The sequence below is a fragment of the Coregonus lavaretus genome (assembly GCF_964263955.1).
Source record: "Coregonus lavaretus genome assembly, chromosome: 5".
Lineage (NCBI taxonomy): Eukaryota > Metazoa > Chordata > Actinopteri > Salmoniformes > Salmonidae > Coregonus > Coregonus lavaretus.
Genome location: NC_139992.1, coordinates 18,470,999 through 18,615,177, shown reverse-complemented (window position 1 = coordinate 18,615,177; position 144,179 = coordinate 18,470,999). Strand labels below are relative to the sequence as shown.

Below are 144,179 nucleotides of genomic sequence, written 5' to 3'. Positions count from 1 at the left end.
ATAGATGTGATAGTCTCCTCTCACAGCCACTGAGAGAAGAGAGCTATGAGAAGAGAAATGTGAAAATGAGTGATACAGCTTTTTGCATACAAAGAGATACATAGCTCTTGACTTCCTACAGGGATATAGCTAATAGACTAGTAATCTATATTTAATAGTGCATAATTAAGTATTTGACTTCTCACGGTAATGAGCAGTCCTGCCTTGTAACATCTTCTGCTCACAGGCCACAGCATTACCTTGTAATGTAGAAGTGTGAGCCTGATGTATGCCACCTGTATATCTGAGACCTAGAGTCTAGACCACACTGTTAGTTAGAGATTCACTGCCCTTGCAATGTCAAGCCACAGGCCACACAGTAGAAGAGCATTCCCTTCTAGCAATCAGGCCAATGAGCAACAGAAACCTTTAAAGGCACACTCTGTAATTTAGCTTCCCCTGTGACTGTAAAACAAATTACACACACAATCGCAGCTGAAACAAAACAAGTGTTTGATTTACAGTAATGAAGTCACCTCTTCCACTTCTTTGATTTTGTATTTGCAAAGACTGATATAAAAATTAAAATATATACAGGTTAAAAGTAATTACTAAATGTTCCACCCTTAAATATAGTTGTGAAATGTTCTTGTTTTAAGTGATTAGTACTTTCTTAGTAGTGACTCATTATTATACTCCGAAACTGTGTGAGATGTGTTAGAATCTACTACCTGGTAATGTGTGAGTGTAGGACCAGTAAAGATTATGACATTGTGTTACTATTTAGCAATGTGAGTACGAGTTAGACCGGACGGCGAAGAAGAAGGAGAACTGTTAAACAGGAATTGAGGAATGCAGGGAGTAGGCTATGATAAGAAAGTGTGTGTGTGTGAACTGATGGTCAGGAGAGCAATTATAAAGTGGAAAACTACAGTCTGCCTACAGAGGGGAGGGATTTTCATATAACGTGTGCGTATACAAATATTGTACGACCATTTTGTGGCAGAATTCTCAATGAATAAACATCTCTGACTATGCAGACCGGGACTCTGTCCGTTTCATTGATCCAAAAGCATTACAACCTTTTGGGAGACGCACAGAGACACTGAAATAGTTTGTTAAATAATTCTCATAACAAAGACCCATATGCACTGATTGTAAACAAGTGTCTCTTAAATTATGTAAATGTAATCAGTCCTCAAGAATATGAACAAACATGAAATATTATTTCTGTTGCCACCTAGCAGAAGATCAGTCAAACTGCTAAGTATGTGGAGGGAAATACTAATGCACTGGGGTTCTGGTTAGGTTTATATAGAGGATATTAATCTAACATGGATGGCCACTAGATGGCTCCCTGTAACTATAAACCTGCAACAAAATAACTCTCACTTCTCTGGATGCTCAAAGGATGAAGAAATGTAGGGGGTGAGCAGGTGTATTGAGTGCAACATAGCATGCCATCTCTGAGGGAGTGTGTGTGTGCAGCAGCAGTGGCAAATGTAAGGTCACTTCTGGTTACTTTTTAAAAGGACATTCTATTCCTAAATGAATTAAAATTAAAGTATGTTGACACATAACTAAGTTGAAATATAACTTCCCCTTTAAAGTATTATAACCTGTAGCCCAACTGATGCAGCATAGCGGCTTTAAATAAATAGGCTGAAGCATGGGGTTGTCCATCTGCATTTACCTAATTGGAGAAAAAAAAAGACTCTGAATGCATCAAATGCTACAAATATACGTTGTAACTTGTCACTTTGATTTTAAATGCGTGTCTTGGCAGAAACTTTTTTATTTGGGGAGTGTCAGCAACGAATGGCGTGGCGGCAACGATTTAGCAGCAGCGGGGTACCGCTGCTAAATGAATATAGGGGAAACACTGGTGTGTGTGTGTGTGTGTGTGTGTGTGTATGGAGTGCAACATAGTATGCCATCTCTTTGAGGGAGTGTGACCTCTAGGAATCAATGTGCTCAGACTGCAGGGGCGGATTGGCCGTCTGGCAATTCTGGCAAATGCCAGATGGGCTGCACCATTTTTGTTGGGTGGGCTGGTCGAAACTGACACACAAACATTTTTTTATGTATAAAAATAAATAAATGAAAAAGGTGACATGACCGGCGGCCCATGGGCCTGGTAATATATATATATATATATATATATATATATATATATATATATATATATATATATATATATATATATATATATATATATATATATATATATAATTATTTTTTTTATTTTTATTTTTTATTTATATATATATTTTTTTTGTGTAATTTCTCTGTTATACTAATCTATTCATGGATTGCACGTTTCATCACAATATTGTTTTGAACGTTTGTTTTAGGACTAATGCCCAGCTGAGCATTCTACTCCATGCAGTCTCAATTGGTGTCATCATTGTGATGTCTCCAGATTGACTTTAGATGCAGTATAACTTTAGCTAGCTAGCTAAGATTGAGGGGAGAGCACTGACATTTTTGCTAGCTAACGTTAGCATTGCTAGCTATTTCTGACAAACTCTGCTAGCTCATGGCAACATTGCCATCTCTCTAAATCAGTGTTTCCCAAACTCGGTCCTGCTGACTGCAAGGGGTGCACGTTTTGGTTTTTGCCTTAGCACTACACAGCTGATTAAAGTAATGAACTCATCATTAAGCTTTGATTATTTGAATCAGCTGGGGCAAAACCCAAAACTTGCACCCCTTGGGGTCCCTAGGACCGAGTTTGGGAAACCCTGCTCTAAATTAAACTTGATTTTACATTTACATCATTTAGCAGACGCTCTTATCCAGAGCGACTTACAAATTATGACATCATAATGACTGCAAAGTTATTTTCTACTAATTATTTGTCTACTTTAGCAATGTCATCATATTTCCAGGCCACTATAGTGTACATTTTACAAAACAGCCCCGTTCAGAAAGATTTGGCACTACCCATCTGTAGAATGTTGATAACAATGGCAACGACACGACATCGAGTGACAGAGATGCAACCAATGAATAATGACCCTTTGGCTGATCAGTGGGCAACGGCCGCCCCCCCTAAAAGATGGGTTGGTCCGGTTTTCTGATGAGCTGAGCTGAAGTCACACAAACTCACAGTCAAAGGCGACATCAGCATAGAGACCTGCTCTGACTCTGTCATCAGTTAGACATCCAAGATTACGGAAAGGGTGCCTATAAACGTGGGTATTGTATTTAGAGTTAGCAATCTAGTTAATATGTTTTCAGATTCTACTTCCTCAGGTGTTGAATTAGCCTATAATATTAGTTAGTGCACATAAAGATGTATATAATGAATCTCTCTTGAACAAAACAAATGTCTGGACATTCTGGAGTCCTATTTTGACAGTAAAATATAACAACTACAGTATAGTCTAATTGTCAACCCAAAATATATGACAATCACTGGATTAGGTTGCACATAAAAATATATTGAATCATGAATTCCTGCTTGGACGTGTTAGATGAAACAATGTATTTAGTAGTCTATGTATTATACTTCTTAATAAACACTATGAATTACTTTATAAGATGATTACTCATGATTTGGGTCAGACCAAATAATGTCCTGGTGCCACCAACTGTAAGGACTCAGACACACGAATAGCGTTAGCTGGCCGAGAGTACTTAGCATTTGCGAACCGGAGTGCGCAGCAATTTTACAATCGGCAGACAAACGCTAACTCCACATTCGGTGCGACGTATGCGAGCCTTAAAAGTTAGTGACACCAGGGGAAAATGTAAGTCTGGAGCCCTGTAATAGTAATTAATTCAGTAATTAAGGTGTTGATTTAGGGGAACACATATGATGGCACTGATTTGCTAAATCAGTCAGCTTGTATTTTATGCCGTACTTTACAGATAGACAGCACAACAGGGAGGCAGACAAAATGGCTAGAGCAGAGGCACAGTTACAGTGGTGAGTTGTATCTCCTGTGGTGTTTTTACATATTGTATTTGTTTTAAACATGAGCTGGTTAAAAAAGAGTAGGATGACCATGTCTCACCAGTCACTGGTACATAAATGGTTGAGAAATGCTGTACTGTACTACCAATGTTATGTGTCTGCACCACTGCCTGTGTCTAAGGGGAGTGTGTAGGGTCAGGGTGTATGTGTGGGGATGGGGGTGGGTGTGTATGGCTGGTGGCCCTCCAGGGGGGGTCGTCACTAGTTACCACAGCCACAAATAGCTAAACCTGCCTATTTTCTACAATTTATCTTCTTAAAATCTAATTTTAAACCTAACCTTAATCCTAACCTTAACCACTCAGGCTCCCAAGTGGCGCAGTGGTCTAGTGGCTCGAAGTGTCACTACAGACCCCCTGGTTCAATTCCAGGCTGTATCACAACTGGCCGTGATTGGGAGTCCCATAGGGCGGCGCACAATTGGCACAGCGTCGTCCGGGTTTAGCCGGTGTAGGCCGTCATTGTAAATAAGAATTTGTTCTTAACTGACTTGCCTAGTTAAATAAAGGAAAAAAATTAACCACACTGCTAATCCTATCCTTCAATAAAGACCAAAAAGCACATTTGTGTTTTCATGAATTTTTACAACGTGATAACTAGTGACAGCAATGGTGGGGGGGGTGAGTTGGTGGCGCACGCAGTGATGTGGGCTGTTGTGGATAAAATGCCAGGGTCGAATTCTTGTCCCAGTCCGCCTCTGTCAGACTAGATTGAACTAAGAACTGTATTTTACATTTTGGCTTGTTTAATCTTAGAGGATTATCTTGTCACACCCAGAGAGATGATCCTTGATAAAACATTCATTAATTTACCTTATTGCTTTTCCCTTTCCTCTTTTTTTGAATGGATTCATAGGGGGCACGTGCCTGAGGATTACAGAGACCTTTTGAACAATGTTGATGTGGGCCAGGAGTCAGGATTAAATCTAATGTTTGATCCTGTTTGATCCTCTTGCTAACTGTGAATGAGAGAAGCAGTTGATGGTGGTTCCCATGGATAGTTTTTGTTGACTGATTAGTCCATTTTATCAGTATTTCTGCCATACAAGCTTTCATATGTATTTGTGAATAGCTATAGCTATTTTGATATAGAAAAAGGAACCACATAAATACTCTTGATTACCAGGCCTAATGATGCAGCATTTTATTCATGAACATTGAATATCATTGCTATAAGAGCAGTACAATGAGTAAACATAATTAGCAAACATTATTATTTTTACCTTTGCAGCTGGAGGATTCCTATGGGCCAATTTCCTGAGTCTATTCTTGTGGTGTTTTGGGATTGATTTTATTTATTAGGATCCCCATTAGCTGACGCCAATGGTGACAGCTAGTTTTACTGGGGTCTGACACATAACGAAAAAGAGACATTACAGACAAAATACTTGAACATGTAGTGTGCGTGCATCTATCAGTTACACATGCATGTCAGTACATACACACAACAAGTAGGTCACATGGGGGAGAAGCGTTGTGTGTTGTAGACCCTCCTGTAGACACAGATAAAATATAGAACATTTAGGCCTATTCCACAAAAATAGTTATAATTACAGGGCTGTGGGGTGTTTGTGGGCTGACATTAATTCAGTGGAAAAGGAAGGAGATGTCAGGGAGCCAATGGGTTTCTTGATTACATAGAGAATATATGAGTCTATTCAATTAGATTACAATTTTTAATCCCTGGCAGATGTATTACCTTCTGATTATACGTAATAATATTTAATACAAGGCATATATCACCTTTGACAACGAGTGCGTAAGACGTACATTTTTAACACGGTTTGGCTTCATTATAAGTGCAGACATCATTAATTAATTTTTGTCAGATATAAATTTCTTAGCAACAATTTTAGAATGTCTAGTAAATGAACCTGGGAAATTTTTTGCTATATTAAATTAACTCCTTATATGAATTTTCCACCTTGTCCAACAAATCAGTGTTGATGTCTTTGTAGGTGGTTATAAATAGTGGTGGGCACGATAATTCAATAGTATTGTAGCGATCCGTTTGATATAGTTTTATCAAAGATACTTTTTCCCTTTCATCTGTGGTTTTATCCTTGCCAGCCTTTAAGGCCATGAGATATTGGCAATTTTTTGCGGCAATATTGCTTGTCAACGGGATGTTGCCTTACCTTTACCTTTTTGCTCTGAGCAGTGCCACTCATTCAATCAAAACGGCAGAATCTTCAAAAGAGGTGGGAGCAAAAATGTTGTCAAACCAAGATGGCAGCTGTGGTGAAAACCCCATATGAAAACCCCCACTAATTTTACTTTTCTAGTAAACAAATATGTATGTTTTCCAAATGATACAAGCAGTTGTGTAGTGTGGGTAACTACCTACAACTAACTAGCTATTTGTTTTGTAACTTAAGTATGTTTACAAATCTCGTGTATACCCGTTTAGCTGTAGCTAGTTTGCTAGCTAGTGATTTGTGCTAACATTAGCAATCGTAGCTAGCTAGCAGCTAACACTTGTTGTTGGTATAATTGGAAAAGGCTATGAGGACACATCTGACGCCCAAACCGATATTTTAATTTCTGAATGTATTAAAATTAGGTTAGGGTAAGGGTTAGGGTGAGGGTTAAGGGTTTGGTTAACGTTACGGTTAAGGTAAGGGTCAGTTTTAGGTTTTTGCTAGTCGGTTTAAGCGTCAGCTGTGTCCTTATAGTCTCTCCCGTTATAATTGCTGGTGAGTGTTGATTCTATTGTTGGGGATTTAGGACTTTGTTAGATCGATAGTTAGCCTTAAGCCAAACAGAGAACCAGAAAGTTTTGGTTGGTGTAGTCAGCTAGCGCCAAAGAAGCGCATTACCTTTTCCAGTCTACTTCTCTCCGCTTTTATCGATATATCGATTTTATCGATATGGACTTTCCAGTGCCCATCACTGGTTATATAAATAGGCTATATTAGCCATAGCCTTGTGCTATAAGCTACAATGTTATTACCTTCTAACAACAATAATGGCGCCGAAGGAGATGGCTGCCGTTTTACGCCCCCCTAGCCAACTGTGCTATTACGTGTGTTTTTTCGTGTTATTTGTAATGGATTCTGTACATAATGTTTCTGCCACTGTCTCTTATGACCAAAAAGTGCTTCTGGAAATCAGGGCAGCGATTACTCACCTCGTATTAGCCAGCGTACAATCATTGGAAAACAAAATGGATGACCTATGATCAAGGATATCCTACCAACGGGACATTAAAAACTGTAATAACTTATGTTTCACCGGGTCGTGGCTGAATGACGACATGGATAACATACAGCTGGCGGGATATACGCTACATCTTTAGGATAGAACGGCTGACTCCGGTAAGACAAGGAGTGGCGGTCTGTGTATATTTGTAAACAACAGCTGGTGCATGACATCTAATATTAAGGAAGTCGCGAGGTTTTGCTCGCCTGAGGTAGAGTATCTCATGATAAGCTGTAGACCACACTATTTACCAAGAGAGTTTTCATCTATATTTTTCGTAGCTGTCTATTTACCACCACAAACCGATGCTGGCATTAAGATTGCACTCAATGCGCTGTATAAGGCCATAAGCAAACAGGAAAATGCTCATCCAGAGGCACCGTTCCTAGTGGCCAGGGACTTTAATGCAGGAAAACTTACATCCGTTCTACCTAATTTCTACCAGCATGTTAAATGTGCAACCAGAGGAAAAAAAACTCTAGACCACCTTTACTCAACACACATAGACGCGTACAAAGCTCTCCCTCACCCGCCATTTGGCAAATCTGACAATAGTTCTATTCTCCTGATTCCTGCTTATTAGCAAAACTAAAGCAGGAAGCACCAGTGACTCGGTTAATAAGGAAGTGGTCAGATGATGCAGATGCTAAGCTACAGGACTGTTTTGCTAGCACAGACTGGAATATGTTCCGGGATTCTTCCGATGGCATTGAGGAGTACACCACATCAGTCACTGGCTTCATCAATAAGAGCATCGATGACGTCGTCCCCACAGTGACCGTACGTACATACCCCAACCAGAAGCCATGGATTGCAGGCAACATCCGCACTGAGCTAAAGGGTAGAGCTGCCGCTTTCAAGGAGCGGGACTCTAACCCGGACGCTTATAAGAAATCCCGCTATGCCCTCTGACGAACCATCAAACAGGCAAAGCGTCAATACAGGACTAAGATTGAATCGTACTACACCGGCTTTGATGCTCGTCGGATGTGGCAGGGCTTGCAAACTGTTACGGACTACAAAGGGAAGTACAGCCGTGAGCTGCCCAGTGACACAGGCCTACCAGACGAGCTAAATCACTTCTATGCTCACTTCGAGGCAAGCAACACTGAAGCTTGCATGAGAGCATCAGCTGTTCCGGATGACTATGTGATCACGCTCTCCGTAGCCGATGTGAGTAAGACTAAGCAGGTCAACAGACGGATTACCAGGACGCGTACTCCAAGCATGCGCTGACCAACTGGCAAGTGTCTTCACTGACATTTTCAACATGTCCCTGACTGAGTCTGTAATACCAACATGTTTCAAGCAGACCACCATAGTCCCTGTGCCCAAGAAACACTAAGATAACCTGCCTAAATGACTACCGACCTGTTGCACTCACGTCTGTAGCCATGAAGTGCTTTGAAAGGCTGGTCATGGCTCACATCAACACCATTATCCCAGAAACCCTAGACCCACTCCAATTTATATACCATCCCAACAGATCCACAGATGATGCAAACTCTATTGCACTCCACACTGCCCTTTCCCACCTGGACAAGAGGAACACCTACGTGAGAATGCTATTCATTGACTACAGCTCAGCGTTCAACACCATAGTGCCCTTAAAGCTCATCACTAAGCTTAGGACCCTGGGACTAAACAACTCCATCTGGATCCTGGACATCCTGATGGGCCGTCCTCAGCTGGTAAGGGTAGGTAACAACACATCTGCCACGCTGATTCTCAACACGGGGGCCCTTCAGGGATGCTTGCTCAGTCCCCTCCTGTACTCCCTGTTCACCCATGACTGCATGGCCAGGCACGACTCCAACACCATCATTATGTTTGCCGACGACACAACAGTGGTAGGCCTGATCACCGACAATGATTAGACAGCCTATAGGGAGGAGGTCAGAGACCTGGCTGTGTGGTGCCAGGATAACAACCTCTCACTCAACGTGATCAAGACAAAGGAGATGATTGTGGACTACAGGAAAAAAAAGAGGACTGAGCATGCCCCCATTCTCATCGACGGGGCTGTAGTGGAACAAGTTGAGTGCTTCAAGTTCCTTGGTGTCCACATCACCAACAAACTATCATGGTCCAAACACCCCAAGACAGTCGTGAAGAGGGCACGACAAAGCCTATTCCCCCTCAGGAGACTGAAAAGATTTGGCATGAGTCCTCAGATCCTCAAATAGTTCTACAGCTGCACCATCGAGAGCATCCTGACTGGTTGCATCACTGCCTGGTATGGCAACTGCTTGACCTTCGACCACAAGGCACTACAGAGGGTAGTGCGTACAGCCCAGTACATCACTGGGGCCAAGCTTCCTGCCATCCAGGACCTCTATACCAGGCGGTGTCAGAGGCAGGCCCTAAAAATGGTCAAAGACTTCAGCCACCCTAATCATAGACTGTTCTCTCTGCTACCGCACAGCAAGCGGTAACGAACGCCAAGTCTAGGTCCAAAAGGCTTCTTAACAGCTTCTACCCCTTTCCATCTGGCTACCACTACCCCGGCCACCAACTCTGCACCCTCCGCTGCAACTTGCCCATGCCCCCCCCGCTTCTCCTTCACACAAATTCAGACAGCTGACGTTTTGAAAGAGCTGCAAAATCTGGACCCCTACAAATCAGCTGGGCTAGACAATCTGGACCCTTTCTTTCTAAAACTAGACGCCGAAATTGTCGCAACCCCTATTACTAGTCTGTTCAACCTCTCTTTCATAACGTCTGAGATCCCCAGAGATTGGAAAGCTGCCGCGGTCATCCCCCTCTTCAAAGGGGGTGACACTCTAGATCCAAACTGCTACAGACCTATATCCATCCTGCCCTGCCTTTCGAAAGTATTTGAAAGCCAAGTTAACAAACAGATCACCGACCATTTCGAATACCACCATACCTTCTCCGCTATGCAATCCGGTTTCCGAGCTGGTCATGGGTGCACTTCAGCCACGCTCAAGGTCCTAAACGATATTATAACCGCGATTGATAATAGACAGTACTGTGCAGCCGTCTTCATCGACCTGGCCAAGGCTTTCGACTCTGTCAACCACCGCATTCTTATTGGCAGACTAAATAGCCTTGGTTTCTCAAATGACTGCCTCGCCTGGTTCACCAACTACTTCTCAGATAGAGTTCAGTGTGTCAAATCGGAGGGCCTGTTGTCTGGACCTATGGCAGTCTCTATGGGGGTGCCACAGGGTTCAATTCTTGGGCCGACACTTTTCTCCGTGTATATCAATGATGTCGCTCTTGCTGCTGGTGACTCTCAGATCCACCTCTACGCAGACGACACCATTTTGTATACATCTGGCCCTTCATTGGACACTGTGTTAACAAACCTCCAAACGAGCTTCAATGCTATACAACACTCCTTCAGTAGCCTCCAACTGCTCTTAAACACTAGTAAAACTAAATGCATGCTTTTCAATCGAACGCTGCTGGCACCCGCCCACCCGACTAGAATCACCACTCTCGACGGGTCTGACCTAGAGTATGTGGACAACTACAAATACCTAGGTGTCTGGTTAGACTGTAAACTCTCCTTCCAGACTCACATAAAGAATCTCCAATCCAAAGTTAAATCTAGAATCGGCTTCCTATTTCGCAACAAAGCCTCCTTCACTCATGCTGCCAAACATGCCCTCGTAAAACTGACTATCCTACCGATCCTTGACTTCGGCGATGTCATTTACAAAATAGCCTCCAACACTCTACTCAGCAAATTGGATGTAGTCTATCACAGTGCCATCCGTTTTGTCTCCAAAGCCCCATACACTACCCACCACTGTGACCTGTACGCTCTTGTTGGCTGGTCCTCACTACATGTTCGTCGTCAAACCCACTGGCTCCAGGCCATCTATAAATCACTGCTAGGCAAATCCCCGCCTTATCTTAGCTCATTGGTCACCATAGCAGCACCCACCCGTAGTCTGCGCTCCAGCAGGTATATCTCACTGGTCATTCCCAAAGCCAACACCTCCTTTGGCCGCCATTCCTTCCAGTTCTCTGCTGCCAATGACTGGAACGAATTGCAAAAATCTCTGAAGCTGGAGACTCTTATCTCCCTCACTAACTTTAAGCATCAGTTGTCAGAGCACCTTACCGATCACTGCACCTGTACACAGCCCATCTGAAATTAGCCCACCCAACTACCTCATCCCTATATTGTTATTTATTTTGCTCTTTTGCACCCCAGTATCTCTATTTGCACATAATCTCTTGCACATCTAGCATTCCAGTGTTAATACTATTGTAATTATTTTGCACTATAGCCTATTTATTGCCTTACCTCCATAACTTGCTACATTTGCACACACTGTATATATATTTTCTGTTGTATTTTTGACTTTATGTTTTTTACCCCATATGTAACTCTGTTGTTTTTATCGCACTGCTTTGCTTTATCTTGGCCAGGTCGCAGTTGTAAATGAGAACTTGTTCTCAACTGGCTTACCTGGTTAAATAAAGGTGAAATAAAATAAATAAATAAATAAAAACCCCAAGCCATAAGACTCCTGAACAGCTAATCATGGCTACTCTGACTATTTGCATTGTCTCTTTTACGCTGCTGCTACTCTCTCTTATTATCTATCCATAGTCACTTTAACTCTACCCACATGTACATATTACCTCAATTACCTCGACTAACCGGTGCCCCCGCACATTGACTCTGTACCGGTACCCCCTGTATATAGCCTCCCTACTGTTATTTTATTTTGCTGCTGCTCTTTAATTATTTTTTTTAATTTAAATTTTTTACTTATCTATGTTTTACTTAACCAACAATGCAGTTTTAAGAAAAATTAATGTTAAGGGCTTGTAAGTAATCCCTTAACCTGTTGTATTTGGCGCATGTGGCAAATAACATTTGATTTGATTACAATAGTGGGCTGCAAGGGATTTTATAAGCGAGACAGAGAGACCATGAACTAATAATCCGTTTGATGGCAGTCACTCTGTCATTAGTGATCTTTTCCCCAGGCAGCTGTGACTTGATGCCTGCCCTGACAAACATTTACTAAGCCTACATCCAGTCCACACACTACAAAAATACTGTACAGCAGTTGTATTGGTGACATTCAACCTCAATATTTACAGAAAATGTCAGATTTTTTCTGTCTGCCAGTTTGTCTGTATGGACTGATGAGTTTGACCTTGTTATTGTTTCAGAATGATGATGCACCTGAACATCACCAAGGTTGCTTCCCAAATGGCACCATATTCCCTTTAGGGTACACTACTTTTGACCAGAGGTAGTGCACTCTATAGGGAATAGGGTACCATTTGGAACAAAGGCAAAGAACACAGGTTCATCCAGAGTCACTCTCAGACCTCTGGAGTGGCCCTTACTCTGATTGGTTGTTGATAGCTCTTCGAGGTTTCTAACAGATGAGGGTGAGCAGGTTAATAAAACCAATGGCATCTGTGTGTGTGTGTGTGTGTGTGTGTGTGTGATTTGTATAAAGGCGGGAAATGTGGAGGAAATGTGGTTTTGGAGGGTGTTGGTTGAGGCAATAACAGTTAAGTTTGTTGCCTCCAAGCCATTGTTTTTGAAGCTATTACGTGAAGGCTTCTATTGACAATAACATTTCAAAAGACAGCTGACTGCACAGTGCATATGGCTTCAAGGCAATTGTTTCAGTATTTATCAGGCACTAACACACACACAAACACTCTTAAGTCTCGTCGATCGATGCATTGCATTCTTTGTTTATAAAGCCCTCCTGCATAAACATCCACCACACCTTACTTCATTGTTAACTCACAGACGAACGAGATACAAGACCCGATCTCAGAGATCCCTTCGATCTCTACTGAGTTAGGTAAATCTGATTTTAGTTTCTTTGCACCTTTACTTGTGGAATGATCTCCAAGACTCTCTAAAATGTGATGAATTGGTGCCTCTAGGGCAATTCAAAAGGATGATTGAGGACCATTTTAGTGAAGAATGAATGTGTTTTGCTTTTCGTGTATTTATGTGAATATTGATGTGTATATTGATGTGTATAGTGTATATTGATGTGTATGCAGGGCTCGTCTGTGACAGAGACCTTGGTCTCAGCATTACTCCCTGTCAAAATAAAGATGACATTTTTTTAACATCAAACACAGTGATGTGGAACCCATTGCTACTAGGGAGTACAAACTCACAAACTGTAATGAAGAAAACAGAGAACAGGAGCAATTTTACTTCATTGGCCAGTAACAGGTCCAGTGGGACCATAAATAGTATTGTATACCGCTGGCAGCTCCAAAAGAAAGCCATAGTGTGCATCCCAAATGGCACTCTATCCCCTATATAGTAAAAAAGTATTGCACTAATGATGAAATAATATTGTGCCATTTGGAACGCAGACATAGGCTACAGACTCTTATGGGAGTAGCATGCAGAGTAATGTCTCAACTTTTACAACTTCCTTTCCATTTCATTGGATATTTCAATGGATATCGAACGTTTTCATTGGACATGTAACGTTTTACTGTCGTGCCGAAACCCAATAATGAGACAAATGTTGTATAATGTGATTTGTGAACATTACCATTTGAAAATGATATAGAATAGAATAATGCAATTCTAACTCATTAACAGTTTGATCCTCAGAGGAAAAATTTGCATTATACTGTAGAACAAGTCAGGTCCCCCTCGCAAAATAGGTTTCTAACCTCAAGGGTCTTTTCCTGGTTAAATAAATGTTAAATAAAGGAGCATGAAAATGTCTTTACAATAAATTGGACCTTTGCTTTACTTCTCCATCCCTTGATTGATGCAGTAATATTTGTCTGTGTTGTTGTTTTATGTTTACAAACTATAACAATCACACAGATGTTGAGTCAGTGCACATCTGGAGTCAGCGCTGAGCAAAGCATACATGGCAGTTTCAATGAAACATGATTTGCTAGGCCTAATGTCAGACATGTTGTAACAAGATCAGAGCACAGTACAGTCTGGTTATCAGTGACTCATCAAGTTTCTAATTTATCAGTCTTCTGAAGTGGATGGAGCATTTTAATGTTTTTACTCTTACAACAGTGTGGAAATCACACAATGTGGCATTCTGTGGCAGAGCGCATACGTATGTTGTCATAGACAACTAGTCAAACCGCTTGCACAGATAACATTTAGAGAGAGAGAGGGGGAGGTGTGGGAGGGGAGACGTAGCCACATACCTGCATATTACCATCTACCTACTGGGCACAAATGTCAGTTCAACGTCTAGTTTTGATTTGGTTGAGTTGTCAACTAACATGAATTCAACCTTAAATCAACAACAAAATTCACCATGTCATTGGATTTATGTTAAACGTTAGGTGTAGAAAATAAGACATTCGCTTACTTGTATTACTTTTTTCAAATCCAATCAGTTTTCCATGTTGATTCAACATCATCACATTGATAGTGGGTAGGCCTATAACTGTCACCCTGACGTGAAATGGTTAACATCAGCGTAACCCGTGGCTGAGGTTTCTGTTTCAGAACTAATTATGTATTTCATGTATTCATTATCTTTTCTGGTGGGATGTGATTGGACACGTGTATCTGGTTCTTATCTTTTACCATGGCAACCAGAGAACACAGCAGTTAGCGTGTTCTGTTCTCATGAGCCTGAACGAGCCATGATCCAATCAGAATCAGATCGCCTGCTAATGGGCTGCAATAGCAGGATACTCACACACAGCATGGGGATTAATTGATTGGGAATTGCAGTACATCTGATGTATCATTAGAACTATCAAGTATTATTTACATGTTTACATTTAGTTCATTGTTGGTGGCTCACTCTTTCAGTGTGTACACAAATTATGTAATTGCTCTTCATCAATAACTCATAAAGATTGGAACGAATCCTTGATCTCCATGAAAGTGACTGACTGTGTGTGTGTGTGCACATGCACGTGTGTGTGTGTGTGTCCTCACAGTCAGTCTGTTTGATCTGAGCTTCATGCAAGTCAGATCAGTTCAAATACATGAGAGACAGACATTCTACTGACACCCCATTGTCAGCTTCAGTCTTGTGTCCTCTTCTCTTCTCTTAATAAGACATCACAGCAGCACGTCTGGAATAGGCTAATCGTTCAAAGTTATCAAGAAATATGTCCTGATATCATTATCGGTTTTATATCACTGGGGAAACAGTATTACAACACAATAGTCCCCTGTAGCTCAGTTGGTAGAGAATGGCGCTTGCAATGCCAGGGTTGTGGGTTTGTTTCCCACCGGGGGCCAGTATGCACTCACTAACTGTAAGTCGCTCTGGATAAGAGCGTCTGCTAAATGACTAAAATGTAAATGTAATAGCCTAACTGAATCTTCATAGTTTGTTCTATAGAATGATTTGAACATTCTCCACCAGAGGAGGCTGGTGGGAGGAGCTATAGGAGGACGGGCTCATTATAATGACTGGAATTGAATCAATGGACCGGAGTCAAATGCGTTGTTTCCATGTGTTTGATGTGTTTGGTACCATTCCATCGATGCCATTACAATGATCCTGTCCTCCTATAGCTCCTCCCTCCTCTGTTTTCCACTAGGGCTGGGAATTGCCAGGGGACTCAAGATACGATATTATCATGATACTTAGGTGCCGATACGTATTGCGATTGTCACGATTCTATACTGTATGTATTGTGATTCGATACTGCATTGATTTTTCCCCCATCACTATTCTCCAGTGGATCTTCCACTCATAGAAATAGTGTCTCCACTCTCTCCACTATTCTACTCTCAGGGCTCTAGAATTTCCCAACGTTCCTACTCACTAGAGAGAGAGAACATGTATTTGCTCTAAGACTATATAATTGTTACACAGCAAGTTCTCCAGTGTTAAATCAACACTGAGAGTGTTACATTAACACTGAAAGTGTGGACCCGTATAGACACTGGAATAGTGTTAAATTAGCACACTGCTTGGTGTAAAGCCTTATTTCAAGTGCCTTGCCTTTCGAGTGAATTGTAGAGTTACCACCCATGACTGTATTTGTTAGTGACAGAGACATGGTTGTTGCATTCATCCATTTTCAGTACTATGGACTTCACCAAGTGAGATCCTGAGCGAATATGTTATCGTTAAAGTTTAATTATCTAACACAATACAATACTTATTTCATAAGGTCTTATTTTGAGGAACTACACTCTAAACATAACAATTAACTCTGTAAGTGTTGAATTAGCACTCATTGGTGTAAAATAACCCCCCAGTGTTGGTGCTAATAACCAGTGTTTAACCAAAACCACGCCCATCATTATCATATTTCCCGGCATGCACTATTGCGGGTTGATTTTAAGAATTGTTTGTTTCAATATCTATCTTTTTGCATGCACATTGATTAATTAATTCATCTTATGCTTCTCAAATATAAATGACATACATTTTCTAAACTAATCCAATATGGTACTTGGACTTATTTCAACCATTACTGAAATGGTTGTTCCAGTTTAGATGTTTTAGATAGTCTCATAGTTCAGTCTTCCTAACTCTGGCAGTCATTCTGAATGCAGGTTGTGGGTGATGAAAAATTGAAAAGGTTGGCTATCCCTTCTCTGGCTGGATTTCAATAGGAATTACATATCACTTTGCAAACCAGCATAATGTGACAGGTTGGGTGAATAACCCAACATGTTGGGTTGTTCAACATTACCCGAACATGGCTTAATTTAAGCATCAACTGGGTTTTCATTCACTTTCATGCTGGGTCTTTTTTAAAAAGTGTAATCCATAGATATTTTTAGTAGTTAATTAGGGGCATGGCTTTTAGCTAGTTATTTTTGGACACCTGTGAAAGTAAATGGCATTCCTTGAATATTATTGCACATTACATATTGCAACAAAGTGGTTACAATCACATTGGGATTTGCATACACGTCTGTACGCTTCAATGCAGCTACAAACATGTCAGTGTTCAACCTCAACATGTGATAACAATTCAACAGAACAGACAAACTGGAATTACATTTACCCTCACAGGTGGCCAGAAACTACTGGCTGAAAGTCACGCCCCTACTAAGCCAAGCCTCCAATCTTCTGATCTGACCCGTTGGGTCATCTCTCAATAACCCAGCATCAACAAACCAACCTTGCTCTTTTTAAAAAACAACCCAACTAAGTGACCCAATGCCTGCAACCCAGCAGTTGGGTCATCCAAGCAACCCAGTATTTTTTTGTGTAAGTCCTCAAAATAAGGCCTTATGAAATACACATTGTATTGTGTTAAATAATTACATTTGTATGATAACATATTCACTTAGGATGTCTCTGTGAATTCCACAGGACTGACCATGGATGTATGCAACAAGCACGTCTGTCACTAACAAATTCAGTCAAGGGTGGTAACTCTACAATTCACTTGAAAGGCAAATATGCAAATAAAGCTTTACACTAAACAGTAGGTTAATGCAACACTGTTTAGTGTCTATATGGGTCCATGGATTAGATGCTTTGCCATTACATTAGTGTGTGCTGCTAACTTTGAAAGGGCTACACTGACTGTGTCTCCATGGCAACCCGTTTAACCACTGACTGACTGTCACTAATAGTCAGGGCAGTTTCTAGTGTTTTGGGGACCCTAAGCGAGATTTGGTTTGGGGGGCCCCCCCTACCTCGCGGGCAAAACATTTTAGTGACCCCCTCTTGGTGGTGGAGAGAAATGTGCAGCTTTAAAGTTAATGTCCTAACAGTAAGTTGAGACCCCAAATTTGTTTTATGATTTTAAAAAATGTGGGGGGCCTAGTGGCCGCGGTGCCCTAAGTGCCCACTTATGTCACATATGCCTAGAAACGGCACCGCTAACAGTGATCGGTTGTATAAAAAAGCTTATACATGATGTGGACAAATCATTGTATTCACTAACTCTCTTCTCCCTCTCTCTCTCTCCTTTTCTTTCGCTTTCCTTCTCCCTCTCTCTGTCTAACCCACCCACCTCTTTCTCACTTACTTACTCACTCACTCACACTATCTCTCTCTCTCAATCTCTCGCTCTCTCTGTTTTAATTACAGTAATGGATTTCTGTTAATATTGTGTCGTTTTCATCCTGATGACTACGCTCTAGGCCTAACAAGAAAAAGACTCTCCGGAAAACCATTAGTATATTAATGACGTCCATATTTAAACGCTGCTAGTGGGATGAAATAATTAGACATTCCTAGATGACAATAATACATTCATATTCTAATAGAATGTCAGATGGTCATAATTTCTCCATAGACATCAAGGAAATTAGTTCTAGAAATAGGTAGAAGCATATTTGGGGTAGATTGTCAGGGTTTGTTCTAATGGATTTAATCAGCATCATAGGAACATTATGATATACCGATAAATTCATTTTCAGTGCCAAGTTTGTGAGACAAAATGGCACAGCAAAATCAATGGTGTACATTTAACTCTGAAAGTGTTGAAGGTACACTATTTTCAGTGAGCATGAGTCCCACTGAACTGGAGTTAAAGTAACACTTTTGAAAGTGTTAAAGATTTAATTATGTTGCAGTGTTCAACTCTTAAAGTGTGTAACTGAACTTGATTGTGGTGTTTGCATAGGTCTACTGTAGGGTAATACGCAACACCTACAGTGTAAAGCATAACACTTGATTTAGAGTAAACTAGACTCACTTTGCTTAATGCTAACACTGTTACACTTTCTCAGTGTAAGAAATTAACACCTGTAGTGTTACAGTAAATCATTTTTGGGTGTTTGAACAGTGTAAAGCCTATTTTACATATTTCCAAGGGTGCCTTTTCTCTTTGAGTGAACTGTAGAGTTACCACCCATGACTGTATTTGTTAGTGACAGAGACACAGTTATTGAATTAATTCCTTTTAAAGGCCTGTGGCTTTCACCAAGTGAGTACCTCAGCGAACGCTATAATTAAAATACAACAAGGCCTTACTTTGATGGCCTGGTTTCACCCTAACACAGTGTTTTTAAGAAACTCCTGGTTTACAGGCCACATCAGGCCAGCAAGTCAAATTATGTTGGCTTGCAAAGTGATGTGTGGTTCCTATTGGAATCCAGCCAGAGTTAGAATATCCAACACTTGGCATTTTCAGTCACCTGCAACCTGCATTCAGAATGATTGTCAGGGGTAGGAACATTGCTAAGAAGACTACCTAAAACATTTACACTGGAACAACAATTTCAGTAACGGGTGTAATAAATCTAACTAACTGATTTGGATTAGTTTAGAAAAATGTATGTTATTTATCTTTGTGTAGCATAAGATTAATCAATGTACATGCAAAAACACAGATATTAAAAACAATCCCCCCCAAAAATCGACCTGCAGTAGAGCATGCTGGGAAATATGATAATGATGGGTGTGGTTTTGATGGGACCGTTTTGTGTTATTTTACACCACTGAGTGGTGGATTTTACACCACTGAGTGTTAATTTCACTCTTACAGAGACTCCTGAATCAACACTAGAAATGTTACACAAAAAACACTACACTGGCCAATTTGCTGTGTAGTTTGCCCTGACAAATCTGATCCAATATATACTGTGAGCTACTCTTGCATCAGTCCCAGTCTTGACCACTGTGTTGTTGTGCTGAACAATGTGTAAAATGTGTTGTCTGCACTGTAATTCTAACAACTTGCTCCCTCCCTCTATATACTGACAGGTGACTCACTGCACTCCATCTCTCAAAAGCATTTTCAATGATTGTTTGTGCCTCTGTCCTCACTAAGGTTGAATTGCGGGAACCCGGTTACCGAGATTTACCGGGATTTACTGCCCAAAACCACTCCCTTTTCCTGGGATAAATAATTGCAAGAAACCGGTAAATTATAATACATCCTTTAAATGAACAGCATGGCGTGAAATGGAACTTTTAAATTGTGCGATGTCTAAATCTGGCTTCTCTACGGCCTCTGCATGATGAATCAACGCTCAGCGTGGGGACAGACAGCCCATCTCAGGATGGAGCGCACTTCACAATGCATATAGACCTATCATCTCATGGTCACTTTTTTTTTCTTGTGACTGGTAGGCCTACATGTGCTACAGCATAGCCTATGCTATGGTAATATAAAGACAGAATGCACGTCTAATTTACCCATCTCCATCTGGCTTTCGGGGGTCACCTTGTTTTTTAGTTATAGCCTCTGTGTCTTGCACAATACGCAAGCACCTGTGCTCCTCTGGCCTCTCCTTAAAAAACGGTCCTTAGCTCTTGAAAGCGAGGAAGGAATGAAGCAACAATAGAGAGAGAAATAGGAGGTAGACTAATAACATTAGAGGAAATATTATGAACGGTATATATGCGTCAGTCTACTAATTATACAAATACAGTAGGCCCTGTTATATTTCCAAATTAAAATCTAATTCGCTAGCCTATACTTGTAACTTGGTAGGCTGCATGTGCTGCACTAGAATCAAATCAAATCACATTTTATTGGTCACATACACGGTTTGCAGATGTTATTGCGGGTGTAGTGAAATGCTTGTGGTTCTAGCTCCGACAGTGCAGTAATATCTAACAATTTCACAACATATACCCAATACACACAAATCTAAGTAAGGAATTAATTAAGAATATATACATATATGGATGAGCGATGTCAGAGCGGCATGGACTAAGATACAGTAGAATAGTATAGAATACAGTATATACATATGAGATGAGTAATGCAAGATATGTAAACATTATTAAAGTGGCTAGTGTTCCATTTCTTAAAGTGGCCAGTGATTTCTAGTCTGTCTATAGTGATGGCTGTTTAACAGTCTGATGGCCTTGAGATAGAAGCTGTTTTTCAGTCTCTCAGTCCCAGCTTTGATGGACCTGTACTGACCTCGCCTTCTGGATGATAGCGGGGTGAACAAGCTGTGGCTCAGGTGGTTGATGTCCTTGATGATCTTTTTGTCCTTCCTGTTGTCAGGAGTGCTGTATGTGGAAGGTGCAAGAATCAGGCGCAGGACACAGAAGCTTCGTTCAACAGTCTTTAGTGAATCAATACGAGCAAAAGTGCCCGGAGACGAGCGATACGCACACAGGCGTAAATGAACAGGAAAAATACTAACGCGCACAACAAGTGCGAAAACCTCTCCTAAAAACCAAGGAGGGAAAACCAATACAGACACGAAGACAGGAAGCTCAATAACACACAACACAAGACTAACAAAACGAGAACTTATAGGACACATAATCAACGCTAACTAACCACAGGTGTACAACAATCAGACAAAAGCAAACGAACATAGAAACATACAACGGTGGTAGCTAGTATTCCGGGGACGACGACCGCCGAAACCTGCCTGAGCAAGGAGGAGGAGCAGCCTCGGCAGATTCCGTGACAGTACCCCCCCCCCCTTGACGCGCGGCTCCAGCCATGCGCCGACCCCGGCCTCGGGGACGACCAGGAGGACACGGTGCAGGGCGCGTAGGGTGACTACGGTGGAACTAAGTCAGGAGAGACGGGTCTAGGATGTCCCTCCTTGGCACCCAGCACCGCTCCTCCGGGCCGTACCCCTCCCACTCCACAAGATATTGGAGACCCCTCATCCGACGTCTCGAATCCAAGATGGACCGAACTGTGTACGCCGGAGCCCCCTCGATGTCCAATGGGGGCGGAGGAGTCTCTGCTATCTCACCTTCCTGGAGTGGACCAGCTACCACCGGCCTGAGAAGAGACACATGGAACGAGGGGTTAATATTCTTATACTCAATAGGTAGTAGTAACCTGTAACACACCTCGTTCAATCTCCTCAGGACTTTAAAGGGCCCTACAAACCGCCGACCCAGCTTCCGGCAGGGCAGGCGGAGGGGTAGGTTTCTGGTCGAGAGCCAGACTCAATCTCCAGGTGCGTACACCGGCCCCTCACTGCGGTGGAGATTGGCGCTCGCTTTCTGTCGACGGATGGCCCGCTGCAGATGGACGTGTGCAGCGTTCCACGTCTCCTCCGAGCGCCCTACCCACTCGCTCTGATGCCACGGTGCCAGAACCGGCTGGTAACCTAACACACATTGGAAAGGGGTTAGGTTGGTGGAGGAGTGGCGAAGAGAATTCTGGGCCATCTCTGCCCAGGGAATATACCTCGCCCACTCCTCCGGCCGGCCCTGGCAATACGACCTCAGAAACCTACCCACATCCTGGTTCACACGTTCTACCTGCCCATTACTCTCCGGGTGGTACCCCGAGGTAAGGCTCACCGAGACCCCCAGGCGCTCCATGAACGCTCTCCAGACTCGGGAGGTGAACTGGGGACCTCGATCAGACACTAAATCCTCGGGTACCCCGTAATGCCGGAAGACGTGGGTGAATAGTGCCTCAGCGGTCTGCAAGGCAGTGGGAAGACCTGGCATTGGGAGAAGACGACAGGCTTTAGAGAACCGATCCACAACGACCAGTATGGTGGTATTCCCCCGAGAGGTGAGACCAGGGTCGTTGTGGAACGGGCAGGGGTTGTAACTTCCCCCTGGGCAGATGTCTGGGCGCCTTACACTGGGCGCACACCGAACAGGAGGAGACATAAACCCTCACATCCCTGGCTAACGTTGGCCACCAGTACTTAGCGCTAAGGCAGTGCACAGTCCGGCCAATACCTGGATGTCCAGAGGAGGGTGACGTGTGAGCCCAATAAATAAGTCGATCCCGAACCTCGAGCGGAACGTACGTCCGACCCACCGGACACTGTGGAGGGCTAGGGTCGGTACGCAACGCCCGCTCGATTTCAGCATCGACCTCCCACACTACCGGTGCCACTAGACAGGACTCCGGCAGTATGGAAGTGGGCTCAACGGACCTCTCCTCTGTGTCATACCGCCGGGACAGGGCGTCTGCCTTACCGTTCTGGGACCCAGGGATGTACGTGATTTTAAATACAAACCGGGTTAGAAACATGTTCCACTGAGCCTGGCGAGGGTTCAGTCTCCTAGCTGCCCGAATGTACTCCAGGTTACGGTGGTCAGTCAAAATGAGAAAAGGGTGTTGAGCCCCCTCAAGCCAATGTCTCCACACCTTTAGGGCTTGAACCACGGCTAACAGCTCCCTGTCTCCTACGTCATAATTACGCTCCGCCGGGCTGAGCTTTTTAGAGTAGAAAGCACAGGGGCGGAGTTTAGGTGGCGTGCCGGACCGTTGTGATAGCACGGCCCCTATACCGGCCTCAGACGCGTCCACCTCTACCTGAAATGGTAAGGCGGGATCCGGATGCGCAAGCACTGGAGCCGAGGTAAACAGGGCCTTCAGTCTCCCAAATGCCCTGTCCGCCTCCGCTGACCACTGCAATCGCACCGGACCCCCCTTCAGAAGAGACGTTATGGGAGCTGCCACCTGTCCAAAACCCCGGATAAACCTCCGGTAGTAATTCGCAAAACCCAAGAACTGCTGCACCTCTTTCACGGTGGTTGGGGTTTGCCAATTACGCACGGCTGACACCCGGTCAACCTTCATCTTCACCCCTGACGCGGATAACTGATAACCCAGAAAGGAGACCGACTCCTGGAAAAACACACATTTCTCTGCCTTGACATACAGGTCGTGCTCCAACAGCCTACCCAACACACGACGCACCAGGGCTACATGCTCGTCTCGGGTAGGCGAGTAAACCAGGATGTCATCTATGTACACGACCACACCCTGCCCCTGCATGTCCCTGAAAATCTCATCCACGAAGGATTGGAAGACTGAAGGAGCATTCATCAACCCGTATGGCATGACGAGATACTCGTAATGACCCGAGGTGGTACTAAATGCCGTTTTCCATTCATCGCCCTCCCTAATGCGCACCAAGTTATATGCGCTCCTGAGATCCAGTTTCGTGAAGAAACGGGCTCCGTGCAAAGACTCAGTCATAGTCGCAATCAGAGGGAGTGGATAACTGTACTTCACAGTGATCTGATTGAGACTACGGTAATCTATGCACGGGCGCAACCCTCCATCCTTTTTCTTCACAAAAAAGAAGCTCGAGGACGCAGGAGAAGTGGAGGGCCGTATGTATCCTTGTCTTAGAGATTCGGCTATGTAAGTTTCCATAGCCCTCTTCTCCTCTTGGGACAGAGGATACACATGGTTCCGCGGAAGCGCTGCTCCTGCCTGGAGGTCTATCGCACAATCCCCCTGTCTATGAGGAGGCAAACGCGTCGCCCTCGATTTACTAAACACAAGTGCCAAATCCTCATACTCAGCGGGAATGCGCAGTGAGGACACCTGGTTTGGACTCTCCACCGAGGTCGCCCCCACGGAAACACCCAAACATCTCCTCTCACACTGGGTAGACCACTCCTTAAGAGCCCTCTCTTGCCACGAAATAGAAGGATCATGGGTACTCAACCAGGGAATTCCCAGCACCACCGGATACGCAGGAGAGTCGATAAGATATAGCTGGATAGTCTCCTCATGACCCCCCTGCGTACACATCCTAAGTGGCGCTGTGACTTCCCTGATCAACCCCGATCCCAACGGACGGCTATCTAGGGCATGAACAGGAAATGGGATGTCAACAGGAAGTAGGGGAATCCCTAATTCTAAACAAAATTTACGATCAACAAAATTCCCAGCTGCGCCTGAATCTACTAGCGCCTTATGCTGGGAATGAGGTGCAACCTGTGGAAATCGCACAGGTATACAGAAGTGCACAACAGAGAGCTCTGGGTAAGTGGGACGCCTACTCACCTGGAAGGACTCCCCAGTGCAGGGCCTGCCGTCCTCTCCCCTAGGAGACCCTCCCCAACACCTGGCCGCGATGTGTCCTCCACGGCCACAGTTGGTGCAGGGGATGGCCCCCCTCTAGCTCCTTCCCCTCTTCTCTCTTGCGCCAGCACCCCCGAGCTCCATAGGGCTCGGCTCGGAGGTGCTGGAGGGTGGAATGGACGAACCCCACTCGGAACGTCCGCGGGTAGCCAGCAGGGTGTCCAGCCGGATGGACATGTCCACCAACTGGTCGAACGTGAGACTGGTATCCCTGCAGGCCAGCTCTCGACGGACGTCCTCCCGAAGACTACAACGATAATGATCGATGAGGGCCCGCTCATTCCACCCTGCGTCAGCCGCTAGAGTCCGGAACTCCAGTGCAAATTCCTGGGCGCTCCTCCTCCCCTGCCGGAGGTAGAATAGACGCTCCCCCGCCGCTTTCCCCTCAGGTGGATGGTCGAACACAGCCCTGAAGCGGCGGGAGAACTCCGCGTATGTGATCGTGGCGGCGTCTATCCTCCTCCATTCGGCGTTGGCCCACTCCAACGCCTTGCCGGTGAGACAGGAGATGAGGGCGGAAACGCTCTCGTGTCCCGAGGGCGCCGGGTGTACGGTGGCCAGGTATAGTTCCACCTGCAGGAGGAACCCCTGACAACCCGGCAGCGGTACCATCATACGCCCTCGGGAGCGAGAGCCGAATCCCACTGGGTTCCGGAGCTTGGATGGGCGGACTGGCCGATGGTGATGGCAAGGTAGGGGGAGATGTGGGTGCCCCTCTGTTCTCCCATCGGCGCAGAGTGTTTATTACGTCCTGAAGGGCGGTCCCGATGCGGTTGATCTGGTCGTTCTGCTCGCGGACGCGCTCCTCCAGGGACTCGGATGCTAGTGCTGCTCCTGCTGATTCCATCTTGGTGTGTTATTCTGTCAGGAGTGCTGTATGTGGAAGGTGCGGGAATCAGGCGCAGGACACAGAAGCTTCGTTCAACAGTCTTTAGTGAATCAATACGAGCAAAAGTGCCCGGAGACGAGCGATACGCACACAGGCGTAAATGAACAGGAAAAATACTATCGCGCACAACAAGTGCGAAAACCTCTCCTAAAAACCAAGGAGGGAAAACCAATACAGACACGAAGACAGGAAGCTCAATAACACACAACACAAGACTAACAAAACGAGAACTTATAGGACACATAATCAACGCTAACTAACCACAGGTGTACAACAATCAGACAAAAGCAAACGAACATAGAAACATACAACGGTGGTAGCTAGTATTCCGGGGACGACGACCGCCGAAACATGCCCGAGCAAGGAGGAGGAGCAGCCTCGGCAGATTCCGTGACACCTGTGACATCGGGTGCTGAATCGCATGTTCTCTTCTGCTTTATCATGGTTTGAACGATGTGCGTAATTCCAGTCCATATACAGTAATATAGTATAATAGAATACAGTACAGTAATACAGTTCACACTAAAAAAGATTAGCCTACTGGAGCTAGTTTCATTTATTTATCCAAGAGAGCATATAGCTAGCTAAATCTATGGGCTTTTATGTTTTTCTGTCCTGCGTAATGTGCAGTAGCCTGTATCATATATGTATTGGAAACTGGCACAATCATTTGGGCTTTTTTGGTCTTGGGCTCATTAAATGTTGTTTATGTAGGGCTCATAAAATGTATTTAATATATGGCTCATCAGGCTCAGGTAGCATCAGGTTAGAATTTTTATACTGATCAAAGCTCTAATCAAATCCAGACATATTTACACTATATGCTTTATAATGCTTTTGAATGACACTTCCGGTTTTGGCGGGAAATACTGGGTTACCTGGAGAAAGTGATTTATTCTCGGGATGGAACATTTGTAAAATACCGGGAAAATATTCAACCCTAGTCCTCACCTCCTTCTGTGACATTTTGAGAAGGAGGTGAGTAGAGAGGACAGAAACGATTCAGGACACGATTCACAGTGTGTTCTAACAGTCTGCTCCTCCTGTCCTGCCAGGTGACTCACTGCACTCCATCTTCACGGTGCACCAGCCATCCCACCCCTTGTCCTGGCCACTGAGGACCAGGTGTAGCACTGTGGGGGTCTGGCCTCGGCTGCAGCCAAGGACAGGGACGGGGACAGGGACGGGGACAGGGACTGGGACAGGACGATCATGGAAGGAGAACACTGTAACTGCTCCCAAAGACTCCAGGATCAGGTAAGGGCCCCAATGGGAGACTGGATGGCTACAACAGGTTGTCACATGCCGGTTCTCATGTTCTCATGTTGACTTATTACTGTATCTATCACCTCACTTCACAGGGTTGTTTTCACATTTAAGAGCAAGGATAAATATAGTGGCAAAAGGATCCCAAGAGGGCATATGAGACATAGGAGGTAGGGAATTCTTGCAAGTTTAAAAGCTTAGAATCTGCTTCAACATTCCCTGTCCCAGCACACTGGTCCTTCGAGCCGGATAGTTTGATATACACTTAGATTTGTTATGTAGAGTCTATATCACATTAAAATATCCCCTTTGATCCTCTTTGATTCATTAGCAAAATGCTGTGTTTTGCGTGGGGGGTATAAATGGTGGGAGTAATGAAATTCAATGCTTTGGCATCTTTTCTAATGCAGAAACACACACACACATGCTCAGGCTCAGGTAGCCATAGCAACAAGTCCACTCTGCTCCTCTGTTGCTCTCTAAAACATGTTGCAGTCATGTTATTGAAATCATGACCACTTTGCAACATGAACAGTCCTTTGCACCAGTGAAGGAGCAACAGTCTACCTCAGTTTCAGCCTGCAAAGAGCCAAGGTACAACGCAGTGAAAGTAGAATGTAGAGCAGCCACATACTAAGAAAAATATATGTAATAATATACTGTATGTCTCTTAGCAGACACTTTTATGGAAAGCAACTACATTACAGTGAGTGCATACATTTTTTGAAGGTGTGATCCCTGCGGGAGTTGAAACCTCGACTTTGCTACGCTCTACTTATCCACACATGATAGCTACAGTTGAAGTTGGAAGTTTACATACACTTAGGTTGGAGACATTAAAACTTGTTTTTCAACCACTCCACAAATTTCTTGTTAACAAACTATAGTTTTGGCAAGTCGGTTAGGACATCTACTTTGTGTATGACACAAGTAATTTTTCCAACAATTGTTTACAGACAGATTATTTCACTTATAATTCACTGTATCACAATTCCAGTGGGTCAGAAGTTTACATACACTAAGTTGACTGTGCCTTTAAACAGCTTGGAAAATTCCAGAAAATGATGTCATGGCTTTAGAAGCTTCTGATAGGCTAATTGACATCATTTGAGTCAATTGGAGGTGTACCTGTGGATGTATTTCAAGGCCTACCTTCAAACTCAGTGCCTCTTTGCTTGACATCATGGGAAAATCAAAAGAAATCAGCCAGGACCTCAGAGAAAAAAAATTGTAGACCTCCACAAGTCTGGTTCATCCTTGGGAGCAATTTCCAAATGCCTGAAGGTACCACGTTCATCTGTATAAACAATAGCATGCAAGTATAAACACCATGGGACAACGCAGCCGTCATACTGCTCAGGAAGGAGACACATTCTATCTCCTAGAGATTAACATACTTTGGTGCGAAAAGTGCAAATCAATCCCAACAGCAAAGGACCTTGTGAAGATGCTGGAGGAAACAGGTACAAAAGTATCTATATCCACAGTAAAACGAGTCCAATATCAACACAACCTGAAAGGCCGCTCAGCAAGGAAGAAGCCACTGCTCCAAAACCGCCATAAAAAAGCCAGACTACGGTTTGTAACTGCACATGGGGACAAAGATCGTACTTTTTGGAGAAATGTCCTCTGGTCTGATGAATCAAAAATAGAACTGTTTGGCCATAATGACCATTGTTATGTTTGGAGGAAAAAGGGGGTAGCTTGCAAGCCAAAGAACACCATCCCAACCGTGAAGCACGGGGGTGGCAGCATCATGCTGTGGGGGTGCTTTGCTGCAGGAGGGACTGGCGCACTTCACAAAATAGATGGCATCATGAGGAAGGAAAATGATGTGGATATATTGAAGCAACATCTCAAGACATCAGTCAGGAAGTTAAAGCTTGGTCGCAAATGGGTCTTCCAAATGAGCAATGACCCCAAGCATACTTCCAAAGTTGTGGCAAAATGGCTTAAGGACAACAAAGTCAAGGTATTGGAGTGGCCATCACAAAGCCCTGACCTATAGAACATTTGTGGGCAGAACTGAAAAAGCGTGTGCGAGCAAGGAGGCCTACAAACCTGACTCAGTTACACCAGCTCTTTCAGGAGGAATGGGCCAAAATTCACCCAACTTATTGTGGGAAGCTTGTTGAAGGCTACCCAAAACGTTTGACCCAAGTTAAACAATTTAAAGGCAATGCTACCAAATACTAATTGAGTGTATGTAAACTTCTGACCCACTGGGAATGTGATGAAAGAAATAAAAGCTGAAATAAATCATTCTCTCTACTATTATTCTGACATTTCACATTCTTAAAATAAAGTGGTGATCCTAACTGACCTAAGACAGGGCATTTTTACTAGGATTAAATGTCATGAATTGTGAAAAACTAAGGTGTATTTGGCTAAGGTGTATGTAAACTTCCGACTTCAACTGTAGCTGCCAGGACCAGTACAGCTCTGACCCCAATCAGAGGATGTAGTTCTGAGAAAGATAACACTACATAACACGAGACTGAGGTCACAGGAGCCATTTGTCGCAGCGACACGGTGACTGTGTCCCAAATGGCACCCTATTCCATATATAGTGCACTACTTTTGACCAGAGCCTTATGGAATATAAAGTAGTGCACTATAAAGGGAATAGGGTGCCATCTGGGACATAAAAGTGTCAAGGCTGTTTTGTCTCCTCCAGTTACGGCTCCATGCTAATGTCACTATCCCTCTCTTCGTCAGGGAGCTAATGATGCCTGTGTGGCCAGCTCAGGAGGACTTAACGTGATGAATGTGTGAACTAACTAGGCTAGTCCACATCTGTAGCTCCTCTCTTTGTTAGGGAGCTAATGATGCCTGTGTGGCCAGCTCAGGAGGACTTACCGTGATGAATGTGTGAACTAACTAGGCTAGTCCACATCTGTAGCTCCTCTCTTTGTTAGGGAGCTAATGATGCCTGTGTGGCCAGCTCAGGAGGACTTACCGTGATGAATGTGTGAACTAACTAGGCTAGCCCACATCTGTAGCTCCTCTCTTCATTGCAGGAATTTGAATGAGGGAATAGCAAAATGAGGTTCTGCACCAAGGCTTGTACATTAGTAGGAGTTGGCTGTAAGAAAGTAAAAAAAGTGAACTAAGCCACATCCGTATCTCTTTGCTTTGTTGTGTCAACAAACTAACACACAATGTCATCTCCTCAGTCCTCACTTCATTGCAAGAGAATATAGGTTTTTTGATGAGGATTCTTCCTTCTCCAAGATATCTGTTTCTTTCTGTGGATTATGTCAGAATGGATGAATCACATAATAGTTATCTTGATTATCCCAATATTAGCTAAACGGGTTGCCACCTGTTGTTTTTTTTAACGGGGTGATGCATCTCTCTGCTGACTCCGTCGAGTCCATCTTGTACCTATCTACCTTAGTTAACATGCTGTTGTTAATTCCTGTGGAATCCACAGGGAATGTGAACGCATATCATTTATCAAGATATTACATTTTGTTCCCAGTTTGTGAAGCATAATGAATACTTTGTAAATGAATACAGAAGATGAAGGAAATGCAGACAGTTTTAATGAATCTACAGGGGATTCTGTTTTAGTTCATGTCTCTCCAGTTTTCCCCTTAAAACACTGCAGTGATCAGTACCATCAGCTTTTACAATGGAGCCCATGAAAACATAATTCTGGAAAGTTCCCTCTGAAACGCAATATGCTGCGTCCCAAATGGCACCCTATTCCCTACATAGTGCACTACTTTTGACCAAAACACTATGGGTCCTCATCAAAAATAGTGCACTATTATTAGGAATAGATTGCCATTTGGGACGTACACAATCAATAACTAACGAGCCATTACATAATATACTGAATGTTAATATAATGAAACCAGGAGAATGATCACCCTAACCCTATAGCCTTATATCTAAATCTCTTTTCTCTTGGGCATTGTCTGTCCCTTATGCTCATCCAAAGTAAATGCCAACATATGAATCTAATTAAAGAGATTCGATTTTCACTTATTGCCTTAATCAGGATTGGTCTCCATGGTGATAGCAGCGTTTCACAGCCACCTTTGTTTATATGAGGTCAGTAAGAGACTTTCAATGGGCCTAGATGAGGCTAAGCTAGATGAGGCTCTGCCATATTGTTTTCATCTGTCTGTCTGGTTCATCCAGATCTTCTAACACAGAACGGGTAGGGGATAGGGGTTGTGTACTGTACTTGGCTGTCATGATACCAACTTTAACTTTTTCTTTACAAGTTCTGAGCATATCACATACCTATTATTTATTATATTATATGTAAGAAGAGTAAAATGTAAATCACCTTGTATAATTTTTAAGCCATTGGAGATAAACATTGTTAATGCGTCATACTGTCTATAGGTACTTAGAAAGCCATTTAACAAAAAAGGTGTGTTATAGCTCAGTTGGTAGAGCATGGCGTTTGCAACGCCAGGGTTGTGGGTTTGATTCCCACGGGGGGCCAGTATTATTATATATATTTTTTATTAACTGTAAGTCGCTCTGGCTAAGAGCGTCTGCTAAATGACTAAAATGTAAAAAGAAACATGTATGCCCACACAGTGCTTTCTCTGCTAACCACCACCTTACTGTCCTGACGATGATTGTTTTCCCTGAGCTCTGACGTCAAGGCTGTGTCTGTCAGTGCATTACTGGGTCACTAAAGCTAGGTCAAAGGATGCTTAAAAGAGAGACACTCTTTAAACGCTCTACAACAAAGCTTTCTTAGTGTCCAAAAAGCTTTCTCTGGCCTTAACCTTGTTCTGAACACCTCCAAAACAAAGGTCATGTGGTTTGGTAAGAAGAATGCCCCTCTCCCCAATGGTGTGATTACTACCTCTGAGGGTTTAGAGCTTGAGGTAGTCACCTCATACAAGTACTTGGGAGTATGACTAGACGGTACACTGTCCTTCTCTCAGCACATATCAAAGCTGCAGGCTAAGGTTAAATCTAGACTTGGTTTCCTCTATCGTAATCGTTCCTCTTTCACCCCAGCTGCCAAATTAACCCTGATTCAGATGACCATCCTACCCATGCTAGATTACGGAGAAGTAATTTATAGATCGGCAGGTAAGGGTGCTCTCGAGCAGCTAGATGTTCTTTACCATTCGGCCATCAGATTTGCCACCAATGCTCCTTATAGGACACATCACTGCACTCTATACTCCTCTGTAAACTGGTCATCTCTATATACCCGTCGCAAGACCCACTGGTTGATGCTTATTTATAAAACCCTCTTAGGCCTCACTCCCCCCTATCTGAGATACCTACTGCAGCCCTCATCCTCCACATACAACACCCGTTCTGCCAGTCACATTCTGTTAAAGGTCCCCAAAACACACACATCCCTGGGTCGCTCCTCTTTTCAGTTCGCTGCAGCTAGCGACTGGAACGAGCTGCAAAAAACACTCAAACTGGACAGTTTTATTTCCATCTCTTCATTCAAAGACTCAATCATGGACACTCTTACTGACAGTTGTGGTTGCTTCGCGTGATGTAATAATATGCCATTTAGCAGACGCTTTTATCCAAAGCGACTTACAGTCATGCGTGCATACATTATTTTTCTTTTTTTGTGTATGGGTGCTGTTACCATGTTGTGCTGCTGCCATGTTGTGTTGCTACCATGTTTTTGTCATGTGGTGTTGCGACCATGCTGTGTTGTCATGTGTTGCTGCCATGCTATGTTGTCTTAGGTCTCTCTTTATGTAGTGTTGTGGTGTCTCTTTTGTCGTGATGTGTGTTTTGTCCTATCTTTTTATTTTTAATCCCAGCCCCCGTCCCCGCAGGAGGCCTTTTGGTAGGCCGTCATTGTAAATAAGAATTATTTCTTAACTGACTTGCCTAGTTAAATAAAGGTTGAATAAATAAATAAAATAAAAAAGAAGACAAATGTTTGGCCATTCACTGGTCTGGCAGGTATCTGTCGTTGTATCACAAAGAGGATTGCGAGCAGAGTTAATTAGAGCAGATTTAATGCCTTTGCCTCTTAATGTATGTGTGTGTGTGTGTGTGTGCTCTGTATCAGATGTACACTGATGACAGCTATGGCTTTATACAGGGGGTTGAAAGAAAGCATGGTGATGTGGCCTTGAGCAGCACACTGTAACATAACCTATATAGGCTAACGTACAGTACGGTTCTATACACCCAATACCCATTTCTGCTTATGTTTATTGACACGTGCCCTCTTCGAGGGAGGTTGACATCCACACATTTATTAGTGTGCACTGTTGAAGGGAGCTTAGCTTCGTACGGCTAATTTGTTATTCATCAATAAGACATTCATTCTTTAGAATTATGGAAATGGCCTTTCAACATAATAATATTAATGCAGGAGAAATGAGTTTTACATAGGCCTAGAACTTACTTAGCTATGTTCTCTTCTGTAGAATTCTGCCCAAAGACAATAGGGCAGAAAGACATGGGATGCTTTTGTAATGCTGAATGGAAGTAAATGTTATGTATTTGTTATCCAGTTGTCCTTCAGCGCTTCAGGGAAGAAAGTTTCAAAGAAAAAACAACTTCAAGCATTAGAATAAGCTCCCCTAAAACCAATAAATAAAAAGTATATACAAAAATAATAAGCTCCCCTGTCTCGCGGCATCAGGTCCATTGTTCTCTGTTCTTTTTATTTTATTTTATTTTACAGCAGTCAAGTCATCACCCTCAGTACTAAAAAGCCATTTGTGTAACAAGAAAATGTGTGTTACCATGGCACCCCTCTTATCAATCACGGAGCAGGGAGCAAATGGGAAGAATGTTTGATTGACTTGCTCAGGGTGAATGTTCCCATTTACCGTTATTGACGGTTTATGTTGTTGTTGTCATAACATAATTTCTGATTACAACAAAGCATCTGGAAAAGGCACTGCTTTCTGAAGGCACTGTATACACTTGCCACCCATCTCCCCCCATCCCCAAAACACATGTAAATATTGGACTCTAAATTGTGCCTTCCTGTATTATATTTATGCAAATAATGTATTCTTCTATTCTACTGAACCATTTACTTTCTGTTCATATTCTTATCTTTTTATTATTTCTTATTGTTGTTGCATTGTCGAGAAGGAACCTGCAAGTAAGCATTTCGTTGGATGATGTATTCCATGCATATCCCGTACATACAACTAATACAACTTGAAACTAATGATACTTCAGTAAACCATTTAGTACTTCCATGAATGAATACTTATACTATGAATTTTGCTGATCTTTTGTCTCTTCTCTTCGCTATTGAAAACTATAGGCTACAGTGTTACGGAGTGTAAAGTGTAAACACTTACCTAGCAGCCAACCTGCTTGCACCAATCCCTTGTAATTACAGTAAAATACTGTGAAAAACAAACCCCTCCCCTCAATGAATTTCATTCATTCATTAAATTCATTGAATTTATTCAGATTACGGTAGCATTTACTTTTTTACAGTATAATGCAGTCAATATTACAGTATTGTACTGTGTGTCATGATACCATATTTATATTACAGTAAGTGTACTGTAATATGAAATACAGAATTATACTTGCCACCGAGCTGCTTGTAAGCTACTGTCAAATTCACAGTAACCCCTTTACAGTGTACTCTGTGAATTAGGCGTATACCCTGTGAATAAATGTGCATGCTTACAATGCATTATAACAGCATCATAGTACACTAGGCCTATACCTACAAGCTGTAAGTAAAGTGTTACCCTATTATTTATTGTGGATTGCGTAATCTTGCATATGATATAGGCTAATTCTTGGGCAAGATAACATGTGACTCTATCATGAGAAGCTCTCTTTTACCACTCCAGTATAATTGAATAGAGGAAATGTGCTTCTGCTTGGCGTGCCATGCTAATTTGAAAAGAATTAAGTTGTTCTGCGTGCTGCTATCTCCTGTTCTGTAATTATATGAAGGCAAAGCAAGCAGACCTCAAGGATATGATTAGGATGATTCTGCTCTGAGAGACCTGCACAGTGCAGGGTGCACCCTTGAAGTAATTCTAGGTAGAGGAGTGAAATGCAGTTTTAATATGATGAAATTGAGAAATGTGTTAATTCATTGCAGTGGTATTGCTGTTCCAGGTGAGACTATTTCTCAGTGGGATAATAGCTATAATCGTATATGTTCATCACAAAGAGGTAGCACTGAGAACAGTGAGTGAACATTACCCTTTTCTCTATTGGACCTTGTTTTTCTCCGGCTTCTGCCATTCTTTTTCATGATTAAGGGCAAGCTTAGAGTACTGATCTCAGCCCAAGCCATCTAGCTACACTACCTTTATCTCTCCATTCTTATCTTCCCTCTCTTTCTCTGACCCACTAATCAGCCATGGTGCCTCTTTTCCATCACAAACAATGAGGACATTTTCATCAGATCAGAGCTCTCCATTCCTTCCTTCCAGCCAGAGTGACAATAGTGGAATGGGGGGGACGTAGTAGCATCAGCAGCAAGACGATAAACTGTAAGAGGAGGCACTGAGAGTAGTCAGGATGCAAGATGCTGCTACTGCTATCAATCTGCTTCATTTCATTGCTACTGCACCTTGGTGATAATAAAGGAACCAACCGCAAGCTCTACGACTTGGATCTATTCTACAGCTGCCGATGATCCGCTTCCCTGGCTCCTCAGCTGTTTGTAGTTCTCTCAGTGAGGTGCCCTGAAAGATTTCTAGGTGGGCTTGATAATTATGCCATAAGCAGCTGACGCTAATTGAACATCTCTAGCATCTCTCAATGGAACTGCCTGGACAAACGGAGCGGATGTGATGTGAGAGCCACAGAGGATAGTGCTGTTACAGCTTGTGATGCGCATCTACTGACCACATCACGTTACATTGGATCTTGATGTGAGGAAATGCAACTGAACTCCTCTTGGTGAGAGAGGAATCTCTTCCTCTGCTTCTGTGTGGTGGAGCCGCTCACCATAGTCTGACTGCTCTGAACGCTCTGTGATCGCTGGATGTGGTGGTGCTGACTCTGTCGTGTCTGATACCATCTGCGTTACCGTACCTCCCACCCTCCCTCCCTACCTACCTGCACCTATGTTGTGGAGGGATGGAGCGTTGCGCAGGAGTGAGGGTTTTATAAGCAGCTGCAGCATCAGTGTACACAGAGCTGCAAAACCGCATGGTGAGAGAGTGATCAGAGAGGTGCAAGCGAGAGAGAGAGAGACAGAGAAGGAATCCAGAGAGAGAGAGAGAGAAACACAGAGAGAGCGAAACAGAGAGAGAAGTACTAGAGAGAGCGAGATAGAGCGAGAGAGAGAAATTGATAGAGAAACAGAGAGAGAGAGAGAGAGGTACTCTAGAGAAATTGAACCATCTGACAGTCAGGCAGTGAGTGACAGTGTGTAGTGGAGAGTGATTCCTTCCTGCCTGCCTGACAGAGCTGCAGTGTGTGAAGCCGCTGTCTCTCTCTCTGCTCTGATACACTAATAGGCTAATGAGACAAGTAATGCAGGAGCTGTAGAGAGGAGAGAAGAGACAAGACTCCCGTGACTACAGCACAGGGATGATGCTCTGAGGACCGGACTGAGAAGTGCTCTGAGGATTCAGGGATTCACACTGCAGAGTGCAGACAGAGAGAGTGCTGCTGTACGTACCTGAGATACCGCAGTTAACCGCTGCACCTTATAACAAATTCAGCATGGATGAACTGTGTACATACACAGATGGCATGGACAACAGCTCCCAAAAGTACCCAAAGACTGAGCAGACGGAGAAAATGTGGATACGACTCAAGGGAATGTAAGTTCTCTTCTTTCATCCCTCCTCTCGTGTGTAACTTCCTCAGCGAGGGACTGACTTAGAGGCATGTGATCTATAAGGGTGGTTTAAAGAGTGAGATTATTTCAAGCTCTTGTGAAATGTTTATTTGTTATCAGAAGTGATGCAGTGTTGTATTATGCCGGTTCTGACGCGTTGCTGCAGTATCTTAGTTTTCCATCACTATACTGTATATTGAAGCACGTTTAATAGGATTCTTATGTGCACATCTTTGTTTTGTAAACAATACATTAGTGTGTGTATAAAGCACTACAACTGTAGGTTTGTACATTTCATGATTTCAGCGTATGTTTGAACAAATGTACGTAGCAGTGGAGGCTGCTGAGGGGAGGACGGCTCATAATAATGGCTTAAACAGAGCAAATGGAATGGCATCAAACCATGTGTTTGTATTTGATACCATTCCACAAATTCCGCTCCAGTCATTACCAAAAGCCCGTCCTCCCCAATTAAGGTGCCACCAACCTCCTGTGGTACACATGTACGTACGTACTTAGCGTATGCGCATATACGTGTATACTTAAGCAGATAGGTATGTAGGTAAGTTGGTAGTCAGGTAGGTACCTACTGTTTTTACAGTAAATGAATGAATTAATTTATACATTAATTAATGATTGAATGAATGGAAATTATAATGGTATAATGTGTTCTTCTGCAGTTCTATTTTTACCTCATAATCAATATGTTACCACAACAAATTGATTAGGCTAAATACAGCTGGCAGTATGATTAGACTAATATGCTATTACATAATATATAATTTCACAGCTTGCAACAAATGAATGGGTCAATTATGTAGCTGTTAAACTTGTATCGGACAAACATGTATCTCAGTAGTAGCAAACTGTTTATCACTGAATCTTGTCTAAACCCGTTATGTATTCAATAGTTCATTATAATGTGCACTCATGCTCTATATACACGTTTGCGCCTACACACACTCTACCGCTGAAATCCCTGATCACATAGTCCTCAGTTACCCCCTGTCCCCTGAGCATCTCCACACACACACACACACACACACACACACACACACACACACTGCTCCTCTCCCAATCTGAAGTGTGGGACAAGTTCTCTCAATGTAATCCCTGAATACCTGTGGCTCACTGGTGCAGGAGACAGACAGGTGTGTTGCTATGGAGCAGAGGAGAGCAAACGAGAGCAAACGAGAGCAAATGAGAGCAAATGAGAGGAGAGAGGAGAGGACAAGTCACGAAGAGAAGAGCAGAGGATGGAAGAGGAGAGGAAGGGAGGAGAGGGGAGGAGTGTAGAGGGAAGGAGAACAGAGGTTAGAGTAGAGCAGAGAAGATACCTGTCCATCCTCTTTAGGGGGCTGATCTAAGTTAGCACAGCTGGGGGAAACGGTGACCGCTGACTGGCTGTTTCTGGCTGGTTGGCTGACTGGCTGGTTAACTGGCTGATCTCAGAGATTGAAAGCATTCTAATCACCTCAGCTCACAAAGAGCAGCACACACGCGCGCGCGCGTACACACACACACACGTATACACACACACGTATACACACACACACACACACACACACACACACACACACACACACACACGCACACACACACACACACACACACACACATATATATATAAATCAAATGGATTTATAAAGCCCTTTTTACATTTAGTCAGGCCTCTCCACTGAGCACGTCTCCCTGTCCCTCTAATGACATGGTGTCACACTGAGCCTCTGTATAGGCATGGGCCACACAGAAGGGGACATACAGTGGGACATACAGGGTCACATACAGGGGGACATACAGGGTCACGTACAGGGGGACATACAGGGGGACATACAGGGTCACATACAGGGGGACATACAGGGGGACATACAGGGTCACATACAGGGGGACATACAGGGTCACGTACAGGGGGACATACAGGGTCACATACAGGGGGACATACAGGGGGACATACAGGGGGACATACAGGGTCACATACAGGGGGACATACAGGGTCACGTACAGGGGGACATACAGGGTCACATACAGGGGGACATACAGGGTCACATACAGGGTCTCATACAGGGTCACATACAGGGGGACATACAGGGGGACATACGGGGTCACGTACAGGGGGACATACAGGGTCACGTACAGGGGGACATACAGGGTCACATACAGGGTCTCATACAGGGTCACATACAGGGGGACATACAGGGGGACATACAGGGTCACGTACAGGGGGACATACAGGGTCACATACAGGGGGACATACAGGGTCACATACAGGGGGACATTCAGGGTCACGTACAGGGGGACATACAGGGGGACATACAGGGTCACATACAGGGTCTCATACAGGGTCACATACAGGGTCACATACAGGGTCACATACAGGGGGACATACAGGACCATACACAGGGGGACATACAGGGGGACATACAGGACCATACACATGGGGACACACAGGGGGACACACAGGGTCACATACAGGGGGACATACAGGACCATACACAGGGGGACACACAGGGGGACATACAGGACCATACACAGGGGGACATACAGGACCATACACAGGGGGACATACATGGGGACATACAGGGTCACATACAGGGGGACATACAGGGGGCCATACAGGGGGACACAAAGGGGGAAATTGCAGTATCTTCTATAGTATAGTAGTAATTAAGTTCTGTTCTTACCTTACCCAAAACTTCTAATACATCAATCAGCTCCTGATCTGTCTTCTGCAGCAAATGTCCTTTCCCATGCATTATTTGACTACAGCCACACAATACATCCCCCCCCCCCCCCCATCTAAGCAAAGTTACATAACACGTTGTCTCCTTTACACGTGATGTCTACACAGTCAGCTAACACATTGGTTCCTTCGTAGGTGACGACAATCTGTGGTGTCATCTGCTTCATGACCCACATTTATTTTAGTTTTTAGTTTTTTTAATTTAACCTTTATTTAACTAGGCAAGTCAGTTAAGAACAAATTCTTATTTACAATGACGGCCTACACCGGCCAAACCCTCCCCTAACCAGGATGACGCTGGGCCAATTAAGCGGCGCCATATGGGAATCCCGATCACGGCCGGATGTGATATCAGGCACATGCCATCAGGCAACTCCACCAGCTCCATCTCAGGGCTTGAGTTTGACGGGGGTATCGCCATATAAGATAAACCTCCGCCCTCCGGCAGAGGAACATCTGCTTACAGTCTACCTGCACCAGTCATTTCATCTCTGCCTTTGACTAGGTTCTGCTGCTCTCTAGCTGCTTGTGGTTGAGCCCTCTTCCTGTCCTTCTTCAGCTTCTTCTTCATCTTTCTTGTTTCAGTGTTACCACAATTCTGTTTGGGGACTGGAAGAGTCATTAGGTCATATTGAGTAGGCTCATTCACGACAACATACAGGGGGTCATACAGGGGGACATACAGGGGGAAATCATTTCCAAAATTATTGCGCTAAATTTGAGTGATTTAGTTCTTATCTCATAACTTCTCATTAAAGATGGTTTAAAGTAGAGGTTTATTTTTTTATAAAATGAGACAAACACATTTTGTGTGATGCATAATTTACTGCTGTTGATGATTGCTGTGAGTGTAATAATTCATGTTTCTCTCCCAACATACCCCCTCTTCACTGGATCTTCACACCAGATGAAACGTGTGTGTGTGTGTGTGTGAGGGTCCTCCCCTGCCCTATAGTTAGAAGGAGATGACTGACCGGAGAGAAGAGGGAAAACAGAAAAACAGCTCCAACATGACTAGTCTGAATCCCCCAAGCAATACTGCTCCATAGCAGAAACACACTCATTATTTATTTCTGGGTCAGTGCCTCTCACATAGAGCTCTGCTACCCGACCCGAGCCTGACGGGCCCCAACATTATACATTGGGTTAGGGCCGGGTAGGGCCTGTTTCTTCATCTATAACTAGGGTATGGGCAGGGCTCGGGTATCACTAAATTGATCACTAACATTTTGAAGCTGAGCCATTTACACGTGCTCTGCATATCTGAAGTGCTTCAACCTCGTCAAATATAAAACAGGAGAGATTATTTCACAGAAAAATAATAATGTTGTCGGAGTTTAGAGTGAAGAAAGTAGCTAAAAGCTAATTGCTCTCATGTCTCTTCATTGAGCAGAGCAGCCCAAGCGGAGCCGTTGCTATGTATACTCACAGACAGAGCCGCCATGAGCAGAGCGAGCTGCGCGCAGGGAGCGAGTGACAGAGAGGAGCAGCTAATGGATTTACTAACAGAGGAAGTTATTTCTGATTTTGAGTTTCAGGCAGGGCCTTACATTTGGCAGAAACAATCGGGCCTGGGTAAGGTAGGGCCTGAAAGTTGAGGGCATGGGTAGGGTAGGGTAGGGCCTGAACGTTGAGGGCATGGGTAGGCTCGGGCTTAAAATTCATGCCCGTGCAGAGCTCTACTCTCAAATGTCACCCTATTCCCTATTTAGCAGGATTGTTGAATTTGAATTGAAGTAGTAAACAGGTTACAGAATTGCAATTTGAATTTGAATTAAAGGAAATATAATTGAATTCAGTGCAATTAAATTCTAATTCCTCTTCTATTGTATATTAGTTGTTGTCTATACAAATATACATATTGTACATAAAACATCATTGGGCGGCAGGTAGCTTAGTGGGTAAGAGCGTTGTGCCAGTAACCGAAAGGTCGCTGGTTCTAATCCCCGAGCCGACTAGGTGAAAAATCTGTCGATGTGCCCTTGAGCAAGGCACTTAACCCTAATTGCTCCTGTAAGTCGCTCTGGATAAGAGCGTCTGCTAAATAAAAAAATTAATTAAATTTTAAAATTAACATCAAACGTTATTATATACATGCATATAAAATATTGTTGAAACAATTGATTTTCAGGACAAACTTAAAATTAATGATCAAAGAAAACAAAACCTGTATGCGAATATTATTAAATTATTATATTATTTCATTAATCACTTATGGAAAATACTACATTTCCCAGAATGCATTAGTTTAACCCTAAAGTTGACCTCAAGGCCTTAAAAAAGAAGCCAAAGAAATGCAATGGTTGGTGGAAATATAATTGGCTATCCTAAGCACTAACGTTAAGAGTATTGTTTCCAGAGAAAAGTGATATGGTCTTTGGTATCTGGAAGTGTGACCTGACAGATTCAATTAAACGTTCTATGACTGAGTGGAATTTATTTGAATTGCACTGAATAAAATTCTACTTCCTGTAATTAAAACTCAAATTCTACATCCTGTAGGGTGTAGCCAATTCAATTTGAATTTCAACTCATGAGTTGAATTGGAGTCAATTAAACAATTCTGAATTGAGCCCAACCCTGCTATTTAGTGCACTACTTTTGACTGAAAAGCTCTGGTCAAAAGTGCACTATATAGGGAAAAGGGTGCCATTTGGGCCGCAGCTCTATCTCAGAGCGATGGTGTACTTTGTATGGCATACTAATCTAATGTACACTCCTCATCTTGTTTTTCAGGCAGAAGTACAAAAACACGTCTCAAAGGTACGTCCCATGGTGTCTGTCTGTCTGCTGTCTCTCTCTACTTTATCAAACATGCCCACATGCTATATAATGATACCAACTCTTATCGTATGCATACAGTTATTAGCCTACAAATTTATAACACAAAGCATTGGTAGATGTTGCCTTAGATCAATCTTTCAACAAACAATCTGTTAGAGCTGAATTGTCACACTGTCAAAGCAACGTGTATGCGGTAGGCGAAGTCAAGAGCAGGACACCGAGCTACTGGCAGATACTTTACTGGATACAGTGCAAATCCAAAGTACAAAGGCAACCTCATACGGAGAGGAACGATACAACCCGCACACATGGGCAACTGCCGAAAAGACCAAAACAATTACGCACAATACACAATGAGAAACAGAGGGTTATAAAGGGAACACAATAAAACATAATGGGAAACAGGTGTAAACAATAAAGACCAAACAAGACAAACACCGACACATAGATCGGCAGCAGCTAGTACTCCGGGGACGACGAACGCCGAAGCCTGCCCGAGCAAGGAGGTGGTGCAGCCTCGGCTGAATCCGTGACAGTACCCCCCCCTTGATGCGTGGCCCCAGCCGTGCGCCGACCCCGGCCTCGGGGATGGCCAGGAGGACGCGGAGCAGGGCGCGTCGGATGACTCCGGTGGAAATCCCTCAACATGGAGGGATCTAGGATGTCCCTCCTAGGGACCCAGCACCGTTCCTCCGGACCGTACCCCTCCCACTCCACGAGATACTGCAGGCCCCCCATCCGACGCCTCAAATCCAAGATGGAACGGACTGAGTACGCCAGAGCCCCCTCCATGTCCAACGGGGGCGGAGGAGCCTCTCGTACCTCACTCTCCTGGAGTGGACCAGCTACTTCGGGTCGAGAGCCAGACCCGGTCCCCCGGTGCATATACCGGAGCCTCACTGCGGTGGCAATCGGCGCTCGCCTTTTTTCCGCCTGATCGCTCGCTGTAGATGGACATGCGCAACGTTCCAGGTTTCTTCCGAGCGCCGAAACCACTCGTCCACCGCAGGGGCTTCGATCTGACTCTGATGCCAAGGTGAGACATCTCTGCCCAGGGGATATATTCCGACCACTCCCCCTGCCGGTCCTGGCAATAGGACCTCAGAAACCTACCCACATCCTGGTTCACTCTCTCCACCTGCCCATTACTCTCGGGGTGAAAACCTGAGGTAAGGCTAATCGAGACCCCCAGACGTTCCATAAACGCCCTCCAGACTCTAGAGGTGAACTGGGGACCCCGATCAGACACTATATCCTCAGGTACCCCATAGTGCCGGAAGACGTGTGTAAACAGGGCGTCAGCAGTTTGTAGGGCTGTAGGGAGACCTGGCATAGGAATGAGACGGCAGGTCTTAGAAAACCGATCCACAACGACCAAGATCGTCATGTTCCCCTGGGAGGGGGGAAGGTCCATGACAAAATCCACCGAGAGGTGAGACCACGGTCGTTGTGGAACGGGTAGGGGTTGTAATTTCCCTCTGGGTAGGTGTCTAGGCGCCTTACACTGGGCGCACACCGAGCAGGAGGAAACATAAACCCTCACGTCCTTAGCTAAAGTGGGCCACCAGTACTTTCCACTAAGGCAGTGCACTGTCCGACCAATACCAGGATGGCCAGAGGAAGGTGACATGTGAGCCCAATATATTAATCGATCACGAACCTCGAGCGGCACGTACTTCCGACCCTCTGGACACTGTGGGGGAGTAGGCTCGGTACGTAACGCCCGCTCGATGTCCGCATCAACCTCCCATACCACCGGTGCCACCAGACAAGACTCCGGAAGTATGGGAGTAGGCTCAATGGACCTCTCCTCTGTGTCATATAGTCGGGACAGGGCGTCTGCCTTAGCGTTCTGTGACCCTGGTCTATAGGTGAGCGTAAATACAAATCGGGTGAAAAACAGAGCCCACCTAGCCTGGCGAGGGTTCAGCCTCCTCGCCGCCCGGATGTACTCCAGGTTACGATGGTCAGTCAAAATGAGAAAAGGGTGTTTAGCCCCCTCAAGCCAATGCCTCCACACCTTCAGGGCTTGCACCACAGCTAACAGCTCCCTGTCCCCCACATCATAATTGTGCCCCGCCGGACTGAGCTTCTTAGAAAAGAAAGCACAGGGGCGGAGTTTAGGTGGCGTACCCGAGCGCTGAGACAGTACAGCACCGATCCCAGCCTCGGACGCATCCACCTCAACTTGGAACGCCAAAGAGGGATCCGGATGTGCCAGCACTGGAGCCGAGGTAAACAGGTCCTTCAGATGCCTAAAAGCCCTGTCCGCCTCAGCCGACCACTGCAGACGCACCGGACCCCCCTTTAGCAGGGAGGTAATGGAAGCTGCTACCTGCCCAAAGCCCCGGATAAACCTCCGGTAGTAATTGGCAAAACCCAAGAACCGTTGCACCTCCTTCACCGTGGAGGGAGTCTGCCAATTGCGCACGGCTGAAACACGGTCAATCTCCATCTCCACCCCTGACGCGGACAACCGGTGTCCCAGGAAGGAGATGGACTCCTGGAAGAACAGACATTTCTCCGCCTTTGCATACAGGTCATGCTCCAACAGTCTACCAAGCACCCGACGAACCAGGGACACATGCTCTGCGCGGGTAGCGGAGTATATTAGAATGTCATCAATATACACCACTACACCCTGTCCATGCAAGTCCCGGAAAATCTCATCCACAAACGATTGGAAGACTGAAGGAGCATTCATTAAACCGTATGGAGACTTTATTTGACAGTAAAGTATCTATAGGATGAAGTGTGTGAGGCTCTTGTTGTAGCTTTACTGTACGTGGGTTTAAATACTTTATTCATACTATACAGTACTGTGTGGGTTTAGAGTCTTGTTTCTAGGGTTGCAAAACTCCAGGAACTTTCAATAAATTCCTTGGTTTTCCAGAATTCCTGGTTGGAGTAATGCGGAATTCCTGCTTATTCCCTCCTAATTCCGGGAATCCTCCAACTGGGATTTTGTGAAAACCAGGGAATTTATTGAAAATTCCCAGAATTTTGCAACACTACTTGATACATCCCTTTCCTACAGTATGGATGAACTCTGGTGGGGTCAGTGGCTCTCACAGAGAGCAAATTCAGATAATGTTAAATTGGATGAAGTGGCCTTCACACACACACAAACACACACAGAGGGAGACACGCAGGCACACACACACACACTTCCCAGCTGATTATGCATTCTCCTGTTGAATACTTCCATTTATGTAACATGCTCACAGAGAGGTGCTCTTTTACAATGGTCCTTGTCGGAGAGAGTCAGGCCCTCAGCACAGCTCAGTCTGTCTGTCTTTCTCTGAGATGTTAGGGTCAGTGTGGGTTGTGAAGTGTGGAGAAATATAATGATACAGAACTCTGCATTAGTATTCCACAGCAGTATATAGAGCCAGGTGCAACAGAACTGAACTGTAGAGATGTGGTTATACAGTATTCAACAGAACTGAACTGTAGAGATGTGGTTATACCGTATTCAACAGAACTGAACTGTAGAGATGTGGTTATACAGTATTCAACAGAACTGAACTGTAGAGATGTGGTTATACCGTATTCAACAGAACTGAACTGTAGAGATGTGGTTATACAGTATTCAACAGAACTGAACTGTAGAGATGTGGTTATACCGTATTCAACAGAACTGAACTGTAGAGATGTGGTTATACCGTATTCAACAGAACTGAACTGTAGAGATGTGGTTATACAGTATTCAACATAACTGAACTGTAGAGATGTGGTCATACAGTTGTCATGACTTGCCCTCACAGGCTGAGGATCAAAGATTCCTTTCTCTTCCTTGCCATGAAGTATTGGGAGAAAGGACCCCTTTGTTAACAAAGGAAGTCTTCCCACCAAAACTCCAACATCCAAAAGTGGATAATGAAACAACATTCCTACTTAAAAGTATGTGGGAAATGGTTGGTGGTGACTTAAAGAACAATCATGTCAAATTCGTTACTATGTTGTGATGTCATTAAAGACGGTGGAACAACATAACTGTATCTCTGGGGGGGGGGACCCTTCCCAGTTATGAGGTTTGCATATATTTGTTGTATAAAACGAATGATTAAGTATAATAAAACATTTGTGAAGATAACAATGTGATTTTAGTCTTCTAATGAGATAATAGTTTTTCATAAACTATGCACAGTGACTAGCCACACCCCGAGTGACATCAGAGATCGTGTAAACATGATGGAATGCCACTTTTACCCCGAGTGCATAAAAAGCCTTGAAAAACAAATCATCCTTTAGACCAGCAGATGTGAAGTGTGAGCCAAACGTTGCAAATGGTTGAATTTCTACCAGACCAGTAAGCCCCACGACTTAAAATGGTTGACACACGTTTGAAATGGAGAAACTCTGAAACTCTCAACCCACGAGGTGAAGAAGAAGGCACTGCACTAGACCTTATCATTTTAGTCTGCAGCTGGCATGTATAGTCGTCTAGAGAACTTTCACTAAAGACACGAGATAGAGGACAATCCCTTTCAGACAACCGCTGGTATGTCTGAAGTACCCATTCTAACCAGCACTACGACCAGAAACTCTACCAAGGACATTGGGATCTCTGGTGGGCAAACCAGAGTCCTACATCATCAACTCAACTATCGAGGACAGCTACACGTAAATACATGTTGCTTTTCTAATCCGAATGAGCGTTATTAGGGTGCATAAGTATTATGATTACGGTGAGCATAGTCTCCAAAGTAACCACGATAGTTTGAATCTCTCTCTCCCATCCATTCTAACCCCTCCACTACCCAACCATTCATGCTAATGTTAGTCCAGTCCACTAGGGACCTGTTTTCATTGTATTACGTTAGTAATCAATAACCTATGTGTGTTTGTATTGTGTTATTATTTAGTTAGTTAGTAAATAAATAATTAAGCCAATTTGTGTATTGCTGATTCATCAATAAGGTTTGGGTTCTTGCAGATTCAAGGATTATGCGACGTTCAGAATGAAACTGATAAGAGGTAATTATTTAATAAGTGACTTATTGATATATATATATAACATATATCTTCTAAGAGTTTAATTCGGGAGATGGTAACTCGTTAAACAACTTCAAATTCCTAATGAGTTAATTGTTACATGATTAATTTAATCGAGTGACAATTAAACATAGTTAGGTGATTCGATAAATAACAGTCATACATTAAAGTAAGTCACATCACGACACAGTATTCAACAGAACTGAACTGTAGAGATGTGGTTATACAGTATTCAACAAAACTGTAGCAATGTGGTTAGAGGGTGACGAAAAAATCTATGCACCGGAACAAAGTTCCTTGTTTGTCGTCGCATCCCACAGTCTGTTGACAGACGGTGCGATACCATCCTATGTTAACTGCATCGTGGTCCTCTGTAGCTCAGCTGGTAGAGCACGGCGCTTGTAACGCCAAGGTAGTGGGTTCGATCCCCGGGACCACCCATACACAAAAATTTATGCACGCATGACTGTAAGTCGCTTTGGATAAAAGCGTCTGCTAAATGGCATATTATTATATTATTATTATCTCTCCACAAGAGATTAGAGGGTACAGCATTTGGCCAATGATTCAGGGAGCTGTTGTGAACTGTGTAGTTGAACAGATCGCATGGATTTATTGTCCATTCTCTGCTGGTTTAAAACAGGGTTAATGTGATCGATAAACCAAATCATTCTGATACCTTTTCATGAATAGATCATGTTAGTTAATGGTTTTGATTTAAACTGTTTTTGTAGCAATAATGACTTTCAAATATTGAATCATATATATTGAATCATTCCATAGAGTTCTCTCCACTAGAGGTACCCGATGAACTATCCCACTCAATCCACTCAATGTGACGTCAATAGGGGATACTATACAGTATGTTGAAAATGTTTTCACTTCAATCAATCAATTGGAATTAAAACCCCAAATTCTGGAAAGTGCGGTTCAGATTTAGCTTTGAGGATGCCATAGCTAAAATGGGCCATCTGTTTACTGAAGCTCTATCTACTGTTAGAGCGTAATAGCTTTTGACCAGGCATCAATGATATGAGCAGAACAGATATGAGTCAAGCTGTGACTCTAAGAGCCAACTGTCAGTCAAGCTGTCTCAGTAAAAGTGTGAAGAGAAGATGTATTCATAGTACATGCAGCTTGTCTCCAGAGTTAGCAGAGGCCAGATACATAATGCGTAGTGCATACCTACAGATGTAGGATCTTAATTTAATCACTCTATTGTTACTGATCATTTTCCTGCACTGCAGGAAATGCAGATGAGCTTTGTGATTTACATAAATTCACTGAAAACCCACACTTACACACAGTTATATTAAGAGTATTGCACTTTTCATGTAGACTACTTTTGGCCAGCTAATAGCCGATCAAGCAACGTTATGGATTAAACGTTCAAATCCGGTTGCTGCAGGATATTTTTGCTGTGACAATATACGTCAAATTAAGATCCTACAGCTGTACTAAGTACCAGTGTTGTAAAGTACTTAAATAAAAATACTTTAAAGTACTACTTAAGGAGTCTTTTGGGGTATCTGTACTTTACTATTTATATTTTTGACTACTTTTACTTTTACTTCACTACATTCCTGAAGAAAATAATGTACTTTTTACTCCATACATTTCCTCTGACACCCAAAAGTACTCATTACATTTTGAATGCTTAGCAGGACAGGGAAATTGCCCAATTCACGCACTTATCAAGAGAACATCCCTGGGCATGCATACTGCCTCTGATCTGGCGGACTCATTAAACACAAATGCTTCATTTGTAAATTATGTCTGCGTGTTGTAGTGTGCCCCTGGCTATCCGTAAATAAAATAATAAAGAAGTCTGGTTTGCTTAATATAAGCAATTTGAAATTGATATTTAAGTATAGTTTTGCAATTATATTTACTTTTGATACTTAAGTATATTTAAAACCAAATACCTTTTAGACTTTTACTGAAGTAGTATTTTCCTGGATGACTTTCACTTTTACTTGAGTCATTTTCTATTAATGTATCTTTACTTTTACTCAAGTATGACAATTGGGTACTTTTTCCACCACTGCTAAGTACTTATTCTTTAGTATAAGTATCCTTTAGTAAAGTATTCCTGACTCTGATTCCACTCTAGCTATACCTTCTGTCAAGTCTGCATCCCTGAACCCTATGTTTTGTCTAAAAGCATTCAGTGTAAAAGCAACAGTGTACTTGGCCAAATGCTTACGCTCAAGCCCTCTCTGACATATTATCATATCCAACACTATTTTAGCCACTGTTCCTACATTTTATTTCCAAGAGGTTAAAAGCTTTTGATCCAGCATATAAATCAAGCTGTGGCTCTGACAGTCAACTGTCAGTCAAGTTGTCTCAGTAAAAGCGTGAAGAGAAGATGTATTCATAGTACATGCAGCTTGTCTCCAGATTGTGCAGAGGATAGGGTAGATGGCTATAAACTACTTATCCTTTTAGTATCCCTGGCTTTGACTCCTCTCCATCTATACCTTGTGTTATGCTCAGTAGCTCTGACTCCATTGCTTCTGTTTGTGTGCACAGAATCCTGTACCTGAAGCCTCTCCATCTCATCTATTCTGTAGTGTGCACAGAACCCTGTCCCTGAAGCCTCTCCATCACATCTATTCTGTAGTGTGCACAGAACCCTGTCCCTGAAGCCTCTCCATCACATCTATTCTGTTGTGTGCACAGAACCCTGACCTTGAAGCCTCTCCATCACATCTATTCTGTTGTGTGCACAGAACCCTGTCCTTGAAGCCTCTCCGCCTCATCTATTCTGTTGTGTGCACAGAACCCTGACCTTGAAGCCTCTCCGCCTCATCTATTCTGTTGTGTGCACAGAACCCTGTCCCTGAAGCCTCTTCGTCTCATCTATTCTGTAGTGTGCATATATGCTCAGTAGTCCTGTCTTTCAGATGGGACGTTAAACGGGTGTCCTGACTCTCTGTAGTCACTAAAGATCACATGGCACTTATCGTAAGAGTAGGGGTGTTAACCCCGGTGACCTGGCTAAATTCCCAATCTGGCCCTCATACCATCATGGCCACCTAATCATCTCCAGCTTCCAATTGGCTTATTCATCCCCCCTCCTCTCCCCTGTAACTATTCCCCAGGTCACTGCTATAAATGAGAATGTTCTCAGTCAACTTACCTGGTAAATTAAAACATTGAAAACTCCTTGAACCCTATCCACCCAAATCCAAACCCTTGTTGTGTGTGTTTGTGGGTGTACTTGCATGTGCTGTGACTCCAATCGAGCTGTAACCTTCTATTGTGTACATACATATGTTCAGTAAGTCACTGTCCCTGACCGAGCAGCAGCAGCAGATTGGTTGATTGATCCACTGTGCTGTGGTGTTTCCTGGCAACTAGCTGTTCTGTTCTCTCTGGGTTTTCTTTCTTCATTTTCACACTCCAATTATAGGCAGCTCTTAATGGCAGCCAATCATTGTGAAGTGTAGACATTCTATTCAGGAATGTGGCCTTCATTGCTATAATGTTTAATTGGTTTCTGATAGAGGGCATGTCTTTGAACAACTTGGCATTTGATCAAATACACATACAGTATGTTGTTGGCAGTTGCCACACCACTGAAAATAGGTCTGTGTCAGTCCATAAACATTAGGACACTAGCAGCCTGTCCACATAGGGGAAGTAGAGGACACTTGTTTAGCCATAACTACAAGAATGTCTGAACAATATCTTAGACTAAGATACAACCGGCAGTGAATATTCTGTCCTGGCTTTTGTGGAATTGCATGTCGCTGTCTTATCATTCCTCTTTTTCTATTAGAATCCCTTGATGTTGACTGTCGATTCTCAACAGAACGGCCTGTCTGCGCCTCTTTCTTCTCCTCTTGATTAGACCCTGCAGCGCCATGTTTCTTTACAACCAATTCTGCCACAGAATGAATGTGTTGCAATGCAATTACCAATTACCAATTCCCCACATTCAATATGTCTCACGTACAGTACCTCAGGCTCCCTCTAATGATTTAGGCAAACAACCAAACATCAAGATTAGGTTTCTTGTTTTTGAAATAGCTAGGCTATGTGTTCAGCTTATTACCTGTCCATTGACATTTGGCCAACTTGTTGTATAGTATTTAGTCTCTCTATCTATACAGTTCATTGGACACGTTTTGGTCTTTTCAGCATGTACTGATAGCTGAAAAGGCATCCATAGTGATTTTATATATAAGTATATAATACTTTTGTTCTAGTAGGTTATAGAGAGACAAATCGTTCCATTTCATTGTTGCTATAACAGCACATATGTGTCACTGTCTGGGGCCATGGCTTGAGGTTGACGCCATGGCTTGAGGATGATCGCACTCACCGTTGTCACCATTTGGAGGTTCACTATATGAATTGTTCATCACTAACAAACACTGAATCCCAGGAATTACAGGCTGTGTGTGTACAGCGAGTACAAGACTAAAGAATCCACTCAGCATACTGCCAAGCCTCCCCTATAGCCCCACAGGCCTGAAAAGCCTCATAGCACCACAGGGCTAACAGGGCTATCACAATCACATGCTAACAGCCGAATGGGGTTCCGGTGCCTTTCTGCCATTTTTCACAGAGGGTAAGAGCTAAATGCAGCGCTGCAGAGTAGTGCACCATTTCCTTCCACTCCTGTCAGGGCAAGGAGACCATGACCAGACCAGCCACCAGACCTGGGTTCAAATACTATTTGAAATAATTTGCTTGATTTAATGGACTTATAGAATAGTCCTAAAATGACAAACCGCGCCAGATGGCACTCCAGGCAGGATAGAGCAAACACTTTAAGTGTCTGAAATATTTGTAATAGTATTTGAACCCAGGTCTGCCAGGCACTTACAGGAATACTCTCACTAGGAATTTCCCAGGAAGTTAACAGTCATAGAAGAGAAGCAACCTGCTCTGCACTGACTATGTGCTCTGGGGTCTGTCTGTCTGTCAGACACAGGGAGGAAAGACTTTACTAAAGCTGTACACACACACACGCACGCGCATGCACACGGACACACACACACACACAACACACACTCTCACACACACACACACACACACACACACACACACACACACACACACAGTTGGACAGCTATACTAGTCAGGAATAGGCCTAGCTAATGCACTAGTACATGATTGTTCCTCAGAGTCCTCAGTCTCTTGTAACAGATGAAACGTAGCAGGCCAGCACACATACGATTTGGTTCTGGGTGAGTCCTCATTCATATGTTGGTTCTATGGTCTAGTTTAAGGCCCTATATTACTTTTGTCTTGCCTACAGTATGGTTGGCCCCCAAGCATCTTCCATCTCTTAGCAACATACGGTGCAGTACATCATAGCTCTGGCCATCTGGCATCAGAGTCTCCTGTGGATTAATGAACTGGACTAATCTCCATGTTTTTGTTGCATTATTCTGTCATGATTCATGCATTTCACTTACAGGCACTTTGTTGTCATTTATTACACCTCTGAATCAATATTAGATCATAGTAAATACATGTTCTCTTTCTCTTGCTTTCTCTCATTTTCTCTCTCTCTCGCTTTGTCACTCACAACATCAGATCATAGTAAATGGCTTTCCTCTCTCGCTCCATTTGCTGGAAAGGGTAATCTCTATGTTTTCAAACAATGTCAAGAAAATTGTAACTTGGGATTTATTTGGATCCTCAAACAAGCCAAAAAAGGATATGTTTTACACTTAAGAAAAAAAGTATGGAGAAAACATATGGTAAAGTAATTATATGGCATCCAAATATAGCCCTGTATTCCATGCACCACAGCCAACACCAATATTGCGCTGGCTTAGGCCCAACACTGACCAGTGACTGAGATTCTACATGGTTCTGGGTTGCTAACATCAGAAATAATCATATATTTTCGCTTTTATCCAAAACAACTTTCTCACAAACACAGCCCCTGAGCTGAGTACAGTGCAGAAGTAGGCCAAGTTATTTAGGGCAGGGTGCTCACCCTCAGCCTTAACCCACCACTGTCTGTTACTGCCACAGTCTGCACTCTGGCACATAATGTACACACACAGCACAGCTAACTCTATGTAGGGATAAGAGAAGAAAGGGAGGAGAGAAGGGAGAGAGAAATGGGGATGGGGGATGTAGAAAGAAAGAGTGCAAGAGAAAGATGGGATCAGAGAGAGCCAGAGAGATGGGTGAAAACTAACAGCCAGCAGGACAGAAGACTTGGGGCACCTTCATGGGCATGGCCATTCATTCAGTAGAGCTAGGGATTCACCACCAGTAAAGGCGTCAGCATGCTTCAGTTCGGCTGGCGGCTAGTCGGAGTTGGCTAGGCGAACCGAACGAGTGTGCTTGCATACTCACTTAAAAGACCTTCGCTTGAAAAACGATAAAAGCACAATAGTACTGTTTGTCCATTTTGAGACGCCGTAGCCAGTATACACTTCCTCAAAATAGTCAGAATTAATCTAAGATAACTCAATAAATCCGTCATAAATTTTGACGTTTTTTGCCGAGGGTATCTTAGTCGCGCAGTTTTACATCTAACTAATGAAAAACATGTTTTGCATGAAAACGAGTCGTCTCTTATTCAATGACAACAAAGACTTTACTGTTGATCAATCACCGACAAAGGGGTGTAGACTTCGGCTCCGAACATCGACTTGCCTCCAGAAAACATGTGCGTGCCCGAACAGCCCCCCAAAACTCACCGAAGTGGAAAACAAAAACAAAACGTCACAAAATGTCCTCATTATATATGCACGAACTCTACCGAACTGTTTCGGCTGGGAAGCATGTGAACGCCTTATCACACCTCTATCCAAAAATACCCTGGTCCATCTTCTCTCTAAAATCAAATCAAATCAAAGTTTATTGGTCATGTACACAGATTTGCAGATGTTATCGCAGGTGCAGCGAAATTTTTGTGTTTCTAGCTCCAACACTGCAGTAATACCTAGCAATACAAAGCAATACACACATAATCCAAAAAGTAAAAAAGAAAGAAATTAAGAAATATCATAACAAGCAATGTCAGAGTCCGGAATATAAATATCATTGGTAGACAGCCATTTTCAAGTCTTGCCATAGATTTTCAAGCCGATTTAGGTCAAAACTGTAACTAGGCCACTCAGGAACATTCAATGTCGTCTTGGTAAGCAACTCCAGTGGAGATTTGGCCTTGTGTTTTAGGTTATTGTCCTGCTGAATGGTGAATTTGTCTCCCAGTGTCTGTTGGAAAGCAGACTGAACTGTTTATTTTTATTTAAAAAAATCCCTAGTGCTTGTCGATAACAAGCATACCCATAACATGATGACGCCACCACCATGCTTGAAAATATGAAGAGCGTTACTCAGTGATGTGTTGTGTTGGGATTTGCCCCAATTTTTTGTTGTTGCAATTTTACATTAGTGCCTTACTGCAAACAGGATGCATGTTTTGGAATATTTTTATTCTGTACAGGCTTCCTTCTTTTCACTCTGTCATTTAGGTTAGTATTGTGGATTACTACAACGTTGTTGATCAATCCTCAGTTTTCTCCTATCACAGCCATTACACTCCGCAACTGTTTTAATGTCATCATTGGCTTCCTGGTGAAATCCCTAAGCGTTTTCCTTTCTCTCCGCCAACTGAGTTAGGAAGGACGGCTGTATCTTTGCAGTGACTGGGTGTATTGATACACCATCCAAAGTGTAATTAATAACTTCACCATGCTCAAAGAGATATACAGTATATCTGCTTTTTTCTTTTTCTTTTACCCATGTACCAATAGGTGCCCTTCTTTGCGAGGCATTGGAAAACCTCCCTGGTCTTTGTGGTTGAATCTGTGTTTGAAATTCACTGATTGACCTTACAGATAATTGTATGTGTGGGATACAGACATGAGGTAGTCATTCAAAAATCATGTTAAACACTATTATTGCACACAGAGTGAGTCCATGCAACTTATTATGTGACTTGTTAAGCAAATGTTTACTCCTGAACTTATTAAGGCTTGCCATAACGAAGGGGTTGAATACTTGTTGACTCAAGACATTTCAGCTTTTCATTTTTAATTAATTTGTAAAAATGTCTAAAAACACAATTCCACTTTGACATTATGGGGTACTGTGTGTAGGCCAGTGACACAAAACCTCAAAATATTGTACAATCCAGGTGTGCAAAGCTCTTAGAGACTTACCAAAAAGAATCACAGCTGTTATCGCAGCCAAAGGTGTTTCTAACATGTATTGTCTCAGGGGGGTGAATAATTATCTAATCAAGATATATTAGTGTTTTATTTTTCATGATTAAAAAAAGAAATGTTAGAATTTTTCTTCCACTTTGACATTACAGAGTATTTTGTGTAGATCGAAGACCAAAAATAACAATTAAATCAATTTGAATCGTACTTTGTACACAACAAAATGTGGAAAAAGTAAAGGGGTGTGAATACTTTCTGAAGGAAGTCTACATAGGGCAGCAGTCTCTAAGGTGCAGAGTAGAGTATCGGGTGGTAGCCAGCTAGTAACCGTGACTAAGGTTCAGGGCAGGGTACTGGGCGGAGGCTGGCTAGTGGTGACTATTTAACAGTCTGATGGCCTGGAGATAGAAGCTGTTTATCAGTCTCTCGGTCCCAGCTTTGATGCACCTGTACTGTCTCTGCCATCTAAATGATAGCGGGGTGAACAGGCTGTGGGTCGAGTGGCTGAGGTCCTTGATGATCTTCTATGGTGTTGAAGGCTGAGCTGTAGTAGAGGGTTAACATGCTTAAATGACTTACTCATGTCGGCAATGGAGAACGAGAGCACACAGTCCTCGTGAGCGAGCGGTGACGGCTCGATGTTGTTTTCCTCGAAACAGGCGAAGAAGGTGTTTAGCTTCTCCGGGTGCGAGGCATCTCTGTCCGCGACGTGGCTGGAGTCCCTGCCACATACGTCTTGTGTCTGAGCCGTTGACTTGCGACTCCACTTTGTCCCTGTACTGTCGTTTTGCCTCTTTGATTGCCTTACGAACGTCATACATCATAGCTGGTCTGTTTGTACGTGTCCATGTTCCCAGTCACCTTGCCATGGTTAAATTGTTTCGTTTTGCGGGAATGCTGCCATCTATCCACGGTTTTTAGTTTGAATCTTCACAGTGGGAACCACATCCTCTACGCACCTCCTGATGAACCCAGTCACCGAGTCAGTGTATACGTCAATACTATTCTCAGAGGCGACCCGGAACATTTCCCAGTCCGTGTGAACAAAAAAATATTGGGGGGGATTTGTCAGACCAACATTGAACAGTCCTTACCACGGGTGCTTCCTGCTTAAGTTTCTGCCTATAGGTGGGGAGGAGCAGAATGGAGGAGTGATCTGATTTGCCAAAGGGAGGGCGGGGGAGGGCCTTGTAGTCGTCCCGGAAGGGAGAGTAGCAATGATCCAGAGTCCTTGATGCGCGTGTAGCACAGGAGATGTGTTGATAGAATTTTGGTAGCGTTTTCCTCAGATTTCCTTTATTAAAGTCCCCAGCTACAATAAATGCGGCCTCAGGATATGCAGTTTCCAGTTTGCACATAGTGTAGTTTCTTGAGAGCCGTCGCGGGGGGTTCCTGTACGTTACCACAACCACAATCACACCATGAGTTGTTAATCATGAAATTAAACCCCTCCGCCTATTACTCTATTACACCACCCAGAGCTCTCTCCTCCCCTCCCGTCCTCTGCCAGCTGGTCCTGGTCCAATTAAAGACCTGCCTAAACTCTACCTCCCTGTGTCCTCAGGGTATGGCCCTGCTCCACATGAAACTGATAGGGGCTGAGCATGACAGGCATCAGATGGGCTTACCTGCAGAGAGAGAGATGAGGTGAGCAGGTGCTAGCCCTCCATACCTCTTTGTCTGGACTTGTCCTACAGCCTGCCCTGTAGGCCATGTGGTGAACGGTGAAAGTGTGCTTTTGTTTTTTGGGGAGGGGGGGTGGAGAGGTAGTTACAGGTCACCAAGTCAGTTAACGCCTGACTTTCATTACACTGAGAACCGCTGTGTGGAACTGGAAACAACAGGTGACCCTTTACACATGCACACGCACGCACGCACGCACACATACACACACACACACACACACACACACACACACACACACACACACACACACATACACTAACCCCCCTGGAGACAACAGTGCAGCACAACAGGGAAACAGAGTTTAAATGCAGTACCATACTGTTCATAACCCCAAGCCAAAACCACGCCAACTCATCGCTGTGACAACTATACACCCCCCCCCCAACCTAACACCCACTTTATCAATACACCCCCACCACCTGTGCAACTGAGAGTCAGAACTGCAAGGCTTTTGTGAAGAGATAGGAGAGAGGGGAAGGTCTTTGTGAAGTCAGTTCAATACCTCAGCAGTCAGCAGTACCCTTGTGAAGGGAATCCCAGTGCTGTCTATAAGCTGGCTGGCTGGTGGGAGGAGAGGAGAGAGCTCCCATGTTTCAGCTTTTCTAGTTTAGAAGAGTTGCGTAAGTCATTGTGATGACTACAGACAGTTATAGACCCAATTTAACAATAGTCGCTGGTGACAGACTGTTAACATATCGAATAGCTAGCTAGCAGTCGTAGGGTTGTCACCTGGCTGAGCTAGCAGTATGAAAAATGTATGCACTCACTAACTGGAAGTTGCTCTGGATAAGAGCGTCTGCTAAATGACTAAAATGTAAAATGTCTAGCTAGGCCATGCAAGGTTTAATTCTGAGTTCCAAGATTATGTGAACACTTGTTGCTTCTTGTCAAGTTTTCCCATGTGATATCGTGTCAGGTTAGGTATAGCCTGGATATACAGTCGTGGTCAAAAGTTTTGAGAATGACACAAGTATTGGTCTCCACAAAGTTTGCTGCTTCAGTGTTCTTAGATCTTTATGTCAGTAGTTACTATGGTACACTGAAGTATAATTACAAGTATTCCATAAGTGTCAAAGGCTTTCATTGACAATGACATTCAGTTTATGCAAAGAGTCAATATTTGCAGTGTTGACCCTTCTTTTTCAAGACCTCTGCAATCTGCCCTGGCTTGCTGTAAATTAACTTCTGGGCCACATCCTGACTGATGGCAGCCCATTCTTGCATAATCAATGCTTGGAGTTTGTCAGAAGTTGTGGGTTTTTGTTTGTCCACCCGCCTCTTGAGGATCGACCACAAGTTCTCAATGGGATTAAGGTCTGGGGAGTTTCCTGGCCATGGACCCAAAATGTCGATGTTTTGTTCCCAGAGCCACTTAGTTATCACTTTTGCCTTATGGCAAGGTGCTCCATCATGCTGGAAAAGGCATTGGTCGTCACCAAACTGTTCTTGGATGGTTGGGAGAAGTTGCTCTCGGAGGATGTGTTGGTACCATTCTTTATTCATGGCTGTGTTCTTAGGCAAAATTGTGAGTGAGCCCACTCCCTTGGCTGAGAAGCAACCCCACACATGAATGGTCTCAGGATGCTTTACTGTTGGCATGACACAGGACTGATTGTAGCGCTCACCTTGTCTTCTCCGGACAAGGTGTTTTCCAGATGGCCCAAACAATCGGAAAGGGGATTCATCAGAGAAAATGACTCTACCCCAGTCCTCAGCAGTCCAATCCCTGTACCTTTTGCAGAATATCAGTCTGTCCCTGATGTTTTTCCTGGAGAGAAGTGGCTTCTTTGCTGCCCTTCTTGACACCAGGCCATCCTCCAAAAGTCTTCGCCTCACTGTTCGTGCAGATGCACTCACACCTGCCTGCTGCCATTCCTGAGCAAGCTCTGCACTGGTGGTGCCCCGATCCCGCAGCTGAATCAACTTTAGGAGACGGTCCTGGTGCTTGCTGGACTTTCTTGGGCGCCCTGACGCCTTCTTCAGAACAATTGAACCTCTCTCCTTGAAGTTCTTGATGATCCGATAAATTGTTGATTTAGGTGCAATCTTACTAGCGGTAATATCCTTGCCTGTGAAGCCCTTTTTGTTCAAAGCAATGATGACGGCACGTGTTTCCTTGCAGGTAACCATGGTTAACAGAGGAAGAACAATGATTTCAAGCACCACCCTCCTTTTAAAGCTTCCAGTCTGTTATTCTGACTCAATCAGCATGACAGAGTGATCTCCAGCCTTGTCCTCGACAACACTCTCACCTGTGTTAACGAGACAATCACTGACATGATGGCAGCTGGTCCTTTTGTGGCAGGGCTGAAAGGCAGTGGAAATGTTTTTTTGGGATTAAGTTAATTTTCATGGCAAAGAGGGACTTTGCAATTAATCTGATCACTCTTCATGCCATTCTGGACTATATGCAAATTGCCATCATCAACACTGAGGCAGCAAACTTTGTGGAGACCAATACTTGTGTCATTCTCAAAACTTTTTACCACGACTGTAGACTAGCCTGGAATATTTTCTGTCTGTTACAGCCTGATATAGCCTGTGATATTGTGTCAGTTGTAGTGAATATTAGGCCTATGTCATTTCATACAGGGTTGTCAGTCAGCCAGTCAGTGCCCCTCAGCCATGGAACAGTAGAGTACATTTTTACATTTACATTTTAGTCATTTAGCAGACGCTCTTATCCTGAGCGACTTACAGTTAGTGAGTGCATACATTTTCATACTGTCCCCCCGTGGGAAACGAATCCACAACCCTGGCGTTGCAAGCGCCATGCTCTACCAACTGAGCTACACGGGGCCTAGCTGACTTTTCTCAAAACAAACCTCATTGTGGATAGCTACTTGTCCCTCATGCTAGCCTTTATAGCCAAATATCACTTCAGAAACGTCAAAATAAACAATATTGATATGGCCAGAACTGTAGACCATTTCTCCCCTCTTGCTGCAGCTTTAGCTCATCTTGAAATAACAGAGAAATGCTGTGAAAAGCAGCAAATGTTCTAACATGTTTTTTTCACATCCTTGTTTTATTGACATTTTTTGCCTTCTCCTACAGCACTAATCTGGTGAGCACCTTTGGAGCTCCGCCCAAGCAAGGCATTTGAATGGTTTGACGTGTTGCAAGGTATCACTGATTTACACCGGGTTTGAACCCCTCTTTAGCCGATTTCTGCCATTGAACTTCCCCAGGCTTCCCGTTTTAGGGAAGCCTGGTTCGCGAAGAGGCTGCCTTATGCCTAACCTTAAATTGAGACCAAAAAGCACATTCTTGTTTTTATAAATTTTTATGATATAGCCATTTACTTTGTGGCTGTGGTAACTAGTGACAGCCCCATTTTAGCTGTCGCACTGTTTGGTCCGAACCTAGCATTGAATCATGGGAATTTCTATGCAGACATTGCCTCCTGGACTTTCCCGGGCAGGCCTGGGCCCAGATTCACAAAACACTTCTTACGCAAAAACGTAAGAAGTATCTTAAGAAAAAACAAAAAAAGTTCATAAGATGCAAGTGCAATTCCTCAACAATATCTTAAGATTTAATTATTTTCTTAAGAACTTCTCAAATATCTTCTTACAAATCTTAAGATGTTTGTTGCTAGGCAACCATTTTAGCTATCTATCTAGCTAGCAATGGCAATCATATTTCTTACTGAGATTACTGTTCTAAAACATGTTCTTGGGTTTAAAATAATAAATACTGAAACTTTCAGATTAAGTTTGTGAGTGAATGAAACACGTTCAATTGCTTTCATTAGCTTTTTATCTCACTGCCCTGAGTTTAAGACAAGGGTTTAGCTATCTTGGAATTAAGAACATTTCCAATAATTTTATTTCTAACTTTTCGCTTAAGGAGAAACATAAGATATAGCGCAAGAACATTTCCAAGAACCTTTTTGAGGAATAGTAACTTTGCTTAACTTTCTTCTTAAACCTATAGTTAAGGAAAAAATGGCAGTTAAGAAGACATTTCTTCTTAAGGTTGTGAATCTGGGACCTGCTCTCCCCGTGGCTAAAGCCAGTGTAGGTAACTTGCTAGAAAACGTTTGTGCTATGAAACTAAATAAATACTGCACTCTGACCCACAGAACTTCTTTGCCAGATTCATGATTGTGTTGTTAGACAAAGCAAGCTTCAAAACGTGATGTAGTTTTATTGGGATTTGTTGATGGTAAGTAATTCATCTTCCAGCTTCTGAAATAACTTACTCATCCTTTAAATTGCATTTGAAATAAATGCCACAATACAATAGTCCTGACTATCCTCTACTTACTGTGAGCTGTGAGGGAAGTGCAGCAGGTGTGTCATGGTGACGAAGGGGTGGTTGAGGGTCTTCATGGGGGTGATGCGTTTGTCTGCGTCCAGCGTCAGCATCTTCTTTAGCAGATCAATAAACTCTCTCCGGTCAGCCTTCTCTGCCAGGACGTCAGTCCCCACCAGACTAGTCATGTTCACCTGCATCATATCATCCAGTACAGTATCTATCTCTGCCATCTGCTTTCTTTCCTTTTAAACAGCTTTCCTTTTCCTCCTGCTTTCATCAAGTGTTTCCTCATGCTAAAAACATGATGAGATCCAAGCTGACAGGAAAATGGCTGGGTAGTGCTTGATTAGTTATTGTTTGTTGTTATATGTTGATGATATGTTGTTGATTGAGAATTTTCCCAAGTTATGCTATTTTCTGATTAATAAAGTTATGGGGTCCATCAGGACACACAACAGGGGTTGAAACTGTAGCTAAAACTTAGGCCTACACCAAAGTCTCCATTGAGATCTTTTTTTTAAAGCGCATCCACTCATTAGAACAAATCTTTATGAATGGAAAACAGAGTTGATTTACTGACTGCTGAGTTGTTAACAAAATATGTGTTTATTACGGCCGTACTGTTTTGTAGTGGTGTTGATTCTCCAGAATGTCCTAAATTGTTTGGCAAACTCATTTTGAATACAGTCCAAATAGCACACTCAATCAATATTTGCTGTGTGACATGGACAAGTTAGACCTTACGAAATGTCTGATTTTGTGCAGTGCATTTGTCAATGAGGACTTGCTGGACTGTTCTTGATTTTCCCCCAAAACCCACATTTCTGTGTGTGTGTGCGTGTGCGAGTGTGTTTGCAAGTGTGTGTGCTAGTGTACATGTGCTTGTGTGTGTGTGTGAGAGAGAGGTCTTCCATCAGGATGATAGAGTTTTAGTGTTTATTTCCAGCTTCAGAAGGAATGGCCCTCTGCTGCTCTGCTCATTAACCTGGGGAGTCCCAAATAGCACCCTATTTCCTATATAGTGCACTACTTTTTGACCAGGGACCAAAGGGCTCTATGTAGGGAATAGGGTGCCATTTGGGACGCATTCCCAATGTTGATGATGTTTATCATAAGTGTCCTCTAGTTGGGCTGGGATGAGAAAGCGTGCCTCAGCTTCACATAAGTTAAACAACCCAATCTTCTGTTGATTAAAGCGCCGCAGGGCCAGGCCTCCCGCCGCTCTGCCCCCCCCCCCCCCCCCCCCCTACGCACGCACACATTCGCACACGCACTCACGGAAACACACAAAAACCCCTTACCAGAAGTGAGGCGCTTTGCTCTGCATTGCATTGCATTGCACCATCCACACATCATTCCGGCAGAATAAAAGCCAGATTGTGATATAATGACCATGTTTTGATGTTCAGCCAGCCCCTCTGACCAGCCTCTATCCCGAACATTTGCGGGACAGCAGTCTCCAAAACTGTTTGCGTGTGACGAAGTTGGGTGATAGGGGGGTTGCTGCGGGGTTCTAAATCTCTCCTGTCAGGGGAACTGTTCTGTAGGTCGTACACACACACAAGCGCGCACAGGTTTGAGTCCAGAGGGTGAGTGGCCCGCAGAGATAATAATAAATAATAATAATATGCCATTTAGCAGACGCTTTTATCCAAAGCGACTTACAGTCATGCGTGCATACATTTTTTTTTGTGTATGGGTGGTCCCGGGGATCAAACCCACTACCTTGGCGTTACAAGCGCTGTGCTCTACCAGCTGAGCTACAGAGGACCACAATAATAATAAAGACAATGTGTGTGTGTGTGTTCCTGTATGTGCGTGTATGTTTCCGCGTCATGCCGAACCCCTCTGCTCCCCTAGCTCTCTCCTCCTCTCTCAGTCTGAGAGTAGAAAAGCAACACTGTGATGTGGCCTCTATGACCTTTCTTACTGAGCTGTCAGAGATAGAGAGCAGAGAGAGAGCAGAGAGAGGGAGAGCAGAGAGAGGGAGAGCAGAGAGAGGGAGAGAGAGAGAGGGGCAGGACCAGGGACTAGGGGGACTAGCAGGGACCAGGCAGGACTAGTCGTCTCAGTCTCAGAGCAGCACAGTGCAACGTGAGGAGAGGAGCAGCTGGGGACAGCCCAGCCTCACACAGAGCTCCCTGATCCTATCCCCAGCCCAGCCCAGCCCAGTCTGGACTCACACTTTAAATGGAAGAGTATGTCACGATCAAGAGGAAGCTTCTCCACAGACCCGTCTTCAGGTAAGACAGGAAGAGCAACCGTCCATCATGTCGAAACTACAACTAGCAAAGTCTCTCTACCTACCTGCCTGCTGCCCTGCCTACTACTGCTTCTTTCCTTTCACAGAGCAATTACCCAAAAGGAAACTACTACTACTAGGTCTCTCTACCTACCTGGCTGTTGCCTCCCTTCCCTGCTCCTGTGGAGTGTGACGGATAATATTCAACTACTAGCTTGCGCTCTACTTCCCTGCCTCTCTTCCCTGTCCTGCTCTTGCTAGTCCTGTGTGGGCGGCATGTAGCCTAGCAGTTAAGTGCATTGGGTCAGTAACCGAAAGGTCGCTGGTTCAAATCCCTGCACCGACTGTGTGAAAAATCTGTTGATGTGCCTTCTAAGAATGTTATTTAAAAACATATACACTGTGTATATCAAACATTAGGAACACCTTTCTAATATTGAGTTGCACCCCCCCCTTTGGCCTCAGAACAGCCTCAATTCGTTGGGGCATGGACTCTCCAAGGTGTCAAACATTCCACAGGGATGCTGGCCCATGTTGACTCCAATGCTTCCCACAGTTGTGTGAAGTTGGCTGGATGTCCTTTGGGTGGTGGACCATACTTTATACACACAGGAAACTGTTGAGTGTGAAAAACCCAGCAGCGTTGCAGTTCTTGACACAAACCGATGCGCCTGGCACCTACTACCATACTCCGTTCTAAGGCACTTAAATATTTTGTATTTTCCATTCACCCTCTGAATGGCACAGTCCATGTCTCAATTGTCTCAAGCCTTAAAAATCCTTCAACAATGATTGAAGTGGATTTAACAAGTGACATCAATAAGGGATCATAGCTTTCACCTGGATTCACCTGGTCAGTCTATGTCATGGAAAGAGAAGGTGTTCTTAATGTTTTGTATACTCCATGTACGTTCCGTTCTCAGTGTCACCAAATCTTGTTAAGTGTGTTCAGGTGTGTTGGCCGCGCCCACAAATTGACCACACCTGATCTTAATGAGTGTTTTGTTTCCTTTGAAATGGGGTTTGTTTGAATAGACTAAAATGAACAGCTTTGTATGAGTGAAAAAACATGGCATGCTAGCTCCATCCTGGTGGCACAGTGGACTAATTCCATGGAAAGAGAACAGAAGATCATAGATTTGGATTTCACTGATGCCGTGCCACAATAAAAAATAAATGTGTTTGCATGATTAATGTCTAAGCAAATTAATTTCCATCTGTGCTTGGAGTTCAAAACAGTTAACCCAAACTAAGCTAGCAGTGTTATTACAAGTCTTATTGAAACATGCTGTCAGAACGTTCTTTAATTACCTTAAAATAACTTATAATTTCCGTTCCCAGAACGTTAATAAAACCTCCCAGGAAAACTTTCAGGGAACCATAGTAAAACATTATCAGAAACTCCCTGCAACTTAAAAATGAACGTTCCCAGAACAGGCTAAATGTTCACTTCCGTTCTCAGGACGTTTAAAAAACGTTCAGTTTTACCAGTCAGGAAACCTATGGCTTCGTTTCCAGAACCAATGGGAAAACAAAAACGTACGTTCCCACAACTTCCAAGGAACCAAATGTGCTAGCTGGGTATGTTGCAGTAATCAAAGTCCTATCTCATGGCTTGATAATAATTCCCAGAGCTCTCGCTCGCTGTTATCACACACCCTCCAATATCAGTGTGTGTGTTGTGCGTGTGTAGGCTGTGTATGTGTGTGTGTGAGTAGGCTTTGTGTGTGAGTATGCTTTGTGTGTGTGCGTGTGTTTCAAAGGAGTAGGAAATAGAGTATACTAACTACTCCTGTCTGTTCTCTGTTGTGGTTATAGGGTCATTAGAAGCAGAACATTGTGGCATGGTTCATTGGCAGGGACCATTGTTACAGGCAGGTTGCTAATGGCTACTTACCATGTAAAACAGGAGGGAGGGCTGGTAAAGAGATGCAGCTGTGCAACACGTCCCTTTCACTGCAGAAAGATCACACCAGATAGACTTCAGAATTCAACGTTTGTCCAGGTCCCCAGGACATCGGGAGATGCCTTCAATACCGTCCACTATGGGCAATCTGAGCACATATTATCATCTAGTAGGCTCACGGCTTGCTATGGTGTTGTGGATGGGGCTAGAGGAAGGGCTTGAACCGCGTGCTTCGGCTGAAAGGATCGCAGGTTCAATCCCAGTGCTAGACACACGTTTTATTTTTTCTGTTTGAACCTTATCCCAAACCTTAATCCTTACCTTAACCAGTCGGAATTAATGCCTACACTTAACCATCAAGTTGTTTATGCATAAGCGTAATGTTTTTTTCTGTTTTAACAACCTTAACCCTGACATGGGGGTGAAGTGCTGCTGGAGTGCAGAAGAGCGGCGCTCCATCACTTTTTTCAATTTGAGAATACACAGAGCTGGTAAAACAATTTATGGAAAATTAATTTGGATAAATTCTATTTAATTATCACAAAAATTCCATGAAATACGATAGAATGACAAGCCAAATAAATATGTATAGCAGCCTAGCCCTAGAGGGTAAATGGTGCTTTCTTAGCTGTTTTCTCTCTGGCATAAAAAAGCTTGATTTTATGGCTATTTTAAAATGGATTTCCTGCAATTCTATGTAATAATGATTTATGTTCACTACTTGGTCAATTGATTTGATAGCATGTTTAATCTATGCAAATTAATTTTATGAATTGAAAGTTCACCTCTCCGGTTTCTTTTATTCTGTAATAGGGAATATTGTAGCCATGTATTCAAGCTAACCAAATCAACGTTTATTTATGATACAGCGTGTAAGCTCCAAAATACAATAAAATACCTAACTCGCAATAAAGGTGTCTTCACAAACAGTGCAATGACATTCATCTAGATGTATGTATTTACATTTAGGTTATAGCCTACAAATAGCTATACCATGTAGTCGTAGGTCTATTAGGCTATAGGCTACTGCTAATTATTGTTGTTTGTTCCTAGACTGGCCGAATGGCAGAGCTATCCTTCCGCTATCCTTCAGCACCACAAGTTGGTTCAACTTCTTTAACATCAGTGTGCGATCATGGCGCTGTCCTTTCAGCACCACGAAGGGCACTCCAATCGCTTAAAATGACATCTCATCAAGATCTGTTGCCTATGCCTAATAGTCCTACCCATCACTTATTATTATTATTATTATTATTATTATTATTATTATTACAAATAGAAGATTATCACTTCTCACAATGGTGCTCCTTCAGTAAAGTTAGATCAAAGCTGAATCAATGTCTCACAAGATCACATAATGATTCATTAGCATTTTACATAACAGAAACAAATATAATACCATAGCATAGTAGGACTATAACATTACTGTTACACCGGAAACCCCTCCTCATTTCTAATGAGATTTTAGGATGAAGCTGAATAGTAATAATATATATATCATGCACCAAAACTCAACAGAGTTGAAAACAAACAGATTGAAACAAAATATAAGAAAGGCTAATAGTTCGTTAACACCATCTGCTCTAATTCGCTCACGAAACAGTAATTCAAGAGATCAATGAAATGATTGGCATGAAGATTCAGTTTGGACGTTTCACCGGTACAACGTGAATAATTATCATTCACCACTGAAAGTGATGATGGCCTATTTTGAAATGAGGTAACCTATGCCTAACTTGGTGTTTGAGGGTATTAAAAATATAACATTTTGTTTAGACAATATGTATGGGCATAGGCAGAAGTTACGATTGGAGGATGCATTTAATGCATATTCTATAATTATAGACTATTCAGTTGGCTACATCTGTCGGTACAAACTTTGATTGAATAAATGATGATGTCAGTAACTAGTTTCCATCCAATTTGCGACAGACTTTCTTGCATATACATTAAATTCCCATGTACGGAATGAAAAATACAAGTTAAATGGGTTTCCATCGCATTTTCAACTCTACTGATGGTTTTATCACAAACACTGTTGCGTCATATAGCAAATGTGCCCACTCCGGTCTTGGCACATGCACTCTAGCCAACAGCTCCTAGGCATAGTGCGGGATGGCTACTTACATTATGAGATTATTATGGATAAGAGCGATATTATTTGTATTTGTCAAACGGCAACCAAACATCGATCATCATGTCACCAGAATAAGACCCTCGATATGTATTGGAGAGGAGCACCAAGCTCAGCACCTTGCACATTCACCACCCTGTGAAGTTCATCATCATTTTTTTCATCTGTAGCCTAATAAACTGCATGCTTACCCGAGTCGTAGTGGGAGGACCACACAACATATCATCGTGTGACTAAATGTTTACTTCGATATGAGTTTATTATGTCAATATTTGCGCATAAAGGTGTTTCCACCACAATTTCTCGCATAATTATAGACACAAAAAGATCCCACCATGTCGAACGAACAAATTGTCTATTGGCATTTACACTGAACAAAAATATAAATGCAACATGCAACAATTTCAAAGATTTTACTCAGTTACAGTTCATAGAAAGAAATCAGTCAATTGAAATAAATGCATTAGGCCCTAATTTATAGATTTCACATAACTGGGAATACAGATATGCATCAGTTGGTCACAGATACCTTAAAAAAAAGCGTAGGGAAGTGGATCAGAAAACCAGTCAGTGGTGGGACCCCCATTTTCCTGATGTAGCTTGACACATCTCCTTCGCATAGATTTGATCATGTTGTTGATTGTGGCCTGTGGAATGTTGTCCCACTCCTATTCAAGGGCAGTGTGAAGTTGTTGGATATTGGAGTGAACTGGAACACACTGTCGTACACATCAATCCAGAGCATCCCAAACATGCTCAGTGGGTGACATGTCTGCTGAGTATGCAGGCCATGGAAGAACTGGGACATTTTCAGCTTCCAGGAATTGTGTACAGATCCTTGCAACATGGGGCCGTGCATTATCATGCTGAAACATGAGGTAATGACGGCAGATAAATGGCACGACAATGGGCCTCAGGATCTCATCATGGTATCTCTGTGCATTCAAATTACCATCGATAAAATGCAGTTGTGTTCGTTGTCCGTAGCTTAGGCCAGCCCATACCATAACCCCACCGCCACCATGGGGCACTCTGTTCACAACGTTGACATCAGCAAACCACTCTCCCACACAACGTCATACACTCTGTCTGCTATCTGCCCGGTACAGTTGAAACCGGGATTCATCCGTGAAGAGCACCCTTCTCCAGCGTGCCAGTGGCCATCGAAGGTGAGCATTTGCTCACTGAAGTCTGTTACGATGCCGAACTGCAGTCAGGTCAAGACCCCGGTGAGGACAACGAGCACGTAGATGAGCTTCCCTTAAACAGTTTCTGACAGTTTGTACAGAAGTTCTTTGGTTGTGCAAACCCATAGTTTCATCAACTGTCCGGGTGGTTGGTCTCAGACGATCCCGCAGGTGAAGAAGCCGGATGTGGAGGTCCTGGGTTGGCGTGGTTACAAGTGGTCTGCGGTTGTGAGGCCAGTTGGACGTACTGCCAAATTCTCTATAACAACGTTGGAGGCGGCTTATGGTAGAGAAATGAACATTAAATTATCTGGCAACAGCTCTGGTGGACATTCCTGCAGTCAGCATGTCAGTTGCACGCCCCCTCAAAACTTGACACATCTGTGGCATTGCGTTGTGTGACAAAACTGCACATTTGAGAGGCCTTTTATTGTCCCCAGCACAAGCTGCACCTGTGTAATGATCATGCTGTTTAATCAGCATCTTGATATGCCACACCTGTCAGGTGGATGGATTATCTTGGCAAAGGAGAAATGCTCATTAACAGGGATGTAAACAAACTTGTGGACAAAATGAGAGAAAAAAGCTTTTTGTGCACAAGGAAACTTTCTGGGATCTGCTTTTTTGATGTATCAAATACTTATGTCATGCAATAAAATGCAAATTAATTACTTTCAAATCATACAATGTGATTTTCTGGATTTTTGTTCTAGATTCCGTCTCTCACAGTTGAAGTGTACCTATGATAAAAATTACAGACCTCCTACATGCTTTGTAAGTAGGAAAACCTGCAAAATCGGCAGTGTATCAAATACTTGTTCTCCCCACTGTATATATTGTACAATCCAGGTGTGCAAAGCTCTTAGAGACTTACCCATAATTACTCACAGCTGTAATCGCTGCCAAAGGTGATTCTAACATGTATTGACTCAGGGGTTTGAATACTTATGTAAATTAATTTTTTCTGTATTTCATTTTCAATAAATTTGCTAACATTTCTAAAACCATGTTTTCACTTTGTTATTATGTGGTATTGTGTGTAGATGGGTGAGACAAAAAATATATTTAATCCATTTGAATTCAGGCTGTAACACAACAAAATGTGGAATAAATCAAGGGGTATGAATACTTTCTGAAGGCACTGTACATTTATCCCCCCTCGGACAAACGTTGAATACTTAATTAAGACTGAGATCTTGTTGCTCTCTGCTCTCACAGTCACCCAAGGCACATCAATATTTAGCAGCCACTTCACTTCATAAACTGCTGTTTTAAAGATGTGTTAAAGCACTTGTTTCTCAGGGGTAGGAAGTGTTCTCACATTGTTGAGAATGAATCTGCACTGAGTCTGACAGTCTGAAATTCCCAAGTCCATCTACTTTACGTCATGGACTGTATAGACAAATTATTATCATTTTCCAACAATGCAGTTCAAGAAATAGAGCTAAGAAAATCTTTACTAAATAAACTAAAGTAAAAAAAAATGAAAAAAGTAACACAATAAAATAACAATAACGTGGCTATATACAGGGGGTACCGGTACCGAGTCAATGTGCGGGGGTACAGGTTAGTGAAGGTAATTTGTACATGTAGGTAGGGGTAAAGTGACTATACATAGATAATAAACAGCGAGTAGCAGCAGTGTAAAAACAAAAGTGTGTGTGTGGGGGGGGGGGGGGGGGGGTCAATGTAAATAGTCCTGGTGGCCATTTGATTAATTGTTCAGCAGTCTTATGGCTTGGTGATAGAAGCTGTTAAGGAGCCTTTTGGACCTAGACTTGGCGCTCCGGTACCACTTGCCATGCGGTAGAAGAGAGAACAGTCTATGACTTGGGTGACTGGAGTCTTTGACAGTTTTTTGGCCTTTCCTCTGACACCGCCTAGTAATTAGGTCCTGGATGGCAGGAGGCTTGGCCCCAGTGATGTACTGGGCCGTACACACTACCCTCTGTAGCGCCTTACGGTCGGATGCCGAGTAGTGGCCATACCAGGTGGGGATGCAACCGGTCAGGATGCTCTCGATGTTGCAGCTGTGGACACCAAGGAACTTGAAATCTCGACCCACTCCACTACAGCCCCGTTGATGTGAATGGTTGCGTGTTCGGCCCTCCTTTTCCTGTAGTCCACAATCAGCTCCTTTGTCTTGCTCACATTGAGGGAGAGGTTGTTTTCCTGGCACCATACTGCCAGGTCTCTGACCTCCTCCCTATAGGCTGTCTCATCGTTGTCGGTGATCAGGCCTACCGCTGTTGTGTCGTCAGCAAACTTAATAATGGTGTTGGAGTCGTGCTTGGCCACGCAGTCGTGGGTGAACAAGAGGTACAGGAGGGGACTAAGCACGCACCCCTGGGGGGCCCCCGTGTTGAGGATCAGCGTGGCAGATGTGTTGTTGCCTACCCTTACCACCTGGGGGCGTCCCGTCAGGAAGTCCAGGATCCAGTTGCAGAGGGAGGTGTTTAGTCCCAGGGTCCTTAGCTTAGTGATGAGCTTTGTGGGCACTATGGTGTTGAATGCTGAGCTTTAGTCAATGAACTGCATTCTCACATAGGTGTTCCTTTTGTCCAGGTGGGAAAGGGCAGTGTGGAGTGCGATTGCGTCATCTGTGGATCTGTGGAGGCGGTATGCAAATTAGAGTGTGTCTAGGGTTTCCGGGATGATGGTGTTGATGTGAGCCATGACCAGCCTTTCAAAGCACTTCATGGCTACCGACGTGAGTGCTACGGGGCGGTAGTCATTTAGGCAGGTTACCATCGCTTTCTTGGGCACAGGGACTATGGTGGTCTGCTTCAAACGTGTAGGTATTACAGACTCGGTCAGGGAGAGGTTAAAAATGTCAGTGAAGACACTTGTCAGTTGGTCCGTGCATGCTCGGAGTTCACGTCCTGGTAATCCGTCTGGCCCTGTGGCCTTGTGAATGTTGACCTGTTTAAATGTCTTGCTCACATTGGCTACGGAGAGCTTGATCACACAGTCGTCTGGAACAGCTGGTGCTCTCATGCATGCTTCAGTGTTGCTTGTCTCGAAGTGAGCATAAAATAAATGTAGCTCATCTGGTAGGCTTGCATCACTTAGCAGCTCGCGGCTGGGTTTCCCTTTGTAGTCCATAATAGTTTGCAAACCCTGCCACATCCGACGAGCGTCAGAGCCGGTGTAGTAGGATTCAATCTTAGTCCTGTATTGACGCTTTGCCTGTTTGATGGTTTGTCTGAGGGCATAGCGGGATTTCTTATAAGTGTCCGGATTAGTGTCCCGCTCCTTGAAAGCGGCAGCTCTAGCCTTTAGCTCGGTGCGGATGTTGCCTGTAATCCATGGCTTCTGGTTGGGATATGTACGTACAGTCATTGTAGGGATGACGTCGTCGATGCACTTATTGATGAAGCCGGTGACTGAGGTGGTATACTCCTCAATGCCATTGGATGAATCCCGGAACAAATTCCAGTCTGTGCTAGCAAAACAGTCCTGTAGCATAGCATCCGGGTCATCTGACCACTTCCGTATTGAGCAAGTCACTGGTACTTCCTGCTTTAGTGGTGGCTGCATCATGTTATGGGTATGCTTGTAAGCGTTAAGGTCTGGGGAGTTTTTCAGGATAAAAAATAAACGGAGTGGAGCTAAGCACTGGAAAAATCCTAGAGGAAAACCTGGTTCAGTCTGCTTTCTACCAGACACTGGGAGATTAATTCAGCTTTCAGCAGGACAATAACCTAAAACACAAGGCCAAATATACATTTGAGTTGCTTACCAAGACGACATTAAATGTTCCTTAAATGGGCTTAAATCTATGGCAAGACTTGAAAATGGCTGTCTAGCAATGATCAACAACCAACTTGACAGAGCTTGAAGAATTTGATAAAGAATAATGTGCAAATATTGTACAGTCCAGGTTTGCAAAGCTCTGAGGCTTACCTAGAAAGACTCACAGCTGTAATTGTAGTGTGTCATTTCAATCATTTGTGCGGTATTAAAAAAGATTCAGTCATGTAAAATGATGTAGAATTGCATGAAATGCGTTTATAAAAAGGCCACATTTTCCTGGACCCTAGGCTACAAAACAAATCCCTATGTGTGCAACTTCTGCAAGCTTCTCTACACTACTGCTCTATGCCACTACACAAAAGCGATGATAATGTATCCAATGCTTTATTATAAAGGAGATTTGCTTTTCATGTGTTCCGGTACCTCAGAGCCCCCCAGGTCACCCCCCTATCGCGCTCACATTTTGTTCTGGCATCGCCCGATTTTTCAAATTAAGCACTGGTTGCAACTGTAAAACAACATTAATAATTTTATTGAATTACTCTAACTTTGTTATGAGTTCCTTCATTTAGCCAGGGACCGAGCAGAGACTGCTATAATTCTTTGTAGATTTTAGCTAAGACAAAGAACGAACAGTTTCCTTCTATGGTTAGAAAAGTTCAGGCTCCAGTTTTCATGGTTTATTTCTGTACTAAAACTAGCACGCATGAAGCACATGTTGCTTGGCTATTGTATAACAGAAAACAGCTGACTGGTTGTCATTAGGCCTTTTGTATCATCTGGGTTTGAAGCAAAGCACCAAAGTATATTGGGTATTTCTTTTTATCATGTCATAACGGCAACTTCTGACCTTGTACTTTTATTGCCAGCTGTGAGTTTCTGTATGATTTGTTTGGTGTAACTCCTGGACTCTTGGAAAGCTGATCTATATGGTTTGTTTGGTGTAACTCCTGGACTCTTGAAAAGCTGATCTGTATGGTTTGTTTGGTATAAATCCTGGACTCTTGGACAGCTGATCTGTATGGTTTGTTGTAGCTGCACTGCACCATTGGGAATGATAAGAACTTCTGACATGCTTTGTTTCGTATTAATATTCCCCCTATTTAAAGTAGTGATGTATGCTGTGGCTGTGGCATTGCATGCCAAATAATATCCACATAAATTAACTTCCCTGTCTGTCTCAATGTGCTACAGTCGGACCAATTAGGAGATGTGTGTGTGGTGTTATGATATAATTCACATCAGCTGTCAGGACTACAGATGGTTATGATCAGAGAGAGAGTGAGAGGCCTCTGACAATTCCCCTAGAAAGAGCATCATCTGTTTTTCATATGGCCGTATATGTGTGTGTGTGTGTGTCAACTCTGAAACCATTGACCTTATGGCCTGCTCTTCAACTTACAGTACAGCACTCAGAATAGTCATCTGCTATGATGGGAGTATGGGGAACTGCTGGTTGTGTGTGGGTGGTTGACGTGTGATACTGTGGTGACGTGGGACTTGTGTCAAGCTTCACAGTAGGTTATTCCTCTCTCAGATGGTACAGTACACTTCTCCTGTTAGTCTTTCAAGTCCTCACAGTCAATGTTTGTCTTAATATTTTTCACATCCCATTATATCAAGTGTATTTGTTTATTTCCAGTAAAGTGTATGGAGTCTTAGCCCTCCTATCACATGTAGAACAGAAGGATGATAACACAACGGGAGGGGAGAGAACTAGTGATGTTATGTTTGATACCGGAGGTCCGAGGCATGCATTGAAATCGCTAAGCAGTTTACTTCAAAGCATTGTGCCGATGCCCGTATCAGAAGCACGTGATCAATGACGTCCAAATCTTTGTTTCGTCGAACAACCACCTGATTGGTTTGGTATTGGTTTTGGTACAAGACAAAAAGGCTGCGCAGCGCAGGTGCAACGGTGTGTGAGGACGTGATCTATAATAATTTGGCTGCTCTAAATTCTTTTGACCAGCAGGTGCCACTAGTGTACACTGTATTGATCAAAGACTTGAGTAATTAACCTATTTTGGACACAATTGGCTGGAAAGCCTCAATGCTTCAGGAAGCTTCGTTTACCCATCACCAGGGAGAGCAGGATGTGAACAGAGGTGAGGGAGTAGGAGGGGATTTATTCTTCATTAACCTCCTGTCTCCTGACTACATGCTCTCTGTTGCCTTGTGATCAGAGCCATGCATGGTTCTCTCTCTCAGACATCGCTATACACACTAATAAATGTTTTTCATACAAATCAAATAAAATAAAATTTTATTGGCCACATGTGCCGAATACAACAGATGCAGACATTACAGTGAAATGCTTACTTACAGCCCTTAACCAACAGTGCATTTATTTTTAATTAAAAAAAGTAGAATAAAACAACAAAAAAGTGTTGAGAAAAAAAGAGCAGAAATAAAATAACAGTAGGGAGGCTATATATACAGGGGGGTACCGGTGCAGAGTCAATGTGCGGGGGCACCGGCTAGTTGAGGTAGTTGAAGTAATATGTACATGTGGGTAGAGTTAAAGTGACTATGCATAAATAATTAACAGTGTAGCAGCAGCGTAAAAAGATGGGGTGGGGGGGCAGTGCAAATAGTCCGGGTAGCCATGATTAGCTATTCAAGAGTCTTATGGCTTGGGGGTAGAAGCTGTTGAGAAGTCTTTTGGACCTAGACTTGACACTCCGGTACCGCTTGCCGTGCGGTAGCAGAGAGAACAGTCTATGACTAGGGTGGCTGGAGTCTTTGACAATTTTGAGTGGTCTGCTATGGTGGTCTGCTTGAAATATTACAGACTCAGTCAGGGACATGTTGAAAATGTCAGTGAAGACACTTGCCAGTTGGTCAGCACATGCTCGGAGTACACGTCCTGGTAATCCGTCTGGCCCTGCGGCCTTGTGAATGTTGACCTGCTTAAAAGTCTTACTCACATCGGCTACGGAGAGCGTGATCACATAGTTATCCGAAACAGCTGGTGCTCTCATGCATGCTTCAGTGTTGCTTGCCTCGAAGCGAGCATAGAAGTGGTTTAGCTCGTCTGGAAGTCTTGTGTCACTGGGCAGCTCGCGGCTGTGCTTCCCTTTGTAGTCTGTAATAGTTTTCAAGCCCTGCCACATCCGACGAGCATCAGAGCCAGTGTAGTACGATTCAATCTTAGTCCTGTATTGACTCTTTGCCTGTTTGATGGTTCGTCGGAGGGCATAGCGGGATTTTTTATAAGCGTCCGGGTTAGAGTCCCGCTCCTTGAAAGCGGCAGCTCTACCCTTTAGCTCAGTGCGGATGTTTCCTGTAATCCATGGCTTCTGGTTGGGGTATGTACGTACGGTCACTGTGGGGACGACATCATCGATGCACTTATTGATGAAGCCAGTGACTGATGTGGTGTACTCCTCAATGCTATCTGAAGAATCCCGGAACATGTTCCAGTCTGTGCTAGCAAAACAGTCCTGTAGCTTAGCATCTGCGTCATCTGACCACTTTTTTATTAACCTAGTCATTGGTGCTTCCTGCTTTAGTTTTTGCTTATAAGCAGGAATCAGGAGGATAGAGTTATGGTCAGATTTGCCAAATGGAGGGCGAGGGAGAGCTTTGTATGCATCTCTGTGTGTGGAGTAAAGGTGGTCTAGAGTTTTTTTTCCTCTGGTTGCACATTTAACATGCTGGTAGAAATGAGGTAGAACGGATTTAAGTTTCCCTGCATTAAAGTCCCCGGCCACTAGGAGCGCTGCCTCTGGATGAGCGTTTTCCTGTTGACTGATGGCCTTTATACAGCTCATTCAGTGCAATCTTAATGCCAGCATTGGTTTGTGGTGGTAAATAGACAGCTATGAAAAATATAGATGAAAACTCTCTTGGTAAATAGTGTGGTCTACAGCTTATCATAAGATACTCTACCTCAGGCGAGCAAAACCTCGAGACTTCCTTAGTATTTGATTTTGTGCACCAGCTGTTGTTTACAAATATACACAGACCGCCACCCCTTGTCTTACCGGAGTCAGCCGTTCTATCCTGCCGATGTAGCGTATAGCCCGCTAGCTGTATGAAATCCATGTCGTCGTTCAGCCACGACTCTGTGAAATATAAGATATTACAGTTTTTAATGTCCCGTTGGTAGGATAACCGTAATCTTAGATCATCCAATTTATTCTCCAATGATTGAAGATTGGCTAATAGGATTGATGGGAGCAGCAGTTTACTCACTCGCCGTCGGATCCTTACAAGGCACCCCGACCTACGTCCACGATATCTCCGTCTCTTCCTCATGCGAATGACGGGGATTTGGGCCTTGTAGGTGTCTGTAGGATATCCTTCGCGGCCGCCTCGTTGAAGAAAAAATCTTCGTCCAATACGAGGTGAGTAATCACTGTCCTGATATCCAGAAGCTCTTTTTGGTTATAAGAGACGATGGCAGAAACATTATGTACAAAATAAATTACAAATAACGTGGAAAAACACACATTATAGTACAATTGGTTAGAGGGCTGTAAAACGGCAGCCATCTTCTCCGGCGCCATCATCAGTGCCAAATAAGGGTTCTTTAGCTTGTACAAAAGCCGAAGAACATAGGCACATCCAGGTACTTTTTGCAGGTGCTGGTGTTATAGGTGAACTCATGAAAAATAAAAAGGAAAACGCTGCACACTGCTGCTCATGCTCCCAGGTGATTTCAACCGTTAGGTCTTCATCAGGCATCCATATCCCAGATGGAGGTGGAAGGTCGTGTATATGGGGGCAATGCTTAGGGACATTACTTCCGGAAATAGGAAGTAAAAAGATATACTACAGGTTCAATGTATCGAAATGTAGTATATACACAATATTCAATTATTGTAAAGAAAAAAACGTCACAATAGTTTGGACATTTTGGAACTATGAAAACGGTTTTATGTCGAATTCCTCATTAACCATAGCAGATCCCTTTTTGGTGCCATATAGAACACTTTTTTAAAGGTTTTATAACGAATCATGATCATAAGGTTCTAAATGGATCCTTGATGATGCTATAAAGAACCCTTTCCTAAGGTTCTACAAAGAACCATTAAAAAAAGGTTATATAATGATGCGGTAAAGAGGTCAATCGAACTCGATCAAAACAATGGAATTGCCATGGAAACGCGTGGGGGAAGGGGCCATGGGGGAAAGAAAGCGAGTCTCCCCATTGCCCCCCAGCAAAATGAGTCTACATGTAGGCTAATGTTTATATGTGTATTTCACACTATGTTGAGGTATAATGTATAATGCTTGTACATTATACCTCAACATAGGGACTAAAAAGGGACAACTTCTAAATGTTATGGCAGCGAAAACAGCCAAAAATATCTAAATCGGACTTAAGTAACCACATTGTGGGCCTGTTACAATACATCTTAGTCATTTAGCAGACGCTCTTATCCAGAGCGACTTACAGTTTTAGTGAGTGCATACATTTTTCATACTGGCCCCCCCCGTGGGAATCGAACCCACAACCCTGGCGTTGCAAGCGCCATCCTCTACCAACTTAGCTACAGGAGGCCAATACATAAATCATGATGGATTTGACAAATATACACAATGTTAGAACAGATTTGTTGAATGTACGCCTATCTGGTGAATGGAACATCTGCGTTCCATTGACTCCTTTACCACATCTATGGCACCAAAAAGGGTTCTGCTATGGTTACAACCTTTTTTGGCGCTATATAGAACCCTTTTTATTGGTTCTTTAAAGAACCATTCTCAATCACAAAGGTTCTACAAAGAACCTTTTGAAGAACCATACAGGGTTTTGTCTTCTAGTTAGGGACGGATCGAAATGTACAGAATGGTTACCTGGAGGAATATGGGGGAGGGTCATGCTTTTTTAATATCAGTCAAGGGGAGGCTTTAGTATAAAAATAAAAAAAATCTAGTCCAGGGGAAGGTCATGTAATTTGTAATTGATGAAATTTCAATATTCCTCAGTGTTTTAAATTAGTTGCTTATTAGGCTATACAGTGAGCTCCAGAAGTATTGGGACAGTGCCAGTTTTGTTGTTGTTTTGGCTCTGTACTGCAGCACTTTGGATTTGAAATGATACAATGATTATGAGGTTAAAGTGCAGACTGACAGCTTTATTTGAGGGTTATGTTCATCCATATTGGTTGAACAGTTTAGAAATTACAGCACTTTTTGTACATAGCTCTTCATTTTAGGGACCAAAAGTATTGGGACAAAAAGTTAAGTATTCGGTTCTATATTCATAGCATGCAATGACTACATCAAGCTTGTGACTTTACACATTTGTTGGATGCATTTGCTGTTTGTTTTTGTTGTGTTTCAGATTATTTTGTGACCAATAGAAATGAATGGTAAATAATGTATTGTGTCAATGGAGTCACTTTTATTGTAAATAAGAATAGAATATGTTTATTCTACAGTAATGTGGATGCTACCATGATTATGGATAATCCTGAATTAATCGTGAATAATGATGAGTAAGAAAGTTACAGAGGCATAAATATCATACCCCCCCAAAATGCAAACCCCTGTTATTGTGATAGTTTAGCATGTCTTGGGGGTATGATATTTGTGCGCAGACTAGACTATAGCCTAAGTTCTGTTCAGTTTGAGAAGGAGAGCACGAAGATGAGAAAGAGGACCGGAGGTCAACTTTGATAATTGATTTGATTAAAAACAATATGTTTCCTGCCCTGATGTATTTATCAGAGTTATTGACCTCACAATAAGCCAGATTCAAGTAACTTACATTGTGGTGCTGAAACTTGAAGCAGCAGCCGCAGCACAATCAATCGGAAATGGAAAGCTCATGGTGCTGAAAGTAGGCAAATTCAAGTAGGCATAATTAATTTAAACCGTCTTCATTTTAATTAGACTTGACTAACAACAAGAGGGCTTTGTGTTAGAGCCTATTTCTTCCTATTTAAGAAATAAGAGGTAGGCCTACCTGTTTGACAGACGAAATTAGGCTATAGGCTGCTACAGTGGGGGAAAAAAGTATTTAGTCAGCCACCAATTGTGCAAGTTCTCCCACTTAAAAAGATGAGAGAGGCCTGTAATTTTCATCATAGGTACACGTCAACTATGACAGACAAAATGAGAAAAAAAATCCAGAAAATCACATTGTAGGATTTTTAATGAATTTATTTGCAAATTATGGTGGAAAATAAGTATTTGGTCAATAACAAAAGTTTCTCAATACTTTGTTATATACCCTTTGTTGGCAATGACACAGGTCAAACGTTTTCTGTAAGTCTTCACAAGGTTTTCACACACTGTTGCTGGTATTTTGGCCCATTCCTCCATGCAGATCTCCTCTAGAGCAGTGATGTTTTGGGGCTGTCGCTGGGCAACACAGACTTTCAACTCCCTCCAAAGATGTTCTATGGGGTTGAGATCTGGAGACTGGCTAGGCCACTCCAGGACCTTGAAATGCTTCTTACGAAGCCACTCCTTCGTTGCCCGGGCAGTGTGTTTGGGATCATTGTCATGCTGAAAGACCCAGCCACGTTTCATCTTCAATGCCCTTGCTGATGGAAGGAGGTTTTCACTCAAAATCTCACGATACATGGCCCCATTCATTCTTTCCTTTCTTTCCTTTATTCGTCCTGGTCCCTTTGCAGAAAAACAGCCCCAAAGCATGATGTTTCCACCCCCATGCTTCACAGTAGGTATGGTGTTCTTTGGATGCAACTCAGCATTCTTTGTCCTCCAAACACGACGAGTTGAGTTTTTACCAAAAAGTTCTATTTTGGTTTCATCTGACCATATGACATTCTCCCAATCCTCTTCTGGATCATCCAAATGCACTCTAGCAAACTTCAGACGGGCCTGGACATGTACTGGCTTAAGCAGGGGGACACGTCTGGCACTGCAGGATTTGAGTCCCTGGCGGCGTAGTGTGTTACTGATGGTAGGCTTTGTTACTTTGGTCCCAGCTCTCTGCAGGTCATTCACTAGGTCCCCCCGTGTGGTTCTGGGATTTTTGCTCACCGTTCTTGTGATCATTTTGACCCCACGGGGTGAGATCTTGCGTGGAGCCCCAGATTGAGGGAGATTGTCAGTGGTCTTGTATGTCTTCCATTTCCTAATAATTGCTCCCACAGTTGATTTCTTCAAACCAAGCTGCTTACCTATTGCAGATTCAGTCTTCCCAGCCTGGTGCAGGTCTACAATTTTGTTTCTGGTGTCCTTTGACAGCTCTTTGGTCTTGGCCATAGTGGAGTTTGGAGTGTGACTGTTTGAGGTTGTGGACAGGTGTATTTTATACTGATAACAAGTTCAAACAGGTACCATTAATACAGGTAACGAGTGGAGGACAGAGGAGCCTCTTAAAGAAGAAGTTACAGGTCTGTGAGAGCCAGAAATCTTGCTTGTTTGTAGGTGACCAAATACTTATTTTCCACCATAATTTGCAAATAAATTCATAAAAAATCCTACAATGTGATTTTCTAGAAAAAAAAATCTCAATTTGTCTGTCATAGTTGACGTGTACCTATGATGAAAATTACAGGCCTCTCTCATCTTTTTAAGTGGGAGAACTTGCACAATTGGTGGCTGACTAAATACTTTTTTCCCCCACTGTATATCCATAGATTTCCTCCACCCACCATGCACTCTTTAAATAGGTTACCCGCGTGTCAGTGAAGGGCTGTTAAGTTAAAACCAAGACTTGAATTGAAGGGGTATGAGAGGGTATGCCATAGGCCTACCTTTTATTAAAGAAAATGTCAAAAAGCACAGGCCTAGCCCTTGTTAGCTTAAGATTTTGAAGAATATTAAACTTATTTGATTATATAAAGTGATCTATAACAGCGCTTTGGTCCGCAATGCTTTATGCTAGAAACAAGCTGTAAAATACCCGGGAAAGACATGACTGCGATACATATTTTTATATCGTTGTTTAGTTTCTTTGACATTCAGATGCTGACTTTGCATGGGAAGTAATCTAATTCTGTCACTGTCAATTGATGAAGCTATTCACTTTCTGTACAATAGAAGATGTTTAAACCCAGACAGCTTTTAAAGAAACACTTGTGACCTGCGCTCATTGGGTTAAGCCACGGAAGAAGAGTAGCCAGCAGTTAAAGCTTACATTTTTCTGGGGGTGGAAAGGTAGGCCTAACTTTTGAAAGTACCATGATGCTCAGATTCTAAAATGACATCTCAGATTTAATTATTTGGAAACAGGGACAGTTTAGTTGCTAACAAGACACACTGATTTGGCATTGGAGAAATATAATAAGATGAACACATAGGTCTATCTCTCAATAAGATGAACACATAGGTCTATCTCTCAATAAGATGAACACATACAGTGGGGAGAACAAGTATTTGATACACTGCCGATTTTGCAGGTTTTCCTACTTACAAAGCATGTAGAGGTCTGTAATTTGTATCATAGGTACACTTCAACTGTGAGAGACGGAATCTAAAACAAAAATCCAGAAAATCACATTGTATGATTTTTAAGTAATTAATTTTGCATTTTATTGCATGACATACAGTGAGGGAAAAAAGTATTTGATCCCCTGCTGATTTTGTACGTTTGCCCACTGACAAAGAAATGATCAGTCTATAATTTTAATGGTAGGTTTATTTGAACAGTGAGAGACAGAATAACAACAAAAAAATCCAGAAAAACGCATGTCAAAATTGTTATAAATTGATTTGCATTTTAATGAGGGAAATAAGTATTTGACCCCCTCTCAATCAGAAAGATTTATGGCTCCCAGGTGTCTTTTATACAGGTAACGAGCTGAGATTAGGAGAACACTCTTAAAGGGAGTGCTCCTAATCTCAGCTTGTTACCTGTATAAAAGACACCTGTCCACAGAAGCAATCAATCAATCAGATTACAAACTCTCCACCATGGCCAAGACCAAAGAGCTCTCCAAGGATGTCAGGGACAAGATTGTAGACCTACACAAGGCTGGAATGGGCTACAAGACCATCGCCAAGCAGCTTGGTGAGAAGGTGACAACAGTTGGTGCGATTATTCGCAAATGGAAGAAACACAAAAGAACTGTCAATCTCCCTCGGCCTGGGGCTCCATGCAAGATCTCACCTCGTGGAGTTGCAATGATCATGAGAACGGTGAGGAATCAGCCCAGAACTACACGGGAGGATCTTGTCAATGATCTCAAGGCAGCTGGGACCATAGTCACCAAGAAAACAATTGGTAACACACTACGCCGTGAAGGACTGAAATCCTGCAGCGCCTGCAAGGTCCCCCTGCTCAAGAAAGCACATATACAGGGCAGTCTGAAGTTTGCAAATGAACATCTGAATGATTCAGAGGAGAACTGGGTGAAAGTGTTGTGGTCAGATGAGACCAAAATCGAGCTCTTTGGCATCAACTCAACTCGCCGTGTTTGGAGGAGGAGGAATGCTGCCTATGACCCCAAGAACACCATCCCCACCGTCAAACATGGAGGTGGAAACATTATGCTTTGGGGGTGTTTTTCTGCTAAGGGGACAGGACAACTTCACCGCATCAAAGGGACGATGGACGGGGCCATGTACTGTCAAATGTTGGGTGAGAACCTCCTTCCCTCAGCCAGGGCATTGAAAATGGGTCGTGGATGGGTATTCCAGCATGACAATGACCCAAAACACATGGCCAAGGCAACAAAGGAGTGGCTCAAGAAGAAGCACATTAAGGTCCTGGAGTGGCCTAGCCAGTCTCCAGACCTTAATCCCATAGAAAATCTGTGGAGGGAGCTGAAGGTTCGAGTTGCCAAACGTCAGCCTCGAAACCTTAATGACTTGGAGAATATCTGCAAAGAGGAGTGGGACAAAATTCCTCCTGAGATGTGTGCAAACCTGGTGGCTAACTACAAGAAACGTCTGACCTCTGTGATTGCCAAGAAGGGTTTTGCCACCAAGTACTAAGTCATGTTTTGCAGAGGGGTCAAATACTTATTTCCCTCATTAAAATGCAAATCAATTTATAACATTTTTGACATGCGTTTTTCTGGATTTTTTTGTTGTTATTCTGTCTCTCACTGTTCAAATAAACCTACCATTAAAATTATAGACTGATCATTTCTTTGTCAGTGGGCAAACGTACAAAGTCAGCAGGGGATCAAATACTTTTTTCCCTCACTGTAAGTATTTGATCACCTACCAACCAGTACGAATTCCGGCTCTCACAGACCTGTTAGTTTTTCTTTAAGAAGCCCTCATGTTCTCCACTCATTACCTGTATTAACTGCACCTGTTTGAACTCGTTACCTGTATAAAAGACACCTGTCCACACACTCAATCAAACAGACTCCAACCTCTCCACAATGGCCAAGACCAGAGAGCTGTGTAAGGACATCAGGGATAAAATTGTAGACCTGCACAAGGCTGGGATGGGCTACAGGACAATAGGCAAGGTGAGAAGGCAACAACTGTTGGCGCAATTATTAGAAAATGGAAGAAGTTCAAGTTGACGGTCAATTACCCTCGGTCTGGGGCTCCATGCAAGATCTCACCTCGTGGGGCATCAATGATCATGAGGAAGGTGAGGGATCAGCCCAGAACTACACGGCAGGACCTGGTCAATGACCTGAAGAGAGCTGGGACCACAGTCTCAAAGAAAACCATTAGTAACACACTATGCCGTCATGGATTATAATCCTGCAGCGCACACAAGGTCCCCCTGCTCAAGCCAGCGCATGTCCAGGCCCGTCTGAAGTTTGCCAATGACCATCTGGATGATCCAGAGGAGGAATGGGAGAAGGTCATGTGGTCTGATGAGACAAAAATAGAGCTTTTTGGTCTAAACTCCACTCGCCGTGTTTGGAGGAAGAAGGATGAGTACAACCCCAAGAACACCATCCCAACCGTGAAGCATGGAGGTGGAAACATCATTCTTTGGGGATGCTTTTCTGCAAAGGGGACAGGACGACTGCAGCGTATTGAGGGGAGGATGGATGGGGCCATGTATTGCGAGATCTTAGCCATCAACCTCCTTCCCTCAGTAAGAGCATTGAAGATGGGTCGTGGCTGGGTCTTCCAGCATGACAACGACCCGAAACACACAGCCAGGGCAACTAAAGAGTGGCTCCGTAAGAAGCATCTCAAGGTCCTGGAGTGGCCTAGCCAGTCTCCAGACCTGAACCCAATAGAAAATCTTTGGAGGGAGCTGAAAGTCCGTATTGCCCAGCGACAGCCCCGAAACCTGAAGGATCTGGAGAAGGTCTGTATGGAGGAGTGGGCCAAAATCCCTGCTGCAGTTTGTGCAAACCTGCTCAAGACCTACAGGAATCGTATGATCTCTGTAATTGCAAACAAAGGTTTCTGTACCAAATATTAAGTTCTGCTTTTCTGATGTATCAAATACTTATGTCATGCAATAAAATACAAATTAATTATTTAAAAATCACACAATGTGATTTTCTGGATTTTTGTTTTAGATTCCGCCTCTCACAGTTGAAGTGTATTTATGGTCAAAATTACAGACCTCTACATGCTTTGTAAGTAGGAAAACCTGCAAAATCGGCAGTGTATCAAATACTTGTTCTCCCCACTGTAGGTATATCTCTCAATAAGATGAACACAGGTCTATTTCTCAATAAGATGAACACATAGGTCTATCTCTCAATAAGATGAACACATAGGTCTATCTCTCAATAAGATGAACACAGGTCTATCTCTCAATAAGATGAACACATAGTACATATTTAAAAAACATTCCGCTATTATGTAAAATTACGTAGAATTGCATGACATTTTAAAAAAATGTATTTTTTTTCTTGGACCTGCAAATAAGATGATAGATTCATGCAATGCTTTCATTATAAATGAGCTCTTTCCACCCGTCCTCTTGTCCACTAACCCACAACCTTCTGGTCACTCGTTTTTTTTTCAAGCGAAGGCAATCCATTTTAATTTCAGAGATCTGATTTTCTCCATGTAGCCCTTATTATAAATATCATTCACTCCATTAGCTATATTATATTGTTAATTTCATAGGTGTTATTATTGTGTTAATTGACGAGTTGAATCAGGCGAGCTACCTCTGGAACACCTGGGGGTCCCTGAGAAGAGAATTGAGAACCACTGATTTAGTCAACAGTTCTCAATTGACACAAGGCCTTACTCGAGTCTTTCACAAGACACCATCACTGACCATAGTCATATATATATATAACATGTAATAGCATAACACAACTGATTAGATTAACTGGAATGACATTTACAGTTGCACATAAAGAGCTGTGTGCAAACCAAGCCCCCAAATATTCTAATGAGCCTCCGCACCTACATTTTAATTATCACTAAAAACCCTTTTGTGAACTGCAAAGAACCATTGAAGGGCTCAAAGGGTTATTTGAGTCAGTATTGTTCCACATAGAACCATCCCCATTCCCAAAGAATCCTTGAGGGACAATGTAGTGCATTGTCTTCCGACAGATGGCATCATTCTAACCCAATGCGTTACACCTGGCATAGAGTCTGTCCTTGCAATATCATGACGCTTCATCAATGTGCAATCGAGGTCTAACTGTTAAATATAAATGGACTGATTTCCCTCCCACCACCCTGTCTCTTCATAGAGAAGATGTGCTTACAGCACATCACTCTATGATTTATCATGCAGCACCGAGGAGACTCATGTAATTAACCTCCTCTCAGCACTGCTGTAGCTTCATTTCTCTTGTTTATCACACCATGCTCACTTCAAGAGTGAGAGCTGTGCCTGTTTTCCCCTCAGTTGAATCTAGCATTTTGGACTAACTTGTCACACCATTCCCAGGACAACTGAACTAATACATCACCATCCACCAGAGAAGGTGGAACCAGGGATGGTGGAACTACGGAACCTTTGTTGGCCCTGTGAGAAGCTGAAATCTCTGCAGACTAGTAGGGTGAGATGTCCAACAGAGATACTGTTCAGAGTGAAGGATTATGCGTGTGTGTGTGTGTCTGTTCTTCCAAACAAGGATTACAAAAAGACCTAAGAGACCCATTTAGGGACCACGCTAGAGGACTTTAAGTGGGAACCCAAGATGCCAGTTTACAATCGAGAATCAACCAGCAACTCATTATATGGGTGATATGATCTACAGTGAAGTTATGAAGTCTGGCGAGCCAGAGAAAAAGACCTGTTTGTTTAGTTAGAACTGCCAGGCTCCCACTACACTACAGTGATGTCTGCCTTGAACAGACCCAGTGTCAGTGGAGGCCTGCAGATCTGTAGAAAGCAGAGAGCAGGCCAGGCTCAGACCAGTGCTAACATAACACAGCGAGGGCCCGTTCTCACCAAGTGTGTTTATAGGCCAGTGAATGGCCGGTTTTTAAGAGCTTGAGAATCTGAACTGGAACGCCACGAGTACTGGAATTATTCACGTCTCAGAATGAGAGAACCTTGAATGGTAAGCCGGTTGTAAAACTCACAAGCTTGTTTCCCTTACAAAGTTGTTTTCACAGAGAGAAAAAGTCAATATTTCACAATCAGCAAAAACATTCCAAAGTTGAATGTATTTGGTTTTTATTCTGTTTTTTTAATGGATCAACACATTAAATGACACATTGAGTCATTTTCTGTCTTGGTAATGGCCAGTATCAGAAAGGGATGTAATTGTTATTGCCATCAATCAATCAATCAATCAATCAATCAAATGTATTTATAAAGCCCTTTTTACATCAGCAGATGTCACAAAGTGCTATACAGAAACCCAGCCTAAAACCCCAAACAGAAAGCAATGCAGATGTAGAAGCACGGTGGCTAGGAAAAACTCCCTAGAAAGGCAGAAACCTAGGAAGAAACCTAGAGAGGAACCAGGCTCTGAGGGGTGGCCAGTCCCCTTCTGGCTGTGCCGGGTGGAGATTATAACAGTACATGGCCATTAAGGCCAGATTTTTCTCCAAGATGTTCATAGATGACCAGCAGGGTCAAATAATAATCACACTGGTTGTAGAGGTTGCAATAGGTCAGTACATCAGGAGTAAATGTCACTTGGCTTTTCATAGCCAGGCATTTAGAGGTTGAAATAGCAGGTGCGGTAGAGAGAGAGAGTTGAAAACAGCAGGTCTGGGACAAGGTAGCACGTCCAGTGAACAGGTCAGGGTTCCATAGCTGCAGGCAGAACAGTTGAAACTGGAGCAGCAGCAAGACCAGGTGGACTGGGGACAGCAAGGAGTCATCAGGCCAGGTAGTCCTGAGGCATGGTCCTAGGGCTCAGGTCCTCCGGGAGGGGAGGGAGAGAGGGAGAGAGAGAGAGAGAATTAGAGGGAGCATACTTAAATTCACACAGGACACCAGATAAGACAGGAGAATAACACCAGATATACCAGACTGACCCTAGCCCCCCGGCACATAGACTATTGCAGCATAGATACTGGAGGCTGAGACAGGGGGGGTCGTAAGACACTGTGGCCCCGTCCGACGATACCCCCGGACAGGGCCAACCAGGCAGGATATAACCCCACCCACTTTGCCAAAGCACAGCCCCCACACCACCAGAGGGATATCAACAGACCACCAACCTACTACCCTGAGACAAGGATGAGTACAGCCCACGAAGAGCTCCTCCACTGCACGAGCCCGAGGGGGCGACAAACCGGACAGGAAGATCACGTCAGTGACTCAACCCACTCAAGTGACGCACCCCTCCTAGGGACGGCATGGAAAGCACCAGTAAGCCAGTGACTCAGCCCCCTTAATAGGGTCAGAGGCAGAGAATCCCAATGGAGAGACGGGAACCGGCCAGGCAGAGACAGCAAGGGCGATTTGTCGCTCAAGTGCCTTTCCGTTAAACTTCGCACCCCTGGGCCAGACTATACTCAATCATAAGACATACTGAAGAGATGAGTCTTCAGTAAAGACTTAAAGGTCGAGACCGAGTCTGCGTCTCTCACATGGATAGGCAGACCATTCCATAACAATTGAGCTCTATAGGAGAAAGCCTTGCCTCCAACTGTTCGCTTAGTTATTCTAGGAACAATAAGGAGGCCTGCGTCTTGTGACCGTAGCGTACGTGTAGGTATGTACGGCAGGACCAAATCGGAGAGATAAGTAGGAGCAAGTCCATGTAATGCTTTGTAAGTTAGCAGTAAAACCTTGAAATCAGCCCTAGCCTTATCAGTAATATGATCAGATCTTTTGGTTCTAGTCAAGATTCTAGCAGCCGTGTTTAGCACTAACTGAAGTTTATTTAGTGCTTTATCCGGGTAGCCGGAGAGTAGAGCATTGCAGTATTCTAATATAGAAGTGACAAAAGCATGGATTAGCTTTTCTGCATCATTTTTGGACAAAAAGTTTCAGATTTTTGCAATGTTACGAAGATGGAAAAAAGCTGTCCTTGAAATATTCTTGATATGTTCGTCAAAAGAGAGCTCCTTCACAGTTTTTATTTTAGACGACTGTACAACCATCAAGATTAATTGTCAGATCAAACAGAAGATCTCTTTGTTTCTTGGGACCTAGAACTAGCATCTCTGTTTTGTCAGAGTTTAAAAGAGAAAAATGTTCCGCCATCCACTTCCTTATGTCTGAAACACAGGCTTCCAGTGTAGGCAATTTTGGGGCTTCACCATGTTTCATCGAAATGTACAGCTGTGTGTCGTCCACATAGCAATGAAAGTTAACATTGCGTTTCCGAATGACATCACCAAGAGGTAAAATATATAGTGAAAACAATAGTGGTCCTAAAACGGAACCTTGAGGAACACCGAAACTAACAATTGATTTGTCAGAGGACAAACCATCTACAGAGACGAACTGATATCTTTCCGACCGATAAGATCTAAACCAGGCAAGAACTTGTCCGTGTAGACCAATTTAAGGTTTCCAATCTCTCCAAAAGAATGTGGTGATCGATGGTGTCAAAGCAGCACTAAGGTCTAGGAGCACGAGGACAGATGCAGAGCCTTGGTCTGACGCCATTAAAATATAATTTACCACCTTCACGAGTGCAGTCTCAGTGCTATGATGGGGTCTAAAACCAGACGGAAGCTTTTCGTATACATTATTTGTCTTCAGGAAGGCAGTGCATTGCTGCACAACAGCTTTTTGAAAAAAAATTGAGAGGAATGGGAGATTCGATATAGGCCAATAGTTTTTTTTACATTTTCTGGGTCAAGGTTTGGCTTTTTCAAGAGAGGCTTTATTTCTGCCACTTTTAGTGAGTTTGGTACACATCCAGTGGATAGGGAGCCATTTATTATGTTCAATATAGGAGGGCCAAGCACAGGAAGTAGCTCTTTCAGTAGTTTAGTTGGAATAGGGTCCAGTATGCAGCTTGAAGGTTTAGAGGACATGACTATTTTCATGAATGTGTCAAGAGATATAGGATTAAAAAACTTGAGTGTCTCCATTGATCCTAGTTCCTGGCAGTTTTGTGCAGACTCGGGACAGCTGAGCTTTGGAGAAATACACAGATTCAAAGAGGAGTCCGTAATTTGCTTTCTAATGATCTGTGAGACCATGTTGATTACAATCTGAAAGCATGGGAAGTAGTTTATTGAGGAGCCATTAAAGACAACAACCCAAACACAGTGGGCCCTGGTCAAAAGTAGTGCACTAAATAGGGAATAGGGTGCCATTTGGGACACAAGCAGGATTTCTTGGCAACATGAAAAGCATTCTTGTTTGGCCTCTGTATGCCTGATGCACCACCAGGGTACAGACCTGTTTATTTGTCTAGATACAGTGGCTTGCGAAAGTATTCACCCCCCTTGGCATTTTTCCTATTTTGTTGCCTTACAATCTGGAATTTAAATGGATTTCTGGGGGGTTTGTATCATTTGATTTACACAACATGCCTACCACTTTGAAGATGCAAAATAGTTTTGTTTGTTAAACAAACAAGAAATAAGACAAAAAAACAGAACTTGAGCATGCATAACTATTCACCCCCCCAAAGTCAATACTTTGTAGAGCCACCTTTTGCAGAAATTACAGCTGCAAGTCTCTTGGGGTATGTCTCTATAAGCTTGGCACATCTAGCCACTGGGGTTTTTGCCCATTCTTCAAGGCAAAACTGCTCCAGCTCCTTCAAGTTGGTTGGGTTCCGCTGGTGTACAGCAATCTTTAAGTCATACCACAGATTCTCAATTGATTGAGGTCTGGGCTTTGACTAGGCCATTCCAAGACATTTAAATGTTTCCCCTTAAACCAATCGAGTGTTGCTTAAGCAGTATGCTTAGGGTCATTGTCCTGCTGGAAGGTGAACCTCCGTCCCAGTCTCAAATCTCTGGAAGACTGAAACAGGTTTCCCTCAAGAATTTCCCTGTATTTAGTGCCATCCATCATTCCTTCAATTCTGACCAGTTTCCCAGTCCCTGCCGATGAAAAACATCCCCACAGCATGATGCTGCCACCACCATGGTTCACTGTGGGGATGGTGTTCTTGGGGTGATGAGAGGTGTTGGGTTTGCGCCAGACATAGCGTTTTCCTTGATGGCCAAAAAGCTAAATTTTTGTCTCATCTGAGCAGAGTACCTTCTTCCATATGTTTGGGGAGTCTCACACGTCTTTTGGCGAACACCAAACGTGTTTGCTTATTTCTTTTTTTAAACAATGGCTTTTTTCTTGCCACTCTTCCGTAAAGCCCAGCTCTGTGGAGTGTATGGCTTAAAGTGGTCCTATGGACAGATACTCTAATCTCCGCTGTGGAGCTTTGCAGCTCCTTCAGGGTTTGTTGCCTCTGATTAATGCCCTCCTTGCCTGCTACGTGGGTTTTGGTGGGCGGCCCTCTCTTGGCAGGTTTGTTGCGGTGCCATATTCTTTCCATTTTTTAATAATGGATTTAATGGCGTGCCATGTGATGTTCAAAGTTTCTGATATTTTTTTATAACCCAACCGTGATCTGTACTTCTCCACAACTTTGTCCCTGACCTGTTTGGAGAGCTCCTTGGTCTTCATGGTGCCGCTTGCTTGGTGGTGCCCCTTGCTTAGTGGTGTTGCAGACTCTGGGGCCTTTCAGAACAGATGTGTATATATACTGAGATCATGTGACAGATCATGTGACACTTAGACTGCACACAGGTGGACTATATTTAACTAATTATGTGACTTCTGAAGGTAATTGGTTGCACCAGATCTTATTTAGGGGCTTCATAGCAAAGGGGGTGAATAAATATGCACGCACCACTTTTCCGATATTTATTTTTTAGAAATTTTTTAAACAAGTTAATTTTTTCATTTCACTTCACACCAATTTGGACTATTTGGTGTATTGGCATTACATGAAATCCAAATAAAAACCAATTTAAATTAAAGGTTGTAATGCAACAAAATAGGAAAAACGCGAAGGGGGATGAATACTTTTGCAAGGCACTGTAAATGATGAACAAAACCAGTCTAGTTCACAGTCAGATAACATGCTGCCAATAGCCTGGCCCCTTTTTCTTTTTTCATACTTGAAAGGGAATCTTTTATTTCCAGAGAGGTAATCATCCTCCGCTGTTTCTTGGAAATGGGCCATTATCGGGTCGCAAAGTAGCCCTCTGAGTGCCATCTTTAGGGGTGAGGAATGTTGGATCAGACTGTCTGAGAGGTTGGCAGAGCAGGCAGCAGAGCAGAGCAGGGTGCTCCAGCCCCAGCCCCAGCCCTGTCACCGTGCCCTCTGGGGCCCCAGCCCTGTCACCGTGCCCTCTGGGGCCCCAGCACTGTCACCATGTCCTCTGGGGCTCTAGGGACGGCAGTAGCCCCCTCCAAGTAGAAGGGCACAGCTAACTCATGGGAAAATGCTCTCTCGTAAACCCCTTTTCAATGTCACCACCACTCCCAGCACCAGCACCACCCCTCCCCCCGTTGAACTGCTCCTGTTACCATCACTTCATTCGTTTTCACTGGAGGAAATGGAGCCACATTCTCTATCAAAAGGCCTGATGTTGTCATCCAATGACTGTATAAATAAGGGGTGTCATCTGATAGGCAGAACTCTCTGTAGAGTGTAGATTCTATACTATGTAAAGGCTGGCCAGTCCCGGTTGTTTTGAATGAGGCTGGAGGTAATGTGTCCCTAAGGAGGGAGTCCAAAAGCAGATATCTCCACTCAAGTCGATCCTGGTAGTTTTGAGTCTTTCACCCATGTGTCCTGCCACCTGGAGCATTAAGGCTAGAGGTAGTGTGTCCCTGAGGAGGGACGTCCCATAACAAGGATCTCCACTCTGGGGCTAAAATCAGACATCCCCTCCCCCCTTTGGGTTGTGAAGGCAGGGGACCTGTGTGGGGTTTTTAAAGAATGAAAATGGACCAAGTTCAAATGAGCCAGGGTCAGTTAAAATAGGTATTATGTGAAACTATACTGCCTTCACAACCCAAAGGGGGGAGGGGATGTCTGATTTTAGCTGCATCCGAATGGACATGTCAGACCTAGCCCCAGAGTGGAGATCCCTGTTCTGGGACGCCCTCCTCAGGGACACACTACCTCAAGCCTCAATGCTCCAGGTTGCAGGACACCTGGGTGAAAGACTCAAAACTACCAGGATCGACTTGAGTGGAGATTTGACCAGGGCCCATAGGGCTGTGGTCAAATGTAGTGCATTATGTAGGGAATATGGTGTCATTTGGGATGGACCCTATCTGAGTGTTTAAAAAAATCAGACTGTACTGCGTCATCTGAGAGACTTCCAAATGTCCTAAGCTCTCCCTTCCAAATGTCAAACAAAGATTGCCAGAGCTCATGTGAACTCAGATAAGCAACCCAGTTGTTGAGAAAGATATGACTTATACAACTGAACTTGCTGTAACATGCATTTGACCTGTCTTTAGTCCCTTAATCTCAATACTGCTGCTACTTATGTGGTGTTTCAGCTATTGATATACTGCCACTTTCGTCCGAATCTTATGTCAATATGCCAACATATAGGCTACCGAAACATGCTGAAGTCTCATGAAAGCGAGAATAATTTTAGTTTACTACTTCCAAAGGCAAGGTTGTGTTATTGTGACCCAGATAGATCCACCAATCAGGGCCTCTATGTATATGTACAGTACCAGTCAAAAGTTTGGACACACCTACTCATTCAAGGGTTTTTCTTTATTTTTACGATTTTTTACATTGTAGAATAATAGTGAAGACATCAAAACTATGAAATAACACATATGGAATCATGTAGTAACCAAAAAAGTGTTAAACAAATGACAATATATTTTGTATTTGATATTCTTCAAACAGCCACCCTTTGCCTTGATGACAGCTTTGCACACGCTTGGCATTCTCTCAACCAGGAATGCATTTCAATTAACAGGTGTGCCTTGTTAAAAGTTAATTTGTGGAATTTCTTTCCTTCTTAATGCGTTTGAGCCAATCAGTTGTGTTGTGAAAAAGTAGGGGGGGTATACAGAAGATAGCCCTATTTGGTAAAAGACCAAGTTCATATTATGGCAAGAACAGCTCAAATAAGCAAAGAGAAAAAACATGAAAAAAAATTACTTTAAGACATGAAGGTCAGTCAATACTGAACATTTCAAGAACTTTGAAAGTTTCTTCAAGTGCAGTCGCAGAAACCATCAAACGCTATGATGAAACGGGCTCTCATGAGGACCGCCACAGGAATGGAAGACCCAGAGTTACCTCTGCTGCAGAGGATAAGTTCATTAGAATTACCAGCCTCAGAAATTGCAGCCCAAATAAATGCTTCACAGAGTTCAAGTAGCAGACACATCTATAATAATAATAATATAATATGCCATTTAGCAGACGCTTTTATCCAAAGCGACTTACAGTCATGTGTGCATACATTTTTACATATGGGTGGTCCCGGGGATCGAACCCACTACCCTGGCGTTACAAGCGCCATGCTCTACCAGCTGAGCTACAGAGGAGTATGCATCTCAACATCAACTGTTCAGAGGGGACTGTGTGAATCAGGCCTTCATGGTCGAATTGCTGCAAAGAGACCACTACTAAAGGACACCAATAAGAAGAAGAGACCTGCTTGGGCCAAGAAACACGAGCAATGGACATTAGACCGGTGGAAATTTGTCCTTTGGTCTGGAGTCCAAATTGGAGATTTTTGGTTAAAACCGCTGTGTCTTTGTGAGACGCAGTGTGGGTGACCGGATGATCTCCGCATGTGTAGTTCCCACCATGAAGCATGGAGGAGGAGGTGTTATGGTGTGGGGGTGCTTTGCTGGTGACACTGTCTGTGATTTATTTAGAATTCAAGGCACACGTAACCAGCATGGCTACCACAGCATTCTGCAGCGATACGCCATCCCATCTGGTTTGGGCTTAGTGGGACTATCATTTGTTTTTCAACAGGACAATGACCCAACACACCTCCAGGCTATTTTACCAAGAAGGAGAGTGATGCAGTGCTGCATCAGATGACCTGGCCTCCACAATCCCCCGACCTCAACCCAATTGAGATGGTTTGGGATGAGTCGGACGGCAGAGTGAAGGAAAAGCAGCCAACAAGTGCTCAGCATATGTGGGAACTCCTTCAAGACTGTTGGAAAAGCATTCCAGGTGAAGCTGGTTGAGAGAATGCCAAGAGTGTACAAAGCTGTCATCAAGGCAATTTCATAGTTTTGATGTCTTCACTATTATTATACAATGTAGAAAAATTTAAAAATAAAGAAAATCCCTTGAATGAGTAGGTGTGTCCAAACATTTGACTGGTACTGTGTCTGCTGTGTGATTGGTCTGGTCCAGTGTGTGTGAGATGGAAGCCATCAGGCCAGTGCCATGGAGCGTGACAGAGGAAAAGGTCATATGATTGATAAAGCTACGGATTGAAACACTGTGGGTGGGAACAGCCCTGTTGTTACTCCCCAACCCATTACCCATTAACTATTTCTGTGGTTTCAAACTGTGGCCTAAACGTGGTGTTTGTGACCTATTCACAAAGAGTTTCCAAGTAGGTGTGCTGAAATAGGAGCAGTTTGGCCTTTAAATCATAATAAGTAAGATTACATGGACAGGGGGGACCTGCCCTAGATCAGCACTCCTACTCTGAGACACTTTTTGAATACAAAAAGGTCTGTGGGAGCCTGCTGCTGCTGAGTGTCTGTGTGATAAGTGAGCTGGGGAGGCGGTAGTTTTTAGGGGCTGTTGCCAACTCTCACCCTGGCTGCATCTCACTTTCATCCTAAGTGTACCAGATACACTATATCAGTCTAAATATCACAGTACACTCTTAGAAAAAAAGGGTTCCAAAAGGGTTATTTGCGGAGGGATTTGGTTCTACCAAGAACCGTTTTGATCTGAAGAACCCTTTTTGGAAGACAGGTTTTTTCTAAGGCAAAGGGTTCTACCTAGAACCTTTAACATCTTAAGAACCGTTTTCGGAAGAAAGGTTTCTTTGATGATTCTTTGGAAGGCAAGAAGGGTTCTACGTAGAACCATATATCATATTTCCCAGCATGCGCTATTGCAGGGTCATTTTCAGAATTGTTTGTTTTAATATCTGTGTTTTTGCATTGATTGGTTAATAAATGTTATGCTACACAAAGATAAATAGCATAACATTTTCTAAACTAATCCAATAATTTAGTAGTTGGACTTATTGCACCCGTTACTGAGATGGTTGTTCCAGTTTAGATGATTGAGGTAGTCTCAGTATTCATTTTTCCCTACCCTGGCAGTCATTCTGAATGCAGGTTGCGGGTGATTAAAAAATTCCACTTGTTGGATATCGTAACTCATTGCAAGCTAGTATAATGTGACTTGCAGGCCTGACGTGGCCTGTACACCAGGAGTTTCCCAACACCACTGTGTTAGGATATACAGTTGAAGTCAGAAGTTTACATACACCTTAGCCAAATACATTTAAACACAGTTTTTTTGTGTGTTTTTTTTCCTGTCTTAGGTCAGTTAGGATCACCACTTTATTTTAAGAATAAAAAAAATAAAAAAAAATTATTTCATCACATTCCCAGTGGGTCAGAAGTTTACATACACTCAATTAGTATTTGGTAGCATTGCCTTTCAATTGTTTAACTTGGGTCAAACTCTTCGGGTAGCCTTCCACAAGCTTCCCACAATAAGTTGGGTGAATTTTGGCCCATTCCTCCTGACAGAGCTGGTGTATTTTATTTTCTATAGGATTGAGGTCAGGGCTTTGTGATGGCCACTCCAATACCTTGACTTTGTTGTCCTTAAGACATTTTGGCACAACTTTGGAAGTATGCTTGGGGTCATTGTCCATTTGGAAGACCCATTTGCGACCAAGCTTTAACTTCCTGACTGATGTCTTGAGATGTTGCTTCAATATATTCACATAATTTTCCTTCCTCATGATGCCATCTATTTTGTGAAGTGCACCAGTCCCTCCTGCAGCAAAGCACCCCCACAGGATGATGCTGCCACCCCCGTGCTTCACGGTTGGGATGGTGTTCTTCGGCTTGAAAGCATCCCCTTTTTCCTCCAAACATAACGATGGTCATTATGGCCAAACAGTTATATTTTTCTTTCATCAAACCATAGGACATTTCTCCAAAAAGTACGATCTTTGTCCCTATGTGCAGCTGCAAACCGTAATCTGTCTTTTTTATGGTGGTTTTGGAGCAGTGGCTTCTTCCTTGCTGAGCGGCCTTTCAGGTTATGTCGATATAGGACTCGTTTTACTGTGGATATAGATACTTTTGTACCTGTTTCCTCCAGCATCTTCACAAGGTCCTTTGCTGTTGTTCTGGAATTGATTTGCACTTTTCGCACCAAAGTACGTTCATCTCTAGGAGACAGAACGCGTCTCTTTCCTGAGCTGTAATACGGCTGTGTGGTCCCATGGTGTTTGTACAGATGAACGTGGTACCTTCAGGCATTTGAAAATTGCTCCCAAGGATGAACCAGACTTGTGGAGGTCTATATGGCGGCAGGTAGCTTAGTGGGTAAGAGTGTAGTGCCAGTAACCGAAAGGTCGCTGGTTCCAATCCCCGAGCCGACTAGGTGAAAAATCTGTCGATGTGCCCTTAAGCAAGGCACTTAACCCTAATTGCTCATGTAAGTCGCTCTGGATAAGAGCGTCTGCTAAAATGTACAATTATTTTTCTGAGGTCTTGGCTGATTTCTTTTGATTTTCCCATGATGTCAAGCAAAGAGGCACTGAGTTTGAAGGTAGGCCTTGAAATAGATTCACAGGTACACCTGCAATTGACTCAAATGATGTCAATTAGCCTATCAGAAGCTTCTAAAGCATGACATAATTTTCTGGAATTTTCCAAGCTGTTTAAAGGCACAGTGTATATAAACTTAGTGTATATAAACTTCTGACCCACTGGAATTGTGATACAGTGAATTATAAGTGAAATAATCTGTCTGTAAACAATTGTTGGAAAAATTACTTGTGTCATGCACAAAGTAGATGTCCTAACCGACTTGCCAAAACTATAGTTTGTTAACAAGAAATTTGTGGAGTGGTTGAAAAACAAGTTTTAATGTCTCCAACCTAAGTGTATGTAAACTTCCAACTTCAACTATAACTAGGCCCTCAAAGTAAGGCCTTATGATATACTGTATGTAATGTATTGTCATAAAGAAATACATTTTAAAGGATAATAAGGCTGGTGGAACTGTTCATAGAGGGTTCTAGGAAGAACTCTCCAAAGATAAGAGTCCTGGGTAGAATCTTTCATAGAGGGTTCTAAACAGAACCCTTTGTAGATGGTTCTAGGTAGAACCATATACAGGGGGTTCTATGAAGAACCCTACATAGAGGGTTATAGGTAGAACCCTCTGCAAAGGGTTCTATCTATCAACAAAAAGGGTTCCCCTATCGGACAAACCGATGAACCCTAGATGGTTCTACTTAGCACCTTTTTTTCTAAGAGTGTAGATGTAATAACACAGGCAGTTGACAATGTGGAAGAGATAGCTCTCTGCAGCTTGATTATGCAAGGCAAATGTTTACTTTAGGCATCCTCACTAGAGTCATGTATTGAAATATTTTGATATTACAGACCATTATTAGGTGCAACAGGTGTCACTATTATTTACGATCTCCAACACATCAATGTAGGCTGAGCCTCTCGTAGGTGTTTGTCTTGTTTTAGACTACAGTACAAGCCAGTGCTGGGGCTGGCAGTTTGACAATGGTAGTCAGTCAGAGCTTCAATTAAATCTCAACATAATAGAACAGTGTAGGCTTGGCACTTGGCTCACTCATCTACATTGGCAGAGTGGTATCCTACAGTTCCCCCTTTGAAGACATAAGAAGAAGGAAGGACTAAAAAGAAGGAAGGAAGAAGAAGGACTAGAAAAGGAAAATAAGCCGGCAGTAAAGGCAGGATGAAGTCCAAGGCTTATCACAGTCTCTCCACTACATGTAGGGTACATTCTGCTCACTTTGTACCAGAGATGGTGTTCCCCTGCCCACGTTGTAGGCAGAAACATGGGTTGTTTTCTGTACTATTTTGTGTGTGTGTGTTTTCTGTACAGTATTCTGGCTTTCAGTCAGTTGATCCTGTTGCTCAATACTTTTAACAGCTTGTGTTTTAGGATGATGTGTTATTATAAACCACATGTCTATTGGTTCTGAATCCTCCACTATTATTCACATAATAACAGTGTCCTTAAAACAGACTGGAAGGAGTTGATTTGATCTCAGATTGAAAACAGATAGGGTATGGTGATGCTCCTCTTATGGGATGTTAGGTTGTGTCCCAAATGGCAGCCTATTCCCTATACAGTGCACTATATGGGAAGTAGGGTGCCATTTGGGACATACCCTAAGTCATTTTGCTGAGGGTTGGTTTGTTGGTTAGTTGTGGGTCTGAGTTTTGGAGACTGTGTGTGCCCAATGAGGCATGGCTCTGTGTCAATCCCCTGTTGTTTTTAATGAGGCACTAGTCCCGTGGTAAATATTTAAAGATGTATGCGAGCAGAACCAAAGGCTTCACAGACGCCACTCTCTTTCTGGGCTTTGTTGATCAGACGGTCGGCGGAGTTCAATGGTGCTAGTTCTTTGGATGGTTTCACACACACACACTGGGAGAGACACACACACAGGCAGACACACACACACCAGCCCAGATATTTTCTGCTGTGGCTGGATGAGTGATCCTGACTGTTCTTCCTACTTACAGTAAATACACTTTCCCTCTCTGCCTTCTGTGCCTTTGCAGTTCATGAATAAAAAAACAGATATTAGTTTAGTCCTTGAAATACTGCAGGATTATGAGAACTGCTTCCCTTGCAGAACGTTAATGGCAGTTTCAAGGACATTGGCTTTGTGTGTTTTCTCTAAAATGTCAGTGTACATACTGAAAGATTTAGTTGTTGGCCTTGCATTGTAAAGTTAGACAATGTGATTCTGTGCTGAACCATCTAAAATAGAATGATTTGATTGGATTATGTGGTAGAGTATTCATTATTATCAAATGTCTGTCATGGCTGACCTGTTTTACTACTGCTGCTGTCTGCACAATATAACAGATAAATGACTGTAATATTTATACTGTCTCAAATTCACACCATTGGTCTTTTACCTAACCCAGTGTCTGTCACGATCGTCATAATGAGTAGACCAAGGCGCAGCGTGATATGCGTACATCTTCTTTAATAGAGTACTAGCAACACGATACAAAATACAAAACAACAAAACGAAACGTGAAGTCCTCGGTCATGAACACAAACCAACACGGAACAAGATCCCACAAAACACAAGTGCACAACAGGCTGCCTAAGAATGGTTCCCAATCAGAGACAACAAGCAACAGCTGATTCTCGTTGCCTCTGATTGAGAACCACCCCGGCCAACTTAGAAAACACATGAACTAGAAACAGAACATAGAACACAAAACATAGACCCTACACACCCTGGCTCAACATATAAGAGTCCCCAGAGCCAGGGCGTGACAGTACCCAACAGGGGAGGGGCCGGGTGGGCATTCCGCCTCGGAGGCGGATCCGGCTCCGGGCGTGACCACCACCCTCTAACAACCCCCCCGTAGCGCCCCTGGTCTGGTCTGGCCCCGCTGACTGGAGCTGGACTGGACATCGGTGGAGCGGATTGCTTAGGCTCCGGTGTGGAGCAGCTGACCGGTGAAACAGGCACGGGCTGTGCCGGACTGACGACGCGCACCACAGGCTTGGTGCGGGGAGCAGGGACGGGCCGGACCGGGCTGGCAACGCGCACCACAGGCTTGGTGCGGGGAGCAGGAATGGGACGGACCGGGCTGACGAAGCGCACCACTGGCTTGGTGCGGGGAGCAGGAACAGGCCGGGCCGGGCTGACGACGCGCACCATTTGCTTGGTGCGGGGAGCAGGAATGGGCCGGACCGGGCTGACGAAGCGCACCACTGGCTTGGTGCGGGGAGCAGGAACAGGCCGGGCTGACGACGCGCACCATAGGCTTGGTGCGGGGAGCAGGAACAGGCCGGGCCGGGTTGGCGACGCGCACCATTGGCTTGGTGCGGGGAGCAGGAACGGGCCGGGCCGGGCTGGCGACGCGCACCTTTGGCTTGGTGCGGGGAGCAGGAATGGGCCGGGCCGGGCTGGCGACGCGCACCATTGGCTTGGTGCGAGGGGCAGGAACAGGCCGGACCGGGCTGGCGACGCGCACCATTGGCTTGGTGCGAGGGGCAGGAACAGGCCGGGCCGGGCTGGCGACGCGCACCATTGGCTTGGTGCGAGGGGCAGGAACAGGCCGGGCCAGGCTGGCGACGCGCACCATTGTCTTGGTGCGGGGGGCAGGAACAGGCCGGACCGGGCTGGCGACGCGCACCACAGGCTTGGTGCGAGGGGCAGGAACAGGCCGGGCCGGGCTAGCGACGCGCACCACAGGCTTGGTGCGAGGGGCAGGAACAGGCCGGGCCGGGCTGGGAACACACACCACTGGCCTTGTGTGGGGATCAGGAACGGGCCGGACCGGACTGGTAACACACCTCTACCTCTCGCCGTGCCTCTACACTCTCCTTCCCTCTACTGACCAATGGCCCCCGTAACCTGGTGGCCTTCTCTCCTCGTCCACAAACTCGCCCTTTATCTGCCTCCAGCAGCCCCGTCGTCCATGCCGTGTGCCCCCCCAAAAAATATTATTGGGGGTGCCTCTCGCCTGTCCGACGACGGCCCGGTTGGCGCCGCTTCTCCTCTCCTGCCTGGGTCTCCCCCTTCATCGCCCTCCGGTAACGGACGGCCTCCTCCTCCGTGATCTGCCCCCAACCGAGGAGGACATCCACTAACGTTACCTCCGGCGTTTGCTCCTGGACACGCTGCTTGGTCCTGTATGGGTGGGATCTTCTGTCACGATCGTCATAATGAGTAGACCAAGGCGCAGCGTGATATGCGTACATCTTCTTTAATAGAGTACTAGCAACACGATACAAAATACAAAACAACAAAACGAAACGTGAAGTCCTCGGTCATGAACACAAACCAACACGGAACAAGATCCCACAAAACACAAGTGCACAACAGGCTGCCTAAGAATGGTTCCCAATCAGAGACAACAAGCAACAGCTGATTCTCGTTGCCTCTGATTGAGAACCACCCCGGCCAACCTAGAAAACACATGAACTAGAAACAGAACATAGAACACAAAACATAGACCCTACACACCCTGGCTCAACATATAAGAGTCCCCAGAGCCAGGGCGTGACAGTGTCATATAGGCTAGTATTAAAGCCGACTGTCAGTTGATATAGAATCTGATGTAGGCCTATAGAATAAGTGGACTATTTGACACATAATGTAATGGCACTATTGAGTTGTATTGACATACTCTTCTCCATACTGTACGTATTATCCAGTGTTCATCAGCTCATATATGAAGATGAAATGTGAATCCACCTTGCTCTTTGCAGATTGAGATGCCTGGTGAAGCAGCTGGACAAGGGAGAAGTGAACGTGGTGGACCTGAGGAAGAATATAGAGTATGCAGCCTCTGTTCTAGAGGCAGTCTATATCGATGAAACCAGGTGGGTGCATTTCAATTAAATTCCATTCCATGCATGACTACATCAAGTATATTGCACTCTCTGCACCGCTGAAGGTACAGGAAAGAACTGCGCAAATACAACTCACACTATTATTATTATTATTATTATTATTATTATTATTATTTATTATTATTAATTATTATTAAGTTACAGGAAAGAACGGCACGAATACAACTCACAGAAAATGTGTGCGTGCGCGCGCATATGTGTGGTGAAGCCAGAGACAGGGAGAGAACGTCGGGGGGGAACGTCTGTCTTCAAAAGGGATGAAAGATAAACTGAAAGGAGAGCTGATCCACTCCCTGCTTTACTTCTTCAACTCCATATGTGAAGCTTTCCATCTCTCCATGGAGGAGACTATTAAACTCGATTCTAACTGAGCCCCACCCCCCTCAGTCTGAGCTGTTGTGGCTGTAGTTGTTGATGCAGACTGCAGTGTGTCAGCTCAGGTGTGCTCTCCAACGATACGCAGGTGTTTGCATAGCCTGTAGACTGATTGCATGCAGGCATGTTAACAGAGCTCATGTTCAACATCTCTCTCTCTCTACTTCTGTCTTTCTCTCTCTTACCCCCTCTCTCTTTCTACCTCTGTCTTTCTTACTTTCCCTCCCTCTCTCTCTCTCTCTCTGTCTCTCTCTCTCTACCTCTGTCTTTCTCTTGCTCGCCCTCTCTTTCCCTCTCTCTCTCTCTCTCTCTCTCTCTCTCTCTACCTCTTTAGTCTTTCTCTCGCTCGCCCTCTCTCTTTCCCTCTCTCTCTCTCTCCCTCTCTGTCTTTCCCTCGCTCTCTCTCTCTCTCTCTCTCTCTCTCTGAGGCCCCAAGTCTATCTCCCTCACTTTAGTATTCATTAACAAGGCTTTGGTCCTCAGTGCTAGAACTCTCTTCAATCACCATAATACAAGGCATGTTTGCCAGAAAGCACTGCTACAGTCCCAGAAGATTGATCCAAACAAAATAATGAAGTCGTTCTTTGTGTGCATCCCAAATGACGTTTATTCTTTTTATTTTTTACAGTCGCTCAGTTTTACAATTTCAGAATAATTACTTGCAGAAGGAAGTCCTGTCCTGCACCCGTATCACCATTCTATACACCTCATTTCCTTACATTAGCATCTAATCTAATGTTGGCACTATAATCACATCATGAAAAATATCTGCCTCTCTTTTCCTTCATTGGCCACATTTTCATGAAGACTGAAGATCTGTTTTCCGGTTAATAAATGGCTATTTTCCTCAGTAAAACAAGAAGACTCACTGTGAGAAAGGAAGAAGGGAAACAAAACAAACTGCAGTGGAAAGAGAACCTGTCAGTTAACACTTCATTCAGTTAGAACTCCATTCAGCCTTCAGAAAGACATTTACTGGAGATCACATAGCTCCATACCAGGACAGGTAAACAGACATTTACAAGACCCAATATACCTGGCCTCTCAACTCATTACATTACAGTCACCAATGGAAAAACATTAACATATTTTAAGGCGTGTCTTGTAAGGGGCTATATTTGTTGCACCCATGAGTGAGAATGCTGTACCCCCACAGAATATGGTAATATACTGTATTTTAGGAATTCTACAAACCTTGTCCTGAAACTCTACAGTAACTTACTGGCCAATTGTTGCCAGTAAGTGACTGTAATTAAGATTATAGTACCATACTGCAGTTTTGGAGGGCCAAAAACCTTTTGAACACTAGTGGGTGCATGGTATTGTTGTTTCTCACTCATTAACATATTTTGAGGTGTGTCTTGTAAGAGGCTATATTTTTAGCAGCCATTAGTTAAGAGTCCTGTATCAATGTATGTGATATGTGGTGGTAGTTCCATAACAATTAAATGTATATAGGGAACAGATCAGACTGGTAGTGGGTCTTAATTGGTTTAATGTTTGAATATTTACCCCTATCCATTTGATCTGTTTTGCCCTGTAATCGTCCAGTTTAGAAGTCTTTGTTTAGGCCTCTAGAAGTGCAAGTGATATAAAACACCTAGTATTTATTAATATGCAAATGCCTACAGACAACCTGCTTTCTCTAATCCCTTGTAATTACAGTAAAATAATGTATAAATAATGTTCTTACAGTTTAGTAGTCACTTTTACTGTATTGAACTGTGTTTCATTCCTCTGGCGTCAAGTTACCATGAATATCTCAGTATTGTATTGGCACCATCCAGTGATAGTCAGAGATATCATAAGATATATTGTTGTAATTACAATTATTTTGAAGACCAATGTATCCTTTGCTACAACAACATTTTCAGTAATAGTTACAGAATGTTTTTACTTGCTTTGACTGTGATGTTTTTTTTTTATCAACCTTGGTTGAATGCACTGACTGTAAGTTGATAAGGACAAGAGCTCCCGCTAAATGACCTAAATGGTAATGAATATGGTACAGATTGGTTTCCCACACCCTAAGGTGTAAAACAAGGAGATGCCTTATCACTGACTCTGTTATGTTTATTCATGATTTGGCAAAAGACATCAAATCAAACTGTATTGGTCATAAGCGCCGAATACAACAGGTGTAGACTTTACAGTGAAATGCTTACTTACGAGCCCATTGCCAACAGTGCAGAGTTAAAAAGTAAGACAAAAAGGAAATAGTAACACAATAAAAACAATAACGAGGCTATATACAAGGAGTACCAGTACCGAGTCAATGTGCAGGGGTACAAGGTAGTTGAGGGAATTGAGATAATATATTATGTACAGTGCATTCGGAAAGTATTCAAACCCCTTGACTTTTTCCACATTTTGTTACGTTATAGCCTTATTGTAAAATAGATTAAATAAAACATTTTCCCCATCAATCTACACACAATACCCCATAATGACAAAGCGAAAATAATTTATTACAGATAAAAAACTGAAATACCTTATTTACATAAGTATTCAGACCCTTTGCCATGAGACTCTAAATTTAGCTCAGGTGCATCCTGTTTCCACTGATCATCCTTGAGATGTTTCTACAACTTGGTAAATTCAATTGATTGGACATGATTTGGAAAGGCACACACCTGTCTATACAAGGTCCCACAGTTGACACTGCATGTCAAAGCAAAAACCAAGCCATGAGGTCGAAGGAATTGTCCGTAGCGCTCCGAGGCAGGATTGTGTCGAGGTTGTGTTTTTGGCAGCATTGAAGGTCCCCAAGAATATAGTGGCTTCCATCATTCTTAAAGTTTGGAACCACCAAGACTCGTCCTAGAGCTGGCTGCCCGGCCAAACTGAGCAATCGGGGGGAGAAGGGCCTTGGTCAGGGAGGTGACCAAGAACCCGATGGTCATGCTGACAGAGCTCCAGTGTCCTTCTGTGGAGATAGGATAACCTTCCAGAAGGACAACCAAACTCTGCATTCCACAGTAAGAACATCATACCAAAGGTCAAGCATGGTAGTGGTGGTGTGATGGTTTGGGGATGCTTTGCTGCCTCAGGACCTGGACGACTTGCCTTAATAGAAGGAACCATGAATTCTGCTCTGTATCAGAGAATTCTACAGGAGAATGTCAGACCATCCGTCTGTGAGCTGAAGCTGAAGCGCAGCTGGGTCATGCAGCAAGACAATGATCCAAAACACACAATCAAGTCTACATGAAAATTGCTCAAAAGCAACAAATTGGATGTTTTGGAATGGCCTAGTCAAAGTCCAGACCTAATCCCAATTGAGATGTTGTGGCAGGACTTGAAACGAGCAGTTCATGCTTGAAAACCCACACGTCATTGAGTTAAAGCAGTTCTGCATGGAAGAGTGGGCCAAAATTCCTCCACAGCGACGTGAGAGACTGATCAACAACTACAGGAAGCATTTGGTTGGAGTCATTGCAGCTAAAGGTGGCACAACCAGTTATTGAGTGTAAGGGGGCAATTACTTTTTCACACAGGGGAATTGGGTGTTGCATAACTTTGTTTATGAAATAAATATGTAATTGTTGTGTTATTTGTTCACTTATGTTCCCTTTATCTAATATTAGGTTTTGGTTGAAGATCTGATAACATTCAGTATCACAAATATGCAAAAGTAGAGAAAATTAGAAAGGGGGCAAATACTTTTTCATAGCACTGTATGTATACAGATTGTGTGTAGGTCAGTCTCACACTGTAATCTTCTCTTTGTGCCAGACCAGTTTCAAACGCCTTCCGTTTAATTTTTCTGGATTTATTTGTATTATTTTTACTGCTCTCTAGGGTTATTAGTATTGCTTGGATAACCTTATTTACTATTATGTATTGCTTTCTTTTCATTCTTTATGAGGTATAGGATAGTATGGTGCTGGTACATTTGTGTAACGTGTTCCAAGTGCCCTGGAGTGTGACTCTGTCCCTTGATGTCCCCCTCCCAGACGTCTTCTGGACACTGAGGATGAGCTCAGTGACATCCAGGCGGACTCTGTGCCCATGGAGGTGCGTGATTGGCTGGCCTCGACCTTCACCAGGAAGATGGGTGTGGTCAGGAGGCGACCCGAGGAGAAACCACGATTCAGGAGCATCGTCCATGCCGTGCAGGCTGGCATCTTCGTCGAGAGGTACACACACATGTTTGTTTTACTGTCCTTGTGGGGACGAAATAATTGATTCCCATTCAAAATCCTGTTTTCCTTAACTTAACCTTAAACCCCATAAACCTACTGTAACTTGTAGCCCTAATAGTAACTCTAACCCCTAAGCCTAAAATAGCCTTTTTCCTTGTTTTACTATTCCTTGTGGGGACTTCTGGTCCCCACAAGGATAGTAAAACCAAACACACACACAAACACACGCTCTCTTCTTCGTTGAGAGGTTGTACTTTCATGAGGCATGGGAAAATAAACCTATAAGAGAATTACAGTAGGATATTTATATTGATAAGTATACAGAGACATGTAAGTACAGATAAGTACAAAAACAACATACCATCAACACTTTATTAGAAGCTCCTATGAATTGCTTCAGAGGTAGTGTTGTTTCTTAAAAGGAAAACACAACTGTCATTCTGCCTTTTAACAGAAAATGGTTATTATTAAAAACCTGCTTATTTCCACTAAGTGGGCACAAACATAAATGGTGGCTTTTAGTTGTAGTGTTGCTCTTAGAAGGAAAGAATAACTGACATTCTGCCAGTCAATAGATATGGACATTAGTGAAATGTGCATACTCTTTCTTGAGCATAACTGCCTACTTACAGTGGGCACCAACATGAATATATAAACATAATATTCAGCAAAGTGTCTCAATCTCCTTAAGAGCTGCTGCTAGGGCCTGTGTCTCACTCTTATTCCCATGGCAACTACCAGGCTATTTCAATGTGCCATAGACACCTGTTGGAAACAATCCTCTATCTTTATCTCCTGGAGCTGAATATTACAAAATGAAAGCCACAATGCAGGTATTTGAGATTTCATGCTCGGTTCGACAGTTGGAATTTGTATTTCTTAGTTTATTTCTCAAATTAGTCAAACTTAATAGGTTAATGCTTAATGCGTTTTGATGGTTTCTGCTTTAGTGGCCAACAGTATAATTTGAGTTATAAAATGTGTGTTGTAATTCCATATGTTAAGAATGTTGTAAGATCTGTCCGTCAGACAGTATGGTCTCTTCAGCCCAGATTCTCCTGTGAAAAACAGGTCTATGATTTCAAAAATTCTCAGAGAAGAGGAGAGAGGAGAATACAGTCAATACCCAGCATGCCAGATTCCTCTTCTTCTTCTTTATTATGAACTACACGTAGGTTGAGTTCCAAATTGTACCCTGTTCCCTATATAGTGCACTACTTTTGACCAAGGCCCATAGAGAATAAGGTGCCATTTGGGACACAACCCTCTTCTCTTTAATTAGCTTGGCTGGGTTCAGACATGTCGCACCTTTCTTTGTTGCTGTTTCCAAAGCCCAAATACAGTCTTTCTTTGGCCTTATTTAACAGCCCTGTCTCATCCCTCCTCCTCACCCCTTTCAACACTTTAGATTTTTAAAATGTAACTACTGTTGATCCCACCGTTACTGGTTATTGTTGAATACTGAGGTATTGTGGCTTTATGAGACTGTAGCATTTTTATACCGTAATGGGTAGTATACAATTAAAATCATCAGCCATTGTTTGTTGTCCCTGTGTGTACAGTTTTCTATGTATACAAAGTAAATGTATAGGAGCTGCCACAGCAGGCAAAACTGACTGAAATGAAATATTTACAACCACTAATCATTCGAACATTGTTTCAACCCGATTTGCCCGCTGGGCATATTGCAGTTCTATTGTCTAACCACCTAATGATTGTGTATCTGTCTTCAGGATGTACAGACGGACGTCTAACATGGCTGGGCTGACGTACCCTCCAGCTGCCATCACTACTCTGAAGGTGCTTGATTCATCATATTACCATTATTATGCCTACTATACCGCAGGGGTAGGCAAGCCGATTTTTGTCAGAGCAGATGGTCGGGGGCTGAAGTATAATTCTAATCACATTTTGTACACTACAAATTTACCATGAGTAAGCCCAAGAAGAGATTGAATTTTTAAATAACAATCATTTCATACCTTGATTACATTGAGACATGATCACGTCTTTCACTTTATATGTGGGCATATTTTGGAACAGATTTTCTCAATTACAATGATTTTAGCTGAATTCCTGGTGATTTTATATAATTTTTTGAGATGGGAATGATGACATTTTAAAACATTACAGGGATAATAAACTGTGTCATATCATTCATAATGATTACAGAATACAGCCTTTATTACAGCTGTACAAGATGTACCTGACTTTACAGCTGTTTAGACTTTATCATAACATCATCCTATTCTGACATCCATAGAGATGATGTCAGAATGTGTTATTGTGTATAAGTAATATGTTTTATTTTATAGAACCCAATGTGTGTTCTATTTAATTATTTGCTGTCATCATCCCTGACATCATCTGATTGTTTACAGGATGTAGATAACTGGTCCTTTGATGTGTTTGCGCTCCACGAGGCCAGCAGTGAACACGCATTAAAGTTCCTGGTGTACGAACTCCTCACCCGCTATGATCTGATCAATCGCTTCAGGGTTAGTCTCTCTTCAGTCTCTCTCTTGAACGTTAACATCAGGGTGTGTGTGTGTGAGTGCATCTATCTGTGTGTGTGTGAGCGATTGAACCGAGGTTTTGTAAACTTTTAAACCAGTAATTCTGAAAGTAGCGCTCAAGAGCCAAAAAGGGTCCCTGAAATGTGGGTATGTGCATGTGTCTGTTTGTGCATGCATGTGTGAGTGTGTTGGTATCGTGTGTGTGTGTGTGTGTTTGTGAGTGCATGCGTGCGTTGGTATCGTGTGTGCGTGTGTGTGTTTGTGAGTGCATGCGTGCGTTGGTATCGTGTGTGTGTGCATGTCTCTCTCAGTCCTCTGTTCTACACCACAGGCCTCTGGGTGCCTCATGAAGACATGGTTTAACACTCCAACCTGACACTGTTCTGTTCTCTGTTCTCATCTCTGTCTGGTTTTAGATGAGAGATTGTACATGTCCTCTGTTAGATGAGTGGTGAGAATATCACCAACACTAACTGTTACTGTGCTTTGATCCCAATGTGAGGATGATCTTTTAATATGATCATATGGTTGGACTTTACTTGAACCCTCTGTCATAACGGCTACATAACACTACATAACCCTACATGACACTACATGACATAACTAAGAGCAGGGCCCAGAACACACAGCAGGGCCTGAGACACACAGTAATCTTATGTAGCCGTAATGTGTTACAGATCATACAACAGTGGCCCTCTATTCCAAGTCATATTGTTTGTAGCCCCACCTTCCAAGTGAATCCATCAATACCCGATCAAGACATATTTACATCTCTGTCACTTCAGCCCTGTCACCTACAGATAGTCACCTATAGATAGGTCATGTTGCACTGCTCAGACGTTGCTAGCATCAAACAATGGTTCATCGACTGTGCCGTCGAGCACCAGATTGCTATAACATATGATGTGGTTAGCTGATACGTAAAATACCTATCCAGGTGTTGTAAGATCTGGCATGTGTCAGCTACGTCTGAGCAGGGGAACAGGACCATTGTCACCCATATATAGTCACCTACATATAGTCACCTATAGATAGTCACCTACAGATAGTCACCTATAGATAGTCACCTATAGATAGTCACCTATATATAGTCACCTACAGATAGTCACCTATAGATAGTCACCTACAGATAGTCACCTATAGATAGTCACCTATAGATAGTCACCTACAGATAGTCACCTATAGATAGTCACCTACAGATAGTCACCTATAGATAGTCACCTATAGATAGTCACCTACAGATAGTCACCTATAGATAGTCACCTACAGATAGTCACCTACTGTATATATATATATATATATATATATATATATATATATATATATATTCACTTACTGTATATATAGTCACCCATATATAGTCACCTATATATAGTCACCTACAGATAGTCACCTATAGATAGTCACCTACAGATAGTCACCTACTGTATATATATATATATATATATATTCACTTACTGTATATATAGTCACCCATATATAGTCACCTACAGATAGTCACCTATAGATAGTCACCTATAGATAGTCACCTACAGATAGTCACCTATAGATAGTCACCTACAGATAGTAACCTACAGATAGTCACCTATATATAGTCACCTACAGATAGTAACCTACAGATTGTCGCCTACAGATTGTCACCTACAGATAGTCACCTACAGATAGTCACCTATAGATAGTCACCTACAGATAGTCACCTATAGATAGTCACCTACAGATAGTCACCTATAGATAGTCACCTACAGATAGTCACGTGTGGGTTGTGTACTTCACAGCCATACTGTCATACTGTTCCTAGAATTCAATGTGACAGTTAGGCTTTAAATGGACATTAAAATATCTGGAGGAGCTCAGCTCTTTCATTGTGAATGTGAACGTGTGTAATGCATGATGCTCATATTTGGATTTAGGAAGAGTAGTGTTCTGGGCCATGCTCTGCTCTTAGTCTGATTAAACAATAGGAGTTAAGCTTGCACACAAGCAACAGTACATGTACACGAAGCCCCCACACGTGTATCTCTTTATCTCTCCAGCTTCATTGTAGGAAAGATAACTCCAGCACACATAACAATTTGGACAATAAACAATGTGCAGATGTAATACAGTATATTGCAGGAGTGTGCAGAAGTTATATTTTCTGTAATGAAGTCTGCTCTGGGGATGTAATTCCCTGCACTATACATTTGAAAAGTATAGTGATGTGTGTGATAACATTTCACTTCTGTCGCTCCAGTTGCCTGGAACTCACTGTGTTAGTGGTTGTCTGTGGTGAAACTGGCCCTCCCTGACCCAGCACGGAGCCATTCACCTTCCTGTTGTTCATCTAGCTGAAACTTTGAGCTCTGGCTTCTGTTTCTGTCTTTTTAAAATGGTGATCTTTGATTAAAAGGCAGAACATACTTGATTTTTGAAATAATTTTTTGGGGGAGTGTGTCCCATCCTTATCATTTATCAGGCAGGCCTAACCTCCCTGTTCTTCCCCAGATTCCAGTGTCATCTCTGGTGTATTAACCTCCCTGTTCTAACCCAGATACCAGTGTCATCTCTGGTGTCTTAACCTCCCTGTTCTAACCCAGATACCAGTGTCATCTCTGGTGTCTTAACCCCCCTGTTCTAACCCAGATACCAGTGTCATCTCTGGTGTCTTAACCTCCCTGTTCTAACCCAGATACCAGTGTCATCTCTGGTGTCTTAACCTCCCTGTTCTAACCCAGATACCAGTGTCATCTCTGGTGTCTTAACCTCCCTGTTCTAACCCAGATACCAGTGTCATCTCTGGTGTCCTTCGTAGAGGCTCTAGAGGTAGGCTACAGCAAACACAGAAACCCCTACCACAACCTGATCCACGCTGCTGACGTCACACAGACAGCACACTATCTGATGCTCCACACTGGCATTATGGTGAGTCTCTCACACACACACGTTTGTGCAATGAAGTGTCCCCCAGCAACATAGACAGATCAAAGGACAGGTTCCGATTGTGTTTCTTGTTACAATCTCTCTCTCACTCACAGCACTGGCTCACTGAACTGGACATCCTAGCCATGGTGTTTGCTGCAGCTATCCATGACTTTGAACACACTGGGACAACCAACAACTTTCACATTCAGACCAGGTGTGTGTGTCCGTATTCTACTGTCAGTAGATCTTTTCATTCCTGAAGTTTGACACAACAACCCGTAGCTAATGCTGACCAGACCACACGCGCGCATGTTGATTTTGTCCACCCACACCAGACGCGATCAGGACACACACTTTGAAATATCAAAACAAACTCTGAACCAACTATATTAACTTCGGGATAGGTCGAAAACCATTAAACATGTATGGCAATTTAGCTAGCTAGCTTGCTGTTGCTAGCTAATTTGTCCTGGGATATAAACATTGGGTTGTTATTTTACCTGAAATGCGCAAGGTCCTCTACTCTGACAATTAATCCACAGATAAAAGGATAAACCGAGTGAGTTTCTAGTTCTCTCCTCCTTCAGGCTTCTTCTTCTTCTTTGGAATTTATATGGCAGTTGGCAACCAACTTTATGGTGCATTACTACAACCAACTGGACTAAAGCGTAGACATCAGTTCATCTTTCAATCACCCACGTGGGTAGATGCTCCTAAAAACCAATGAGGAGATGGGAGAGGCAGGACTTGCAGCGTGTTGAGCGTCACAAATAGAACTGAGTTCTATTTTAGCGCCTGGCCACGCAGACGCTCGTTGACGCACACGAGCAGTGTGGGTGCAATAATTGAATAACATGTATGTGTACATTTATTTTGCAACACGAGCGGTGTGGTCAGCATGTTAACTACTGTACCACTGGTGATCGACCTTATAGACTGAGTGATGACTCAACAATAATTATTTATTGTAATTTCCATTCATTCCATTTGATTCCATCCTACCAATACCAATGTTAAACTGAAGATGTCCCTGTATTGTACTTTTAGTACATCACTTGCCTCCCAGACAGACAGACAGACTCTGTATTGCTCTGACCCTGACTAATGAATGCCAATGGTAAAGGCACCCATTTAAAGAATCCATTAAAGTGAAGTGTACAATAAGAATACTCAATATTGCAGCATTGACCTCAGTGATAAGGGATAGCAACAAAAGAGAGAGTGAGAGTGAGCGTGAAAGAGAGAGAGAGCGATTAAACCCTTCATTTAGTTTAAACCTCTGCATGGCTTTCTAGTCTAATAACAATTGATCAGAAAGGCCTCTGGTGTGTTAGACGTGAGGGTTGTTGTGTGGTGAGATGGAAAATGAAGGTATTGTTCAAACTCCCCCTCTGTGATTATGTGTTCTAATCTCCAGACTGAAATGAGGTTTCTCAACAGGAAAATCTGGAATTCTCAAATCGCTACCATCTCAAATCGCTACCATCGCTATCGTATCATAATCACTATCGTCATTTCAAACCTGGTTGGAATTAAAGTCGCTTCAACCTGGGTACTGTTTCCATACAAGTTGGCTACCTGGTAAAGTAATCCAGCCTGGGAAGCCCCATGTGGCACAATGAATAATCACACCTTCTCTTCCCTTTCTTCTGCTCCTTCTCTTCCTCTATCCAGGTCAGAGGTGGCCATCCTGTACAACGACCGGTCAGTCCTGGAGAACCACCATGTCAGTGCTGCCTACAGACTTATGCAAGAAGATGAGATGAACATACTGGTCAACCTGTCAAAAGATGACTGGCGGTGAGTTAAGAAAGACTGCTCACATCCTCAGTCTTTGGGGTTTTAGGCTGGGTTTCTGTACTTTGTGACAACTGCTGATGTAAAAAGGGCTTTATAAAATGCATTTGATTAATTGATTGAGATCAACACTTCAAAGAACACAGGGGCTAGAACTGTAACATAACCTGGATACTTAGCCTTGATTCTAGGTTTGGATACGAATGTAGTGTGGTGTATGTCAATGCAAGACTATTATATAACCTGGATGATAGATAGAATATGTCACATTCAATCAAACTACATGATCAAAAGTATGTGTACACCTGCTCATCGAACATCTAATTCCAAAATCATGGGCATTAATATGGAGTTGGTCCCCCTTTTGCTGCTATAACAGCCTCCACTCTTCTGGGAAGGCTTTCCACTAGATGTTGGAACATTGCTGCGGGGACTTGCTTCCATTCAGCCACAAGAACATTAGTGAGGTCAGGCACCGCTGTTGAGCGATTAGGCCTGGCTCGCAGTTGGCGTTCCAATTCATCCCAAAGGTGTTCAATGGGGTTGAGGTCAGGGCTCTGTGCAGGCCAGTCAAGATCTCGACAAACCATTTCTGTATGGACCTCACTTTGTGCACGGGGCATTGTCATGCTGAAACAGGGAAGGGCCTTCCCCAAACTGTTGCCACAAAGTTGGAAGCACAGAATTGACTAGAATGTCATTGTATGCTGTAGCGTTAAGATTTTCCTTCGCTGGAACTAAGGCACCTAGCCTGAACCATGAAAAACAGCCCCAGACCATTATTCCTCCTCCACCAAACTTTACAGTTGGCACAATGCATTCGAGCAGGTAGCGTTCTCCTGGCATCCGTCAAACCCAGATTCGTCCATCGGACTGCCAGATGGTGAAGCGTGATTCACTGCTCCAGAGTCCAATGGGGCGAGCTTTACACCACTCCAGCCAACGCTTGGCATTCGCATGGTGATCTTAGGCTTGTGTACGGCTGCTCGGCCATGGAAACCCATTTCATGAAGCTCCCAACGAGCAGTTCTTGTGCTGACGTTGCTTCCAGAGGCAGTTTGGAACTCGGTAGTGAATGTTGCAACCGAGACAGACGATTTTTACGCACTACACGGTTCAGCACTCAGCGGCCCCGTTCTGTGAGCTTGTGTGGCCTACCACTTTGCGTCTGAGCCATTGTTGTGCCTAGACGTTTCCACTTCACAATAACAGCACTTACAGTTGACCGGGGCAGCTCTAGCAGGGCAGAAATTTGACGAACTGACTTGTTGGAAAGGTAGCATCCTATGACGGTGCCACGTTGAAAGTCACTGAGCTCTTCAGTAACGCCATTCTAATGCCAATGTTTCTATGGAGATTGCATGGCTGTGTGCTCGATTTTATACACCTGTCAGCAGCGGGTGTGGCTGAAATAGCCGAATTCACTCATTTGAAGGGGTGTCCACATACTTTTGGTCATGTATTGTATGACCTTTATATGGCACATCTGCCCTGGCCGACTCAGCAAGTAGAGCTCTTGAGGGAGTTATAGGAAAAACAAAAACACTCAAAGATATTGGTTATGCCAGCCTAAAACCCCAAAGAGCAAGCGATGCAGATGTATAAGCACGGTGGCTAGGAAAAACTCCCTAGAAATACAGGAACCTAGGAAGAAACCTGGAGAGAAACCAGGCTCTGAGGGGTGGTTAGTCATCTTCCGGCTGTGATTCAGTGATTATGGAAAGTCCCACAGCTCACCCCGATCAGTAGGTACTGTATGAAAATGATATGCTAATGACTGAGGTTTGTCGGAAGAAGCGGTGCAAGACATCACACTGTGTTCTTGTCCTGGAGAATCCAAGAACAGCTGGAGTGGAGGCTAGGTGGAAACTGACCCTGTTCACCTGTGTGTGTTTCCAGAGAGCTACGGATCCTGATGATTGAGTACAGACATGTCCTGCCATTTTTCTTTAACCTAACTCTAACCTGTCTGTCTGTCAGAGAACTGCGGACCCTGGTGATTGAGATGGTGATGAGTACAGACATGTCCTGCCATTTCCAGCAGATCAAAACCATGAGGAATGCCCTGCAGCAGCCCGAGGGGTGAGTGGACTGTCTCAGGACCCTGACCTATGACCCCTAACCCCTGAACCCTTAGCCCTGACCCCTAAACCCTAACCTCTAACCCCAGCTCTCTGGACCATGCCTTTCATCTCAATCCTTTATGTGTCCCTGTATGATGTCCCTGTGTGTGTGTGTGTGTGTCCCTGTATGATGTCCCTGTGTGTGTGTGTGTGTGTGTGTGTGTGTGTGTGTGTGTGTGTGTGTGTGTGTGTGTGTGTGTGTGTGTGTGTGTGTGTGTGCGTCTGTCTGTCTGTCTGTCTGTCTTGTGTGTATCTGATGTACTGTTGTCTGTGTGGTTGATTGACAGAGTAGACCAGGCTAAAGCCCTACTGTATCTCTGATGCTGTCTGTCTGTCTGTCTGTCTGTCTGTCTGTCTTAGTGTATCAGTGTCTCAGTATTTGTGTTAGCTGATGTACTGTTGTTTCTACAGAGTAGACAAGGCTAAAGCCCTGTCTCTGATGCTGCATGCAGCTGACATCAGCCACCCAGCCAAGGCCTGGAAGCTGCACTACCGATGGACACAGGCCCTGATGGAGGAGTTCTTCAGACAGGTACAGTACAAACATAGTCCTACCTTACAGTCCCTGACAGATACTATGGGAGAGGGAAACTTGACCACTGTATTATGTATGTATCCCACTTCTGACACCTGTATTGCTAAGGATATGGGATACCATTCCAATAGCTTTAGGAATATATTCACTTGGATCAACTGGATATGTTACACAGAGCACTATGGGTATTGTAGTGAATCATGTTACATTATACAGTAGAGCCGCTCCTGCCCTTCTGCATTGATATGGTTATGAAGGCTGGTATTGTTGTTTCTTACAGGGCGATAAGGAGGTTGAGTTAGGGCTGCCATTCTCTCCTCTGTGTGATCGAAAAACGACCATGATTGCCCAGTCACAAATAGGTGAGCGTCACACCCTATTATTGTCCTCCCTGTGAGCTGTTTCATACAGCTCTGATGGGTTTGTGTCCTCAGACAGTCCATAGCTCAAATGCGCCGCCATGTGGACATTTGAGAAACTATCAGATATTTTTCCCTTGCTACGATAAAGCATGGGAATCTTCACTGTCTGTCATCATAAATTACATTTGCTGTAACATCACAGACTGTTTTTTCTCCTGTTTCTCTGAAAAGTACAATCATCAGTTTCTCTGTCTGTCTCCCAGGGTTCATTGACTTCATAGTAGAACCCACGTTCTCTGTGTTGGTGGACACGACAGAGAAGATCATTACACCTCTCATAGAGGATACCTTAAAGTCACACGACACTGGCGTCCGCAGGTCAAGGTGAGACACATTCCCAATATTATAAACTCTGGAAAATCACAGTTTTCGCAGCTTACAGTTTTCCCAGTTTAGCATGTCTGATGTATTCAAAATGCCTACCAGTATCACCCACACTCAGAATTTCTCTATCTTCTATCTCTATGGTCGATCTAAGCTGTGGAATAAGCAACCAAGTATTACTCAAGTGTTTTCTGTTCTATACAATATGTCCATATTAGGACAGCCTCACAAAGACTTGGTGTCAGAGTCATTCTGACTTACGGCGTCAACATATATTTGACAGAATGGACGTAATTTGACAGAGTTTCTGTTTTATGTTGCTTGTTGGTTCAGTTTGACAGGTAGTGGGTCGGTGACGGTGGTGGAGTCAGTCCAGAGACACAGTGGTCGAGGGTCCAGCCAGGGGGTTGACCAGGGGCTCACTACAGACTATAGCCTGACTGGCATCGACCTGAAACGGGTCAGACACACACTGGCAGAGGTCATCCAACACAACAAAGACCGATGGAAGGAGCTCTCTGTACAAGGTATAGTTGTCTTGTTGTTGTTGTTGTTGTTATTGTTGCTCTTCTTCTTCAGTCACCTGAATACCTATCCTTCTTTCAGTGTACTATGACATGACATTACATGTTCATTCCCTTTGCTTGTGTTATCTCGTTTCCTCAGAGTTGGCGAGGAAAGAGCGAGCTGAGTTGACTCCTGACCCAGAGGAGGAGTCCCTGATGAACACAGAGGTTACGTTGACTCACACCAGGCCTGAGAGACACAGCCAGGAGCTCCAATCAGAGCCATTCAATGAACTGATGAACAACACAAACAATAACTCTTCCCAGGAGGACTCAGAGCTGGACCACAGTCCTCACAGACCTCTGTCCATGTCTGAGGATAAAGAGACAACATCACCTGGTTCCATCTCTCCTGAACACCTACCATGGAACGGTAGGAATGTTAGCTAACGATATGATACGGTATAATATGATATGATACAATATGATATCATATGATACTATATACGATATGATATACGACACAATATACGATAGAATGTACAATACAACAATGCAACATAATGTAGTGGAATGTAACATAACGCAACACAACAAAATGCAATACAATACAACACAATACAAAACAGCACAATAGCACAGTGAAACCAACAGTCATGCCTTTTAACTATGCTGTTGTCCTGTCAGTAGGCTATAGCTATGTGGTATTTTTCTCGTCTCTATAATTGTATTGTCAGTCACGGCCATCTGTAACCAAATGTCGAAGAGATAGCTGCAGAGTGGAGGGTTGTCAAGGTTACAACTGAGTGATGCTGTGTTGTCATGGTAACTGTTGTTGCTTGCAGGAGAAGGCCCTGGGCCAGTCCTTGAGGAGGGGGAGGAGTCTCTTCAGAGCCCTTGATTTTGATAGGCTACCCAACAACGCTGCCACTTCCTGATTCAATAGGCATTAAATTTGTTTGTTTTGTTTTTTTATTGTAAATTTGTTCTGATTGATTTTATTGTTATTTATTAAAGATAGGGGTCTTCATGCTCCACTTTGCACCGCAAGTAGTTTTTGTCTATTTTCATTCTGTCTTTATGAACTTCCTTCTCTTTCAGATGGGTCTGCACAGTACACACTCACTATATTAGACTGCAAGCGTGAGAATAGGACGATCACGATAGTGTTCTCTGTTGATCTCATGAGACACACATTTTACTCGAGGTAATATTGGTACGTTGGCCACTAATGTGCCTTAATATTACCCACTTGGGAGTGCTGTTGCATTCCTTTCCCCTTGTAATGCTGTTTACATACAGTTACACTCCCTTTATTGACACAAGAAATACACTGACTACATGTATGGGTAAAATGTTTTATTTTTTGTTATGGAATCTTCACATAATTAATTTGCTGAGATAACAATTAGCCTACTAAAATAATGCTGCCTGCCATTCAGTAGAGAGGGTTTGGCAATAGGTGTTATATTAAGTGTCCATGAGGCTTTAGAAATGACATTTGTTTGTCATTTTTATACAATAATGAAGGATGAAGAAACATACAGGTTTCGCCAAGTGTTGATAAAATGAGTAACTTTATTAGGACTTAAGACAACCCAGAACTCCAGAGAAGCCCCTTGTTTGCAGGACGTCTTTGTTCGTACCTCAGAGTCCTGTAGTACACAAGTCTGTTACACTGTATGTACAAAAGCCCAGTTTCAGTATAAAATATTACAAAAATATATGTGAAATATCAGATATCAGCAAGTGTTTTTACATTATGAGATGACAATGTGAGAAGCCCAAAATATAAGAAAATAAAAACTAAAATCTGTATATTTCCAGTGAACGTTCACTGCATATCAGTCAGTATTGCTGTTTATGTTCCCCACATATACTCTCTTATTACAATATCTAACGATAATCAACCATACATAACCATACATAACCAAGACTTAAAAGAAGAGTTTGAGATGCAGTGCAGAGAAATGAAATTGTCCTTTCTTGACCTCAACAATGAAGGCTGAATAAAATGGATTATCAGATTAGAAATGATAACCTGATCAAGTTTAGCTCAATTTCTAACCAAGAGTTCTTAACCCAGTCATGTGTATGAACTTTGAACCATCAGAAACATGGTTCTACAGTTTGTGTTCCTCTTCACTTTGGATCCTAGTTATTCTGCTTGTCTTCCTCCTCCTCCTCTTCCTCCTCTTTCGCTTTCTCCTCCTCCTCTTCCTCCTCCCCCTCCTCTTTCTCTTCCTCCTCCTCAGGGAAGGATACTTTTGATTTGCTCTTGAGCAGCTTGACCCCTGGGAATTGGACAGACAGAGTGCTGGAGGGTCATGGGTAATGTGGCAGACTCTGTGTCTGCAGTCACATCAGAGAGATCAATAAGAAACACCCTCAGTATGTTCTAACAGCTACTATCAATCAATCAATCAATCAATTTTATTTTATATAGCCCTTCTTACATCAGCTAATATCTCGAAGTGCTGTACAGAAACCCAGCCTAAAACCCCAAACAGCTAGTAATGCAGGTGTAGCTCTTCACACTGTGCCATGATCTACAAGTCTAAACGACCATAATAGCTGTCTGTGGAGTCCCCTTGCTGTCAAAGGGTGAAACTACATGTCCGTCAGTGTTGGGGCTGTAGTGAGGACTGGTAAGTGTTTCAGAGGATGATGCTGTGTTGTTGTGGGTAAGCATGATGCTGTTTGTGTCAGCATAGAGGTCAACTGTCATCTGTCCTGTGACCAGACCATCTGTTAGTTCAGGTTACCAGAGTGCTCCCTGCTGCTACAATCAACAGCTCATGTTTCAGAGAGCTTTTCTCACTCAGTGATGACCACTCTTAAGACTCAATATTCTTTCTGACTCATATCCGCTGACTACAATCTACATCAGTGGTGTAGTGGAGGGTAAACGCAAGTAAACACAGTTAAGAGACCTTTTTCTTCACGGAAAAAGCATTGAAAAAATAGGGAGCGTTACTTTTTTCATTGCGACCGGTGATTAGAGTTTACCCACCCCAATACATCACTGATCAACATCAACCCACAAGCCGCTGTCTCAAGAAAATACAGTACATAGTGTGTGACTCACTAGACTTGACAATGTGAACTCAGTGGTGAGTTCACATAAACAACAGTGGTGAGCTACATCTGTTGCTAAGCATTTTACAAATAAAACAACATTGTCTTTTCATGCCTACTTGACTAGAGGACTGGCCTGGTCCTAGATCGTTGAGGTGTTCAGGTGGCAAGGCAGCACATAGGCCCAGATTCCGACTCCCAGTTAAGCACACCGTAAATGGAACGTTATTCCCTTTTTATGGCTTTTCATTCTATGTGTATTCTGACCTTGAATTTAAGCATGAGAATAGCATGAGATTCACCCACTATTCGTTTGAGGTGGAGCTCGAATAAATGAAGGTGGAGGTGTGTCTACAGCAGTGAAGGCTGGTGGGGGGAGCTATAGGAGGATGGGCTCATTGTAATGTCTGGATTTGAATAAATGGGAAGGTATCAAACATGAAACTCATGTTTGACTCCGTTCCATTTATGTCATTCCAGCCATTACACTAAGCATGTCCTCCTATAGCTCCTCCAACCAGCCAACTCTGGTCTACAGATGAGCCATATTCTGTCCTTGACTTACAGTGCCTTCGGAAAGTATTCAGACCCCTTGACGTTTTCCACATTTTGTTACGTTACAGCCTTATTCTAAAATTGATTAAATATGTGTGTTTTTTTCCCCAGCAATCTACACACAATAACCCATAATGACAAAGTGACAAAAAAGGTTTTTAGAAATGTTTGCAAATGTATTAACTTGAAAACAGAAATACCTTATTTACATAAGTATTCAGACCCTTTGCTATGAGACTCGAAATTGAGCTCAGGTGCATCCTGTTTCCATTGATCACTTCATTGGAGTCCACCTGTGGTAAATTCAATTGATTGGACATTATTTGAAAAGGCACACACCTGTCTATATAAGGGGCGGCAGGTAGCTTAGTGGTTAAGAGCGTTGTGCCAGTAACCGAATGGTCGCTGGTTCTAATCCCCGAGCCAACTAGGTGAAAAATCTGTCGATGTGCCCTTGAGCAAGGCACTTAACCCTAATTGCTCCTGTAAGTCGCTCTGGATAAGAGCGTCTGCTAAATAATGTAAATGTAAATGTAATAAGGTTGACAGTGCATGTCAGAGCAAAAACCAAGCTATGAGGTCGAAGGAATTGTCCGTAGAGCTCCGAGACAGGATTGTGTTGAGCCACAGATCTGGGGAAGGGTACCAAAAAAGTTCTGCAGCATTGAAGTTCCCCAAGAACACAGAGGCCTCCATCATTCTTAAATGGAAGAAGTTTGGAACAACCAAGACTCTTCCTAGAGCTGGCTGCCCGGCCAAACTGAGCAATCGGGGGAGAAGGGAGTTGGTCAGGGAGGTGACCAAGAACCCAATGGTCACTCTGACAGAGCTCTAGAGTTCCTCTGTGGAGATGGGAGAACCTTCCAGAAGGACAACCATCTCTGCAGCACTCCACCAATCAGGCCTTTATGGTAGAGTGGCCAGACGGAAGCCACTCCTCAGTAAAAGGCACATGACAGCCCACTTGGAGTTTGCCAAAAGGCACTTAAAGACTCTCAGACATGAGAAACAAGATTCTCTGGTCTGATGAAACCAAGATTGAACTCTTTGGCCTGAATGCCAAGCGTCACGTCTGGAGGAAACCTGGCACCATCCCTACGGCGAAGCATGGGGGTGGCAGCATAATGGTGTGGGGATGTTTTTCAGTGGCAGGAACTGGGAGACTAGCTAGTATCGAGGCAAAGATGAACTGAGCTAAGTACAGAGAAATCCTTGATGAAAACCTGCTCCAGAGCACTCAGGACCTCAGACTGGGGCGAAGGTTCACCTTCCAACAGTACAACGACCCTAAGCACACAGCCAAGACAACGCAGGTGTGGCTTTGGGACAAGTCTCTGAATGTCCTTGAGTGGCCCAGCCAGAGCCCAGACTTGAACCCAATCAAACATCTCTGGAGAAACCTGAAAATAGCTGTGCAGCAACGCTCCCCATCCAACCTGACAGTACTTGAGAGGTTCTGCAGAGAAGAATGTGAGAAACGGCCTGTGAGGAGTGCTACGCAAACAAGCATAACACAGTATAAAAAAAACGGAAGTCAGGGAAACCGGAAAGAGGTATCCTGCACGTTTCCAAGTTATTTAAAAGTCTCCATTCTCTATTACTCCTCAGTTGAGTTTACTTCACATTTAGGTAGCTAATGTACTGGATTTGTTTGCCAGCGCAAGTCTAGATAGCACTAGCTGTATTATGTCTACAACAGTGCAGTTTCAGTCCGCTAAGTGTATCTCTACAGCATGGCCGTATCTCTGGGTGACGTGGACATCCCCATGCATGCACCTTATCAAAATATGACTAATTCAATATTACATCATCCCATTCTCTGGGCTCTGTCTGCAATCTTAACCAGTAGTATATACCAGGAATAATGAAACATAGAATAATAATAGATGTTTGGTGAATCTATGAATTATGTATGAACACTGGAGTCTTTGCCACTCAAAATATTTTTTATAGAATATTTTAATTTTTGATTTTGATTTTTGATTTCACCTTTATTTAACCAGGTAAGCCAGTTGAGAACAAGTTCTCATTTACAACTGCGACCTGGCCAAGATAAAGCAAAGCAGTGCGATAAAAACAACAACACAGAGTTACATATGGGGTAAACAAAACATAAAGTCCAAAATACAAAAAGAAAATATATATACAGTGTGTGCGAATGTAGTAAGTTATGGAGGTAAGGCAATAAATAGGCCATAGTGCAAAATAGTTACAATTTCATATTAACTCTGGAATGATTGATGTGCAAAAGATGATGCGCAAATAGATATACTGGGGTGCAAATTAGCAAAATAAATAACAATATGGGGATGAGGTAGTTGGGTGGGCTAATTTCAGAATGGCTGTGTACAGGTGCAGTGATTGGTAAGCTGCTCTGACAACTGACGCTTAAATTTAGTGAGGGAGATAAGAGTCTCCAGCTTCAGAGATTTTTGCAGTTCGTTCCAGTCATTGGCAGCAGAGAACTGGAAGGAATGGCGGCCAAAGGAGGTGTTGGCTTTGGGGATGACCAGTGAGATATACCTGCTGGAGCGCAGACTACGGGTGGGTGTTGCTATGGTGACCAGTGAGCTATGGTAAGACAGGGATTTGCCTAGCAGTAATTTATAGATGACCTGGAGCCAGTGGGTTTGGTGACAAATATGTGGTGAGGGCCAGCCATCAAGAGCGTACAGGTCACAATGGTGGGTAGTATATGGGGCTTTGGTGACAAAACGGATGGCACTGTGATAGACTACATCCAATTTGCTGATTAGAGTGTTGGAGGCTATTTTGTATATGACATAGCCAAAGTCAAGGATCGGTAGGATAGTCAGTTTTCCGAGGGCATGTTTGGCAGCATGAGTGAAGGAGGCTTTGTTGCGAAATAGGAAGCCGATTCTAGATCTAACTTTTGATTGGAGATGCTTAATGTGAGTCTGGAAGGAGAGTTTACAGTCTAACCAGACACCTAGGTATTTGTAGTTGTCCACATACTCTAGGTCAGACCCGCCGAGAGTAGTGATTCTAGTCAGGTGGGCGGGTGCAAGCAGCGTTCGGTTGAAGAGCATGCATTTAGTTTTACTAGTGTTTAAGAGCAGTTGGAGGCTACGGAAGGAGTGTTGTATGGCGTTGAAGCTCGTTTGGAGGTTTGTTAACACTGTGTCCAATGAAGGGCCAGATGTATACAAAATGGTGTCGTCCGCATAGAGGTGGATCCTAGCTTCACCAGCAGCAAGAGCAACATCATTGATATACACAGAGAATAGTCGGCCCGAGAATTGAACCCTGTGGCACCCCCATAGAGACGGCCAGAGGTCCAGACAACAGGCCCTCCGATTTGACACATTGAACTCTATCTGAGAAGTAGTTGGTGAACCAGTCGAGGCAGTCAGAGAAACCAAGGCTATTTAGTCTGCCAATAAGAATGCGGTGGTTGACAGAGTCGAAAGCCTTGGCCAGGTCGATGAAGACGGCTGCGCAGTACTGTCTTTTATCGATCGCGGTTATAATATCATTTAGGACCTTGAGCGTGGCTGAGGTGCACCCATGACCAGCTCGGAAACCGGATTGCATAGCGGAGAAGGTACGGTGGGATTCGAAATGGTCGGTGATCTGTTTGTTAACTTGCCTTTCAAATACTTTCGAAAAGGCAGGGCAGGATGGATATAGGTCTGTAAAAGTTTGGATCTAGAGTGTCACCCCCTTTGAAGAGGGGGATGACCACGGCAGCTTTCCAATCTCTGGGGATCTCAGACATTACGAAAGAGAGGTTGAACAGGCTAGAAATAGGGTTTGCGACAATTTCGGCGGATAATGTTAGAAAGAAAGGGTCCAGATTGTCTAGCCCAGCTGATTTGTAGGGGTCCAGATTTTTCAGCTCTTTCAGAACACCAGCTGTCTGAATTTGTGTGAAGGAGAAGCGGGGGGGGCATGGGCAAGTTGTAGCGGAGGGTGCAGAGCTGGTGGACGGGGTAGTGGTAGCCAGGTGGAAAGCATGGCCAGCCGTAGCAAAATGCTTGTTGAAATTCTTGATTATTGTAGATTTATCGGTGGTGACAGTGTTTCCTAGCCTCAGTGCAGTGGGCAGTTGGGAGGAGGTGCTCATATTTTCCATGGACTTTACAGTGTCCCAAAACTTTTTGGAGTTAGTGCTACAGGATGCAAATTTCTGTTTGAAAAAGCTAGCCTTTGCTTTCCTAACTGATTGTGTATATTGGTTCCTGACTTCCCTGAAAAGTTTCATATCGTGGGGGCTGTTCGATGCTAATGCAGTACGCCACAGGATGTTTTTGTGCTGGTCAAGGGCAGTCAAGTCTAAGGAGAACCAGGAGCTATATCTGTTGATATTGATATTTATTTCATCCCTCAAAATCTTGCCAAATCATATTCTGCAGGGTGGGTTAATATGAATTTATATGAATCGGGTCATGAACATATGGACTTTGAAATGAACAAGGGAGAGGTTAAATGTAGGCTAAGTCTGGCATAAGCTTATTGCCACACTTTACAATAACTCTGTTGCAGTGGTCTTAGGTAGTCTCCGTATAGGCTATTCCCTCCATCGCGACACTGCTGCCCAGTTGAAGAGCTTGTGATCTCCATACGCCTTCGGAAAAGCACCCCTCAGCCTCAAAAGATGCCCTTCTGGAGGCATGCAGCCAGAGTCATTATACCCTAATGTAGACCTATTTGCCTACTAGCCAAATAAAGTGCAGAACATGCATGATGCGTGCAACTCGTCATTCCAACATATTTGAACATTTAATTCATCCTTCATTCAGTTCAGTCAGTCAGTATGTCATCCATTCAGTCATTTGTCTGAGTTGCAATAGGAACTAAATCAAAGAGAATAGAACAATCTTATCCATTTGTTTATTGAAATCCATGTGTGTATTCAAAATGATCTAAATTCTCCAAAGTTCTTTAGCCTATCACTTTAATAATTCAATGTTTAATTTAGGCCTATCCAAATAAAAAATAGGCCTTCAACTTGTAGGCATTGCAATTTAGGCTATCATTTTGGGTACTAGTGTCTTGCGGAATAATTTTAGAACTCTATTTGTGTTTTATAACTATTTTTATTATAGGGCTCCCCTTAAAAAGAGACCCTAACTCACAGGCCTATAAATATAGTCTCTAAATAAAATTTTAACAAAATAGTTTAAGAAGCACAGGCAGTGGCTGATAGGGAAAGCAGATCTGGCTATAGATAGTCTTGACCATTTGGGACCCCTCGGCTATTTCGCTCAGGACAGGTTATAGCCAAGACTTAATCAATATTTTGTTTTGTCTCATTTATTGATATGGATATAGCCTCTGCGTGATGGGGTTGTGCAACGCAAATGGCTATAACAAGCCTACATACAGAGTGCAATTCACTAATACAACAGTCAAAATGCCTAATATAAGGATTCATTAGGTTACATGATCACCACAGTAGCCCCACGCGGCTATAAAAATAAATTATGCAATTATATGGTAATTAAATAACACAACAGCATGGCATATTTAGATAGCGGAATAGGCCTAAATCATAAATACTTTATATTTTGCAGCTCAGGCAGTTATTCTAGACAAGGCTCTTCTGTATCTTTATCATTCTCACACAAGTCATTTGCTGAAGGCCCAAGCCTATACTACACCATCTACTGGTATAACGTTGTTATTGAATGCAGTTCTAAAACAAGCTCTAGACTTTTATTTTGTAAATGAAACCGGAAGCTGCAAAGCAACTATAACGTCTGGGCTAGAGTTGCTTGACTGACTAGCTAACTTCGACTAGCTACATTCGGTTCATGTCCTTTGCAGATGCCACATTACTGCCAAAAGTTTGTACATATAAAAAAAGATATGTAACCGAGTAAAGTGTGATGTAAAGTAACATAGGTTTACGTTTTATTTCACGCATGGCTTTTCTTACGATGCTAACAATTTACATACGATCCTAACGATAGGTACGTTCAACCTTTTGGCAGCTATCTCGCTCCATAGGTGTGGAGTGGTGATGGCCCTACCTGGAGTCAAGGGAGGCTGGTGTTGGTAGGGGGTGTCTTTGCGCCTCGGTGTGTCTGCCAGTCGTGGCAGGTCCTCTGATAGCTCCTCTGCTAGGGCCAGTGTGTCTGTGTGGGACTGGGGCAGTCTGCTAGGAGGCAGGCTATCTCTGTCCTCACCGTGGCCTCTACAGCAGTCTGTGGGCTCTCTGCCTGTGGAGGACACACACAGTACATTATAGACGCCCAATGAACAGAATTATAATGGTGTACTTCACTTAATTTGTACGGAAATTGGTCTCCTACTCTGCTCTTAACCTTTGTTTTCTATTTATTTTGAGATTTTTTTTGGGAACACAGAATGTTGTTTTGTGTTTCCATAATTGCATTAATTACCAGTATAATCTGTAGCACTATGCCTTCCAGCCATGTACAAAACTGGACAGATTATTTTACTGGACCATATTCAGCATGCAACTAAATTCAAGGCCATCCAGCCTGAGGTGTTCGGCCATGTTGGATATATTCTAATCCACACACTAATTAACAAGCCAGGTTTGTGAAGAGCATTGATTATTTCAGCAATATTTGTTGTGGTATAAAATTGGACCATAAATAGGCTGCTGTGCTCAAATTAGTTGTTATCCTCTGTCCATATTGTCCTTGTTGCACTGTCTGAATAACGACTATCTATTTGAGAGACATGCAGTAGGATGGTGTACCTCTCTCTTTGCACTGTCTATCACTGCAGCTAAAGTAGGATTGTGTAGCTTCCCTGGTCAGTCAATCAATATCTAATGTAGATGTACAGTGCTACCTCCTGTATGAGTCCGCATTTGACTAGCTCTGTCACACACTTCAGGAGTCTCTGTGTAGATATAATGCTGACTACAGACGTTTCATCAGTGTTTCCTACACTCTCCAGAATAAAAGGGAGAGTATGAACCAATCGCACTTGCATCCCCTCATGTTATGGCAGTTTGTGTGAACAAGGTACTGTACTGTACCTTTCATGGTGGGTGGAGTGTAGACGCTATGTTTCCTCTGAGCAGGAGACGACTCTGCACTCTGGACCTGGTGGTGTAGAGGGATGAAGGGATGGAGGGAGGAGGGAGAAGGTGTAGAGGAGGAATGGTGCGGGTGGAAAATAACAGCATGAGAACCAACAAGGCAGAGCCAGAGATCCCATTTCACTGACGCTATTTCAGGAATCCAGGCCATCTCAGGTAATCAATGACAACTGCATCAGAAATGCCTCCTGAACCATAGACAACAGCTAGGGATAAGGTTTTTGCAATCTGGCTATACTGTCCATATCCAAACATGCAACATTTAAATAAAAGTTGATTTCATAGGAAATTATATTTGTGACTTGACATTAATTTTAAACAGAGCAGCCGGGTGAGAGTGAGTGTGTGTAACCTACCTCTCCTTGATGACTCGTCATCTGCTTGTCATCTGTGGGAGAGAAAAGCAGACAGTTAGTGATGTGCTGACTCCAGGCTATCTGTGTGTTGAGGCTCTGCACACACACACACACACACACACACACACACACACACACACACACACAGCGTGTTGCGTTTCTTATGGCCCGTTGTATGTGACATGATTGATTATAGACTAAGACCCTTGGAGAGAGATGGAGAGAGATGGAGAGAGATGGAGAGAGATAAGATGGTCACCATGAGGCTGAGAATTTATGGTTCAGTGTCCAGATCACTGCTGACTTCAGGCTCTAATGGCTGACTGGTGACTCATCCACTCTATTCCTCTCCACCTCCATTGACATTTCTCTGAATTGAAATTGATCTGAGATCTCCAGCAAGCAGAGGGTGATTCATAGGGTGTCATTGAGACAGTTCTGATGATGGGTTTTATCACCATGAACATGAAAGCTGGAACTTAAAATCAATAACTAACCAGTGGTGTAAAGTACTTTAGTAGTACTTTAAAGTATTTTTACTTAAGTAGTTTTTTGGGGTATCTGTACTCTACTTTACTATTTATATTTTTGACTACTTTTACTTCACTACATTCCTAAAGAAAATATTGTACTTTTTACTCCATACATTTTCCCTGACAACCCAAAATACTCATTACATTTTGAATGCTTAGCAGGACAGTTCAATGGTGAATGTCACGCACTTATCAAGAGAACACATGGTCAACCCTATTGCCTATGGTCCGGCGGACTCACTAAACACAAATGCATCTTTAGTAAATAATGTCTGAGTGTTGGAATGTGCCCCTGGCTATCTGTAAAAAAAATATGTTTTAAATGTTCCGCTATTCCGCTATCTAAATATAAAGGAATTTGAAATGATTTATACTTTTACTTCTACTTTTGATACTTAAGTATATTTTAGCAAATACATTTACTTTTGATGCTTAAGTATATTTAAAACCAAATACTTTTAGACTTTTACTCAAGTAGTATTTTACTGGGTCACTTTTACTTGAGTAACTTTCTATTAAGGTATCTATACTTTTACTCAAGTATGACAATTGGGTACTTTTTCCACAACTGTAACTAACTGACCATTTTGTTGAATAAACAACACTGGACCATTGACAAAACCTTCTAGCCTATGTTTGCTGAGGTGAACACAAGGTCATGGACAGCACAAACATTTGAAACACACATGACCACGTTTATAAATGAATTGGACTGCATCACAGACAAGCCTATGAAGTTACAATTACCTTCAGAAGTCACATAATTAGTTAAATAAAGTCCACCTGTGTGCAATCTAAGTGTCACATGATCAGTCACATGATCTCACTATATATACACCTGTTCTGAAAGGCCCCAGAATCTGCAACACCACTAAGCAAGGGGCACCACCAAGCAAGCGACACCATGAAGACCAAGGAGCTCTCCAAACAGGTTAGGGACAAAGTTGTGGAGAAGTACAGATCAGGGATGGGTTATAAAAAAACATCAGAAACTTTGAACATCCCACGGAGCACCATTAAATCCATTATTAAAAAATTGAAAGAATATGGCACCACAACAAACCTGCCAAGAGAGGGTCGCCCACCAAAACTCACGGACCAGGCAAGGAGGGCATTAATCAAAGAGGCAACAAAGAGACCAAAGATAGCCCTGAAGGAGCTGCAAAGCTCCACAGCGGAGATTGGAGTATCTGTCCATAGCACCACTTTAAGCCGTACACTCCACAGAGCTGGGCTTTACGGAAGAGTGGCCAGAAAAAAAGCCATTGCTTAAAGAAAAAAATAAGCAAACACGTTTGGTGTTCGCCAAAAGACATGTGGGAGACTCCCCAAACATATAGATGAAGGTACTCTGTTCAGATGAGACTAAAATTGAGCTTTTCGGCTATCAAGGAAAATGCTATGTCTGGCGCAAACCCAACACCTCTTATCACCCCGAGACCACCATCCCCACAGTGAAGCATGGTGGTGGCAGCATCATGCTGTGGGGATGTTTGTCATTGGCAGGGACTGGGAAACTGGTCAGAATTGAAGGAATGATGGGTGGCACTAAATACAGGGAAATTCTTGAGGGGAAACCTGTTTCAGTCTTCCAGAGATTTGAGACTGGGACAGAGGTTCACCTTCCAGCAGGACAATGACCCTAAGCATACTGCTAAAGCAATACTTTAGTGGTTTAAGGGGAAACATTTAATTGTTTTGGAATGGCCTAGTCAAAGCCCAGACCTTAATCCAATTGAGAATCTGTGGTATGACTTAAAGATTGCTGTACACCAGCAGAACCCATCCAACTTGAAGGAGCTGGAGCCGTTTTACCTTGAAGAACGGGAAAAAATCCCAGTGGCTAGATGTGCTAAGCTTATAGAGACATACCCCAAGAGACTTGCAGCTGTAATTGCTGCAAAAGGTGGCTCTACAAAGTATTGACTTTGGGGGGGTGAATAGTTATGCACGCTCAAGGTTTCTGTTTTATTTTTATTTTGCATCTTCAAAGTGGTAGGCATGTTGTGTAAATCAAATGATACAAACCCCCCAAAAATCAATTTTTATTCCAGGTTGTAAGGCAACAAAATAGGAAAAATGCCAAGGGGGTGAATACTTTCGCAAGCCACTGCAGGTGGATAGAGGGATGGAGGAAAGGAGAGATGCAGGGATAGAACCAGGCTCATGAAGGGAACAGAACTGTCCCATTGGCAGCAGTTACCTAAGTGTGCCATAAAACACAGACCTGGAACTAAGGAGGAAGAAATCCATGGATAAAAAGAAAGACAACCTGGGTCTGTGATGCAACACACACACCGATGCCATTCTGACAATGTAACGCCTCTAATCTGGCTCCTGGATGCAGGGCCCGAGCCTGGCTTCTGTCAGACTATTTCATTGCCACCCAGTAGATTTGTGTTAGATGGTTTGTCACTGAGACAGTAGCGTCCCAAATGGCACCCTATTTCCTATGAAGTGCACTACTTTTGACCAGAGCCCATAGGGTCAAAGGTAGTGCACTATATAGGACCCTCAAACTCAACTCTGGAACTCGAAGCCAGTTCCACTGCTTTTTTAAAATTGTTCTCCTCTAATCAGGGACTGATTTAGATGGGACACCAGGTGGGTGCAATTAATTATCACGTAGAACAGAAAACCAGCAGGCTCCAGACCTCGAAGGGTAAGAGTTGAATACCCTCTGATATAGGGAATAGGGTGACATTTGTGACGCAGACAAGAACACCCCCTACTCTCTGCCAGGAACTCTCTCTGAGGAGAATATGGGCCAGCACACCCTCCATCAATTAACAGTACCAACCCTTTCCCTTTCTCAGTACAATGGGGTAGAAACAACCTGTACATTTACTGTACATGCACGCACAGCTTTTCTATCAGCTTTGAAGTGTAAAACATACACCAGTGTTTTATTACAGACAGCTCCTGTACTCTCTGTTACAGACACATCTCTTGTTTGGTCCTTCTAGTCTCTTCTCACTGTCTCAGGGTCATCCACAGCTGTGCCTGGGGGGCTTTCTTTGACACAGATCCTCCAGTCTTACTCTATGGTGACCTTTCCAAAAGTAGTGGGGAGGACCAGAGTGTGGACAAGGCAGCTTGTTTTGCTGTGACTGTGCTGCAGTCTGCTAGGGTATGGGCTGTGACTGTGGCTAGGTAGCAGGCTGTGCTGGAGGCTGATATGTAAGCTGTGGCTGTGCCACAGGGAAGGTATTTGTGCTGATGTCACATCGTGACCCTCTATCCTTCATCACACACACAATGTTCTGGATTTCTCACTCAAGGTTAGATTCCACTCTCACTGTTTCAGGATGACGCAACACATACACAACATTCACCTTGCTGTGCACAGGCTTGCCTTTCTTTTTGACACTCTTCTGGTTACTCCCATTCACTAGGGCTGACAACACCCTCCATCTATCCTTCTATTAACCTCCATCCATCCTTCTATCAACCTCCATCCATCCTTCTATCAACCTCCATCCATCCTTCTATCAACCTCTATCCATCCTTTCTCACTCAAGGTTAGATTCCACTCTCACTGTTTCAGGATGACGCGACAGAGACACAACATTCACCTTGCTGTGCACAGGCTTCCCTTTCTTTTTGACACTCTTCTGGTTACTCCCATTCACTAGGGCTGACAACACCCTCCATCTATCCTTCTATTAACCTCCATCTATCCTTCTATTAACCTCCATCCATCCTTCTATCAACCTCCATCCATCCTTCTATCAACCTCTATCCATCCTTCTATCAACCTCTATCCATCCTTCTATCAACCTCTATCCATCCTTCTATCAACCTCTATCCATCCTTCTATCAACCTCTATCCATCCTTCTATCAACCTCTATCCATCCTTCTATCAACCTCTATCCATCCTTCTATCAACCTCTATCCATCCTTCTATCAACCTCTATCCATCCTTCTATCAACCTCCATCCATCCTTCTATCAACCTCCATCCATCCTTCTATCAACCTCCATCCATCCTTCTATCAACCTCCATCCATCCTTCTATCAACCTCCATCCATCCTATCAACCTCCATCCATCCTTCTATCAACCTCTATCCAGCTCTTCATTAAATATCAACAGACGGATCTGAAGTCGGAAGTTTACATACACCTTAGCCAAATACATTTAAACTCAGTTTTCCACAATTCCTGACATTTAATCCTAGTAAAAAATCCCTGTCTTAGGTCAATTAGGATCACCACTTTATTTTAAGAATGTGAAATGTCAGAATAATAGTAGAGAGAATGATTTATTTCAGCTTGTATTTCTTTCATCACATTCCCAGTGGGTCAGAAGTTTATATACACTCAATTAGTATTTGGTAGCATTGCCTTTAAATTGTTTAACTTGTGTCAAATATTTCGGGTAGCCTTCCACAAGCTTCCCACAATAAGTTGGGTGAATTTTGGCCCATTCCTCCTGACAGAGCTGGTGTAACTGAGGTTAGTAGGCCTCTATAGGATTGAGGTCAGGGCTTTGTGATGGCCACTCCAATACCTTGACTTTGTTGTCCTTAAGCCATTTTGCCACAACTGGAAGTATGCTTGGGGTCATTGTCCATTTTTTTTTTTTTTGTCATTTAGCAGACGCTCTTATCCAGAGCGACTTACAGTTAGTGAGTGCATACATGTTTTTTTTTTGTTTTTTTTCATCCATTTGGAAGACCCATTTGCGACCAAGCTTTAACTTCCTGACTGATGTCTTGAGATGTTGCTTCAATATATCCACATAATTTTCCTTCCTCATGATGCCATCTATTTTGTGAAGTGCACCAGTCCCTCCTGCAGCAAAGCACCCCCACAGCATGATGCTGCCACCCCCGTGCTTCACGGTTGGGATGGTGTTCTTCGGCTTGCAAGCATTCCTCTTTTTCCTCCAAACATAACGATGGTCATTATGGCCAAACAGTTATATTTTTGATTAATCAGACCAGAGGACATTTCTCCAAAAAGTACGATATTTGTCCCCATGTGCAGTTGCAAACCGTAGTCTGGCTTTTGTATGGCAGTTTTGGAGCAGTGGCTTCTTCCTTGCTGAGCGACCTTTCAGGTTATGTCGATATAGGACTCATTTTATTGTGGATATAGATACTTTAGTACCTGTTTCCTCCAGCATCTTCACAAGGTCCTTTGCTGTTGTTCTGGGATTGAATTGCACTTTTCGCACCAAAGTACGTTCATCTCTAGGAGACAGAACGCATCTCCTTCCTGAACGGTATGACGGCTGCGTGGTCCCATGGTGTTTATACTTGCGTACTAATGTTTGTACAGATGAACGTCGTACCTTCAGGCATTTGGAAATTGCTCCCAAGGATGAACCAGACTTGTGGATGTCTACAATTTTTTTTCTGAGGTCTTGGCTGATTTCTTTTGATTTTCACATGATGTCAAGCAAAGAGGCACTGAGTTTGAAGGTAGGCCTTGAAATACATCCACAGGTACACCTCCAATTGACTAAAATGATGTCAATTAGCCTATCAGAAGCTTCTAAAGCCATGACATCATTTTCTGGAATTTTCCAAGCTGTTTAAAGGCACCGTCAACTTAGTGTATGTAAACTTCTGACCCACTGGAATTGTGACACAGTGAATTATAAGTGAAATAATCTGTCTGTAAACAATTGTAGGAAAAATTACTTGTGTCATGCACAAAGTAGATGTCCTAACCGACTTGCCAAAACTATAGTTTGTTAACAAGACATTTGTGGAGTGGTTGAAAAACGAGTTTTAATAACTCCAACCTAAGTGTATGTAAACTTCCGACTACAACTGTCCATAATGAGATTGAGCCAAAAAGTCTTCATTCTTCTCTTTAGATGTAAAACTCCAGTAAGTTGGGATATACAGTGGGGAAAAAAAGTATTTAGTCAGCCACCAATTGTGCAAGTTCTCCCACTTAAAAAGATGAGAGAGGTTTGTAATTTTCAACAACAAAAAAATCCAGAAAATCACATTGTAGGATTTTTAATGAATTTATTTGCAAATTATGGTGGAAAATAAGTATTTGGTCACCTACAAACAAGCAAGATTCCTGGCTCTCACAGACCTGTAACTTCTTCTTTAAGAGGCTCCTCTGTCCTCCACTCATTACCTGTATTAATGGCACCTGTTTGAACTTGTTATCAGTATAAAAGACACCTGTCCACAACCTCAAACAGTCACACTCCAAACTCCACTATGGCCAAGACCAAAGAGCTGTCAAAGGACACCAGAAACAAAATTGTAGACCTGCACCAGGCTGGGAAGACTGAATCTGCAATAGGTAAGCAGCTTGGTTTGAAGAAATCAACTGTGGGAGCAATTATTAGGAAATGGAAGACATACAAGACCACTGATAATCTCCCTCGATCTGGGGCTCCACGCAAGATCTCACCCCGTGGGGTCAAAATGATCACAAGTGCGGTGAGCAAAAATCCCAGAACCACACGGGGGGACCTAGTGAATGACCTGCAGAGAGCTGGGACCAAAGTAACAAAGCCTACCATCAGTAACACACTACGCCGCCAGGGACTCAAATCCTGCAGTGCCAGACGTGTCCCCCTGCTTAAGCCAGTACATGTCCAGGCCCGTCTGAAGTTTGCTGGAGTGCATTTGGATGATCCAGAAGAGGATTGGGAGAATGTCATATGGTCAGATGAAACCAAAATATAACTTTTTGGTAAAAACTCAACTCGTCGTGTTTGGAGGACAAAGAATGCTGAGTTGCATCCAAAGAACACCATACCTACTGTGAAGCATGGGGGTGGAAACATCATGCTTTGGGGCTGTTTTTCTGCAAAGGGACCAGGACGACTGATCCGTGTAAAGGAAAGAATGAATGGGGCCATGTATCGTGAGATTTTGAGTGAAAACCTCCTTCCATCAGCAAGGGCATTGAAGATGAAATGTGGCTGGGTCTTTCAGCATGACAATGATCCCAAACACACCGCCCGGGCAACGAAGGAGTGACTTCGTAAGAAGCATTTCAAGGTCCTGGAGTAGCCTAGCCAGTCTCCAGATCTCAACCCCATAGAAAATCTTTGGAGTTGAAAGTCCGTGTTGCCCAGCGACATCCCCAAAACATCACTGCTCTAGAGGAGATCTGCATGGAGGAATGGGCCAAAATACCAGCAACAGTGTGTGAAAACCTTGTGAAGACTTACAGAAAACGTTTGACCTGTGTCATTGCCAACAAAGGGTATATAACAAAGTATTGAGAAACTTTTGTTATTGACCAAATACTTATTTTCCACCATAATTTGCAAATAAATTCATAGAAAAATCCTACAATGTGATTTTCTGGATTTTTTTCCCTCATTTTGTCTGTCATAGTTGACGTGTACCTATGATGAAAATTACAGTCCTCTCTCATCTTTTTAAGTGGGAGAACATGCACAATTGGTGGCTGACTAAATACTTTTTTCCCCCACTGTATACATAAACTAAACCTCTCTAAACTAAAATGAACCTCTACTGGAGCATAATAAGCTCAATATCAGTAGCCTGGAGCATAACAAAAAACTAAACAATTGTCACATGAAGACACACATAACTTCCATGACAGTTTGCGAGTCATGCGGAGTGAAGCTTGACAAATGGCTTCAACATTCTGGTCACAAATTCCATTTCAATACAGGAAATAACAGAAATTCCATTGCTTTTCAATGAGGAAAATTACAATTGGAATTGGAATTTCAGTTTATTTCCTGAATTGAATGACTTTAAATGGAATTGACCCCAACCCCTGTTCCTCACTCAGTAGCAGTGTCTTACCTGCTGCAGTTAGGTCTGGTGGAAGATAGATGACATGGGTAGCTGGTGTAGGTCTCCTCTTACGGATCTGTTAGGCAGAGACAGGACAGGTCGGGATAGGACAGGACGGAATAGGACAGGAAAGAGAGACAGGACGGGATAGGACAGGACGGGACAGGACAGGCCAGGAAAGAGAGACCGGACAGGACAGGGAAAAGAGGTGTTCAAGTGTGGCGCTGAGGATAACTGGAGACAGACAACAAGCACCAGTCATCCAGTAGCCTATGATACAGACTTGCTGTGTGTGCATGTTTTACCATGTGGTAGAGTAGAGTTTAGTGTCAATACAATCAATGACCTAGGTTCGGAGAGGGGTGGGTGTGGAGGTGGTGGTGGGCAGCGGGAGAGGTTGGCCAAAGCTTTGGATGAAGCTATCTTTCTAAAATCACAATAGTGACACGTAAGGATACAATCTAAATAGTTACGTTTTTTCCCAATTAATATTCACTCAAAGCACTGAGAAGTTGTAATAACATCTAGGCAACTAAGATTGTGACAAATAAATCCATAAAGTGTAGGGGGGAGAAAAATCCTTCACTCATCTTTCAAGGAGTTCATGATTGTCCATGTCAAAAAAACAGATTTTCCACACAGGCATAATATGATCAAAGTAAAACGTATTCTGCCAGTCAGTCTCAAGAGGAGCTAGCTCTTCACAGCCCCCACTCCTTCAGCGAGCCCACCATCACATTAACCTCAAATTACCATCCCATTACCATGTCATAATGGTAATAACATTTATTACCATATCATCATCATGTCGAAACTGAATGTTTTTACTCACATGCTCCGATGCCTGAGGGTCCAGCTGTCTCTGAAACATAGGCACAGAAAACTGGATCTTCTTAGGACTGTTGGGCTCCATGTTGGGCTCCGTGTTTTCAGTGGAAAGAGAGAGAAGGAAGGAAAGAAAGAAAGAGGAAGAGAGGGGACTGCGTTGGGAGAAGCTGCACACAGCAGCAGCCTCTCTTCTCTTCTCTTCTGTTCCTTCCCCTTCCTTATGAGCCCTGGGATAGCTTTACTGGACAGCCCTGCCTGACTCCCCCCTGCCCCCGTCCGAGAGAGAGAGACACAGAGAGAAAGAGAGAGGGAGGGACAGAGACAGAGCGATAGAGATGCACTCCACAACCTCACATACTCCTCTAGTGTCAGTTCACTACCTCAGCAGTCTCCCTTCCCCCAGCTGGGTCGAGTGCTCTCTCTCTGTATCATGACACCTCTGCCCAAAGTGCAATATAAGCCCCCGGAGGGACAAGGCTGGTGCAATGTTAATTATTGATAACCCAAGTTCAGGAAGTCACTGGCCTCTTCACCCCCCCTCTCTCTCCCCAGGGGAGGGGACTGAAAATGATGTATGCTCAAACTGGTCATGTTTCATAGTTGCAAAACCCTTGAGTAACACAAGACAACACTCGAAACTCATGCCTGTACATTCAGACTGCTGACTGTGGTCTGAACTCAGCAGTTCTCTCTTAGCTCAGTAAGACTCACAATCCAAGAGAATGTTATGTATTGTTTGCCTTGGATTCCAATATTCCTCTAGCCTGATATAAATCAAATGTACAAAGATAAATAAATACACAATAAATAAATAAAACATTTGGGGGATGATGTAATAGTCTGCAAGGACTGACCAACACTTTTCCATTTCAGTGAGGTGACAAAACCACAACAACATACTGACATGCCGTCAGTCCTCAATGAGGACTTTGATAGATGACCCGTAAATTACCAATTTCTCTCATTCTGGCATGTCTAGGAATGGCAGAGGATCCAAGCTGGAAAGAGATGACACACAACACAGTACACTGATGTAATGTTCACACAAAGTCCTCTAGTTCTCAAGGAGTCAATGTGCTGTCCACAGTAAAACCATATAAACCATATAAAGGAAAGCTCTGGAGAAAATTAATAACCTCAGCAACACAGACCTGTTATTTATACCTCGCCAAGTCAGACAGTAACACACAAACAGGCCAACACTGGACCACAGTCTCAGCCTGTCACAAATGGCACCCTATTCCCTATATAGTGCACTACTTTCACCACAGTCCTGGTCAAAAGTAGTGCACTATATAGGGAATAGGGAGCCATTTGGGATGCAAATCTCAGTGCCACATGTTGGGACAGTCAGTTTTTGTCAATTGAGCCCATTTACGCTCTGAGGTCATTCTGAGCCTCTAAACACCTAATACCTCTGGAGGAAATGCCAGAGAATTAAAGGCAGGGGCTGGAGGTGTGGAGCAGGCCGGACGGGCGGCTCTGGGCGCCACAGGGGCTGGAGGTGTGGAGCAGGCCGGACGGGCGGCTCTGGGCGCCACTGCAGTTCAGCATAAAGGGGGAAAGTGATGTTATCAGTTGCATGTTAGTCTGAGCTTGACCATAAATAAGTACAGATTATCTACAGGTATGCAGTAAGTCCAAAAAAATATTGATATACACTGCTCAAAAAAATAAAGGGAACACTAAAATTACACATCCTAGATCTGAATGAATGAAATAATCTTATTAAATACTTTTTTCTTTACATAGTTGAATGTGCTGACAACAAAATCACACAAAAATTATCAATGGAAGTCAAATTTATCAACCCATGGAGGTCTGGATTTGGAGTCACCCTCAAAATTAAAGTGGAAAACCACACTACAGGCTGATCCAACTTTGATGTAATGTCCTTAAAACAAGTCAAAATGAGGCTCAGTAGTGTGTGTGGCCTCCACGTGCCTGTATGACCTCCCTACAATGCCTGGGCATGCTCCTGATGAGGTGGCGGATGGTCTCCTGAGGGATCTCCTCCCAGACCTGGACTAAAGCACCCGCCAACTCCTGGACAGTCTGTGGTGCAACGTGGCGTTGGTGGATGGAGCGAGACATGATGTCCCAGATGTGCTCAATTGGATTCAGGTCTGGGGAAAGGGCGGGCCAGTCCATAGCATCAATGCCTTCCTCTTGCAGGAACTGCTGACACACTCCAGCCACATGAGGTCTAGCATTGTCTTGCATTAGGAGGAACCCAGGGCCAACCGCACCAGCATATGGTCTCACAAGGGGTCTGAGGATCTCATCTCGGTACCTAATGGCAGTCAGGCTACCTCTGGCGAGCACATGGAGGGCGGTGCGGCCCCCCAAAGAAATGACACCCCACACCGTGACTGACCCACCGCCAAACCGGTCATGCTGGAGGATGTTGCAGGCAGCAGAACGTTCTCCACGGCGTCTCCAGACTCTGTCACGTCTGTCACATGTGCTCAGTGTGAACCTGCTTTCATCTGTGAAGAGCACAGGGCGCCAGTGGCGAATTTGCCAATCTTGGTGTTCTCTGGCAAATGCCAAACGTCCTGCACGGTGTTGGGCTGTAAGCACAACCCCCACCTGTGGACGTCTGTTTCTGACCGTTTGAGCAGACACATGCACATTTGTGGCCTGCTGGAGGTCATTTTGCAGGGCTCTGGCAGTGCTCCTCCTGCTCCTCCTTGCACAAAGGCGGAGGTAGCAGTCCTGCTGCTGGGTTGTTGCCCTCCTACGGCCTCCTCCACGTCTCCTGATGTACTGGCCTGTCTCCTGGTAGCGCCTCCATGCTCTGGACACTACGCTGACAGACACAGCAAACCTTCTTGCCACAGCTCGCATTGATGTGCCATCCTGGATGAGCTGCACTACCTGAGCCACTTGTGTGGGTTGTAGACTCCGTCTCATGCTACCACTAGAGTGAAAGCACCGCCAGCATTCAAAAGTGACCAAAACATCAGCCAGGAAGCATAGGAACTGAGAAGTGGTCTGTGGTCACCACCTGCAAAACCAGTCCTTTATTGGGGGTGTCTTGCTAATTGCCTATAATTTCCACCTGTTGTCTATTCCATTTGCACAACAGCATGTGAAATTGATTGTCAATCAGTGTTGCTTCCTAAGTGGACAGTTTGATTTCACAGAAGTGTGATTTACTTGGAGTTACATTGTGTTGTTTAAGTGTTCCCTTAATTTTTTTGAGCAGTGTATATAAAGCCACTGTTTCAGTTAGGCTACACTAATGCGCAGTGTATGTTACATACACCAGATGGGTGCAGTGAAATGGGTTGTTTTGCAGGGTCAGCCATAGTAGTACATCGACAGATTTTTCACCTTGTTGACCCAGGTATTCGAACTAGCAACATTTCGGTTACTGGCCCAACACTAACCGCTAGGCTGTCCAGACTGGATATAACATAGGATCGTTGCGTCATCTGCACGTTAGGCTGTGGCTGTGCTTACTAAGTACATAGATTACATGCATTCAGTACTAGTGCCTACACCATAGAGATATCCATACATCATTGGTAAACACCGGAAACATCAAGTCTAGGTGTGTTGAGTCATCCGCTATCATTGGGAAGCTTTCCAGATTAACAAAACATGAATCAGTGTCTCTCCTTCACTGGACCTAGCCAGGACAACAAGTCTTTACTAACACACTGGCCTCCTTGTGTGTGTTTGGATGTAGGAGAGGGAGTGAGATGAGAGAGAGAGAGAGAGAGAGAGAGATGAACTTGGAGAAGTCCCCTAAGTAAGCTTGTCCTGGGGCTCTGTTCACAAACACAAACAGACCCCACACAGCCCCAGGACAACAACAACAACAACAACAACACAATTAGACCCAACCAAATCATGAGAAAACAAAAAGAGAATTACTTGACATATTGGAAATAACAAACAAAAAAACAGAGCAAACTAGAATGCTATTTGGCCCTAAACAGAGAGTACACAGTGGCAGAATACCTGACCACTGTGACTGACCCAAATTTAAGGAAAGCTTTGACTATGTACAGACTCAGTGAGCATAGCCTTGCTATCGAGAAAGGCCGCCGTAGGCAGACCTGGCTCTCAAGAGAAGACAGGCTATGTGCACACTGCCCACAAAATGAGGTGGAAACTGAGCTGCACTTCCTAACCTCTTGCCAAATGTATGACCATATTAGAGACACATATTTCCCTCAGATTACAGCGATCCACAAAGAATTCGAAAACAAACCCAATTTTGATAAACTCCCTTATCTACTGGGTGAAAAACCACAGTGTGCCATCACAGCTGCAAGATTTGTGACCTGTTGCCACAAGAAAAGGGCAACCAGTGAAGAACAAACACCATTGTAAATACAACCCATACTTATGTTTATTTATTTTCCCATTTGTACTTTAACTATTTGCACAGTGTTACAACACTGTATATATACATAATATGACATTTGAAATGTCTTTATTCTTTTGAAACTTCTGAGTGTAATGTTTACTGTTAATATTTATTGTTGATTTCACTTTTGTTTACTATCTACTTCACTTGCTTTGGCAATGTTAACACACGTTTCCCATGCCAATAAAGCCCTTAAATTGAATTGAAATTGAGAGAGAGAGAGAGAGAGAGAGAGAGAGTCACCTGATGGAACAGAGGGCATACAGGTCCATTACTTCCACCGCTCTGTCACACAAGACCATGTTGGATGTGGAAAATCACACTGTTTTTTGTTACCCAGGTAAACAAGAATGCAGGAGGTCGTTCAGAATTAATCTGTACCTAGAAAATCAGTGTCCTTGTCAAGGAGGGTGCATTACATTTGGAAAATAGTGGTGAAATAAAAAAAGAGCTTTGGAAAAGAGGGGTTTTGATGTACTTGTACTATCTATTGAGAAACGTCATTGAATCCCTTAATGGAATGTGTATGTAAACTTCCAACGACCACCTCTTATCAGCGGTTCATTCTCCTCTGTTCAGACCTCTCATTCTAGAACCACTGGTACAATAGCCTGGTCCCCTGTATCAAATTATTTATTTATTTTTTTATTTTTTGTCATTTAGCAGACGCTCTTATCCAGAGCGACTTACAGGAGCAATTAGGGTTAAGTGCCTTGCTCAAGGGCACATCGACAGATTTTTCACCTAGTCGGCTCGGGGATTAGAACCAGCGACCTTTCGGTTACTGGCACAACGCTCTTACCCACTAAGCTACCTAATCCCAGAACACCTATTTTTACCCACAACCCACCTGACAGCCCTACAATATGCCCTCTCTTGCACAGAGCCAGCTTACCATGGTGATCACAGGTTACATTGGATTTCTCTGCTATCAAATTAAAGTGGTTTTATTTTCAGTCAAACAAGAATTTCTGAGATGGACGCTGAACAGAGGAGCGCACTATGAAAACAATGCTATCAACTCAGCATTAGTGTAGCCTAACTGAAACAGTGGCTTTATATACACTGCTCAAAAAAATTAAGGGAACACTTAAACAACACAATGTAACTCCAAGTCAATCACACTTCTGTGAAATCAAACTGTCCACTTAGGAAGCAACACTGATTGACAAATTTCACATGCTGTTGTGCAAATGGAATAGAAAACAGGTGGAAATTATAGGCAATTAGCAAGACACCGCCAATAAAGAAGTGGTTCTGCAGGTGGTGACCACAGACCACTTCTCAGTTCCTATGCTTCCTGGCTGATGTTTTGGTCACTTTTGAATGCTGGCGGTGCTTTCACTCTAGTGGTAGCATGAGACGGAGTCTACACCCACACAAGTGGCTCAGGTAGTGCAGCTCATCCAGGATGGCACATCAATGCGAGCTGTGGCAAGAAGGTTTGCTGTGTCTGTCAGCGTAGTGTCCAGAGCATGGAGGCGCTACCAGGAGACAGGCCAGTACATCAGGAGACGTGGAAGAGGCCGTAGGAGGGCAACAACCCAGCAGCAGGACCTTTGATGCTATGGACTGGCCCGCCCGTTCCCCAGACCTGAATCC

General features: G+C 43.4%; 2 protein-coding genes across 3 annotated transcripts; one reads left to right on the top strand and one right to left on the bottom strand.

The window, feature by feature from the left end:
* Positions 1–36,625: 36,625 nt before the first annotated feature.
* Positions 36,626–118,947, top strand: LOC311129000 (dual specificity calcium/calmodulin-dependent 3',5'-cyclic nucleotide phosphodiesterase 1A-like; the record flags this gene model as incomplete). The annotated part of the gene is made up of 16 exons (XM_084161235.1): positions 36,626–36,726; positions 42,220–42,246; positions 102,259–102,372; positions 106,734–106,916; positions 108,656–108,722; positions 109,304–109,420; positions 112,199–112,339; positions 112,453–112,553; positions 114,014–114,139; positions 116,117–116,218; positions 116,671–116,791; positions 117,075–117,156; positions 117,420–117,540; positions 117,874–118,067; positions 118,207–118,479; positions 118,892–118,947. The coding sequence occupies 16 exons, from the start codon at positions 36,626–36,628 to the stop codon at positions 118,945–118,947; spliced, it is 1,926 nt and encodes a 641-aa protein (XP_084017361.1).
* Positions 118,948–119,390: 443 nt separating this feature from the next.
* Positions 119,391–138,563, bottom strand: LOC311129392 (protein phosphatase 1 regulatory subunit 1A-like). Of its 2 annotated transcripts, none has more exons than XM_084161676.1 (6): positions 138,198–138,563; positions 137,375–137,441; positions 129,078–129,109; positions 128,659–128,725; positions 127,676–127,864; positions 119,391–120,340 (listed from the first exon to the last, which is right to left on the bottom strand). In XM_084161676.1, the coding sequence occupies exons 1-6, from the start codon at positions 138,276–138,278 to the stop codon at positions 120,201–120,203; spliced, it is 576 nt and encodes a 191-aa protein (XP_084017802.1). In that variant the 5' UTR covers positions 138,279–138,563; the 3' UTR covers positions 119,391–120,200. The 2 variants fall into 2 exon arrangements, with proteins under 2 accessions (XP_084017802.1, XP_084017803.1); XM_084161677.1 differs by lacking the exon at positions 138,198–138,563 and adding an exon at positions 137,671–137,768.
* Positions 138,564–144,179: the final 5,616 nt, after the last annotated feature.

What these genes read in the sequence shown, in the direction of transcription:
- LOC311129392 (XM_084161676.1), bottom strand. Translation starts at nt 138,278, where the DNA reads ATGGAGCCCAACAGTCCTAAGAAGATCCAGTTTTCTGTGCCTATGTTT. An exon ending in ACCCTCAGGCATCGGAGCAT is followed by an intron (nt 137,442 to 138,197) that starts GTGAGTAAAAAC and finishes TCTGCCTAACAG; the next exon opens with ATCCGTAAGAGGAGACCTAC. An exon ending in CCAGCCTCCCTTGACTCCAG is followed by an intron (nt 120,341 to 127,675) that starts GTAGGGCCATCA and finishes TCCAATTCCCAG; the next exon opens with GGGTCAAGCTGCTCAAGAGC.